At 43.8% G+C, this 144,179-nt stretch overlaps 1 protein-coding gene across 1 annotated transcript; it reads right to left on the minus strand.

Annotated features, from left to right (window-relative positions):
- Positions 1-125,304: 125,304 nt before the first annotated feature.
- LOC142470195 (taste receptor type 2 member 9-like) lies at positions 125,305-129,302 on the minus strand. Its single transcript, XM_075577171.1, has 2 exons — positions 129,289-129,302; positions 125,305-126,493 (listed from the first exon to the last, which is right to left on the minus strand). The coding sequence occupies exons 1-2, from the start codon at positions 129,300-129,302 to the stop codon at positions 125,305-125,307; spliced, it is 1,203 nt and encodes a 400-aa protein (XP_075433286.1).
- Positions 129,303-144,179: the final 14,877 nt, after the last annotated feature.

The following is a 144,179-nucleotide window of genomic DNA, read 5'->3' on the forward strand; positions in this document are numbered from 1 at the left end:
AGACTATCCACTAGTCTTTGCCGCTTGACGGCCTCTGGACACGACCATTCAGCTAGTATATGGAGGGTATGCTCTCTCCAGATTTCAAACCCTTCTTCTCCGGTAGGCGTCGGTAGTGTTCCGGGAAAGGGTTTAAGCTTCCTGTAACCTTGAGATTGAGAGGTGAGAGTCATGGTTTCCATAAATTGGGGCACAGTCATATTCATGAGGAACCCTCCAGGGATGGGACCGCTATCAGTCCCGAAATTTGCAGCAGGGGTGGCCGGGGGGACTTGTCGAGAGCCGATCCGGAAAGGGGACAATGGTGTTTTGTTCCTGGCCCAGCTAGTGGCTCCCTCTAATGCACTTGGAGAAAAGTTCACTCGGGGTGGGCGAGAAGTACTGGCAGGGGTACTTGAGATGGGCATTATCGTCTGCCAGTCATGGGTAGAGGGTCCGTCCGTGACCAGTTCAGTGAGTGGAAAGCTTGGAGAGGTAAATACCCCTCTGATTTCGGGTAGGTCTGGAAATATTACCGGATAGCCCTCGGGTGGGGCTCCGGGGGCTTGCAAGGTCTGGGGCACATTTTCCCGGCATATTTCCCATCCTGCCGTAAATAGCATGGTACTCCATTCAAAGTTGAAGTCATATTCCCGCTGCCCTATGCGCTCCAAAGTGTCAATACCCAGAAGTCTCCCTAATGAGTCTCGTACTTTGCTCGTGGATGCTGTAGCCGGGACGTTCCCTACAGCTACTACATGACAGGGTGGTTCTCTGACCTTGAAGGCCCACGCGTGGACTTCCGGGCTGGACGGGGAGAACATGATGAGCAATTTGGATATTTATTCACAATTTACTAGGCACCCCAGGTCTGAATCTCAGCAGCACCTCCAAATGTAACGGTTGTACCCCTGGGGTATGGTATTACTGATGCTGCTTCACCTGCTAGGATAACATAAGACCTGAGCCTCCGCCGCTGGGAGCCTGGAGTGTACTTACACTTGGTGCAGCACCTCCGCTGATGAGGGATCCCAATGAGGTGGGAGTATGCCCTTATCAGAACCTACATATATATAATACCACACGTGATTGGATAACAGTTTTACTGACAGGATAATAATAAGAACCATTAGCATATAACCAACATACATATAACTTCCCTTGATGCACACATCCACATATGTATCTCCTCCTCCAAAGTACCTGGGAATTGGGCACCAATTCTCTGATGTCCCGTATGTCCAAACCCACCCAATGTGTGTTGGAGATAGCGCTATCCCGTGACGTGTTGGTGCACTCTGTATAGATACCTGCCCGGGCTCCAGCCACGGGTGCCGCTATACCACTGGGTTCGGATCCGCCTGTTCCGACGTGATGTCTTCTTACGCGTGGGGTTAATTCCGGCGTGGATAATATCACCGCGGTTCCGCACCGTCTATACCTTGGCGAGGATCTGTCTGCAGCCGGCAGGCCGCAGTCGCTGCTTGGCATGGCCTCCGTGAAGATAGTCTATAGGTATATAAGTCTGTGGGAAGATAGTCTTTATATATATAGGGGTCTGAGCCCAGGCCCAGGAATCAGGCTGCGCACCACTACACGTCTTCTTACTTAACCAAATAGCTAAAGGGGCAGATCTCCTTAACTTAAGGCCTGTCCCTGAAGCAACCACAAACTGGGGGCAAGGGAAAGTATTATCTGGGACCTGTTGGGGGTAACTGGCCTACTGCAAGGGGCTACTGCTCCCCTGCACCCTCACCTACCCATCTCCCTGCTTCAACTGCCGCTTCCAACCCCGCGAAATGTATCTAATCCACTGTGGTACGAGGTCCTAAAGCCCTATTGGCTCCCTGGCATCACATGGGGTCCCCTAAGGCTCATGGGACTCATAGTCCTGTCCAAGAGCCTTCCCTGGTAGACTAGGGTTCGCGTGCTTGCTGCTCGCGCATGCGCAACTGTCCCGGCCACCCGAACCTACTGAGCATGTGCAAACTATCCAAGATGGCAGCGCCCTGCACGGGAGCCGCCGAGAGCCCTAGCGACGTGCCCGCAGCCCTAACAACCGGCCGCTCGTGTCCCCGGCAACCTCCGCTCTTGTTCCCATCTGCCCCTCACTCCTGCAATCGCCGACGGGTCCGCCCTTGGTCTCGGCGGCACCCGCGATTGCCAGCCCGGTGAGGGAGGGGCGACGGGCAGAGGGGGACCTGGCTACATCTATATACTGGCTATAAATATATATATATATATAAATTGTGACAAACGGCTTACTCCGGGGCTCCCCCGTCTGTCCGGGACTTTTAGATCACGGTCTTTTAGGGTAGGTTAAATGATGAGACGTCACATACTGTTCCTTTAAACAGGCTATGCCTGGTTTATTTAGTCCCAGGCACTGAGACTGCTACAGTGCATGCAGTATAAACAAAGCCAAACAAAAAGCTGCTCACCTGAGCGATAACTTAACTTAGATATCCCTGACTCAGGGTTGGAAGTGGCTTGTCCACTTCCACCAACAAAATAAGTAGCTTTGCAGTCTTAGACAAAACGAACAGAATGATTGAACCTGTTTGGGGAGAGGGCTTCTTCCCCTCTGTACTTCAGCAGCCCGCCTGCCTCCAGGCTCTTGGGGGAGAGGGCAGAGGAAACAGGAAATAGGTCTTAAGTACCTGATTTCTAATCAGCATTACAGGTGACAGAAATCAGGCGGCAGACAAACTCTGGTCTGGATCGCTCATCCCTCAGTTCCAGCACTTGCCAAACTGTGGGATGGAGTGCATGTATATGAGGCTGCACTGTTCAGCCTAAACAGGACAGAAACTGTTCAGTATCCTGGGAGCCCTATATATGGAATTTATTACCATCCCCTGGTTTCTGTCACATATCCTCCCCCCCAACTCAGACCCCGAGGAATGAGCGACCATGGATATTAGGGAGTGCATCCTTGACAACCCATCGGCGTTGCCATGTTTGTGCCCTGACCTGTGTTCCACAGAAAATGTATAGGGTTGTAGACTTAGGAACCACCTGGTCACTCTAGCATTCTTCTCCCTGTTTTGACACATCCAGGTAAGGGGTGCATGATCTGTGACCAACCGGAATTTTCTCCCCAACAGATAGTATTTGAGCGTCTCTACAGCCCACTTTATTGCGAGACACTCTTTCTCGACTATGGAGTAATTTTTCTCCTGGGGATTTAGTTTCCTACTTAAATAAAGGATGGGGTGCTCCTCACCTTGAGAATCCTGGGAGAGTACCGCCCCCAGCCCTACCTCAGATGCGTCGGTTTGGACTACGAACTCTTTGGAGGTCAGGTGTGACCAACACTGGTTGGGCACAGAGAGCTTTTTTCAGGCTTCTAAAAGCCTGTTCGGTTTCGGGGGACCACTTTACCATTAGCGGTCCTCTTGCTTTTGTGAGGTCGGTTAGTGGGGTTGCCTTAGTTGCAAAATTGGGAATAAACCTTCTATAGTAGCCAATTAATCCCAAAAAGGTCCTTACTTGTTTTTTTGTAACTGGCCTTGGCCAATTTTGTATCGCCTCTACTTTGAGTGTTTGGGGTTTGAGTAAACCTCTGCCAATAGAATACCCCAGATACTTGGCCTCCTCCAGACCAATAGTGCATTTAGCGGGGTTAGCTGTTAGTCCAGCAGACCGAACTGCGTCGAGCACAGCTTGGACCTTTGGAAGGTGGGATTGCCAATCTTCACTATGGATTACTATGTCATCCAGGTAGGCGGCAGCATACCGAGCATGTGGTTTTAAAATTTTATCCATCATTCTCTGGAATGTGGCGGGGGCTCCATGTAAGCCAAAAGGCAGCACCCTATACTGAAAGAGGCCATCTGGGGTTGAGAAGGCTGTCTTTTCTTTTGCCCTTTCTGTGAGGGGAACCTGCCAGTACCCTTTTGTTAGGTCTAGGGTTGTGAGATATCAGGCTTTGCCCAGTCTCTCTACAAGTTCATCTACCCTGGGCATAGGATAAGTATCAGAACCTCGTTGTACCATCTGGCTTTGGGACTAAAACTATAGGGCTGTTCCACCCACTTTGGGATTCCTCAATTATGCCTAGTTTTAGCATTTTTTTAACCTCTAAACTTATAGCCTCTGGGATTCGGTACGGTTTAAGGTTAACTCGGACCCCCGGTTCAGAGACTAGGGGCTCTATGCAGTAAGCGTTGATAAGGCTTTTTTCGCCATTTTTCCGCCAAATTTGTGTTTGAGATTCAGTAAGCGCCGATAATTGCTTGATTTCGCCAGTTTTCGTTTCCGATAAATTTGTTATGGCCAGTCGCCTGCCGATAAGCCGGTTTTCGGCACTTTTCGCCACTTTTTTAATTCGGCTATATTCAAGTAGCAAAATCAGCTTATCGGGACTGATCGGCACTAAGAAATTGAGACTTCATGGCCAATTTCTCCTGCCAACTAAAGTTGGCAAGTTGGAGGGGAGAACGATCGCTAAGGCTGCTGAAACGGCACTTAGAAAAAAAAAACTCATCTGTACATCAATGGAGTCAATGAAGCGGGGACGTACAGTATAACATTATAGTACGGTTTCCGTTCGATTGCTCACAATACAAATGTGTTGAGCATTACAGTGTGGGGGGCATTCACTGCATTGTGTCACACTTGACATTTATTATTTGTATAACATTGAACTTTTATATGTTTTCATCATTTGCGTGTCACATTACTCATCATGTGATGATGTGTCAATGGAAAAACCTATACTCAACTCTTAAAGGAGAAGATCACATCATATCATACATGTTACTGAACTGTGCGACAATTTATTATATGATGTTACCCATGTCACACATCTAACACAGCCACCGTATATTCATGTTGCTTTACATTAGACAATGCTTGTAATGTGTAACGCATCATCAAACGTTCATGTACATCTTTCTTCTCATGTTTACATGTACTTTGTGTCCTCCCTTTTTTGATGACGTCCGCTATTGGACACTCAATCACATTGCATGTTTACATTGTAAACGTTGCATTACAAGCACTTCATGCTAACTTATACACATCTAGAATAGTTACTCATTGTTACACCTTTCAAACTGATTCAATAGCAACTATCCTGATGCTATAAATGTATGCATATGCACACGAGATTTAATTGTTGTGAACATGTGACACTAACATGGCAAATTAGACATGTTGCTGCAAACTTTTTCTACGTCAATCTCATGCTTTTAGCATCATTACATGACTGAGTGTTGCGTTCAGAAGTGCTACATGCATTACACATTACACTAATAATTTACAATGAATGCTTGTACAAAGCTTCACGTTACATCATTGCGTTTAGATACTCTTGATGTTTCATGTGCATTGTATGTGAAAATTATTAGTGACATGACATCACATTTAATGTATGTACCCTTAAAAATTACATTATTCTAATATAGGGGTGGGTGGAGAGAAGGGGATAAATGCTGCTAGTGTTTTGCTTAGAGGAGGTGATTAACCACGGATGCACATGAGTGATGAAAACACTCCATACATGAATGCCTGTAATCACACCAATGCTTTGTACATCTTGTATGTTGCAATGTATGTGATTAGTAATGGTATAAATTTATTGTAAATATTAGTTTTACATTGTCACATGTGTATGTATAAGTCACACATGTGTGTTGATGTGACCTACATGTGACAAGTGTCAAACTGTTACCACAAAGCAAAATATTTTAAAAATGTATTAGTACTTGTGCATAATTCATTTCACCCAATGACAATGTTGTTAATACAGTTGGAATGTCATTCACGTCACTTCATCATTATTATGATGATCATTTACAAGTATTCTCAACATATGAACGTCAATCACGTGCACATTTGCATAGGCACACTTTTCAAGACCACTGTTTGTGTCTGTATCAATTTGTGTATGATGCATGTATAACACCGTCAAATGATAACATCAGGGTTATTATGTTAGCTTATATCATCATACTCACTTTACTCTGTATGTGTTGAACGTTTACTAAACACAGTAAACTATAGTTAGTTTGGTAAATGAAATATACACAGAAACTTACTTTTTTACAATATGAGTACCTAATTTTCATAACATCATGCATTATAGTTGAGTACTACATGTTGACATAATTTTTTTTTGCCACACTCCAAAACAATTAAAACAACATCCCCATGTAACATGAGAACTTTTACATGAAATGGCTACTTGGTTTTAAGTCTCCTTTACATAATTTCTACAGTCATACGTCCCATTATACAATAAACTACGCAAATGTGTTTGCAGAGTGGGATTGGTTGTTATATATTAAACAGAGCATGGCATATAATGTTAGTAAAAAATAAAGTACACACATAAAATTTAAAAAATGCACTGTTTAGCAACATCATTATGTTAATTAAGTGGTTATGAAATATAGGCATAACCGGATCACATTTTGTATTGTTTGTTAATATGCGCTGCAAGCATTATAAAAATTGTTGCATATGTAGTATATTAGTCGGTCGCTCCTCCTCACAATCATCTCATATAACGTTTGACTCTTCTGAAATCATACATTGATCCCATTGATTCTTTCCCGACATCTCTGAAATACAGCAAACACATGATGGTCACAGATGGCACCTTTATATATGTGTAGCCGTGACAACGCGTTACATATCTCTATATGATTGTGTATATCCACGCGTAATTCACTTATATGTTAGAAGTGCAAGGTTACAACTAAACATCATTATGTATCCTTTTGTTCATTGCGTTGCAGGCATAACTATGGATATGATATTTCCGTTGCCTGTATACATAATAATGTGCGCGCACATCTTAATTTGCGCACGCACTTCACGATTGGGTCGACTAAGTGTTAGCGCATGCGCTAAACAATGTGTACGCTGTGCGTTCAATACATGTTGTTACTAGCATTAAGCATATAATATGTATTTGAAATCCAATGAACGCGAAACAAAAAGCGTTCTGAACACGTACTTCTATAATCTTTTTAAACGGACGTGTGTGGACGGAAACAACGGCAGATCAGCCAATGAGCGAATACAATACGTGTGACGTCATGTTAAGGCAGCGTTAAGTGAATGCAAACACTCCTCCCACTGAATTAACATTGGCCTACTGCACTGTGCACGGCCACAAACACAGACGCGTGCGCATGACACAGTGCAGTGATCGTAACAATAACAAACGGACACAGCCAATAGGCTTTGACGCGCGCACGTCGGTTGGGGGCGGGGCTTACATCCGTAATCCTTTTTAAGGACGCCTTGGCACATGACAAGGGTCCCACGTCATATGTGGCCGACCCTCTTTTTTTTTAGATGTAGCATGATAAACAAAGAGGTGTGTGTTACAGTTATGGTAACATGTTGCAATGATATGTTTTAAGAGATAGGAAACTAGGTATATTTTCTCCGTTAGCAATGTGTACTAAGGTTTCGGATTGTAGTATTTTGTAATAGGAAACAATGTGTTTGCGAACGCTACATGTAATGCTGTCTGCAATGTAACGCTGTATCCACGCATTTAGCGTAAAAATGGTGGATATTTAAAAGTTACAACTTTTAACTGTGAGTCAACGCATAACGATTATTATATTTACCATTCTTGTAGAAGTAACAGTTCGTTTGGCTGCAACTGTTCGCTCCAGAAACACACTGCATTTTCATCCATGGTTGAGGCAACCATTGAATCCTGTAGGAGACACATCTCCATGAGGCGCTCATTGGAATCGGCACTGCCTTCTTCAAACGATACGTCCGGAGGTACGTACAGTTCTTGGTTTTGCCATTCAAATGGGTTTTGACCAAAAAGGTTGGGAAACACATCATAATAGTTATGTTCATCTTGCATCTGTGCTTCAGGAATGGAGGGTGCAGATATTGCAGCAGGTATCGATTCAGACGGAACAGTAGTAGCGGATCCATTGCTATTGGTATTAGGAATAAATATGCTATTTATCAGAATATATGTGCCATGTTCCATGGTAATTTTAAATTGTGGTGCAATCTGCCAAAATCCAAACATTTCCTGTAGGTTATCATGGACACGTTCAAATAACTCATTTGTTGTTAAAGTGAATCGTACAGATGATTTAAAATTTTCAGCGCGGCACGGGTCTTGGTAATATGGATATTTACTTCTGATCAAGTCATAGATTACCCCAACATTGGCTTCAGTTGATATGATAGCCTCTGCTATCATTATTTTGTAAGGTTTGTGCGGATGCCTGTTCAATGTTGTCTGGTCTGCCATTGCTGCGTCTCAAATAATGTGTGAATCAGGAGTTGAAGTTTTCTTCTGCTGAATGTGAAACTATTTAAATGTTATCTTTTGTGGCTTTTGCCAAGGTCACTATACAATTTCAATGTTGCACTCCTTATTTCAAGCACCAATTCGAATGTGTAGAAATAATTGGCACACATTTTTTGGGATAAGATAGCAATTTCACAGTGAAAGTGTAATTGTTTTTCCCGTAAACTACATTCTCAAAACAAGTGTACGAATTTAATTAAAAAACAATGTGGGTGAGAAAATCTAGTGTTGGCATTATGAAAATACTGCCTACACTGACATAATGAGATATAAACACACCTGCTAATGTTTTTCTCTCTGTCTTTTGTTCCAAATTTCACTGTGTGTATCTTTCTGTCTGGTTAACTCTCTGTCTGTCTCACACATTTTGACTATCTGTGTGTATATATATATATATATATATATATATCTCTAAAACCAACAATGAAATATATATATATATATATATGTGTGTGTATGTTACTGTATTTAAGGCCTTATATGTAAACAGGGATTGTTATATTGCTCAGACTTATTTAAAGGTTTAAACATTACAGGGTAAGTATGTTTGAGGTATTGACAGTTTAGATCAGAGGTGATCAGAAAGGTTCCCCTTCTATTGAGCACTCAATCCTAGAGTAGTCTAAAGTGGACTAAAAATAGCCCTATAGTGATTACTACAAAATACTGGTAAGTTGCCCAGAATCACCGCGGAAATCAAAAATAATAAAATTTTATTAATTCTACATAGAAAAATGCTAAAAACACATATATATTGTTAAAATCCCCATGCTGGTGTGGCTGATGAGTAAATAATCCCTTAATAGAGAAATAATAATTGTATATCCCTATATACTCATATGACATCCAATAATAATCTACTAATGTAGCAGTTTATTGTAATTCTGCTATCCTCATACCTCCACAATTGCGTTTTACCAATAGCTGCAATTAAACATCTTTATGATATAATGGATGGTTTATCTGATACACCACTTATGTAATAGCATACCCACAGAACACACATCACTGCATCACACCAGCCATAATTAATAGGTGTTGTACTGCTGCGGCCAAGTTTATTCGAGCATTTGCCCGTTCTTGGCCGCAGCAGTAGCCTGGCGCGCGCCCGAGAGTGACGGGCGCGCGCCGAAGCAGCGGAAGAGCGCCCTCCGATCGGGGCGCTCTCCCTACCGCTGCCGGGTCTGCCGGGTCCCCAGGAACCCCCTGCCGCTGTCCCGCGATCGCGGGACACCAGGGCTCCCTCGGGGAGCCCCTGGACGCGCGTGCAGGGGGCGCACGCTCCCGAAGACGCGTGACCGCGCGTCTATGACGCGCGGCACGCCGAGGGGCGGCCACTAGCAAGCCGGGAAATCTCCCGGCTTGCGGATCTGGCCGCAGAGTAATAAAGCGTGTCGGTAGTGTATATACTATTTAATACCTATATGATCGTAGCCACACTACATTAGTAGATTATTATTGGATGTCATATGAGTATATAGGGATATACAATTATTATTTCTCTATTAAGGGATTATCCCTATCCTCTTAGAGCACCTTCCACTTCACATTATTCTATTACAAATATGGTGATGCGGTCCCACTAACTCATGCTTTGTAAGTATGTTTGAGGGCCTATTAGAGTCAGCTGTGTCCAATTTGGAGTTAACATCACACAAGGCCTTTTGTGAGTTTACAAGGCCTGTAGTGTTCCAACATAAAATATATCTATTTAATCCAGTTCTAGACTGAACATATTGATGGCAGTAAGTAGGCCTTGTTTGAAAACTATTTAAATGGTGATCAAGGTGAGTGAATTATGTGCTTCATAATATTAGGCCCATATTGTTAAAGGGTAAGATCATGTATATTTCACTAACATAAGGCCTGATTTATGTCAATACTGTGTTTTCACAAGAAAGCATCATACTGTATATATCTTGTGTACAAAAAACTCTATACAAATTTACATCTTTAAAACTTTATATATATATATATATATATATATATATATATATATATATATTAGTTATACACTGTGTGTGTGTGTGTACATATTGTGACAAACGGCTTACTCCGGGGCTCCGCCGTCTGTCCGGGACTGTTAGAACACGGTCTTTTAGGGTAGGTTAAATGATGAGACGTCACGTACTGTTCCTTTAAACAGGCTATGCCTGGTTTATTCAGTCCCAGGCACTGAGACTGCCACAGTTTAAACAGAAAACAAAGCCAAACAAAAAGCTGCTCGTCTGAGCGATAACTTAAACTTAGATGTCCCTGACTCAGAGTTGGAAGTGGCTTGTCCACTTCCACCAACAAAATAAGTACCTTTGCAGTCTTTAGACAAACTAACAGAATGAATGAAGCGATTTGGGAAAGAGGCTTTCTCACCCCTCTGCAGTTCAGCAGCCTTCCAGGCTCTTGGGCGGGGCTCAGAGGAAACAGGAAACAGGTCTTATATACCTGAACTCTAATCAGCATGACAGGTGACAGAAAACAGGCAGCAGACAAACTGTGGAATGGAGTGCCTGTACCACGAGGCTGCCCTGTTCAGCTTAGACAGGACAGAAACTGTTCAGTATCCTGGGAGCCCTGTATATGGAGTTTATTACCAACCCCTGGTTTCTGTCACATATCCTCCCCCCCAGCTCAGACCTCGAGGGGTGAGCGACCATGGATATTAGGGAGTGCATCCTTGACAACCCGTCGGCATTGCCATGTTTGTGCCCCGACCTGTGTTCCACAGAAAATTTAAAGGGCTGTAGGCTTAGGAACCACCTGGTCACCCTAGCGTTCTTCTCCCTATTTTGACACATCCAGGTAAGGGGTGCATGATCTGTGACCAATCGGAACTTTCTCCCCAACAGATAATACTTGAGTGTCTCTACAGCCCACTTTATTGCGAGACACTCTTTCTCGACTATGGAGTAATTTTTCTCCTGGGGATTTAGTTTCCTACTTAAATAAAGGATGGGGTGCTCCTCCCCTTGAGACTCCTGGGAGAGTACCGCCCCCAGCCCTACCTCAGATGCGTCGGTTTGGACTACGAACTCTTTGGAGAAGTCAGGTGTGACCAACACTGGTTGGGCACAGAGAGCTTCTTTCAGGCTTCTAAAGGCCTGTTCGGCTTCGGGGGACCACTTTACCATTAGCGGTCCTCTTGCTTTTGTGAGGTCGGTTAGTGGGGTTGCCTTAGTTGCAAAATTGGGAATAAACCTCCTATAGTAGCCAATTAACCCCAAAAAGGTCCTTACTTGTTTTTTTGTGACTGGCCTTGGCCAATTTTGTATCGCCTCTACTTTGAGTGTTTGTGGTTTGAGTAACCCTCTACCAATAGAATACCCCAGATACTTCGCCTCCTCCAGACCAATAGTGCATTTAGCGGGGTTAGCAGTTAGTCCAGCAGACCGAACTGCGTCGAGCACAGCTTGGACCTTTGGAAGGTGGGACTGCCAATCTTCACTATGGATTACCACATCATCCAGGTAGGCGGCAGCGTACCGAACATGTGGTTTTAAAATTTTATCCATCATTCTTTGGAATGTGGCGGGAGCTCCATGTAAGCCAAAAGGCAGCACCTTATATTGAAAGAGGCCATCTGGGGTTGAGAAGGCTGTTTTTTCTTTTGCCCTTTCTGTGAGGGGAACCTGCCAGTACCCTTTTGTTAGGTCTAGGGTTGTGAGATATCGGGCTTTGCCCAGTCTCTCTACAAGTTCATCCACCCTGGGCATAGGATAAGTATCAAATTTTGACACCGCGTTTAGTTTCCGGTAGTCATTACAAAACCTTGTTGTACCGTCTGGCTTTGGGACTAAAACTATAGGGCTGTTCCACCCACTTTGGGATTCCTCAATTACGCCTAGTTTTAGCATTTTTTTAACCTCTAAACTTATAGCCTCTCTCTTGGCCTCTGGGATTCGGTACGGTTTAAGGTTAACTCGGACCCCCGGTTCAGAGACTATGTCATGTTTAATTACGTTAGTTTTACCTGGCTGTGTAGAGAAGATTTCTTTGTTCCTTCTCACTAAACTCTGGACCTCTCGTTTCTGATGCACGGACAGTGTTTCAGCTATGCTAACCTCTGGGTCAGTTTCTTGATTCTCTGACAGACCTGGGGGTACTAGGGTTAACAAGACCTCTCTATCTTTCCAGGGCTTGAGTAGGTTTATATGGTAAATTTGCTCAGGTTTCCTCCTACCTGGCTGCCTTACCCTATAATTTACTTCTCCCACTCTTTCCAAGACCTCATATGGCCCATGCCATTTAGCAAGGAATTTACTCTCCACGGTGGGAACCAGAACTAGTACCCTATCACCTGGAAAAAAAATTCTGACCCTAGCACCCTTATTATACGTATTCCTTTGTGCTTCTTGAGCTTTCTCCATGTGTTCCCTCACTATGGGTAGGACTGCAGCAATGCGGTCCTGCATTTGGGCAACATGCTCTATTACACTTCTGTAAGGGGTAACCTCGTGTTCCCAAGTTTCTTTGGCTATATCCAGTAAGCCCCTTGGATGTCGGCCATACAATAGTTCAAACGGGGAGAAGCCTGTGGATGACTGGGGAACTTCCCTAATGGCAAATAACAGGTATGGTAACAAACAGTCCCAGTTTTTCCCATCCTTATCGACCGCCCGGCGTAACATGCTCTTTAAGGTTTTATTGAACCTTTCCACTAAACCATCTGTTTGTGGATGATAGACTGAGGTTCTGAGATGCTTGATTTTTAGGAGTTTACATAGCTCTTTTGTTACTTGGGACATAAATGGTGTTCCCTGGTCAGATAAGATCTCTTTAGGAATTCCGACCCGGGAAAACAGAAGTACTAACTCTTTTGCTATGTTTTTAGCAGAGGTGCTACGTAGGGGAACTGCCTCCGGATATCGGGTAGCATAATCTAATATTACCAATATATGCTGATGTCCCCTAGCAGACTTTATTAGGGGTCCTACTAGATCCATAGCAATCCGGTCAAATGGTACCTCTATTATGGGAAGGGGTACCAATGGGCTGCGGTATGCTTTGAACGGGGCGGTGATCTGACATTCTGGGCATGAGGAACAATAGTTTGTAATTTCTGCCAGAACCCCAGGCCAATAAAAGCTTCGGAGAACCTTTTCTTTTGTCTTTTCCACCCCTAGGTGTCCCCCCAATGGATGACTATGTGCGAGGTGTAATACTACGTTACGGAATGTCCGTGGTACCAACAATTGTTTAGTTGTAACTGATTTTCTTTTATCAACCCGATATACTAGGTCGTTCTCTACCTCGAAGTAGGGGTAAGCAAGTGACCTATCTGGTTGGCCAGGAGTACTATTCTGGTCCCGTATATTTCCCCTTGCTACCGCTAATGTGGGGTCCTCCCACTGGGCCTTCTTAAAACTCCCAGGACTGACCTCTAGGTCAGCGAGGGTCTTATCCTGTACTGGGGTGGTAAGTGCCTGATCAACATCTTGATTTGGGGTATTCCCTACCAAAGTAGTGATGGGGAAGGGAATTTCACAGCACTCCTCCTTTTCCCCCTTCTTATTTGGGCCCTCGTCAACCTCCATTTCTGAAAAAGGGAAAGGATTTGTTTCTTCTAACACTTCGTTATGGTCTGCTATTGAACTCTGGGCGCTATTCTGAGCTGGGGACCACATTTTTAGAAAATGGGGAAAGTCGGTCCCTATTAACACATCATGTGCCAGTTTGGGTACAACACCCACCTTGAAATCTAAAGAACCAAATTCTGTTTCAAAAAAAACATCAACAGTGGAATATTCATGATTATCCCCATGTATACAACAAATTGCCACTCTTTGTGAACTGTTTACCTGTTTCTTCTTAATGGGCAATAGGTATTCGGACACTAGTGTGACCATACTCCCAGAGTCAAGAAGTGCCCGAACCCTCTTACCATTAACCTTTACAAATGCCCACAGATGGTTATTCAAGGGGTCCTCTGGGCTAGGGCCCATACATTGGGACAACAGCGAATAAGGTTCCACGCTGTTGCATTGCATGGGCTCATCATTTAGTGGGCAGATTTTTGCTGTGTGGCCCCTCTCATGACAATTTACACATTTAGGTACATAGTCTGTGTCCCACTTAGAGCCTTTTCCCGGCTCCCCATGTTGGCTATTGCCCTTAGTGTGCGAACCACTGTTGCTGGAGCGGCGTGAAGGTGGTCGCCGCTCTTCAGCGCCCCTTAACCCCGGTACCCTTTTACCGTCTCTGGAAGAGTCCTGGAACCTCGGATAGTGGGGTTGCTCCACGACTGTGGGTTGCGGGTGCTCTTCTGCTGCACTGTACCTTTCTACAAGGGCCACAAGCTCATCCGCATTGTGGGGGTCACTCCGACTGACCCAACGGCGTAAGGCAGAGGGAAGTTTCCTCAAGAACTGGTCCATGACCAACCGTTCCACGATGTGGCTTGCTGAGTTGATCTCGGGTTGTAGCCACTTCCGGGCGAGGTGGATGAGGTCATACATCTGGCTTCGGGTGGCTTTATCCATCGTGAAGGACCATGCGTGAAACCTTTGGGCACGAACAGCCGTGGTTACGCCGAGGCGGGCGAGGATCTCGAACTTCAATTTTGCATAGACGTTAGCTTCGGCTGGCTCTAGATCAAAGTAAGCCTTCTGGGGTTCGCCGCTTAGGAAGGGTGCGATTAGACCAGCCCACTCAGCTTCTGGCCATCCCTCTCTCTGTGCCGTGCGTTCAAACGTGAGAAGATAGGCTTCCACATCATCCGAGGGTCCCATCTTCTGAAGGTAGTGGCTTGCCCTGGTCATTTTCGGAACTGGGGCTGCCTCTGCCTGTGGAAGGTTACTGATAGTCCCCCTCAGGATCTCGAGTTCCTGCTGTAAGCCCTGAGCGAACCGCTTTTGCTCCTCTCTCAGCAGGCGGTTTGTCTCTTGCTGGTTTGCATTAGTCTCTTGCTGGGCTATTAACAGCTGTCGCTGGGTTTCACTCGCCTGTTGCTGGGCTTCATTCGCGTCTTTCTGGACAGCGACATTGCGTACCAGCGCACTCACCACGTCTTCCATCTTGTTTGGAGAGAGAGAAAAAAAAACCTTTTTTTTTTTTTTTTTTTTTTAAAGTTCTTTAACCCCCAGACCTTTCAGTGTTCTGCCCGCATTCTCCACCATATGTGACAAACGGCTTACTCCGGGGCTCCGCCGTCTGTCCGGGACTGTTAGAACACGGTCTTTTAGGGTAGGTTAAATGATGAGACGTCACGTACTGTTCCTTTAAACAGGCTATGCCTGGTTTATTCAGTCCCAGGCACTGAGACTGCCACAGTTTAAACAGAAAACAAAGCCAAACAAAAAGCTGCTCGTCTGAGCGATAACTTAAACTTAGATGTCCCTGACTCAGAGTTGGAAGTGGCTTGTCCACTTCCACCAACAAAATAAGTACCTTTGCAGTCTTTAGACAAACTAACAGAATGAATGAAGCGATTTGGGAAAGAGGCTTTCTCACCCCTCTGCAGTTCAGCAGCCTTCCAGGCTCTTGGGCGGGGCTCAGAGGAAACAGGAAACAGGTCTTATATACCTGAACTCTAATCAGCATGACAGGTGACAGAAAACAGGCAGCAGACAAACTGTGGAATGGAGTGCCTGTACCACGAGGCTGCCCTGTTCAGCTTAGACAGGACAGAAACTGTTCAGTATCCTGGGAGCCCTGTATATGGAGTTTATTACCAACCCCTGGTTTCTGTCACAATATATACATAGATACATAGACACTACATATATTACTACACATTCACAGATATGTTATTGTAACCAGTACTCATACATGATGAAAGGACAACATTAAGAAGCTTCAAGGAAGGTGAAGGTAAGTAATATTTTACAGTTAATCCTGCTCTAAACTGAAATGTAAGATGTTAGCAGTTAAATAGATATTTTTTTTTACTTGCATGTGAATAATATTAACATGCAATGACTACCTAAATTACCTACCAAACACACCCCAATAAAATGTTTTGTAACTAAGTGAATGTCACCTTCTCTAAACATTGCAACTGTGTAATGTTGGACCATTACTGAACAGATGATTAATACATAAATATTAATTACATTATGCATTCATTCGGACTGTGAACATTTCCAAACATTCACGTGTACAAGGACATACTTGAATGTTTGGAAACAACAGGTCTTGATCATACATACAATATTCATTAGATAATCTCAAGTCAACAACACAAGGCCAAATACAGATTTACTTAATTAGAAAATGTATTCTTTTTTTTCCTTTTGAGACCGAGTCACAGGCCTGCTTGTTGTCGGTTGTTTTTTTTTTTTCCGTTTGCCAACAACTTTAAGTAAAACAGAGCCAGTTTGACTGGCCTGTGGCACTTCACGGGCAGGGCTTGTGGGCAGTGGCACTTCAGGGGCAGGGCTTGTGGCCAGTGACACTTCAGGGGCAGGGCTTGTGGGCAGTGACACTTCAGGGGCAGGGCTTGTGGCCAATGACACTTCAGGGGCAGGACTTGTGGCAGTGACACTTCAGGGGCAGGGCTTGTGCGCAGTGGCAGTTGTGAACAAGTTGGTACACAGTGCACAACTGATGCTTGCTCCGTTTCATGTTTTTGTTTTTTAGTTTGTTTCCAAAAACTGGTTATTAGTAATTGCTTGGGCATTTTTCTTTTTGGTGCCTCCTTTGTAGGTGTCAGCTCCAGATTTTCTACAGATGGCAGCGGTTGGATGTTGAGAGGAACATGCACAGAACTTTCAGCTACTGTACCGGTAACATCCCGACCTGGGCAATGAATATCAGATGCATGGGGTGAAAAAGTAGCAGCATCTAAAGATCCATCCTGTGATGGGGTGAAGTTGAATTGATGTGCTGTTGTAGTCATTCTCAAGTGATTAGCTTGGGTTAGCTGAACAACTACTGCTTCTAATGTGGTGTTTAATGTTTGTATTTGTTTAGGAACTTCAATGAAGACTCTGTGAAGATGTGACAATTGTGATATGGTTTCTTCCTGCAGTGATATCATCCTTTCAAGCACTGACATCATATCTGAATGGCGACGATTTTCTGCTTCAACAATTTTTTCTTCAGAAGCTGCTATTGCTGCGTATGTGTTACATGCTGGAGGAATTGCCTGTGTTACTCTTTGAATGGGAACCTCTTCATGCTCACTTGATTGCATTTCTGTGTCTTTGGCATCATCATGTTCTAAAAATAAATGAACACATGATGAAATGGCATGCTAATGTCTGCTGTTTTACTATGTAATTATACACTGTGATAACAACTAACACCTAACATGTTTCCATACGTTTTATGACGTCACATTAAAATGTACCTTGACTTAAGAATTATGTTTGGACTCAGTGTGAAATAAGAATGAATGAAAGGTTGTTGAAACCTCACAACTCCTACATGATACTTTACATTCCAAACACAATACATGTTCTCTAAAAAAACTTCTTTTTCAGTGACACTAAGTGATCCAATTTAAAGAACATGTCTTAAACCATTAATTAACATATAGAAACATAACATATAGAAATGAACATATTATATTGCCTGCACCTCATACACTCAACTTCCAGGTGGGATGAGCTGCATGACCCAGGTGAAGACACTTGCTCAGTCTCAGGTGACACATGTCCTCCAGGAGCAACTATATAGAACAATAACATCAGTTGTTAAGTGACATGTGTACATAATGACCATAGAGTTAGTGTATCTTGAGTATGTATGGCTAACTAACAGCATCACTTCATGAAATGAAAAGATGTGAGTGGCAAACTGAACATTATTCTTTTTAATAACAATGTACATGCCAGTGTACTTTGGACTTTTTAGTTCACTAACATACAACATACAATGTTTATGCAGTAATGCGTTTTAACAATATTATTAATATTGGACATACACTGCATATGTTGTGCAGTAATATCACAATCATAATGTACATCACTATCATGAGATCAACGTTGACAATTCTTATCATTAAGTAGGTAATATTGGAAAAGTTTTTGATTTTATTACTGGATATGTGTGCTACAGTAATAGAAGCTGTTGCAGGGCTGAATGTGGCTGCCACTCAACAACACAACACTTGCATTGTGTCGCTCACAGATGCTACTGGTGTGATAATTTGGTGTTGATATAAGTTGAACAAAAGATCTGAGTGAACGAATGTGTAACGTAAGTTTTGATACATAATGCTTTGGTGGGTGAATTTGTACATAGAGTTACCATTTCAAATGACCTTGATTAACTTCTGGTTAGCTTGTCAGGTTTAAAGAACTGTAGTCCCTCCCCCAAAAGGTTACATCACCGTCACTTTCAATTAATTCAAGCAGCTGTAAGTTGTCTCTACAAAGTAAACCGTATTACATGGCTGTGTGCACAACCCCACCCCCTGTGTTCACGTGTATGCTGTGATGACATATTAATTGCAGCTGGTTTAACACAATGTTAGATGATCTAAATACTATTATGAAGTGAGCTACCTATGAACACAATTACATAACATATGCAACGTGTGCCTCATTATGGTCTCTGTATATGACATGAAGCAAAAAAGGACCTTTTAATAACCAAAAGCAAATGTGTTAGTGCAAGTGATGTTTGTTGGCCGTTGCAATATCTTTGATGCATGATTTCAAGAGGCAGTAATGTCGTGTTTCTAGGTGTCAAATAAATTAAATATACATTACTATTACATATATGTCTGTACTGCAACACTACATAGTAATGTTTGCTCATTAGCATGTGTTAGACATGTGTGCTACCCTGTTGTTCCCCATCTTCGGGCAGCATAAATTGCTTCCACTGCAGCAAAGGATTGTGGGAGATGACATGCAAATGAGCACGCAGTGCCACGTGATATATTATTTACTGCTTTTAGTAGGACAACGAAATATAAATATATATTGATAGTTATATATATATATATATAGAGAGAGAGAGACATATATACATATATAGATGTAGGTATGCTTCTATTGGAAAGAAAGTATAAATAGCAGCAGAAAGTTCGAACATAACTGTAACCAACGACACGCCTAGTACAGTAACATTTCTCACCTGGTGGAAATTCAGAGGAATAAATTCCGATGTCTCTGTCACCGGCCAAACCCTCCACGACGACGGGAAGTAATTTTTCCCGAAGCTGCTCCTCCAATGGAGTTAATATGAGACGTTGTGCTGGCAGCCCACCTCCAGTGCAAGAAGCATGCAAGCGTTGTTGTTGTGTTTTCTTTTTTAATTTTGCCCTAATATCGTCAAATCGCTTGCGACAATTATTCTCGTCCCTGACACGATTCCCACACGCATTCACACCAATTATTATTTGATTCCACTTGTCTATTTTGCTTGCTGAACTTGTCCGCCCTTGAAATACAAACAACATATATGACGTTAATTCCTACTAATAAAACGAACAATTTCCTACACTGCTAGCTGTTCCAAGAGATACCAAACATGCTGCTTTAGGTGTAATATGTGAAGCACATGAGCATTCACTACTAAACCTAGACATGTAAGGAAGCTTGCATTAATATTGAATGAAGTTTGCGCTAATTGAACGACTGAGTGTTGTTGTCGTTGTAACGCATGATAAAAATATGTGATTACAAAATAATGTAGATTGATAGATATTATGGACCCATATTTGCATATTAACACACCTCACATGACCTAGGATCACATGTATTTGAAGAATGAATGCAAAGGTAAACTTACCTACTAAATGGCCAAACAGACTGTCATAGTGCTCCAGAATCCCAGTGACAAGAGCTGTGTTTTCCTGGTCATTGAACCGAGGATTACGTGACTGCTCCACATGTTTCTTCCGAGCACGTTTAGGCTCAGAGCTTGGCTGGTGCTGACTGGACTCTCCTTCTTCCAATGGAAGAGACTCCAAAAGCGGCCCACCAGCAAGCACGCCACCACCAGACACACCAGCAGCAAGTGAGCCACCAGCAGCACTCACACTCCCAGCAACAGCACTCGCACTCCCATCAACAGCACTCGCACTCCCATCAACAGCACTCGCACTCCCAGCAACAGCACTCGCACTCCCAGCAACAGCACTCACAGTCCCAGCAACAGCACTCCCCTGAACCGTACGTTCACTCCGACGCGTACTAGCACGTCTAGCAGTACCACTCACACCAGCATCACTCTTCCCACGCCTTGCGGCCATATCTGTAGCACTCACAAAGAACAGAAAACAAATGTAAGGCCAATCACACTACACACTTACACATACAAAACAAGACAAAGATGTAAACAAAACAACAAAGGACAAACCTCTCACAATACACAACAAGTCTCTCAGTCAATATGCAAATATTAAATCGCCCAGCTCTGTGCGTCTCTCTCTCTCTCACTCCCAACAACACAGAGAATGATTAACAGTACACGTTGCCTTTAAATAGGCCGCGCTATCCAAAACATGCTTGCTTCGCCTGATTCAGCAAGAAGTTTAATTGGCGTACCTAACAGCACCCCACCATGCACGCCGATACACCTGTGTGTGATCGGCAAATCATCACTTCCTTATGGTCCGCTATTGAACTCTGGGCGCTATTCTGAGAGGAGGACCACATTTTTAGAAAATGGGGAAAGTCGGTCCCTATTAACACATCATGTGCCAGTTTGGGTACAATACCCACTTTGAAATCTAAAGAACCAAACTCTGTTTAAAAAAAAACATCAACAGTGGAATATTCATGATTATCCCCATGTATACAACAAATTGCCACTCTTTGTGAACTGTTTACCTGTTTCCTCTTAATGGGCAACAGGTATTCGGATACTAGTGTGACCATGCTCCCAGAGTCAAGGAGTGCCCGAACCCCCTTACCATTAACCTTTACAAATGCCCACAGATGGTTATTCAAGGGGTCCTCTGGGCTAGGGCCCATACATTGGGACCACAGCGAATAAGGTTCAACGCTGTTGCATTGCATGGGTTTAGCATTTAGTGGGCAGACTTTCGCGGTGTGGCCCCTCTCATAACAATTTACACATTTAGGTACATAGTCTGTGTCCCACTTAGAGCCTTTTTTCGGCTCCCCATGTTGGCTGTTGCCCTTAGTGTGCGAGCCACTGTTACTGGTGCTGTGTGATGGCGGTCGTCGCTCTTCAGCCCCCCTTAACCCTGGTACCCTTTTACCGTCTCTGGAAGAGTCCTGGAACCTTGGGTAGTGGGGTTGCTCCACGACTATGGGTTGCGGGTGCTCTTCTGCTGCATTGTACCTTTCTACGAGGGCCACCAGCTCGTCTGCATTATGGGGGTCACTCTGACTGACCCAACGGCTTAGGGCAGAGGGAAGTTTCCTCAAGAATTGGTCCATGACTAAGCGTTCCACGATGTGGCTTGCTGAGTTGATCTCGGGTTGTAGCCACTTCCGAGCGAGGTGGATGAGGTCATACATCTGGCTTCGGGTGGCTTTATCCGACATGAAGGACCATGCATGGAATCTTTGGGCACGAACAGCCGTGGTTACGCCGAGGCGGGCGAGGATCTCGAACTTCAATTTTGCATAGAAGTTAGCTTCGGCTGGCTCTAGATCAAAGTAAGCCTTCTGGGATTCGCTGCTTAGGAAGGGTGCGATTAGACTGGCCCACTCAGCTTCTGGCCATCCCTCTCTCTGTGCCGTGCGTTCAAACGTGAGAAGATAGGTTTCCACATCATCCGAGGGCCCCATCTTCTGAAGGTAGTGGCTTGCCCTGGTCATTTTCGGGACTGGGGCTGCCTCTGCCAGTGGAAGGTTACTGATAGTCCCCCTCAGGATCTCGAGTTCCTGCTGTAAGCCTTGGGCGAACCGTTGTTGCTCCTCTCTCAGCAAGCGGTTTGTCTCTTGCTGGTTTGCATTCGCGATTTGCAGAGCTGCAGTCGCCTCTTGCTGGGCTATTAACAGCTGGTGCTGGGTTGCATTTGTCTGTTGCTGGTTTGCATTCGCCTCCTGCAGGGCTGCATTCGTCTGTTGCTGATTTGCATTAGTCTCTTGCTGGTTTGCATTAGTCTTTTGCTGGGCTGTTAACAGCTGTTGCTGGGTTTCATTTGCGTCTTTCTGGACAGCGACATTGCGTACCAGCGCACTCACCACGTCTTCCATCTTGTTTGGAGAGGAGGAAAGAGAAAAAAAAACTCCTCTTTTTTTAAAGTTCTTTAACCCGCAGACCTTTTAGTGTTCTGCCCGCATTCTCCACCATATGTGACAAACGGCTTACTCCGGGGCTCCGCCGTCAGTCCGGGACTGTTAGAACACGGTCTATTAGGGTAGGTTAAATGATGAGACGTCACGTTCTGTTCCTTTAAACAGGCTATGCCTGGTTTATTTAGTCCCAGGCACTGAGACTGCCACAGTGCATGCAGTATAAACAAAGCCAAACAAAAAGCTGCTCACCTGAGCGATAACTTAACTTAGATATCCCTGACTCAGGGTTGGAAGTGGCTTGTCCACTTCCATCAACAAAATAAGTAGCTTTGCAGTCTTAGACAAAACGAACAGAATGATTAAACCTGTTTGGGAAGAGGGCTTCTTCCCCTCTGTACTTCAGCAGCCCTCCTGCCTCCAGGCTCTTGGGGGAGAGGGCAGAGGAAACAGGAAATAGGTCTTAAGTACCTGATTTCTAATTAGCATGACAGGTGACAGAAATCAGGCAGCAGACAAACTCTGGTCTGGATCGCTCATCCCTCAGTTCCAGCACTTGCCAAACTGTGGGATGGAGTGCATGTATATGAGGCTGCACTGTTCAGCCTAAACAGGACAGAAACTGTTCAGTATCCTGGGAGCCCTATATATGGAATTTATTACCATCCCCTGGTTTCTGTCACAATATAAATATATATATATATATATATATATATATATATATATATATACATACTGTGAATTCATATATTATCAACATATTGTGGACATCTGTCATGCATTCTTGAGCACTGATACAGGAGCCAATGTGCTCTGATTTTTTCTGGGATTATGTGTATACACCTAGGGGCCTATGCAGAGAGCAGCGCTAAAGTAAATCTCGCCATTTTTTTGAGAAATTCGCGCAGAAAACAGCAGAAAATGGCGAGTTACGAAAAACGCGCCATTTTCTTTTCTAATTGTAAATCTCGCCGCGCGGCTGGCGAGAACCTACATCTCGCCAGTTTTAAAAATATCCTAATTCAGAAAGGCGCGAACGGCATCTAGCGGCTGTTCGCGCCAATAAAATGGCGCGATTTTCTACAATGTGCTCCGCCAAGAAAAGTTGGCAAGAAGCTGGAGCTCGCCGGCCATAGGAAAGGAAAAAAAAAATGCGCGATTTTTTTTTTAACACATTTCAGCAGCGCTCATCTCTCCATTTTAAACTCGCCACACGCATTCATGCTATAAATTGCAGATTTCGCACATTTCTGCATATGGAGAATAAAACTCTCCAAAAAAGCTACTTTTTATTACCCTCGCCAATTTTTAAATTCGCTGCTCTCTGCATAGGCCCCCTAGTGTAGTTTGACAAATTGCCACAAGATGATGGTAGCGAGCTTTAATATCTTATTGAGAGACTCAAAAGCATTTCCAAATACATACCATTCCAAAGAATACAATTGCTAAAATGAATAATGGTACTTTATAGGTAGAGAAAACAGAAATCACATCCAGTGGCCGTCAATGTCAGGAGACCATTAAGGCAATATACATAACAACAAATATAGCTGCGCAAATGTCCTATAGCAAGGGAGCAGAATATTTTTTCCCTGCGCCCCCCTGCCGTCTGTCCCCCTCTCCTCGCGACATCCCCCCTGCTTACATGCAGCACTTATCATCTGAGATCTGACTCCAAAAGACTGTTCATGGTCCCAAGGATCAACAAAGTATCCGTCCGCTCCTCCTTCTGTTACCGTGCATCCAAAATTGGAACATCCACCACCAGTTTAAGTTCTTTCAAAACTAAGGCTGTCACACATTTTAACCAGGTCTGTAACTGTTACATACGCCTATAATATATATTATCTCTAACTGTGCATGCAATGTCTTGTATATAATGTATACCCTGTTCATTTATGTAACTGTAGTTTTAACCATGTATTTTTTGTCATATTAACTATGTCCAGGACATACTTGAAAATGAGAGGTAACTCTCAATGTATTACTTCCTGGTAAAACATTTTATAAATAAATAAATACTGTGCTCTGACATCCTGAGGTCATGACGTCACATTGCCATGGCAACGCGTCACAAGGAGCATCTTAACCAATGTAAGGGAAGTTTACAGAGGCCTTGCAGCTACATACATAGTAGATAAGGTTGAAAAAAGATGTACATCCATCAATTTCAACCTACACTACCGACACACTTTATCACACTGTGGCCAGATCCGCAAGCCGGGAGATTTCCCGGCTTGCTAGTGGCAGCCCCTCGGCGTGCAGCGCGTCACCGATGCGCGGTCACGCGTCATCGGGTGCCTGCGCCCCCTGCACGCGCGTCCAGGGCTCCCCGAGGGAGCCCTGGTGTCCCGCGATGTGGGGGACGGCGGCAGGGGGTTCCGGGGGACCCGGCGGACCCGGCAGCGGGAGGGAGAGCACCCCGATCGGAGGGCACTCTTCCGCTGCTTCGGCGCGCGCCCGGCACCCTCCGGCACGCGCCAGGTTACTGCTGCGGCCGAGAACGGGCAAATGCTCGAATAAACTCGGCCGCAGCAGTATGCTACATTTAGACAACAGATACTTTATCCTATTTCAATACTTACTTATTGATCCAGAGGAAGGCAAACAAAAAAACCCAGAGTCATATCATCCAATAATATCTCATAAGGGGAAAAATAAATTCCTACCTGACTCCAAGAATTTGTAATCGGATTAATCCCTGGATCAACATCCTTCCCATGTATACTTATTTGGTATATCCCTGTATACCTTTCCTTTCTAAAAATATGTCCAACCTTTTTTTGAACAAATCTATTGTATCTGCCATCACAATCTCCATGGGTAATGAATTCCACATTTTAACTGCCCTTACTGTAAAGAAACCTTTCCTTTGTTGCTGGTGAAATTTCCTTTCCTCCAACCTTAAGGGATGGCCCGAGTCCTTTATACTGCCCGTGAGATGAATAGTTCTTTTGAAAGCTGCTTGTATTATTATATAATATAATATATTATTATATTTGTATATAGTTATCATATCCCATTTTAAAAGCCTCTTTTCTAATGTAAATAAATCTAAATTAGCTAGCCTCTCCTCATAAATTAGATTGTCCATCCCCTTTATTAATTTGGTGGCTCTTCTCTGCACTCTCTCTAGTTCCATAATGTCTTTTCTTAGGATTGGTGCCCAAAATTGTACTCCATATTCAAGGTGTGGTCTTACTAATGCTTTGTAAAGAGGCATAACAATGTTTACTTCCCTTCCATCCATTGCCTGTTTAATGCAAGATAAGATCTTGTTTGCCTTTGCAGCTACTGCATGACATTGGGCACTGTTGCTAAGCCTGCTGTCTACAAGCACTCCTAAATCCTTCTCCATCAAGGATTCCCCCCATTTATCCCCATTTAATTTGTAATTCGCCCTTTTATTCTTGCATCCCAAATGCATAACCTTACATTTATCTGTATTAAACCTCATCTGCCATTTACCTGCCCACGTTTCCAATCTCTCCAAGTCCTTCTGAAGAGAAATTACATCCTTCTCTGATTCTACTACCTTACATAATTTAGTATCATCAGCAAAGATGGAGACTTTGTTCTCGATGCCAACATCAAGGTCATTAATAAACAAGTTAAAAAGCAGGGGTCGTAGTACCGATCCCTGAGGTACTCCACTCACGACTTTAGCCCAACCTGAAAAAGTTCCATTTATGACAACTCGATGTTGTCTGTCCTTCAACCAGTTTTCAATCCAGATGCATATATTATTACCAAGTCCAATTGTCTTTATTTTGTACACCAACCTCTTGTGTGAAACCGTATCAAAAGTCTTTGCAAAATCTAAGTAGACTACATCAACTGCATTACCCTGGTCTAAATTCCTACTTGCCTCGTCAAAGAAACAAATAATGTTAGTTTGGCATGATCTATCCTTCATAAATCCATGCTGACTATTACTAATGATTTTGTTTTCCATTAAGTACTCCTGAATATTATCCTGTATTAAACCTTCAAGTAGTTTCCCCACTATTGAAGTCAGGCTTACAGGTCTGTAATTCCCCGGTTGTGATCTAGCTCCCTTTTTAAATATATGCACCACATCTGCTTTACGCCAATCTTGTGGTACTGAGCGTGTGGAAATGGAGTCCTTGAATATTAAATATAATGGTTTGGCTATTACTGAGCTTAACTCCTTGAGAACTCTTGGATGTATGCCATCGGGGCCAGGTGCCTTGTTTACTTTAATTTTTTTAAGCCGCTTATGAAGTTCTTCCTCAGTTGACCAATTGTTCATTAATATGGAGGTTGTGGCTTCCTCCTGTGGCACTACTATTGAACTTGAATCTTCCCTTGTAAACACAGAGGCAAAGAATTTGTTTAATACCTCTGCTTTTTCTGTATCTCCAATAATCTGTCTACGCTTCTCACACTTAAAGGGTCCTATATTTTCTTTTCTCATTTTTTTCTTATTAAGATACTTTAAGAACTTTTAGGGTTGACCTTACTTTCTATTGCAATCCTTTTTTCATTATCCATGTTTGCTCATTTGATTGCCCTTTTTTTTTTTGCCCTGGGTTGTATCAGCCACACCTATCCAGAGAGGCTCCCTCCAGTCCTCCTGACCCGCCTCCATCCCTGATTGGTCAGCCCAGCCTGATCTAGCATCTCTGAGCCCTCGCTCATCGCTCGACATAGTCTCTGTATGGATGTGTTTGGTGTACTCTCTGTTACTACAGGTTTTGAAACGGCTCGTACGACTATCCCCTTTGGCTCTTGACTTCGGCTCTCCTTGGACTATGTATTCTCTGGCATCCCACGATCACTGCTTGGACTTCAACCTTCCTCATCTCTCCGTTCCCTGACCTCGGCAAGGCAATCACTATTCTACTCCTATACCCGGTACCGGCAAGTATTGTCTACGTTACTTATATCTGGCATGGCAACGCTTAACACCACACTCCGGACTCGCTCCCTTTGCTGCGGGTGCATGTATCCCTACTTCCCCCTTCAGCACAGGGGACGGGTCTGGTCTGTGGGCAGCACCGGCGTAACACCCGCATGGCATTGCATGGGACCCAGTGCATGGGACATGCATTTGTGTGAAAAAGAAAATACACGCTCTTTGAATTCTATGGTTTTACATATCAGGACATAATTACAATCATCTGTTTCTTAGCAGGTCTAAAAATTAGGTAAATACAACTTCAGATTAACAACAACACATGACATATTACACCGTGTCATGATTTATTTAACAAACATAAAGCCAAAATGGAGAAGCTATGTGTGAAAAACTAAGTACACCCTTACTGCTTCCATAGTAATTAAGATGCTAAGTAGCAGACAGGTGCTGCTAATCAAATGCCCTTGATTAATTGATCATCAGCAAGTGTGACCACCTCTATTAAAGCCGAAGTTTTAGCAGTTTGCTAGTCTGGAGCATTCACGTGTGTGTTAACACACTGCCAAGGAGGAAAGACATCAGCAATGATCTTAGAGAAGCAATTGTCGCTGCCCATCAATCTGGGAAGAGTTATAAGGTCATTTCCAAACAATTTAAAGTCCATCATTCTACAGTGGGAAAGATTATTCAAAAGTGGAAAACATTCAAGACATTCAAGACAAGACAATTGCCAATCTTCCCAGGCGTGGACGTCCCAGCAAATTCACCCCGAGGTCAGAGAAATTGCAAAAAACCCAAGAGTTACATCTCAGACTCTATAGGCCTCAGTTAGCATGTTAAATGTTAAAGTTCATGACAGTACAATTAGAAAAAATCTGAACAAGTACTGTATGGTTTCTTTGGAAGGGTTGCCAGGCGAAAGCCTCTTCTCTCTATAAAGAACATGGCAGCACGGCTTAGGTTTGCAAAGTTGCATCTGAACAAACCACAAGACTTCTGAACAATGTCCTTTGGACAGATGAGACCAAAGTGGAGATGTTTGGCTATAATGCACAGCACCACGTTCGGCGAAAACTAAACACAGCATATCAGCACTAACACCTCATACCAACTGTCAAGCACGGTGGGGGAGGGATGATGATTTGGGCTTGTTTTTCAGCCACAGGACCTGGGAACCTTGCAGCCATTGAGTCTACTCAAAACAAAGACCCCAAACAGTAGGGTCAAAAAAGCACCCCCGAAATATGCACTCAATGCCCTGTACGCAGGATAGCTAAATGTTACTAAATGATAAACAGTAGTCAAAAGTGATGGGCTAAAAACACAAAATAATAAAATTGTTTTACATCTTAATTATTCAACATTCAAAAATTATTAAAATCATATCATATAGAAACCTTGTAGTGGAGATCAAGGAACCCTAGTAATTTATTATACCTTAATAGGCAAAGGGTACTCTAGAGCTGCAGATATGTATATAGATGGAGTCTGTATGTTGGTAATAACAAACCCCCCTAATACCACTGTTTATCATCTAGCAACATTTAGCTATCCTGAGTACAGGACATTGATTATTTTGGGGGTGCTTTTTTGACCCTACTCTTTGGTCTTTGTTTTGAGTCCATTACCATTTACCCTTTTGCACCTGCATCCTTAAGGGCCTCTTTTATAGGTGAGCAGTCTTATTCATCATTTTTTTTGTTAGTCATTTAGTCGACCATGAACTCCTCTGTATACCAAAGTATTCTAAAGTCAAATGTGAGGCCATCTGTCCGACAGCTAAAGCTTGGCCAAAATTGGGCCATGCAACAGGACAATGATCCCAAGCACACCAGCAAATCTACAACAGAATGGCTGAAAAAGAAAAGAATCAAGGTGTTGAAATTGCCCAGTCAAAGTCCAGACCCCAACCCGATTGAAATGCTGTGGCTGGACCATAAAAGAGCTGTGCATAAACAAATGCCCACAAACCTCAATGAACTGAAGCAACGTTGTAAAGAAGAGTGGGCCAAAATTCCTCCACAACAATGTGAGACTGATAAAGTCATACAGAAAATGATTACTTCAAGTTATTGCTGCTAAAGGTGGTTCTACAAGCTATTGAATCATAAGGTATACTTAGTTTTTCACACATGGCTTCTCCATTCTGGCTTTATTTTTGTTAAATAAATCATGACACGGTGTAATATGTCATGTGTTGTTGTTCATCTGAGGTTGTATTTACCTAATTTTAAGACCTGCTAAGGAACAGATGATTGTTATTATGTCCTGATATTTAAAACAATAGAATTCAAAGACGGTGTACTTTCTTTTTCACACAACTTTACATACATGAAGTTCAACCTATGCTAAATGTAGACAACAGATACTTTATCCTATATCTTTACTTCCTTAATGATTCAGAGGAAGGCAAACAAAAAACCCCAGTGTCACACCACTGCCTTCCACCTGCCCTGATCTCTGTCTGTTTCCTGGACCTAGCAACTCTGCCACTAGACCTGACCCCTGCTTCCATACTGACTACAGATACTCTTAGACAAGTACCCCTACTGCTGGGTTCCATGCAATGTTGGATAAACCCATCTTTGTTTCTAAGGTTCTTGCCATAAAATTCTCCAGACGATCTGGTATACCTATTGTTGAGCCTCAGACTCCCACTTCAGAGCTCATAGTGCATTACAAAATATTATTGACATATATAATAAATGGGTGAGTAATGTGCGTACATCAAATACAATAATAACGAGCAGTTTCGGGATATTTTACCCAACGCCTCCGGAGACCAGAATAGGTGTCCTTGCAGGGGTGATGCTGCTGTCCTCGATATTGCAGGGTCCTATTGAAATGGGTGCACAACCTCTGCTGTTCCTTGCTCCCCTGAGCACAGGCAGGCTGGGAGATGCTGATTCCTGCAGTGCTTCAGCAGGGCAGTTTTTGGCATCAGCTGGGCGCCAGCACTCTCCTCCGTGTGAAGCGCTTCCTGGATCGTGATGTCACCACGGGGATTTCGGCGCCGCTCACAAGCAGTCAAAGTCGCGCAGTAGGGTGCTAGTATGAGGCTAGAACACTAGTAAACCTTGTCCTACGCGTTTCGAAACGGAACGTTTCTTCATCCGTTTCGAAACGCGTAGGACAAGGTTTACTAGTGTTCTAGCCTCATACTAGCACCCTACTGCGCGACTTTGACTGCTTGTGAGCGGCGCCGAAATCCCCGTGGTGACGTCACGATCCAGGAAGCGCTTCACACGGAGGAGAGTGCTGGCGCCCAGCTGATGCCAAAAACTGCCCTGCTGAAGCACTGCAGGAATCAGCATCTCCCAGCCTGCCTGTGCTCAGGGGAGCAAGGAACAGCAGAGGTTGTGCACCCATTTCAATAGGACCCTGCAATATCGAGGACAGCAGCATCACCCCTGCAAGGACACCTATTCTGGTCTCCGGAGGCGTTGGGTAAAATATCCCGAAACTGCTCGTTATTATTGTATTTGATGTACGCACATTACTCACCCATTTATTATATATGTCAATAATATTTTGTAATGCACTATGAGCGTTGTGCGCTGTGTCTTTTTTGTATCCATTTGTTAGCTCCAGGGGGTTTCTGAGCCCCCCCATTCCATCACAGCTGCAGACGCTCAATCCTAGGTTAAGTTATTTATTTATTTATTTCACATATCCTTCACTTATCACGTCACGATTTTGTTTTTGCGCACTATCACCTCTTTTTTGTTCCCACTTCAGAGACCAGCGTATCTTTCTCTGTTCCCTCTGCAGTAACTAGTATAACCACTCTGGATCTCCAGACAACCATTTCAGAGTCCAGTGTATCTCTCTCTTATTCCTGTGCAACAACTAGTGTGACCACTGCTGCTTCTCAGACATCCATTTCAGGGACACACATATCCTTCACTGACTGTTCTACATGCCCCGTTATAACCGTGGGCGACTCTAAAATTCCAACAGCAAAGAATAGTTTTCCTCTCGCTATTCTCCCTACAGTACCTCATGTAACTATTGTGTCTGGGATTCCCCCACCCCAAAGACAATTCTGTGTCTCACTGATTCGTCCACAGTAGTTGATGTACCCATAACTTACTTAAAAATGTTTGGTTTAAACTCAGGGTTACCTCTTATGGATGTTTATTTAGGACCTCATATACCTACTGATTCAAAGCCCCCTGTGTTCAAAACGGAATTACTGCTCCCTGATTCCTGTGCAGCGCCTGATATACTCTTTAGTTATTCTATGGAGCCCACTATGAAGACAGACACAGTTATCTTGGATTTTCCTACAGTACCTGAGTTAACCCGTACTGATCCAAGCTCTCCCACTTTAATGTCAGATTCAATACTCACTGGTCCCTATGCAGTGCCTGATGCACCCTCTCCTGATGCTCCCACTGTGGGCACAGACATGCTTCTCCCCACTCTCTCTTCTATGTCTACCACTTCCACTGCGGATTCTGGGGGTCCTACGTCCACGACAAGTTTACATGCTGATCTGCGGGATGTAGTTGCTCCACCGGAACTTTTGCCTTATAATTCTGACTCTCCTCATGAACTGGTATCTGTGTGGATGCAAACTGCTGAGCAGCAGGACTTGGCCTTTATGTTGATGATGCCTGTCGTGTTTCCTTACCTTCCCTATGATACAGCCTGCATATCAAAACTTGCAGTACCACTGCTTTCTGTCTCAGAGATGGTACATGCTAAGTAATGGTCTTGCCTCAAAGCTACTACCCTTCCAAGATGTTTCCGCAATAATTCCAGGTCGCCAAAATCTTTGATGAAGCCAGGTCCTGATCGCCCGGAGGTCTCTCCTGAAGGGGGGGGGGGGGTGGGAGACGGGGGATACTGTAAGGGTTCCAGTACTGGCTTTGGTGGGAACCCTCCCTTACCTGGCTGCTTTGGACATTTTGGTTACCGGCAGCCTGCTTTATTTGCTGCACCTGTTTCAGGGCTTAAATAACAGCCGGTGACTCCCAGTCCCTGCCCGAGCATTGTATGCATTTCGCTGTGTTCCTGGCCACCCTGGGCTCTAGCTCCTGAGCCTTCCCCGTTCCTGAGCCTTCCGTGTGGCTTGCTGACCCCGGACCGTGACCCTGACCTCGCTGCCTTCCACCTACACTGATCTCTGCCTTTTTCCTGGACCTTGCAATTCTGCCACCAGCCCAGACCCCTGCTTCCATACTGACTTCGGATACTCGTAGAGGACTCTGTCCCAGGGTAAACCTGGTTGGTTTATTTGCATCCCTACCTCAGCCCTATGGGTCTGTTTCCTGACCAGAGATGAGCACCGTCACAGGTATGCAGAGGAGGTTATCCCCTTACATGCCCAGGGGGAGGAGGTGGGGGGGTGGCAGCACGTTCACATACATATATAGTAGGGGGTGTTACACACCGAAACCCAGAATCTCTAGTTATATACATTCCCAGTTCTGGACGAGCGGGAGTCATTAGCTCCTGCTTTGGATCTGCAGTTGCTTTGGTAAATTTCCTCTGTACAATTGCCTGTCTATAAACATTAACAAGGGACAACATGTATTACTAGCAGTCATATATTTATTGTGTTCGAGACACCCACTGTTGGAGCAGTTTGTTACATGATGAAGAAACAAATGCAGATGTGACAGCTACACAAAGTATTAACTAAAGTACAGTAATAAATCCAGAATTGTCGAGTCAGAAACAGGATCAAACTTCCAGAGGAATTGCAAAAGCAGTTAAATAAAAAATGTGTTCAGTCCAAAAATATGTTTGTGTTGCAGGAAACGGGATACACTTCTTTACCGTCCTTATTGTTTTCTCATAATTCCATTTTTATATTTAACAAATTAGCAAAATGTTTTTAACTCCTTCAGGGCCATGTGTCTGCTTTCTCTGGCACCTGAAAGACAAACATAAAAAATCTGCAGTACATCCCTGTGCTTGTATAATAGATACAGAGGGGTATTTGCATCAGGGGACAAGTAGTGCAAATCTGGGAGATTTCTATAGGATTTCTTTCTGTGATACATATGGTGCAGATTTATTTGCAGTGAACTTGCTCCACTTTTGCCCTTATACAGATGTCCCTGAGATCTTTAGGGGATTGGGTCTCTAATGCACTGAAACCCCTTGTTTCTGCCATTGGTGCACTGCATTCTCAAAGTACTGCCGTTGACACATTGCGATCCTGTGTTACTGCCATTGACTCACTGCGATCCCGTGGTACTGCCATTGACGCACAGCGATGCTCGAATCAACATTTATGTAATCTTCCCCTTAGTATCTACTTCACGTATAGAAATCTTTTTCTTAATGAAGTTTGATGAGTGATTTTATTTTGAAGGGATGTAAAGTTGGAGCCAACTCATCTGTAACAGGGTTTTTATCTTGACGAGTTGTGTTTGAATTGTTGCCCTATAAGTAAAGTGCTCTGTGTAGCTGTAAGAATATGTTGTGTACCTAGTTCCTCTTCTTTGCAGATCTTAACCCTTTAAGAGCTGGAGGGACAGAATAGCATCAGAATGTCTCCTCTGGCACATCACAATCATGTGACCGCTTCTCACAGTGTTTACAGGATAGCAGTGTCACTGAATATTGAAACAGAAGAGGGGGAGTCCTGCTCTTCCATTTCCCTGTGGGCCAGATAGTGCTTCCCCTCTCATGAGCCCACAACCCGATCTCCTCTAGAAAATGAGCCAAAAATGTCCATGATGTAGACATTTAGTAACAAAAGAGGGATCAGGAGTAGGTGGTATGATACCTTATGGACCAGCAAGTAGTTTATATGTTGCAAGCTTTCGAACCCCTCAGGGCACTTCATTGACAAATCCTATCAACTACGTGTTAGTCCAATCACAAACTCTCTCTCCCTCCTTTGTTACTACATGGAAGAGAGGAACAACAAAGCGACCCATCATTCTTTGCTCATGATGTAGACACTGTATCAGGGGGCACTCAGAGGGTTATTGCAGTGTAGGACCCTATGACATACTCTCCTTAATTTGATGTTCCCCTGGATTAGAATGAAGGCTTGTGCTGTCGGGTAGCACAGGATAAAGTGCCGACATATATTTGTCAAAATATCTTCTGGATGATAAGGAAAGAGGACGAGACAGAATTCTGCTATGCAGATAGACATGGAGAGGACAACAAGCAGTATCATGTTCCTGGTGGCTCTGGAATGAACCTGTAGCCGGGGAATGCTGAAGTCATATGCATTCTGCTTCATCCTCCAGACATGTCTCCAGAGAGAAGTCAGTGTGAGCCCAATAGAAATGAATGATAGCAGAAAGGGCAAACAGCATCCTAGCACAGCCGCAATAACCATGAAAGAGAGATAAAAAGCATAGGGTTCATTCTCCCCACTGCAGTTAGCTGCGAGACTGTGAGTGCTGTTTTCCTGGGGATCTATTTGATAGCAAATCCACAGCGATGGGACACTTATAATAAAGGATCCCAATGCTGACATCAGCAGCAACTTCAGCAACACAGAAGAAATCCACAGCTTCACACGGAAGAAGAGATGATGTATGAAGTTGGCAATTTTGATGCAGTAGTAGACACAGAGCCAGGCAGTGAGCCAGAAACTTAAGTAAAGTAGGAACGTTTCTAGAAAAATCAGAGCTGAGTATATCTCTCTGTAGAACCGGATGTCAGACTGAACCATAGGCAGCCACAATAGTGTAGTCAGTGTACACTGCAGGGCTAAATTAGACAGACCCATACTAAGTAGAATTAGATCACATAGATTCCGGCTGATATCTTTTTTCCAGTTTCTGTAACTCACAGCCATGATACACGAGTTGAAGATGATGCCTGCTATGCATTCAATGAAACTGATGGCTAACACCAATATATTATACCATTGCAACATATTGCTCTTCTGCGTGCTGTTACTGCTCTTCCTTTCTGATGTATGAGCAGTGCCCCTGATGCCTCTGTATCTGACTGGCACATGGGGCAGAGCTGGGATAAAATAAACTTTGTGTGCAAAGCACATGCAAAATTTCTGGTGTCTTCTGTCTGTGTTCTCGATCTTGTAAAAGAGAGCTCTCCGGTCACATCTCTGATGCTGAACCATTATTTGGGGAGTATCAGTCCTTCTCATGAACTCAGAAATTACAATGTGCTTCCAATTTGGACTTGTTTTTATGTTTTGTAGCAACATATTGAAGATCTCAAGCCAAAAATTACATAGATTATTTTATTTACAGAAATGTTTTGCTCATATGAATATTCTCCACATTTGAGTCTCGCTAAGAGTCTAACAAAAGAGATTGGAGCAGTTTATTTCTTGGTCACATTCTAATACTGGACACCTATGTAGCCTTGTCTCCATCTGGCCCCCCCCCCCTCCTTACTATGTTGTTTCGCAGGGGAACTACACTCCCCAGAATGTCCCAGAAGCTGAGGTCATGTGACACAGTACAACCAATGGGGCTGCTAGAATCTCCTAAGGGGAGATTAGAACTTTGGGAGCACTTGAAGTGCAAAGTGACAGAGCAGTTGAAGCCAGGACTGAGAGGAAGGACAAGGCCAGATTACCCCTAAGAACCAAGATAGGCCCCATTCACCTAAAAATTGTGGCTGCTTCGGGGACAGGCCCATTAGATAGGGACACTGCCCCAATTAGCCGACCTAGGGCCTCATGCAGTAAGCGGGACGGCACTTAGAAAAAAAACTCATCTCTACATCAATGGAGTCAATGGAGCGGGGACTTATAACATTATAGTAGTGTTTACGTTCTATTGCTCATAATAAAAATGTGCTTGGCATTACAGTGTCGAGGTCATTCACTTGATCGTGTCAGCGCTTACGTTTATTATTTGCATAACATTGTACTTTTCAATGTTATAATGATTTGCGTGTCACATTAGTCTTTATGTTATGATGTGTCAAGGGAAAATCCTATACTCAAGTCTTAAAGGAACAGGTCACATCATATCAAACATGTTACTTAAGTGTGCTTCAATATATTATATGATGTAACACATTTCACACATCTAACAGATCCAGCGTATAGTAATGTTGCTATACATTATATAATGCTTGTAATGTCTAACGCATGATTAAACGTAAATGTAGCTGTTTGTTTTCATGTTTACATCTACTTTGTGACCTCCCTCTTTTGATGACGTCCGCAATTGGACACTCAATAACATTGCATGTTTACATTGTACACGATGCATTACAATCACTTCATGCTAACTTATACACACATCTATAATAGTTACTCATTTTTACACGATTGAAATTGAATAAATAGCAACTATCCTGATGGCAAATAAATTATGCATATGCCCTACAATTACTTCATGTGAACAGGTGACAATAACATGCCAAATTACACATGTTGCAACGTAATTTCTCAAAGTCAATGTCATGGTTGTATCCTAATTAGATGACTGAGGGTTGCATTCAGAAGTGGTACATGCATTACACATTCCAGAAATACTTGACAATAAATGCTTGTACAAAGCATAACGTTACATCATTCTCAAATATCACGATTGCCTGGTGAACACACATAAATAATTACTTTAATTGCTACTGGATACACGTTGGGAGTGAACTACTTGGATATGTTAATGTAACACCTTGCACTTCAGCAAGTCACCTGACATCATCATATAGGTATTTAAAGGAGGGCAATTACCTGCGCATTCACAGCTACAGACCTGAAAATGATGCGAATATTTATGAGATGGAGGAAGATTCTATTGGACGAGAGGCTTGCTGATGCAGAGGATGTCACAGGCCAAGGAAGGGACAGGGACAGAGGCAGGGACAGTGACAGGGACAGGCACGCGAACAGGAGAGGGAGAGGGATAGGGCAAGGAGATGAGAGGAGAAGAGAGAGGAGAGAAGTTGTGCCTCATCCTCGTTTGTACAGGGAGAGAACCCTGTTAGATGGGATGAGTGAGGAGGAGATTGTAAGTCGCTATCGTTTGAGTTCAGCAGCAATCTTAGCTCTTTATGAAGAGATACGGGGAGATTTAGATTTTATGACAGCCAGAGGTCGTGCAGTCCCTGGGCTTGTTAAAATGCTGTGCTCATTACATTATCTTGCTACCGCATCATTCCAGACAACTGTGGGCAGAGTGGGCGGGGTCTCGCAATCTAGATTCTCGCGGGCCTTTACCCATTTTCTATGTAATAAAAACACATAAACCGGCGCCTCAAAGAAATAAATGTCTGACCGAATATAGTCCAAGTCAAAAAGCTAGGATGAGTTCCACGGAAGTATCTTCAATGTAGTCTCAGACAAACAAACATATAAGACGACAACATAGAAGAAAAAAAGAAAAAAAGATCATAGTGCAACTAAAAACAAAAGATCACTGATAAGGTATGGAAAATAAGACAGCAGTTTAATACAATGATTAAAATATATATAAAAAACAACAAACACTTGATTGTTGGGCAAGAAACACTTAGAAAGCGATGGCATCCAGTGGGGCTAAAATTAAAACCCTACTTACAGCAAGGCTGATATATGTAAGCCTGTAGCACAATGTCACTTGGCACTCCGAAGCCTGGGAGGGAGATGGCACAGCTCAACCTCAGGAAGCTCCACACCGCTGGGAAGCACCGCTCTTGAGGCTTCACACAGCCGAACACCACAGCTGTCAACACACCCACGAGTCAGCACATGAGCAGGAAGCCGCCTGAGCTCAGTGCTGCCGGGGGACTCACTGAGGAAACCCACGTAGACCAGAGGTCTCGCGATAGTCAGTGACATCACCGCTGTAGGCAGGGACAGAGGAAGGACACACGCGAGTGCTGGGAGCTCTCAGAGCCAAGGCTACGGGGGGGAAAGATTCAAGGCTAACAGGGAAGGAAGCCAAATGTCTCTGCCAAAAGAAAGTCCACCCTGTGCCCATTTTCTATGTGCACTCAATAGACGCGCTAGGAATTATATTCATTTTCCTACAGAGCACACAGAGTGGCTGGAAGTCAGGAATGGCTTTTATTCCATAGCCGGGATACCATGTGTGATGGGTGCAATCGATTGCACCCATGTTGCTTTGATCCCGCCTAGTCAGAGTGAGCATGCTTACCGCAACCGTAAGCACTACCATTCCCTGAATGTGCAGGTGGTATGCGATGCAATGTGTGTGCAGCGCACAGCCAAGAAGGGGATGAGGAGCAGGTCTGGCAAAAAATCTTTATTTTGGTTCCATAAAAACGGGGGTTACAACCTTCGACGCGTTTCGTGCACCGCAGGCACTTTATCAAGAAGTGTAATATGTGGTGTACAGGGCATTTAAATAGCAGCTGATTCTGCTTTGGCGCCAAAAAACTCAATGACGTCATTACCCATATTGACCAATGGGTATGATCCCGCATCACACTCGTCAAAACAGTCAGAGTCTTGCCAAGCCCCTCTGCGAGACATAGCCTATGAGTGCCAAATGAGCTGACACGCATCACATGACAGTAACAGACCAGTTCTCGCGAGATGCGGCTCACACAGTTCTCGGCCGTTCGCGCATGCGCATGCGGGTCACCCCTGTTACCTTCCTTACATCCCTTGTCGGGCGATATACATAGTAGTCACGAATGAAAACTTTTAACACCCCCCTGCCCAGCATCACAAGGTCTCAACACAGAAAAACCACAGGAAACGAGCACCCTTGTTTTTACCAGGCAGAGAGTAATAAAAAATATATAACACAGACAACAATCTCAGTGTATATACATCCAGGCAGAGAAACAACAATTATAAGAATCAGCATCCAGCTGCCATTGAAGCAACATATAAATATAATGTACAAAACAAAACATTAATTGTTAACATAAATTTCACAAATCTAAAAACAACATAATTCTACACCTATATTAAAAACACATATTTCAACCCCTTGATGATGCAAAGGATATGTAAATAATTAATTCCTATAGATTACACATTCTAGTTACAACATGGATATTGTTTTAATGTAAGTATGACACTCCTATCTGTTTTTATTCACATCTAAGTTCAGTGATATTAATTGCTAATTGATTTTGAACATTATTCGGATTACATAGATTTTCCATCAATATCAATAACCTAATGACTCTAAGAATATATATATATAGTTGGATATACATATCCATATACATTAATTTGATTACCAATAAAGTTGTTAGAACAAGAGTTCCCAATTATTACTATAGTCATATTTAAGGAATATACAGAAGAAACATATTCAAAATACATCACTGAGCTTAAGATAACCTTCTAGAGACATTATAATCAATATTCCTTTAGTATTCATTCATAATCATCCTGTTGATGGTAATCAACTAATGGATTCTACATTTTTATTTTTTATTTATTATTTAGGTAACCTTCAAGATATATTTGATTTTGTTTGTTTGAAACTTTTATACATTTATATTGATCCAATAAAAAAATTGATCCAAAAAAAAAATATTTTCAAGTCAAAAAGTGATTGAGTTTCCATTCAATGTTAATCCCTTCAGGTGAACGTGTTTTTAATATGAAGATCCAGTAGGATTCTCTACAATCTAATCTTTTGATAAGATCACCACCTCTTTCTTTTTGTTTAAGGCTTTCTATTCCTAAAAATGAAAAGTTTTTGATGCCCCCCTTTTTACATTCAGTAAAGTGTTTGGAGACAGGGTGCATCAAGTCTCCCTTCCTAATTAGCCTGCAATGCTCTTGGATCCGTAGTTTGAGGGCCCTGGTTGTCCTACCAACGTATCTCTTCCCACAGCCACAACTAATTACATATACTACAAAAGATGTATTACAGTTGATAAAAGTATTGATGGTAAATCGTCTTTGTGGACTGTGGGAAAAGACACATTTGGAGGGTTGCATGAACGCACATATATTACAATTATTACATCTAAAGGAACCTTTGGTTGCAATGATGTGTGTGGTATTACTCGGAGTGGAAATTACACTTGGGGATAGGAATGTGGCCAAAGTTTTGGCCTTCCTGTACACAATCTTAGGTCCCCTTTCCGTATATTGGCGGAGAATGGGATCCATATTTAGCAATCCCCAATGTTTATTAATAATGCTGTTAACTTGTCCACTTGCTTTGCTGAACTGGGTGATAAACAAGGGGGGTGTTTTCTCCCCATCATTCGAATACCTCTTTCGGCCACCATCCCTCATTCTGGAACGCTTACTGGGAAGCAATGACTTCCTATCTATTTTAATTACCTCTTCCAATGTGGATTTTAGGGTCTCCCTACTATAGCCCCTTTCTACAAATCGATCAGTCAAAGCCCCAGACTGAGCCAGAAACCCACTTAAAGTGGAACAGTTTCTCCTCAGTCTGAGGTATTGACTTTTTGGTATTCCAGTAATTACCGACCTGGGGTGACAACTGTCCGCTCTTAGTAATGAGTTTCTCGCATTGCTTTTCCTGTATGTATCGGATTGTATATGATGATTCATATCGATAAACAACAGAATGTCCAGGAAGCTAATGTGATGTGCATTAAAGTTGGTGGTAAATTTAATATTAAGAGTGTTATCATTTACATACATATCATTTACATAATTAAAAAATAATTTTAAAGTGTCTGTGCTCCCGTGCCAAATAATAAGCAAGTCATCAATAAAACGCTTGTAAAAAATAATATTGTGTCTGAAATTGTTAGTGCTGTTATAGATAAAATTATATTCCCACCACCCCATAAAAAGATTGGCATAGGAGGGGGCTCATTTGTCAGCTCATTTGGCACTGATAGGCTATGTCTCGCAGAGGGGCTTGGCAAGACTCTTGACTGTTTTGACGAGTGTGATGCGGGATCATACCCATTGGTCAATATGGGTAATGACGTCATTGAGTTTTTTGGCTCCAAAGCAGAATCAGCTGCTATTTAAATGCCCTGTACACCACATATTACACTTCTTGATAAAGTGCCTGCGGTGCACGAAACGCGTCGAAGGTTGTAACCCCCGTTTTTATGGAACCAAAATAAAGATTTTTTGCCAGACCTGCTCCTCATCCCCTTCTTGGCTGTGCGCTGCACACACATTACATTGGATTTCCCTCACCAGGATACAGCTGCACGCCGATGGAGATAGCAACTGGAGGCTTTATTCTGTGAGTACTTTACCTGAGGCCAGCCCAATGAGGTAAAGGAGGGTGTTTTTAGGCACCTACCCCTACCTTCAGGGTGACTAGAGCCCCATTATAGGTTGTTGTACTAATTATTGAACATTCCCCAGTTAGCTTGTACTCTCCCTTTATCAATATATAGGTCCGTGTACTTGAGCACCATATTGTCATCACGGTATGCGATGCCACGATGAAGTTTATGCATGTGGTAGCCAAATTCCCTGGTTCCAGTCACGATTCCTCTATCCTGAGAAACTCATCAGTCTTCCATGCTTTCGAAGAAGGCAATTTTGGACCTGGTTGGCTGGTGGGTGAGTACAGTAGCGACATACTTTATCGCACTAAATGCCGGCGGCATGCCGGGATCTACCCCAGCTGCCGCCAGTAATAACCGCGCGCCGCCGCGTTTCCCCCACGCACCCCCCCTCCAACTCGCGCGCAATTTACTATGCTTCCGGACCCCGAGCCCGGCTTCTGCTCTGCCCCTCTGCTTCCCCGCACCCCCGCTTACCTTGATTTGATCTCCAGGGGTGTCGGGGAAGCCTGGGGAAGCCAGGGAAGACGGGGAAGCCGGGCGCGCTTGTGACTGTGACGTCACAGTGCGCCGCCACGCGCCGCGGCTACCCGCTTCCCAGCCACATACAGCCAGCGGCTTTTGCTCGAATAAGAGCTGCCGCTGCTGTACATATTATGATGTGTTAACAAACAACTCTTAGTTTTCTAGGAAATGTTGTATGTAATAATGTTAACACAAATTGTTTCATATTTGTGCACGATGGATTATAGGTGACTCAGGATACGGAATTAGGCCGTGGCTGTTGACCCCTGTGGTAAACCCTCAAAGTGAAGCAGAGGAGAGGTACAATGTTGCCCATATATCTACGCGAACCGTCATAGAGAGGACATTTGGGCTTCTCAAGACAAGATTTAGGTGTCTCGATAGAACTGGGGGGGCACTTCAATATAAGCCTGCTAAAGTGTCTGATATTATAATTGCATGTTGCATTTTGCACAATGTGGCACTTCGCAATAATGTACAAACAGACATACGTCAGGGTTTGGAGGAGGAGCATCCCGTCAATTTACCAGCTGACACTGACCAAACAGCATTTTTTTCATGTAAGCAAATACATATATGTTCATAGTACTACATAGATGTATTCATTCTTTGTTATGATAAATACATTTGTCCAAATACCATTCACTGAGGCAACCGTTGAATCCTGAATCACACACATCCCCATGAGGGCATCATATGGATCTGCAGTGGCTTCTTCAAACAAGACGTCCGGAGGTACGTACAGTTGTTGGTTGTTTTCCCATCCACATTGGTATTGCCCATATAAGTTTGGATACATATCATAGTAGTTATGTCCATCTTGCATCTGGTCTGGCTGAATGGAGGGTGCAGGTAGATCAGCAGACGCGACAGTCGGTGCGGCTTCAGTGTCACTGGTATTAGGCAAAAATATGCTATTTAACAGAAGATATGTTCCATGTTCCATGGTAAGTTTAAATGATGGCGCAACATGCCAGCATCCATATCGTTGATCTAGCCGATCATGGACACGCTCAAAACATTCATTTGCAGATAAAATGAATCGTACAGAAGTTTTAAAATTTCGTAGTATGTCAGGTTGTTGGTAGTATGGATATTTCTTTTGGATCAAGTCATAGATTTTGGCCACGTTTGCACTTTTCTCTGGCGTTGATTCGATTGCTTCATAAATCATAAATTTGTATGATTTACGTGGATGGCTGTGCAATGTGGAAGCTTCTGCCATTTCTTCTCTCTTCAAATGTACGTTGTGTGAAGTTGAACGCATACTGATGTCTGCTGAATGTGTGAATAGTTACATGTTATCTTCGGGGTTTCTTCCAAGGTTATAATACAACGTAGCAGTTATACGCCTAGGTTTTTTCCCACAACAAATTTGTTACAATAATTGGCTGAAATTCTTTGGGTAAGATACTCTTTTCATAGGAATCAAAACTTTACTTTCAGCTTAGGCAATCAACATGTGCAAAACAAGTAGACTCTTTGAATTAGAATAACAATGTGTGTGAAATCATCTATAGTGCTATGATGAACAGATTTCTGGTTACACTTAGCTAGATGTAACCATACACACACATCCCTATGTTTGTCTCTTTTTATGTTTTTCTCTCTGTCTGTTTATCTCTCTTTCTCTCTCTGTTTCTCTCTCTCTTTGACTCTCTCTGTTAGTCTCTGTTGATATATACATAGATATAGATATATATATAAATACATATATATATATCATTAGATATATATGCATATATCAACATATATATTTATGTATATATAATTAACTATATATTGTGTGTAGATATATATATATGTATATAGATATGTAGATATATATATAGATAGATATATAGATATATATAGAGATATATAGATATATATCTTTATCTATATATATATATCTATATATTATATCTATCTATCTATCTATCTATCTATCTATCTATCTATCTATCTATCTATCTATCTATCTATCTATCTATCTATATATATATATATATATATATATCTGTACATTGAAGGCCTTGTGTGCTAACAGGCCTTCTTGTAATTCTCTTAACATTTCATTACAGTTTATTACATTACTGGGTGAATATGTTTGAGGGCCTATTTGAGTTAGCTGTGTAGAAGTTGTATTTACCAGCAAACAAGGCTTCTTTTGAGCCATGAAGGCCTGTACTGTTCATTCTGATTTTATATATATATATAATCAAAAAATAAATAGATGATACCGTTCTGTGGCTAACTAAATGCTTTTATTTGTGCGAGCTTTCGAGATCCCTGGGAAGGACCAGCACAGATAACATTCCAATAGACACTGTTTATAGTATAGCTTTTGCTTGCTTCATTCATTGTAACATCGCCGGAAGAAGAGATCAGTGTATCTCGAAAGCTCGCACAAATAAAAGCATTTCGTTAGCCACAGAACGGTATCATCTATTTATTTTTTGATTATTGAAGCTCGGCTAACACGGTACTGATACTTCTACATGTATATATATATATATATATATATATATATATATATATATATATATATATATATATAACAAAAAGCAGCAGCCAGCACTCCAAGCAACAAATGTAAAGTCAAGGTGCATGCTCCATAGAAATCAATATAGAAACCCTGTCTTCCCATAAGAGAAGGCACAAAAGCAGCAACACTCAGATAAAGCAAAAAGACATGTATTAGCAGTTACAAAACAGCACACTATAAACCCAACGTTTCGGTCCTAGGCAGGACCTTCCTCAGGGGGGTGCTACCAGACAATGACACCCAGAGAACATATATACCCCATAGTTCACCATGTGAGGACAATTAGAGGCAGCTAATTGTACAATCCTGGAGCTCCACGAGTGCAATCAGTGTATGAGGTAGTACAGCGGCCATCTTGGAAAGCAGGAGACAGAGCAATGTATGCTATCTCACATGGGCAGATGAGTACAGGCTCCCCCGGTGGACAAAAAAATCCTAGCGTCCAATGTTGCTAGGAAACGCATGTGTGGCGTCATAAAGTCCTGGGAAGTCAGCTCAAAGTAAAGTTGCGCATGTGCAAGGCTCTCTGACAGCACCAGAACGTCACGCCGATCTGGTACCCCATTCAGTGTCAATTGCATCAGTGTGGCAGCTCCCTAAAGAAAATGACAGTGAAGGAACAAGTGAATCAACACATAAGGGGAATAAAAACAATTTCCAGAGCTGAGGGTGACTGTTTAGATGGCAAGGGGAGGGAGGGCAAGGGGAGGGAGGGAGGGCAAGGGGAGGGAGGGATAACAAGGGAAAGGAGGAGGTAGAGCAAAAACATGCATATAAATTAGGCAATTGTAAATGGCATACTGGTTAAATATTAATATTCAGTACTGCACCATTGGGTAACAATATTGCAAAGTCCTGGCGATGGAAACCTAATTAAGAGCATCTATGCATTACTGAAGAGAAAAGGACACAGAACAAAAATTCAAAAGATGCAATCACAAAAAACATCCTAATTTGAAATCTTCATTTAGTCCTCGCGGAGCCATTGTGTTCAGTTCAAAAATCATGCGAGTTTCAAGTTGTAACAGCAATTTGCCCCTGTCTCCTCCACGGGGGCCAGCATGTGCTTGCATGATGGGCATGCATCGTAGCGTTGCCAAGCTATGCTTGTGATCTTTAAAATGTCTCGCTACCGGTTGCAGTTTGAGATCCTCATTATTCGTACTGTCAAGTAATGCCTTCCTGATGGAGGAGCGGTGCAAGCTCATACGCTCCTTCAACATACGTGTGGTTTTACCAATATAATACAGGTCACATGGACACCGGATGATGTATACAACGAATTTACTCTCACAGTTCATGTAATCCTTTATTTTAATGGCTTTTCCACTGTGTAGATGGACAAAGCTTTTCCCCAATATCATGTGTTGACAGTTTATACAGCCATGACATTTGTGTACACCGGGAGTTTTGGAGAGCCAATTCGTAGGGCTGGCATACTTGGATACCGGATCTGCCTGTGTCAATAGGTCACCTATGTTTCGGCCCCTGCGGTAACAGAATAATGGTGGTTTGGTGAAGGTTTTCCCAATTCTTTTGTCGTTTTCCAAGATGTGCCAGTGTTTCGTGATACTTCTACGAATAGTACATGATGAAGTACTAAAAGTGGTATTAATCCCAAAACGATCTGAAGTGCTGGTTTGGATGGTTGGTTTGAGGAGTTGATCACGGGAAAACCTTCTTGCCTTGGCTAAGGCCTCTTTGACCTCTTTGTGGTTATAACCTCTTGCAAGGAACCTGTGTGTCATACACTGTAGCGCTTCCTCACACTCGTCACTCCTACTGGTGATCCTCAAGACCCTAAGAAATTGAGAATACGGCAACCCTTTCTTCAGAGCAACAGGGTGGTGACTACTGGCCAGAAGTAGGGTATTTCTGTCCGTTGCTTTATGATGAATCTTCATCAGCAGCCGGGTAGGTCCCTTGTAAACAACAGTGTCAAGAAAGACGATCTGCTCATTGCTGTAGTTGAGGGTAAATCTTATGTTTGATGGAATAGAATTCAGGTATTCCAAAAATTGCAACAGGTCTGCTTCAGAGCCATCCCATATCAGGAACAGATCGTCAATATATCTCATATATGTCCTGATATTATTAGCATATGGGGAATCATACAGGATATGGGTTTGTTCATATTGGGACATAAACAGATTGGCATACGATGGGGCCATGTTAGACCCCATCGCTGTGCCCATACATTGTAGAAAGAATTTTTTCTCGAATTTGAAAAAATTCTTATGGAGCACAATGTCTATAAGCAGAAGTAAAAATTCTATTGGCGGACCAGTATAGCCAATGAATTTGTCTAGATGATCCTTTACTGCTTCCATACCCTCAGCATGCCCAGTATAAAGGCTCGAAACGTCCAATGTGACCAGGAGGCAGTTAGTAAGGTCAAAATCCAAGGCGTCCAATTTATTGATAAAGTCAGTGGTGTCTTTTATATAGCTTGGCGTACTGACCACAATCGGCTGTAGATGAAAGTCAATATACTGAGAGAGGGGGTGACATAGGGAGCCCATCGCCGCAATGATGGGTCTCCCTGGTGGAGAGGTCAAAGATTTATGCACTTTGGGTAAAATGTATATCACTGGAGTGATCGGGAATTCCTGTGTTAAGAATTTCCCTGTTTCCTCCGATATCCACCTATTGTTAATGCCAAGTTGTATTATGGTATCAATCTCTTTTTTATAAATGTGGGTGGGATCACCTTTATATATATATATATATATATATATATATATATATATATATATATATAGAGAGAGAGAGAGAGAGAGAGAGAGAGAGAGAGAGAGAGAGAGAGAGAGAGAGAGAGAGAGAGAGAGAGAGAGAGAGAGAGAGAGAGAGAGAGAGAGAGTGCTAAACTAAAGCCATTGATGTGTGTAAGTAGGCCTTGTTGTAATCATATTCAAAGTTAAATACAGGTGAGTGAATTATGGCCTCAATCACACTGATCCCATAATTTTAGCAAGTGTCCTAACATTTATCTCATTAACACAAGGCCTGTTTGCTGACAACAGTGGTAGAGGTAGAGATATATATATTTATCAGTTAATATATATATATATATATATATATATATATATATATATATATATATATATATATATATACACACATATATCCATAGAGATACAGAGAGACTACAGATATATCCATACACACTAACAGATCTGTTATTGTAACCAAAAATCATACATGATCACATGCCAACATTATGAACTATGAAAGAAGATTAAGGTAAGTAATGTGTTACAGAGTTAAGACACCAGGAAACACAACATCAAAATGTATGCTGTTATATGGGTAGTTACTTAAAGTTGTATGTCAATAATATTAGCATGAAATGACTATCTACATTACCAAACAAACCCACATACATCTAATCTTGAACAAGAGCTAAGTGAATGTCAGCTTCTATAAACATGGCAAGTTTGTAATGTTGTACCATTATCAACTGATGATTAATACATATTTATATGTTATTAAATATGCCTTAATTCAGTCAGTGAGCATTTCTAAACATTCATGTGTACAAGGACATACTTGAATGTTAGCAAGCATCTGTACATGATCATACATACACTATGCATGAAATTGTCTGCAGTAAACACCACCAGGACACCAAGACATTTAGCTCGTATATGGTCGCAGGGTCCGAGAACCTCTTGACTTACTCCGTGAAAGGTGGGAAGGGGAGACTACCAATACTGATGTTTCTGTGCTACAGTATGTGGTAACTCTCAGGGACCAGTTGGAAATGCTTATGGGGTAAGCACAGGCTAATCTCAGAGAGGCTCAGACCAAGCAGCAGACTTGGTGTGACTACAATGCCCCTAGCAGATCATTCATCCCAGGACAGCAGGCAATTGTTCTGAAGCCCACTCAGCAGAACAAATTAATGGCTGCCTGGTCTGGGCCGTACCCGGTTCTCAAGAAGATGAATGAGTACAACTATGTTGTACAGGTAGATGGTGAGACAGAGAGAAAAAATCATGTTAACATGTTTAAGGGGAATTGTACACAGAGTGTGGTATCAGTGCTGGCTATTTGTAATAAATGTATTTTTCTTCTGCCTATTGTAATTCAATGTGTGTTTGCCTGTTTCTACAGAATAAATTCCAATTTATTTTACTTCTTGGCTTTGCTCAGAGATATGATCCCGGTTTTAAATGTGTAAGTTCATGGTCCCCCAGTGACTATGGTTATTTCTTAGACTGCTGCACCTAACACGAACAGACATGAGTATACAGGGAACTACAGTATAATATGGGGATAATTAGTTAACATTGCGAGAGGATAAACAGCTGGTGACTTTTTATGTTCTCTGCAAAGATTTCTCCCTTTCTGCTTTGGTACGTTCCAGAGCTATCTAATTCTAAATGTTTGTTGTGGGAGCATAGAAAACGCTATCTGCCACTTTACTCGTAGGAAATATTGTTTTCGGTTGCTTCTTAGTTAATTGCTTATCATATGGTTTCTATTTTTTAAAGTGTTTAATTTGAAGAATTTGAAGAATTTTCCTTTAGCCACTTACAAATCCAGTTTTACTCACTTCCAACCCCAGTTGAAGGCCTCAAACAGCACCTAGTATAATATTACTTTGCGTTGTTAGCTCTGACTTTCATTTGCATTTTCAAATAACTTTGTTGATGAGAACATTTCATTTGGATAGATTCAAATGTGATAGATGACATTAATACTTCCAGCAGGATCGGGTGATATGAGGAGATGGTATTATTATAATAACTTTATAGAGCACCTGGCAAATCCAAAGATCCTGACTGTGATGAACAAGGGTTAAGCCCCCAGGCTGCTCCCCCTACCTTAGCCATTTGGTCTTATAGTTTGTGATGTGGAAAGCTCCCTTTCCTCCATGGGAAGTGCATGGCCCTGGGGATGTGCAGGATGGATGTTGTACATATGCCCTCTGTATTATGTAACTGCCTCCCTTCTAACATTTCCCACTGCTGCTGCAGGCCCTTTATCCTTCAGTATCACCAAGTTAGGAAAATAGAAGTGCAAATGTATTAACAAACATGCAATGAGAAATAAATGTGATTGTAAAAAGTATGAGGTTGTGGTGCACCTCCCAAAATAAGACAACGTCCCTTGTCTTAATACACAATATAGAAACAGAAATTTGGGGCGCAAACACAAACCAAACAAATTATATAATGAATCAGTGAATATAATGGCTGAATATTAGTCAGGGAGAGTGAAGTCATTAGTCAAGTGAATGTTAAGCGGGGAGAGCTATGGGGGGCATGGGGTGGCGGGGTGTGTGATCCCTCTAACAGAAATTCTAGAAATGTAATCTCTCTTCAGGCTCAAGGGAAAATGGAAAATAAGGGGAAAAAATAAAAAACACAATAGTGTGACTGTAAAACACATATATTGAGAATGAATGAATGTGAACTCATGAACACATGTTCTTTGACAGCGGTATAGTGTAAAAACAGTGGGGGGGGGGTCTGGCTTGGGGACCCTCCTGGTCTCAGGTACAATCTTCAAACAAATAATTGCTTGTGAAAACTGTCGTGTTTAGGCTGGTATGTCCTGTGTTTCTCTGCTGCTTCCTGCTCCTTTGCTCTCTGCCACTCTGGTTGATCTGGTCGCTGTACGACGTGATGTCACTCGTGACGGAGCTATGGGACCCAGGTGATTACTCTCAGAGGAGGAGACAGAAGCTGTGCAGACGCTGCACACCGCGTTTCGTTTGATCCGGAACTTCCTCAGGGATTGTGGATTAGTTTTGTCCATTGATCCTTATATACCTACTGGCTATGATGTTATGTTTCTAACACAAATGCACCAATTTAATATCAATCACTATGTTGGAGCATGTGAGTTGTTGGAGCTCACGGCTCTATTGTGTGCCTTTATTAAATTGATCTGTACTATGTCTGTTTTTTCTTCTCTTAATTTCTGGGGAGAACCAGTTGCAATCACCTACTACAACCAGATCAGAATATATGTGTACATGCCTGCTAATTTGTACCACCACGCGAGTGGTCGTTTGATAGTTGCTTTTCCTCTTTAAGTTTTGGTGTTTAGCACGTCTGCACTATGTATCCGTATTCCTTTTTTGCATGAACCTATGGAGAGTCCCTTGCGCTGAGAAATCTTGCTGCCGTTCCCTGTATGTGATGTTGGGAAACATCGCACATACCAGCGGCATCTCTCCTGTATGTCCTGTAAAGGACTTAATTTCCTTTACTTAAACACTTTAGATGTTTATTAATTTTTGGTATTTCACCATTTAATATTTTATATTATGTATTTTGTATGTTTCACCTTCATGACTTTTTATTGCACATGTATATTAATTTTGAAGTTAACATTAGTCTGCACTTTATTTTTTTTCTTTCAATCACTATGTGACATCTAGTTATACATATAAGATATATTCAATATCATAAACATAGTAAATTATAATAATAAAACAACACACTTCTAATATATTAAAATACATTTAATCAGGGCTCGACAAATGCAGTCGCCCAGGGCAACTGCATTGTGACCGCTGTAGACTGCTTAACTGCGGCGGTGTCCACCGGCGTCTCCCGGTCATCTCCGTCTTGGGGGCCTATGCAGAGAGCAGCGCTATTTCGAAATTCGCCATTTTTTGGAGAAAATCGCGCAGAAAACAGCAGAAAATGGCGAGTTCTGAAAAACGCGCCAATTTTTCTTTTCTATTTCTAAAACTCGCCTCGCGGCTGGCGAGAACCTCAATCTCGCCAGTTTTAAAAATATCCTAATGCAGAGAGGCGCGAACGGCATCTAGCGGCTGTTCGCGCCAATAAAATGGCGCGATTGTCTCCTTTTTGCCTCGCCAGAAAAAATTGGCAAGAAGCTGCCGCTCGCGGCCATTGCAAAGGGAAAAAAAAGGCGCAAATTTTTTTTTACACATTTCTGAAGCGCGCATCTCGCCAATTTAAACTCGCCAGACGCATTCATGTTAAACATAGCAGAATTCGCACATTTCTGCATATGGAGAATAAAACTCTCCAAAAAAGCTACTTTTTAATAAATTCGCCAATTTTAAAATTCGCTGCTCTCTGCATGAGGCCCCTTGATCTTTAAAATTATGTTTTCCTCCTGCAGCACTATTCAAAATGGCTGCGTGCATCATATGGCGCCGCGTTGCGATTGTAATGGGACGCTGCATGATGTCACCAGCTGCCACGTTACATGGCCTGTGTGACATCATGACGTCACAGCGCCCCTTTTCCATGGCAACGTGGCGTCATATTATGCCGCGCAGTTATTTTGAATAGTGCTGCAAGAGAAAAACATGATATTAAAGGCGACAAGACAGCAGGAAGCCGGGAGATGCGGTCAGGACCCCACAACCGGACATGATAGTTACATAGTAGATGAGGTTGAAAAAAGACGTATGTCCATCAAGTTCAACCTATGCTAAATTAGACAACAGATACTTTATCCTCTATCTATACTTACTTATTGATCCAGAGGAAGGCAAACAAAAAATCCCAGAGTCATATCATCCAATGATATCTCATAAGGGGAAAAATAAATTCCTTCCTGACTCCAAGAATTGGCAATCGGATTAATCCCTGGATCAACATCCTTCCCATGTATACTTATTTGGTATATCCCTGTATTCCTTTCCCATCTAAAAAGATGTCCAACCTTTTTTTGAACAAATCTATTGTATCTGCCATCACAGTCTCCATGGGTAATGAATTCCACATTTTAACTGCCCTTACTGTAAAGAACCATTTCCTTTGTTGCTGGTGAAATCTCCTTTCCTCCAACCTTAAGGGATGGCTTGAGTCCTTTGTACTGCCCTTGGGGTGAATTGTTCTTTTGAAAGCTCTTGTATTGTCCCTGAATACATTTGTATATAGTTATCATATCCCCTCTTAGACGCCTCTTTCTAATGTAAATAAATCTAATTTAGCTAGTCTCTCCTCATAAGTTAGATTGTACATCCCTTTTATTAATTTGGTGGCTCTTCTCTGCACTCTCTCTAGTTCCATAATGTCTTTTCTTAGGATTGGTGCCCAAAATTGTACTCCATATTCAAGGTGTGGTCTTACTAATGCTTTGTAAAGGGGCATAATTATGTTTACTCCCCTTCCATCCATTGCCCGTTTGATGCAAGATAAGATCTTGTTTGCCTTTGCAGCTACTGCATGACTTTGGGCACTATTGCTAAGCCTGCTGTCTATAAACACTCCTAAATCCTTCTCCATCAAGGATTCCCCCAATTTATCCCCATTTAATTTGTAATTCGCCTTTTTATTCTTGCATTCCAAATGAAAAACCTTACATTTATCTGTATTAAACCTCATCTGCCATTTACCTGCCCACGTTTCCAGTCTCTCCAAGTCCTTCTGAAGAGAAATTACATCCTGCTCTGATTCTATTACCTTACACAATTTAGGATCATCAGCAAAGATGGAGACTTTGCTCTCGATGCCAACCTCAAGGTCATTAATAAACAAGTTAAAAAGCAGGGGTCCCAGTACCGATCCTTAAGGTACTCCACTGACGACTTTAGCCCAACCTGAAAAAGTTCCATTTATGACAACCCACTGTTGTCTGTCCTTTAACCAGTTTTCAATCCAGATGCATATATTATTACTGAGTCTAATTTTCTTTATTTTGTACACCAACCTTTTATGTGAAACCGTATCAAAAGCCTATGCAAAATCTAAGTAGACCACATCAACTGCATTACCCTGTTCTAAATTCCTACTTACCTACTCAAATAAGCAAATAAGGTTAGTTTGGCATGATCTATCCTTCATAAATCCATGCTGACAATTACTAATAATTTTGTTTTCCATTAGGTATTCCTTAATATTATCCAGTATTAAACCTTCAAGTAGTTTCCCCACTATTGAAGTCAGGCTTACAGGTCTGTAATTTCCCGGTTTTGATCTAGCTCCCTTTTTAAATATAGGCACCACATCAGATTTACGCCAATCTTGTGGTACTGAGCCTGTGGTAATGGAGTCCTTGAATATTAAATATAATGGTTTGGCTATTACTGAGCTTAACTCCTTGAGAACTCTTGGATGTATGCCATCGGGGCAAGGTGCCTTATTTACTTTAATTTTTTCAAGTCGCTTATGAACTTCTTCCTCAGTTAACCAATTGTTCATTAATATGGAGGTTGTGGCTTCCTCCTACAGCACCACTATTGAACTTGATTCTTCCCTGGTAAACACAGGCAAAGAATTTGTTCAATACCTCTGCTTTTTCCTTATCTCCAATAATCTGCCTACCCATCTCACACTGAAAGGGTCCTATATTTTCTTTTCTTATTTTTTTTTGTTATTAAGGTACTTAAAGAACTTTTAAGGGTTAAACTTACTTTCTATTGCAATCCTTTTATCATTATCCCTTTTTGCTAATTTGATTGCCCTTTTGCAATTTTTGTTACATTCCTTATAATTCTGATACGATGTCTCAGTCTCTTCTCCGTCCCAAGGGTATACACTGATAAGTTTGCTTTTCTAACAATGTTTTAAAGACTGCCCATTTATCTTCTACATTTTTCCCTGCAAAAACATCATCCCATTATATTACTACTAGATTAGACCTCAGTTTATTAAAATCTGCCTTTCTAAAGTTTAAGGTCTTTGTTGAACCCAAGTAATCTGTTTTTTGATAATTTATTTCAAAAGAGACCATGTTAGGATCACTGTTACCCAAATGTTCCAGGACTTGAATATTTGTTATTACTTCTACATTGTTTGATATAACCAAATCCAGTACTGCACCTCTCCTGGTTGGTTCCTCAATAATTTGGGTCATATAATTGTCTTTAAGCACCCCCAAAAACCTGTTTCCTTTTGTTGTAATGCTAATCTCATTGCCCCAGTCTATGTCCGGATAATTGAAATCACCCATAATGCAAACATGACCCTTCTCCATTTGCAAAAGTATTTTAGCTTCCTAAATCGCACAGATATTTGGTGGTTTATAGCATTTTCCCACAAACATTTTCTTTATACTTTTACCTGCACTGCTAATTTCTATCCACAAAGTCTCTACATTTTCATCATTCCCTTCATAAACATCATCCCTTATAATAGGTTTTAGATCCGGTTTAACATATAAACATACTCCACCTCCCCTTCTATTTGTTCGATCCTTCCGAAAAAGGGAATAACCCTCTAAATAAACTGTCTAATCATGAGTTTCATCCCACCATGTTTCAGTAATGCCTATGATATCATACTGCTCCCTTGTAGCTATTAATTCAAGCTCCCCCATTTTATCTGTCAGGCTTCTTGCATTAGCAAGCATGCATTTCAGTTTTTTTTTCAGCCTGTACAATTATCTTATCTGCTCCTTCCTTTCTGCGCCCACTTGGTTTAGTCTTTAGAAGTTTTCTAGTATTATCTGTATTTACTATGGGTGTCTCACTGCTTGTCAAACTTGCACTTGCCCCAATTCTACCTCCATACCACCTTGTATCCTCCTCTATTCCTGTTTTATTCCCCTCCCCCCTCCATCCTAGTTTAAAATCTTCTCCAACCTTTTTAGCATTCTCCCCCCTCGCACAGAAGATCCCTCTTCATTGAGGTGCAATCCGTCCCTAGAATATAGATGGCACCTCTCAGAAAAGGAGTCCCAGTGCTCTAAAAACCCAAACCCCTCCTTCCTGCACCACTTTCTTAGCCATGCATTAACCTCCCTGATTTCTGACTGTCTCCCTGCGGTACCGCATAGCACTGGTAGTATTTCAGAAAATACTACTTTGGAGGTCCTTGCCTTAAGCTTTTGGCCTAGATCCCTGTAATCATTTTTTAGGACCTTAGGATGGGTCAGCTCAGAAACGACCAGCCTCTCCCTATTGCCCCTACTTCCCCTTCTAACTGTCACCCAGCTACCTACCTGCTCCTCACTAACAGAAACCAAGCTACCTACCTGCTCCTCAGTAACAGCGCCACCATCTGCACCACTATCCAAAGCAAGGGGCTGCTCCGTGAGCTCTAAACCCCTTTCAAGGTTGAAAATGTCCCTCAATATTGCAAGTTGCCACTTCAGATCAGCGATCTCTGACTCTAAAAAGACCACCTGATCACACTTCCCACAGCGGTATGCTCCTTGGAACAGCTGCTCCAAGTGCACATATATGTGGCAAGATGTGCATTGAGTGGCATTTTCAATCCTGCTCTTTCTAGCAACTATGACGTTTATAAGTACTAACAGTAAACTGTACTCCAATATACTATACCTTGTTTAACCGCTTCCTTGTTCACACTGCTTCTGTTTCTAACTGCACACACTTTAACAACCAGCACTTCAAATCAACCACACAGATCAGAATACACAAGCTCAAGATTCCTTAGAAGCCTCTTTTTAAATAGGGACACTCACCAGGTGTGTTAGGTTATCAATTAACTAACCACACCCACTGCAGGTGTGTTAGGTCAGCCAATTAACTAACCACACCCACTCTGCCTCAGGCAGGAGAAAAGGGAAAAAAAGCTACAGGCTTCAATTACAACACACTTTAAAAATAAATTAACCCACTGAACACAAAACCCCAAAACAGCCACCCCTGCTAGTATACACAGCACTTCCCTTTCCTTCTGTTTCTAACTGCACACACTTCAAACAACCAGCACTCCAAAACAACCACACAGATCAGAATACGCAAGCCGTAGGTAAGTGTCGTTAGGGGGGGGGGGGAGGGAGTAATTTTTTTGGTGGGCGAGTGGGTTTTGGCCTGGTTTGTCAGGCCCTACATATAATGATATTAGTATTACATTATATAGTTAAAACATATCTAATTAGCACACGCTAGTAATATTAGAAAAGGACCACACGATGGCACTATAAATGACTAGTGATACTGTATATGGATATACTCATAATAAACCAAGAGAGAAAAAATGGAGATATACATATACAGATGATAAAAATGAATACAAATTAAATACAAAGAACCATTAATGAGAGAGGGAAAAAACAAGGGGGAAAAGAGAAAGCACTGTTTATTGATAAAGGCGTTAATATCTATATCAATACTTAAGCCGTTTGAATATAAAGTGTTCAGATTGCATATCCAGAAGGATTCTCTCTGGGAAAGATCAGTCAGCCTGTTGCCCCTCTTCAATTAGGAAGAAGGGGGTAGGATGGTCCGTGGTTCACAGCAACTTCAGCAGCCAACGCATGGATGTCTAAAAAAACTTTATTGATCGCTAGCAGCAAACATCAGGCAACCACTCTAACATGTTTCGTCCAGGCTATGGACTTTTTCAAAGAGTGCTGATAGTGTATGGCAGCCAAATAGATATAGGGAGTGGTGAGTGTATGCTACCAATAGAAACAGGGAACGTATTTAAACCTCACCTGTGGTAGATTAATCATTAAAGTGGATAACTATCTCCACAACAATTCCCATAGCAATGGCTGCACAACAAGGTATTTACAACATACACATGAAAAATCTTAAAAACAAAACAGAACATATAATGGATAAATTTAAAAACACAACTACTGATGTTTTAAGTTACCAGCATCATTATTATTATATAAAGCTGTATCAATTAATGGAAGTATACAGATGTATAACAAAGGATTTCATATATCTAGTACTTATAAAATCTTTTCAGTACTTATAAAGCAATTTCAGTATCAAGATTCACCTTAAAGGGATATAAACATTTTATCAATTTATTCACATAATTCATATCCATGAATACAGTGGCAACCGCATGACAGACAGTAACTTAATATGTCACCTCCCAGATCACAATGTAATTGGGTAAACACTGTGAACACCTCCCAAAACTTAGCCATTATCCCATCAGGAAGTGTTTCAGTTCCCACTCCTGATTGATGCCGGCCGGATGGAGACAATGATTCTATCCCCAAATATGATGGACAAGTAGGATCAGATTTGTGATGTTTTTAAATGTTAAGAGACATTATGGGATTCCAAACCCATAATGAAGTTTCTGATATGCTCTAAAATCCGTACCCTTATGGGTCTTGTGGTTCTTCCCACGTATTGAAGACCGGAGGGACATAGAAGTAAATATACCACATAGGACCTCATGCAGTAAGCAGCGATAAGTCACTTATCGCCAGCTTATCGCCAAAAATGCCTACTGCTATTCAGTAAGCCCTGATAAGTTAGCGATAAGAGCAAAAATCGCCTTTTTTGTGTTGCCGGGAAAAAAATCGCCAGACGCGCGGCAATTAGCTACTTATCACCGCTTATCGGCAGTTTCTCAAACTCGCGGTTTTCTAGTACCCACGATCAGCTTTCGAGCCTGATCGCCACTTTATAATTGAGATTTCCTCTCCAAATCGCCTCGCCACAAAAAGTTGTCAAGAAGGTGGGGAGAATCTGGCGAGAAGCGGCGAGACGGCACTTAGTAAAAAAAAAAAAAACATTCTGTACAACATATGTTTTAAGCATGGAGTCAATGGAGCTGAGACATATTACTTTGGATTAGTTCTTCCGTGGTCTTTAAAAAAAAACATTGTTACAAAATGTAAGTGTTTACCTTATTGACCTAATAGTGTAACCACATACGTTAATTATGTGTTAAGATATGACTTGTTAATGTTATGATTATATATGGGGTACATGAATCTTTCAGTTCAGCGAGGTCAAGGGATAGTCCTTTAGTAACCTCTTAAAGGTACAGCTCAGGCAATATGAAACATGTTTGTAAACAAATAGAAATATATTTTGGCCTATGTCAAAATTGTTTGTACTAATAACAATAATCATGCCCCACATTTGCATTTAATTAATTTATGTTTAGAATGTATAAAGCATTATCAAAGTTACACCCTCTTCCTCTACTGATTTGTTTGTCTTTTTTTTATCCCCGACCTCTCTCTAGCAGGGTACCAATTGTATCAAGTACCTGGCCAGTCATAGTCTCATATTATGTACATGGACTAAATATCCCACAATGGTTTGCATAAAAATATTGTAATATGCTGGAAACTCTAACGCCTACATCAGGGGGGCGCAAACTTTTCCCTGCGCCCCCCCTGCCAGCGGTCAACCTCACCCCGCGCCCCCCCCCTCACCCCCACGTACCTTGGCTCCGGCGTCATGACGTCACGTTGCCATAGCAATGTGAAGTCACATGATGCCGCGTTGCCATGGCGACGCGTGTGGACCCAAGGTAAGTAAAGGTTTACAGAGGCCCTGCAGCGTCCCCGGCACTTAATTTAAGGCCACCATCCTTGACGAGACGACGCCCTGAAACCATCCAGGATTACTTACCTGAGGGATCTGTTCCTGCTGGAAGCTCCGGTTGTTTGCCGTTTGGTAACCACTGGGTTGATCAATGCCTATATTTCACTAACCTTATGTACCCAGAATACTTACCCTATTTTTAAATTCAATTATATTTGATATACTTTGCGTTTTTGCGCTGTTTTCTAGTTTTTTGATTGACTTAATTTAAGTGCCTTCGGGAAGCGCGCGGGGCCTCTGTAAACTGTGTGCCCCCTCGCAGGCAGTCTCGCGCCCCCCAGCTTGCGCACCACTGGCCTACATGACAATTTGGACATCACCAACATTTACAATCACTTGTCATTGTGCACCTACTATTCATGCACATATGTATTCATATAAAATCATTAATACATCTTCAACACATCACTTTGACTAGCAACTTGAACATATAATTAGAATTTGTGTGACAGTGTTGACATATGTTGTTACAGGTTACATACATGTAAACCTTTAAACAACATGTGTATCGTATTCAATATATGTTAGATTGCGTCCTAAATGTTCAATTTTGTTAGTACTATGCTGAATCAAGAATTTTGTTTAAACCAACATTTTTGTGGATAAAACATCAGTTATGTATTAAGCAAAAATACTTGAAGCATTTAAAATAAATCATTGTATTGAAATGAGTTACAAATCTTTGTAATCTAGGAAGCATTTACAAATTGACAACCCCGTTCGCATTCTGATAGGCTATGGCTCTTCATCCCCGCCTTCTCTCTAGCTGTGTAACAATTGTATCTAGTAACTGCCCACTCATTCAGATTCCAGGTCTACATTGGCCACAAGGCTGTGCAATAACTGAATGTAATAACCCTGCTCAAGCTATCGATTACAGGACAACGGATCGATATTGAGCTTAACTAATCACTTGCCATTGTCCAGATTGTATTGATGCACATTGTAAGAGGACATGTGCAGAGGTATGCAATGGAGACTTTTTTAAGGTGAAATTAAATAAGGCTTTTATTGCGCCTGTTTCTTTAACACAAGAAAACCATCCAAACATATGCAAAAAAGGGGTCAAACAAAGCTTCTGTTCCACTTGGGAGTATTTCTAGTGAAACCTATGCAGTCCACAACTCCCTTTAGATTAGAATGTCTCCCAGCCCAAACATATATCTTGATCTGTGCAAATATACAAAAAGTCTTATAGAGGAAAGTCTTATCTGTTTCTTGTAGTTGGAGGGGAAGTCTTCTCTGTTCCTGGGTTGCTGCCTTTTCCTCAGGCTATATCAGCATTCAGGTTTAGAGGTGCTTTCCCCTGTGTCTTTCAGGCAGCGTGCAGTTTCTTCTGGCAGGCTCAAGACGTCTGTTCCTATGGTCAGTCCCACAATTTGTGAGACTCAGGAAAAATCTCACTTCCTGTCTCAAAGTCAGGCTTTTCTAACAAACCTAATCAGCCAGGTGGTGTTGGTTAACTGACTACCAGCAGTTAACAACCACACTGCTGGATTACAGGCATATTTCCTGAACAGGGATAAATCCCTTGTTACATACCTCCCCTGTTTGTGGGAAGCTCGGGCTTGCCACGGCCAAAGCCCATCCTTCCACTCTCATTTGAGATATCTCTGTGACTTGAATGAGAGTGGATGGAGGAAGAGAACCCTCAGTCCCGCTGGGATTGGAGCCCTTTCTCCAGTTTATTCGTGTCTCCTCCCGAAGGTGCTTGAGATCAGCACTCCTCAGTCGCTCGAGGAGGACTTTTTATTGCGTGCGCGGCCATGAGATTTACCTTGCGTCGGGTGCTCTTCTTATTGTAGGCAGACTGTATGGCAACAGTTGCAGAGCGTTTAAAAACAGCCCTTAGAGTTTTCCGCTTTTGAAGCTGTCTCTCTGCACTTTTTCCACTCAATGGAGTTGCTAGTTCAGCTTCTTTGGGATTGAGTTGCAATTCCACATCCACTTCCGGTGAATGTCCCATCTTTTCAGCTTCATCAGCTAAGGATTCATCTGGTTTTGATTCAGCACGTGTACCTTTTTTTGTTGCCTGTTGGGTGGCTGAAGGTTTTGCTAGTGCTTGTTTAGGTGGTTCAAATTTTGCAACCTTGTTTTTCAGACGAGCGGTATTCCCAGCTCTCGCTGTACCCTTGTCTTCATGGGTTTTTCTGGCTGTGGGATACTGACGCTTGGTCAGGGTCAATAATTGTCCTTGTAGAACTGTAATTTCATCCGCGAGAGATCCCTGTTTTTTGAGTGCGTCTTGCAAGTCTCTTCTCAGGGAATTTATCTGCACACTTTGCTTTCTCTGAGCTTGCTTCCACATTTTCATTGTATTGTGAAGCACTGTGAATTTCTTTGCTTGGGCCAAAGTTACTTGTCTCAGTTTCTGGACCTTCTTGTGCTCCCTCTTGTGTCAAGTCCCCTGGACTCTAAGCTTGGCCTCTAGCGATGCTTTGGTGATGCTCAGGGTAGCCTTCAGTTTCTCATGCTGCTTTGCGGGGACATGCTGGGTAATCAGACGTTCCTGCAGCACTTGTACTTCTTTAGCAACCTGCAGATTGTCTTCCTGCAGAGTTTGCTGCTTCTCCTCTGCCTTCTGGAGGTGCGTACGCAGACCTTGCAGTTGGTTCTGCAGTCGGTGCTCTGCTTCAAACTTCTCATCTTCAAAAAGTTTAATTATTTCTTTAAGCTCGTGCAGCTTTTCATTCTTTTCCTTGATGTACAGTAGCGACAAAGTTTATTCGAGCAAATGCCGCTCGGCAGGATGCGTGGCGGCAGCGTGGAGAAGCGTTGAGTAGCGGCTCGTTCGCGTGACGTCGGTGACGTCACAGTCAAGCGAGCGCCCGGCTTCCCCGGCTTCCCTGGCTTCCCCGGCTTCCCCGACTCCCCTGAAGGTTTGAAGTGAGGTAAGCGGGGGAGCGGGGAAGCAGAGGGGCACAGCAGGCGCAGCTAGAGGGTCGGGAAGATGTTTAAATTGCGCGCGGATTGGAGGGGGGGGGGAACGGAGGGGACGCGGCTGGATGCGGCTGATGTGCTGACTTTCCTCAGCACCAGCCGGAGTAAATCCCGGTGAACCGGCGGCATTTGCTGCAATAAACTTTGTCGGTGCTGTAGTCTGTAAAATGACAATTTTCTTCTTTCAGTTTTAAGTTCTCTCTTTTTGTAGTCTCTGTAATTTTCAGGGCCTCCATGTATCCCTCCTTCCATTTACGCACATCTGCTTTGAGAATGACAGTCTCCTGGCGGGAGACTTCCATATCTAGGTTGAGGGTCTGAATCTCCTTCAGAGAGACTTTGAGATTCATATTAAGACTGAGGTTAGTATTTTGAGAGAAGTCCAGCTCCTCAGAAGGACTGTGAAGTTCCTTTTTAGAGACTTCCAGTTTTGTGCAGCAGGTGCCGATCTCGTGGTGTGAGGCATCTAGTGCTGTGCGGAGTGTATGAACCTCCTTCTGGGATACGTCCTCCTCTGTCCGGACACTGTTGACCTCTTGTTGTGAGGCATTCAGTTCTAGGCGACGACTGTGAACCTCTTGCTGAAAGACTGTAATCTCCTTCAGTGCCTCCTCAAACTTTCGCTTCAGCTTAGCCATCATTTTAGAAATCATTACTAACAGAGGAATATGTATAAACTCATCAATATGACAGCTGTCACAGCAATTATTATATATTTTACTTCATTCATTAAGGATCAAGAAACCATATAGATTTAATTATTTATCTGGTAGACACAGGAATCAGTAATCCACATATTTGATCCTCTACCATTTATATGTGCACCTCCTCACATGCTGAAGCAGTATTAGCATGTTAAAAACTAGCGCTGACACTTCATTCACGGCAAATTTCATTCAAGCAAATTTGTCTGTTTGCATTTTTTCAATTTCAGCGAATCGGCTTTAAGGGGGAGTTTACCACTGTGTAGTCCCTCCTGTAAGAGTCCAGTGTAATGCACCATGTATAAGAGTGTACCCGCCCCGTCTCCTATTGGACACGACGGGAACCAATCAAAACATCCGCACGGGATGAGGGAGGCGGGCCCTCTATGACGCGACGGAACGTCGTGATTGACGCCTTAAAACACCAATCAGGAGTTTACTTGTCCGGTCTTCCCCCAACTGTAGGAGGTATAAGAACCATGGGGTTCCAATAGCAAACCGCCCCCGATGAAGCCTATTGGTGAAACGTACGTCGGGTACGTGCGACGTCAGTGAGCCAGCGACGTCAGCTGATTCGTAGTCCTACGGAGTCCTACTAGTCTGAGCGTTTCAAGACTGTAGCCGTGGACAGCAAGAACGCTCAGACTCTTTGTAATTGCACCCCTAGACAGACATTATACACAATTTGAGTGTTGTTCTCTGTATTCTGCTATCAGCTTCATATAGCTGAATACTGGTTAAAGCAGCACAGAGGTTACTATCATCTGGTGTGCAGTTCCCAGTACTACCTAACTGGGTATTGAATTAACCAATACCCAGTGGTGGAGGGGTGACCATACCCATACACTCAAAGTTTTAGGTTGTGATACACAGATTTCTTCAACCTAGACAGTTGGCTACTTACCGTAATATCTTGCAGATTGAGTTCACATTCAGCCAAGTTCTGGCAATCATTTGTGTTAACTATGGGAGCTATGCAATATTTATGAGAACCCATCACCAGTAGGGTCTCTAGTAATCTAGGGAATCCATCTATTTTTCCCTTAGTAGGACACTGTGATCTAAATAACACACACAACAAAATTTCTTGTGGGAAGAGTTTATTTATACACCTTCCAAGTGTTTTGTCAATCACCAGTTGCCCTTGTTCATTCACACTCCTTTTTATTATTATATGTCCACGTGTTTGTTTTGTTTGTCCATAATCCCGTACACTCCATTTTTAATAACGTTAATAAAACCGAGTTTTCATTTTTAGGTGTTAATTGTGCCACTACTTAAGGGGATACTTTTCCGTCTCACCTTTTCATAGGCATCATTTTATCAGATTGGCTCTGCTTTTCATCCATGGCGGTAATAGTAGCGTTTGCAGCATCTAGCTCAGTCTTGAGATCGTCCAATTCTGTCCTGGCCAAAGAGTAAATTGTGAGCACATCTTTCTGTAGCTTCACGTTATTTTTCTGTAGCTCTGTGTAATCATCTTTCTTTTGTTTCAATTGTTCACAGAGCATATCACAGTCATGCCTGGCATTTTTCAGGGCATCTTCAGGGCTGGTCAAGGGATCGACACTCACTGGTTACGGCTCCGCTTCCCTGGGATGGTTGGTTGAGGGTTCCTCACTGTTGGCACCAGACAGACACTTCTTTGGGGTACACGACTTCTGCCTTGGGCCCTCTGGATATTCGGTTATCCACGGGATGAATTCTCCATTTTCTCTAGGCTGCAGGGCAACTCAGTCCCCCTTTTCCTCCACAGGATCTGCGGACGTGTCTGTTCCTTCCACGGTAAGTGAAGAACAGCTTTTCTTTTTCCGCCTTTTTATTTTGGATGACTCCGTCCCATCAGGAATACTGGGGTCTCCTTCTTTATTTGATTCTTCAGCGGCTTCATTGTATACGCCAGGCTTTTCTTGCAGTTGCGTTAGCTGACAGAAATATTTGGTGATCTGCTGTTCCCGCTCTTTCTCCTGCCGATCATATTCATCATCATAGAGAGCGGTCTTTTCGGTTCGTGCCGAGTTCAGGCACCCCCACCATTCTTGGGGTGTTTTGTGGGTGTGACTCGGTTCATTTTCCCCGTAAGAGATGTCTTCCTCTTTATTGGACTGGAAGGGCCACTCTTCCGTGGAGTAGGGTACATTACAGGAAATAGTGAAAAAAATGATTGCAACGGTGCTTACTTTTAACAATGTCCTAAAAAAGTGAACTATGTATAACAATGTGTTAAAGCAAATGACAGAAATAATATCTTTAAAATATAACGTGAACTGTGATCTATTAGTTAATAATGGGTTAAATCCACCACCCAGTGTAAAGGTGCTAATAGAAAAGCTACTCAAAACCCTTGTAAAGACTGTTCTCTTAGTCTTTTTGATTGCAGATTTCCTCAAAGATTCAGGGGAGCGCCAATGTTCACGTGGTTATATGCAAAAGAAAAATAAAGGCAACATAGTGTAGTACAGTCTCAACTCTTTCTTTCAAGTGTAAAGGTAATCCACTCACAATTTTCCTCTCATAAGTAAGGCATTACAGAGACACTCCTCTCTCTGATTAGAGCAATGAAACTGGATATCCACAGATGTAGACCCCTTTCAATTCCTCTCCACCACCGCACGAATACCCAGGAATAATAAGAAACACCAAATAGCGCAATAACGTCTCAAAAGAAAACGCGTAGAATCTTTTGTTCAGCATCCAGCCTGTGCAAGTCTCAGATGTGAAGTCCTGGCAGCCGGAGATCCCCTTTACAGCACTTCCGCCCTTAACCCTGTGTCAACCGGATGTGACGTTGATGGGAGCAGAGAAGCAGAGGGGAAAAACACACTGTGTACCAGTGAAGTGCTCTTACCTATCAGGATTTCGTACAGTGACTGTACCTATTATACCTCATGTGAGTGCATAGCCATATGTTTTATTTGTGATGATCTGCAATACATTTTAAGACGTTATTGCGCTATTTGGTGTTTCTTATTATTCCTGGGTATTCGTGCGGTGGTGGAGAGGAATTGAAAGGGGTCTACATCTGTGGATATCCAGTTTCATTGCTCTAATCAGAGAAAGGAGTGTCTCTGTAATACCTTACTTATGAGAGGAAAATTGTGAGTGGATTACCTTTACACTTGAAAGAAAGAGTTGAGACTGTACTACACTATGTTGCCTTTATTTTTCTTTTGCATATAACCACGTGAACATTGGCGCTCCCCTGAATCTTTGATGAAATCTACATTACAGGAAAGCTGCATCTTGTCCTCCATTTTGGGGCTATCAGGTATAATTCTCTTCCTGACCTCAGGAGGCGCTATTGCAGCTGTTGCCACTGTATTTTCTAGAACCCCCAATTGTGGTAGTCCTACAGGTGGGCATATTTTGCTTGTAGAGGTCGTAACTCTCACAGGCATCTCTGTAGACTTTTCTTTTTCTTTCCTTGGGTAAGTTTTACAATATCAGCAGTACTGTGCACGCATCCTCTCTCATTAGGTAAAAACTTCTGTTTGCTTTACACCATTTACTTGCTAGGTGCGATCCCTCCGCTTCAGCCAAATAATGTGGTTTTCTGCTTGAGTTCAGTAATTTTCAGTCTCAACTTTGGGTATTATGGCATTAACTCTTCACACTTTGGGTGCCTGTTTTACTCCCAAGATACATAGACAGACTTTACTTGCAGAAAAAATATATATATTCTTTGCAGTGGAATACTTCTTTCATTCCCGGCAGGGCGACTCAACACTCAGCAATTGGCTTTGGGATACCTTTTACACAGCTCAGCAATTCCTTTTTCCCTGGTAGGGCAATTTTACCCTCAGCACTTGTTTACTGAAAATTCCCCTGCTTCAGCACAGTTGCATCAATTTTCACACTTTTCTGCATATACTCCATTCACAGCTGGTAGTCCTATGCGGTGTGGCAGCCTTTACTTGCAGAATCAGTACCGCTCGTGGGTCCCCATCTGTATTCACTGCTTCAGCGAAACATTTGAAAACAACAAACGCCTATCACTTTTAAGAGCTAACTTACTTCTTGAACCCTGACTATGGCTGGAAGGCAAAACCCCTATTTCACTGACCATATTACACTTTATTGTGATAGGCAAGTAAGGTTTACCTGCTTCAGCAGTCTCTCTCTCTCCTCTTGGGATTGGGGAAAAGAGTCCGTCTGTGGTTTTGTGGCTTTCAGTGCAGTGTAGATTTCCTGCCTGGATGTGTATCCCTTTAATTCTGGTCTCTGCTGCATGAGATCTTTGTTTGTGTTGCTCAGGCTTTTTGTAGGCAAAAAGCACAACAAATTTCACAGGCAATCTCCGGGGCCCCTTTTAGCTTCAAGGGCCAACTCTTGTCCCACTTTTGACGACCATATAGAAGAGGACATGCGCAGAGGTATGCAATGGAGACTTTTTAAAGGTGAAATTAAATAAGACTTTTATTGCGCCTGTTTCTTTAACACAAGCAAATCATGCAAACATATGCAAAAAAAAGGGGTCAAACAAAGCTTCTGTTCCACTTGGGAGTATTTCTAGTGAAACCTATGCAGTCCACAACTCCCTTTAGATTAGCATGTCTCCCAGCCTAACCATATATCTTAATATCTGTTTCTTGTAGTTGGAGGGGAAGTCTTCTCTGTTCCTGGGTTGCTGCCTTTTCCTCAGGCTATATCAGCATTCAGGTTTAGAGGTGCTTTCTCCTGTGTCTTGCAGGCAGCGTGCAGTTTCTTCTGGCAGGCTCAAGACATCTGTTCATATGGTCAGTCCCACAATTTGTGAGACTCAGGAAAAATCTCACTTCCTGTCTCAAAGGCAGGCTTTTCTAACAAACCTAATCAGCCAGGTGGTGTTGGTTAGTTGACTACCAGCAGTTAACCACCACACTGCTGGATTAGAGGCACATTTCCTGAACAGGGATAAATCCCCTGTTACACACATCTTGTTTAAGTTTAAGAAATGTCGTTTAGGTGAAAAATGTAAGCTTGAAAAGCACCTTAATACGTCAACATGCTTCAATGGTTTACTACTGCTGCGGCCAAGTTTATTCGAGCATTTGCCCGTTCTTGGCCGCAGCAGTAGCCTGGCGCGTGCCCGAGAGTGACGGGCGCGCGCCGAAGCAGCGGAAGAGCGCCCTCCGATCGGGGCGCTCTCCCTACTGCTGCCGGGTCCGCCGGGTCCCCCGGAACCCCCTGCCGCTGTCCCGCGATCGCGGGACACCAGGGCTCCCTCGGGGAGCCCCTGGACGTGCGTGCAGGGGCGCACGCTCCCGAAGACGCGTGACCGCGCGTCTATGACGCGCGGCACGCCGAGGGGCGGCCACTAGCAAGCCGGGAAATCTCCCGGCTTGCGGTACCGGCCACACTTTAATAAAGTGTGTCGGTAGTGTAGCAATTATCTTAATCTCAAAAAACAACTCCTATTGCAGACAGTTGCGTACGTCACAATTAGTTGCATTCTAAACCTCAGTTTAACTTTGTCTAAACAATGTACATTAATATTTACATCACTTATTTGTAAAATATCATTTTATAATGATTTCAATTGCTAATGAACCCTTTTTCATTGTTTGTAGACATGGAGGTTAGAAGATAAATGTGTTGGTTTCACACCTTTCATTTCTTGAAGTCATGTGCCATAATAACATAGCTACTTAAAGGAAGTCAATTGAACACTTACTTCGAGGTACAGATGGCGCATGGAGACATGGAGATGGACATTGAGATAAGAACTATTATGATGAGAAAGAGGAGACTAGCTTTGGAGGAGAGACAAAGGAAAGAGGAGAGGGACAAGATGGGAGAGGGAGATGAGAGGGGCAGGAGAGGAGAGCGGAGAATAGAGAGGTGGTGCCCCGTCCACATTTATACCGTGACCGCACAGTTTTGGATGGACTTAGTGAAGAAGAAATAATTAGCAGATATCGCTTGAGTTCAATATGGAAAATAGCTGAAGCGCTCAAATGCAGGTATATCTCAAAATGATAATAAGCCAGACCACTGTACCAGGGTACTAACAATTGATATAGTACCTATTGTGTCATATAATGGGTACTATCCTCCTGAAGACAGGTGGTGTGTGGTGCAACCCACTCACCATCAGTCTCATTGGCAGGTTCCCCTGAAAAATATACAAGTACTTACATCCTGGTAGGGCAGGCAGGCAGGCTGTGCAGCTACTCAATGCAATACAGGGAAAAGGGAGACCAAAAAGCGCACCAGCACAAACGGAGCAGGAAGAACCCAGGACAAAAAAATGATTAAAAGGGCACTTTAATGTGACAAAAGACCCATCCAATGCATTTCGAACGTCGCAGCGTTCTTTTTCAAGGATAAAACACAATGTGATAACATCCATTATATACCCTCTTACCTGTGGGCCATTTATCTAATAACATGTGGTTGTGGCAAGAGGTATGTGGGGAGGACGACTAGAGCCCTTAAGGTCAGGATAGCTTCAGCTATTTTCCATATTGCAATATATACAGGTTGGAGCCGCACATGCATAGGTTTTTTGGAGCTTAATCTTTGAATTTAAAAGGAAGATCCCTAATTTTTATATTTTTGCTTTTTATACACTTTTATAGTTACTTTTTTGTGGCTTCAGTACCCCTTTTGTGTTCCATTATATTGGTATGGAGGAACCAGGGGATAATTTGGATGAATTAGAAGATATTTCAGATACTTATTTTTTCAACACTGTGATGATACACAGAGAAAAAAACAAGCTTTACGTGTGTTTGATAACATTGTGGATTTGGATACCACTGACATCTCTGATCTCAAAATCCACTTTCAAAAATTGGAAAGTTTATTGATTCATAAGAACCGCTTATGGTGGGACATTATAAGCCTGGAGAACTATGCTAAATGTAAAAGGATCCCAAGAGGACTAAGGGTTAAAAAAGCCCCCTCCTTTGGTTTTCCGGATGTGGATTTTGAAAATAGATGGGTGACAGCCCTCAATGACTGCTCTTTTCGTTTGATGGAGTTAATAGTGTTTCAGAAAATGAAGGAGAAAGATCAGCTTGATATTCAAATCACAGAACTGCAAAAAAACCTATACAGTTTCAAAGGTTTAAAGGCTTTTAAGGAATTTGATGTTATTCTCTCCAAAACGGTAAAAAATGTGGAATGTGGTATTATGTCTAAAAAACAAAGTAAATATGATCGGGACAGATATGACTATGAAAAGAACCAGGTTTACCATTGGCAGAGGATAAATTCTATTCAGGAAAGATCAAATAACAAAGATAAATCATTCATTCAGTTTAAATCTACTCCCAATAAGTCCATTTTAAAATCTAAGAATGTGGTTTATCAGAGTGGCGAATCTGATGTTTCAGATGCAGAAACTGCCTCTACCTCTCATTCTGTATCTTTTGTCAATACATTTGAGAATGATGATCATCGTGGTCGTGGAGCTCCATCTAGGGGGCGAGGGAGGGGTGGACGCACCTTTTGGGGTCAACCACCTAGGTCTGATTCTGGTCAGGACCATTCCCAGGATGCTTTTTCTTATCAAAATGTTAATCAACAGAGACAGCAACAGCAACAACCAAAATCTTTCCCTTTATTTCAAAAGGACACGAGAATCAGAAGAGGGAAGAGGGGGAGGAGGAGGAGGGGGCTACAGGTCCGCCTCCAAAAGGAAGAAGTTTTGAATGATATATCTAATGTTATAAATATTTCAGGAACTGCTCTCTCTCCTATAGAGTTGTCACTACTGGATAAAGGCCTAAAATGTTCACCTTCAATGAACTTTAATTTGTTCGAAACCACTATTGATGTGTATAAGTTTGTTCGGAAATTATCCTTGAAAAAGTTTTTTGACAATTTTATTCCAAATGTTACTAGGTCGACCAGAGATGGGGATTTAGATGGGGGGCCATCACACGCTACCGAGAGTGATGTCCCCTCATCCGACTCTGTTCCTCCGGTATCTATTGCTTTACATACATTTAATGATTTTTGTACCCTGCAAGATATGAATGATCTTTTATCTGAACAGACGGTTGATGATGTTAATATTCCTACATTTTCTGAATGGAATTCAGGCCTAAAAAGGAGTTCTGTGTTCTACCCCACTGATGTCAAGGGTCAATTTCTGACTATGTTTGAAAATCTGGTTATAAGGGACCTTCGTCTTCTAGCTCAGGGATTTTCCCTATCCTACATAGATCATGACAATTTGAATCAAAGTGAACGTTTAGCTTTAAAATCTTTGAAAAATAATTCTGCATTGGTCATTAAGAGTGCGGACAAGGGGGGTGCGGTGGTGGTGCAGGGCAGAGACGGTTACATCAGGGAGGCATTACGCCAACTGGATGATGGCCGGTCCTATCGTGTACTATCCGCCGACCCCACACCGCAATTCTTGGAGTTCCTTGTAGAACTGGTTGACTCAGGTGTTATTATGGAAGTTCTGTCGAAGGACGAGGTTAAATTCATTATTCCATCTCATCCCATTATTCCTATCTTCCACCATCTCCCAAAGATCCACAAGACATTGGTCGACCCTCCAGGTCGTCCCATTGTCTCTAGTATTGGATCTTTGGGAGATGGTCTGTCAAGATATGTTAATGGTTTTCTTCAGCCATTTGTTAGGAAATTGCCCTCATTTATACGGGACTCTGGTGATCTTCTTGATCAGATCAAAAATGTTAAATGGGGTAATGATTACCTGTGGGTAACACTTTATGTTACCTCTCTGTATTCTGTTATACAACATGACCATGGTTTGGCAGCGGTCCGCCAATTTATTGAGATACCAGAAATATCAATTTTTCAATCGGCTTTTATTTTGGACGCTATACACTTTTTACTCACGCACAACTTTTTCACATTTAATGGTAAGTTTTATTTGCAACTTATTGGCACTTCTATGGGTACAAGTTTTGCTCCTTCTTTTGCGAACTTATTTATGGGATGGTGGGAAGCACTTTTTATTTATTCGAGCACTAATTTATTTCGTCACAATATTGTTTTTTATAAAAGATTTGTGGACGACCTAATTATTATTTGGAGGGGGGATGTCACTACACTTCACACTTTTGTATCTTATCTTAATAATAATCTTTATAATCTAAGATTTACATTAAATTTTCATTTCCATCACATTGAATTTCTGGATCTACAATTATTTGTAGACATAGACAAAAAAATCCAAACGGATATTTATAGGAAGCAAAATGCCAGGAACACCTTTCTTAGGGTGGACAGCTGCCACCCATCCCATGTCATAAAGGCCATACCAAGGGGACAGTTCCTCAGACTGAGAAGGAATTGTTCCACTATGAGTGGTTTCCTTTCTCAGTCTGAGGAACTTACAAGGAGATTTTTGGAAAGGGGATATCCCAAATCACATTTAGCAATTGCATTTGAAAATGCATTACATACAGAGAGAGCATCATTGTTGCCCGCACATCCAATTGGAGATTCTCGCCTTGCTAACAATGTTAAGACAATTGGTATTAAACAGGACTCACATGGACTGACAGAATTAAAAAACAAATGTCCTCTTTTTATTTCACAATTTAGTAAACAAAGTGGAAAAGTAAATTCTATAATTTCAAAACATTGGAATGTCTTATCCATGGACCCTGTCCTTAAAAAATATGTGGATTCTGGTCCTACTTTTGTATATCGTAGAGCGAGAACAATTGGATCTCATGTTTCACCAAGTGAACTCAAATCTTCTGGTCTCAAAAAACCTTTTATCACTAGGGGTTCCTTCAAATGTGGCTCTTGTAGTGCATGTAAACACATGAAGCCTGCCAAAAGTTTTTTCCAGTTTGCCTTGCCACCGCCACATGGTGTGAATATATTACCAAATAAGGAATTTAAGATTAACAGTTTTATAAATTGTAAAAGCCAATTTGTGATTTATCTAATAACATGTGGTTGTGGCAAGAGGTATGTGGGGAGGACGACTAGAGCCCTTAAGGTCAGGATGTTAGAGCATTTAAGGTTCATAAAATTGAGAGACACTAATCATCCAGTCTCAAAACATTTCACTGACTGTGGTCAGGGAGGAATTAATAATTTTTCCTTTTTGGGGATTGAATCAGTTATTTCTAAATCTAGAGGAGGTGATCATATCAACCTTCTGGACCGTAGGGAGGCGTATTGGATCTTCACTCTCCAAACGCGCTTCCCTATGGGCTTGAACATTGACTGGCAACTAACACATTTTTTGTAAACATTTTTGTGATAGACGTATTATGGTGTAATTAGTTGGTAATACAGATTAAATAAGACAATTGTCATTATATTGGACATTATATTCTTATCATTATAACCTTTGAACCTAAGCCTTATCATGCAAATATTATGCCAATATGTAAGCTTAAATTGTTCTTTGATGTATCTTGTGGATAATACTTTATATTTTATAATGGTTGTATTTCCCTGGTTCCTATGATTTAGGTACACAATCTGTGTTATGCAGTATATATGTGTAATATGTCTTTAAATTTACTTTTCTTGCACATTTTTTTTAATCATGTCTAGAGGTTTTTAATTTTAACTTTTTTTTGTATATAACTTAGTTGCAACACAGCTAGTTTTTTAATCCACCTTGTTCATGTTTTTTCTTGATATAATAGTACTCTTTATTAAGCATTAGTTTAGTTCAATATAGCTTTATTTCGTTTAAATATGCTTGTCCAGTTAGCAGCAATGTATTTTGTTCTGCTGGAATGGTCAATAAAGCTTTGTTATTGTGTTCCTATGTTTGCCCACATCCAAGATGGCCACACTGCCTTTGGTACTTCCTTTTGCCCTTAGATCGGCACTGAGTCGCTCTGTTATGACATCATCAGGTTCTGATTTTTGGCGCGAAATGGCCCACAGGTAAGAGGGTATATAATGGATGTTATCACATTGTGTTTTATCCTTGAAAAAGAACGCTGCGACGTTCGAAATGCATTGGATGGGTCTTTTGTCACATTAAAGTGCCCTTTTAATAAATTTTTTTTCCTGGGTTCTTCCTGCTCCGTTTGTGCTGGTGCGCTTTTTGGTCTCCCTTTTCCCTGTATCGCTTGAGTTCAGCAGCAATCTTATCTCTTTATGAAGAGTTACGAGAAGATTTAGATTTCGTAAGAGCCAAAGGTCAAGCAGTCCCTGGCCTTGTTAAAATGCTGTGCTCATTACATTTTCTTGCTTCTGTGTCTTTTAAGATAACTGTGGGCATAGTAGACAGGTTCTCGCAGTCATCATTCTCGCGGGCCTTTAGCCAGTTTCTATGTGCACTGACTAGATGCGCTAGGAATTATATTAATTTTCCTAGCGAGCAGACAGAGTGGCTGGAACTGAGAAATGGCTTTTATACAATAGCCGGACTACCATGTGTGATGGGTGCAAGCGATTGCACCCATGTTGGCTTGAGCCTGCCTAGTCTGAATGAGCATGCTTACCGGAACCACAAGCACTTTCATTCCATCAATGTGCAGGTGGTATGCGATGCCAATATGAAGATTCTAAATGTTGTTGACAGATTCTCAAGTTCCAGCCACGATTCCTCTATCCTGAGAAACTCATCAGTCTTCCATGTATTTGAAACTGGGTATTTTTGGCATGGTTGGCTTGTGGGTGAGTACTTATTATTAAGTGTATCACTATTAAGTGGTCAAATTGCATTTGTTTCATGTATATTTTGTTTACATGTTACATTATTATTATTATGACATATATAGTGTTTCATATACTCACATCTATATTGAGAAATACGTGAATGTCATTGGTACAATATTCAATACATTGTTGCTAACACAAATTTCACAGTGCATAGATTTTATCACATATATACAGACACACACACAGCAACACATTTTACATAAAATGCAGCTGTTATGTGAAACATGATTAGCCATATTTAGATACAACATAGCTAACTTAAAATCAGGCAATGTATTATTGACTATACTATGGGTGTGTAATGTAGCATTATACAATTTGCTCATACTGTTTCAAATACAGATATGTGCATGTTTAATGAGCCTCACATATATGGAGAAACACCTCACATGTGATATATGTAATTTGTTTAACATGTGTCATAATTTTAGCAAATAACTAAATATATTTGTGAATATTAGTACATTGTATAAAGTGTCCAAATAATTTTTTATGCTGTATTATACGTGACTCAGGATACAGGATCAGACCGTGGCTCTTTTAGGAGGAGGGATACAGTATAATGTGGCACACATCCACTCGGTCGGTTATTGAGCAGACATTTGTACTGTTGAAAAATTGGTTCAGATTTCTAGATAGATCAGACGGTGCCCTAAAGTACAAGCTTCAAAAGGTGTCTGACATAGTTATTTGTTGCTGCATTCTGCACAATATAGCACTGCGTCATAATCTTCCAGGCAACATATGGGACGGTTTGGAGGAGGACCCCTCTGTGCATGCTGCAGTGGGGTTAAGACATGTCGGAATGTGATCACCACCTATTTCTCAGGTAAGCAACAAGGTATATGCTAATATGAATATATACAGTCCTTCAGGTTTATTACAAGACATGTGTTAAAATCTTATTATCATAGGAAAGTGATGGCTGTCAACATCTTTGATGTACAATCTCTGCTGTTTGTACAAGCACATCTGACTATCGTATGTTAAGCTTAAACACGTTGGATACAAATATATCATAAAATGTGTATCATGTGTGCATGAGGGGACAATGTTGTGCATGTACAAATGTTATGTAATTGTTTGTGTTGTGTATGCGTTAAAGTAATGTCATATTTATTTCTCTTGAATAATTGCTAAAATTCATATGTAAAGTTGTCTTACAAAATTGACGGACATAAGTTTGGATTACATGCTTCATGTTTTTTTAATGCTTTCTAAATAAATATAATTTTTGTCATATGTACGTGTAAATTATAAACAATATTAGTAACTTATCATTAATTAGATGTATGTTTCTTTTTATTCATAAATGGCGCTATTTTTGTTGTCAGCAAATGACATTCATCACACTATTTGTAATATGATGATGAACACGGGCATAAACCGTGACAGGTATTGTTAGAGTATAAGTTTGAGTATAATGTTTGAACATTTATTCAGTAAAATATAGTTGTGTTGCCACAGTTCGTTAGTCTACTGTGTCCGTGCTCTTCGGTGGATGTTGGGGGTGGGGGACACTGTCTCTCATTGTTATTTCATACATTGGATAACGTGTCCGTATGAGCAGTTTTCACAGTCAACTCATGCACATGCACGAAGGGAACACTGTGAACACGTATTCTGTACAGCACACAGCACATTTTGGTCATAACTTCACTTACAGAGCACAATATGACAATTGTTGTCCACTGTATTTATATGCTTATTATTCAAGAATAAGATATAAATAGTGATAATTATTGTTGCAGGATATTTGACATCATGTTCAACAATATCTTGTTTGTAACCTGTTGGGGTACGTAGTCGGGGTCAGGTCTGGAGAGAGTCGAGTCGTCGTAAAGCCAAAGCCAGAGTTTCCGCAGGAGAGAGCAGGATCGTTGTATTCCAAAGCCAGGATCAGTGCAGGAGTGTATCACAAAATCCAAGGTCCAATACAGGGCCAGGCAGCAAGGGTAAGAGGCAGGCAAGGCATGTGTGAGGATTCGCCATCATGGCGGTCGCAGACCGCCTCCTCACCCCAACAAACCTTCCGTGACAGATACCCAGGATGCGTGGTTTCGTGGTCCCAGTACATACACGTGGACCTTGCGTTTCCTGATCCTCCGCCCGCAGATTCAAATACCGCCTCCATCTCTGTAGCACGACAGGTGGGTTCGGCCACCCTCCCTGCTGACGCGCGAGTCAAGCCCCGTCCCCTGCCCTGGGGAAAGGCAGGACCGCCGTGGGAATGGTGCACGTTCTCAGCTGCGCCCCCTGACCTCCGTGATGCACGCGGGTTGGCGTGCAACTGGTCCCACCCCCTCTTGTCCCAAGAATCGGCTTGGAGTGATGCACGCTCCAAGCCCCACCTCCTGGCCTCTGTTCCATCCTCATCCCCGATTAGGCTGCATCATATGGCACACCTGTGTGCACCAGCAGCCTATTGACGCTTACTTCCGGGTTCCGTCCTGGCTGGCTATTGGAGGCTTCTCCTATTTATACCTTCAGTCTGCTATCATTCCTTAATGAGCATAGTCATTGTTACGCCGTGCCTTGTCATATCCTTGTTCCAGAGACCTTGCCTTGCTTTGCCTTATCTGCCTGTTAACCTCATGTTGCCTGAACCCTGCTAGCACCTTGGACTCTGCAACTCTCCGCTCCTGAACTTGATAAGTACCCTAACCATTCTCCAATATGTAATCTTGACCTGGCTTGAACGACTATGTAGCGGGGGGAGGATTAATCAGGCCTAAAATAAAGGTTATACCCGGCTGATTAATCCTGACCCGCAGTGGGAATGAAGGGGTTAAACTGGTTTGCTATGCATCACTGTGTTTGCCCTGTCTCAGACGTTTTTATCCCCCATTTGCAAGCCATTCCCTGCCTGCTATGTTAAAAGACAAAATGTATTGCTTGTTATACCCTCTCGTAGACACATGATGGCGTAGGAGCGCCCAATGCTAGCGCTGATTGAAGAAGCATGGCAAAAGTTTAAAGGGCTGTCTATGAGATGGGTATCCATTACTTGCAGTTAGAATCTCAAGTACTTTACCGATACAATGTATCCGCCGCTCGTTAACTCTGTAACTTGAAAGGCGGAAAGGTAATTGACGTGGGAACAGTGTCAATTGCCATGAGAACCGGGAGAACTTGCGGTCTCAAAGCCGGCATTTCAATTACAAATGCTAACTCGAGAACGCAAGCACCCAGCAACCTGATTTCTGGGGTACAAGTACAGTTAAACACTACATGCACATACATATGTAAATTACAGTTGTCACATAAGCAGAACATGATGTTTAATAAAATGTGAGAAAATTGCAGATTTTAAATGTAAGGCAGGATGTATTTTGTAAGACCGGGAAGGAATTCCTCGGACATACAGATGTGAGATGGGTGAATGAGCTGGGGGTATTTTCATGCCTGCACTTCAAAAGGGTCACGCTGATTTAGCACCCCTCAGTCTAATGAAGTGTCAGGTATGAAAATATCCAGAGACCCATCATGTATACAGGTCCGGCATTCTGATGTATAACAGATGCCGGGTTATTGACACCTCTGGGCCAAATCTCAGACTCAGAGGCGCCAAGGTATGGGTGTATCCCAGGTATGCTAAGTGGCATGGGTGTCAACCTGACCCATGTGCTTTGCACACCGGAAAGCCTTTTTGCCCGGTCTTATGAACTATTGGCAACACGGCTATTGGTGGGTTAAATTTTTCCCACGAGGGGATTGGGTCCAAATTTTAATGATAACCTTTGCCAGTCTATAACTGCAGCTCCCGAGGTATCCCCGGTGTGATTTTTATTTTCCGATCCATGATGTAAAGACGCAGGACTTTGTTCCAGCACAGCGGCAACCAGTCCCAGAGAGAAGGGGTTAATAAAAACTTTACCAAGGATTTGCCCCAAACTTCAGAATTCGTTAGCCCTGGTGACTCTTGAATTAATTCTAATGAAGTTCCACGAAATACTTTGAGGTGGCTGAGATATTAGATCGGTAACTTGCGATCTGGCCACAGGACCTTTAAATCAAGACTGCATTTCTTGCGCTTGCAGACAAAGGACAATTTATTTTGTTCCCTTATCCCAGTAAGTTTTGTTTTAAGTGTATTCTGCAGATCTCGTGTGTTTGTCTACTAAGGAAATAAATCACAATTTATTTTGCAACTTGTTTTGTTCAATCGAGTACCAAGAAATATAAATGTGTTGGTATAGTTGATGTCCATCGTGACAGACTACTTTATATCCTAGGCGTGCCTGCGTGGCTGTGGGTCAGCATTTTACAATCCCCTACCTCAGCACCGTGGTCGCGCTTCGTTTGTGGTGAGCTACGAGTTACAGCAGGGTACTGGAAGCAGTGAGATGCAGCGTCACAAACCAAGGTTATGCTCGGTAAGGAAGGAAGTACAGACAAGGTATATAAAGAACCTCCCTCCAATGGGAGGCAACCAGGAAGTGGTGGTGTACTCACTGATAGGCTACTGGATTGTGCAGGTGCGTCCTATTGTGCAACCGATTAGGAGTGGGGGTGGAATTACTAGAGAGCGCACGCTTCCCACGTGTAACCCGCGCATCATACTGGCGACCTGGTCGCGCACCACTCTTGCGTGCCATGGCACCCGCGTCAGTGCGGGGGGCACATTCCAGAGGCGGACCCGAGGAGGGGCGAGAGGGCCGTGTGTGACCGCTGTGCCGCGTGCGTACCTCTGTCGTCAGAGCGGGGATGGAGTCGGGGGGGGAGTCCACAGGACGCCAGGGAGAGTGCGCACCGCACATGCGTCAGGCGTCATTGCCACTGAGAAAAGAGCGCATTCTGGGGACGGGAACCACGGAAACAGATAAAGCCCGCGCACTTCCCGTGTGCTGCGCATGCGAACCGCCGCTGAAATGTCCTCTTTGTGTGCCTCTAGATCCTGACAGGCAGGTGAGGGTTAAGGGGACAGAACCGCCGGAATGGTGAATCCTCACACCTGTGTTCTCTACCTTCACTTTTGCCGGGAGTATCCTGTGTCCCTCAGTGATGATCGGCCACATCTCCTAAATTGGTTACTTGGAACAACCGATATGCTCATTTTGCTCACATAAAATATGAGTACCACATTTATATTTTTAAAAACAGTTGATGTTATTTTAACTACAATACTACACCTTTTTCGATTTTCTTGTTCATCTCTTTTTTATATATCCACCTGGATGTGATTGCGCCTGGGACTCTCTCTGCAGTTATCTTCATGGCGGTCTTGGATCAAAGCTACCCTTCTGCTGCACTCATCATAGAACACTATATACATTCACGTAATATTTTGGACTTATCATATGATATTTTGATTACAGTATTTGTTGTGCTCGTTTTTTGCCTTTATCAATTAAGCCTGGTCTCCTGCCGTGGAACAGTGGAACCCCTTATTCCATCCGTTACATCAGAACAGGGACTTGCACCTTTTTAACACACACCAGCATATTTTATTAACAAGTTATGTTTAATACGTATATATATGCTAATAACCTGTCAATGAATGGTGGGATTTCCAAGTCCTGGGTTCCGAGGGAACAGATGGCTACCAAGCTTGGCACGACTGAGTCTGTGTGGAGTCCGGTCTTGAAAGCCCCAGGGATACCAAGGGGTTAGAGAAGGCGGGTTACTGCAGTTATACTTGAGTACCTCCGTCCTGGGCTAAAACAGGGCTATCCGGCCACCATTGGCCCAACCCCAGACTCTGTGGAGCCTGGAGCCACGGGGGCTTAATATGCTAAGAGGCAGAGGGGCCAGGTTGGCGCATGCCTCTTAGCAGACTGAGAAAAGGTGCCCCCCCCCCGGCTTTAGAATACCAGCAACTTGGTGATTGGCTGGCAGGAGACTTCCCATGCGCTGATTAGTTGTAGTTTTTTCTGAATGGAACTCTGAAACCCGTAATAGACCTTGCAGCCAATCAGGACGGCAGATTCCAAGCGCCAAACCATCAGCTTCAAATTCGAGATGCACTGTGAAGAATAGACGCGAGCCGGCTTCAAAGATTTTGACTCAGAAGTCTAAGAAATTCGCTGCGTGGAATCCCTGAGATTTGATGTTGAGGGTGGGAGCTGGAGGAATGAAGAACAGAATTTGTCTTGCGGTGAATATCTGTCTCAATCATGCCTGTCTCATCAATGCTAATCCTATAGGGATTCCACGCAGCGAATTTCTTAGACTTAAGAGAAACTGTTCATCTCAAGCCATTTTTGAACTTAGAGCTGCGGAATTAAAAACAAGATTTTCTAAACGCGGATATACTAAAACGCAAATTAACAAAGGTTACACTAATTGCCTTAAAGTGGCTCGCGAGAGTCTATTACAACCAAAACCCAAGTATAGAGGCAGAAAACAAATCAGATTTGTTAGTACTTTTAACCAACAGTGGTCTGACCTGAGGGGTATTTTACAGAAACATTGGGGGATTCTGATGACAGACACAGAACTTAAAAATGTACTAGGTGACCATGTGAGTCTTGCCAGTCGCAGATCTCCGAATCTGCGAGACAAGTTAATCCGCAGTCATTATACCCCTCCGGTCAATCCCACTTTTTTATCTCAGCAACGCAAGCCAGGCTTTTTTAAGTGTGGGACGTGCTCTGCGTGCAGATATATGCACTAAACCTCAACATTTGCTAACACTGCTAAGTCACGCACTTATAAAATACTCTCCTTTCTTAATTGCAAGAGTAAGGGAGTAGTTTACCATCTTTCCTGCCCTTGTGGCCTTGCCTATGTGGGCATGACCACAAGGGAATTCCATTTTCGTGTACTTGAACACACACGTAATATAAAAAACGCACTCCCTCAAAAAAAACTATTCAAATTACTAGATAAAACCAGATCTGAATTTAAACAGATCCAAACAGATGAGGTGGACCAAGCAAAAATATTACGACAAAGGTAATAAAGCCGACCGGTTGCTAGCTTCCAAATTACGAGGTATGAGAGCTAAATCGCAAATAACAGTTATTCAGACAAAATCAGGTAGGAAAACATATTGTGAGAAACGATAGCGAACGAATTCTCGGAGTTTTACAATAAACTGTATAACCTACATTTTCCACAAAATAAATTCTCAGACGCAGAGGCGATCTGTAGATATCTGGAATCATGCACACGTCCGGAACTTTCGGAAAGTGACCTCCTAGACCTGAATAAGGAAATATCCCTGGAAGAATTACTAGATGCAATTGCCCAACTAAAACCCAGCAAAACGCCAGGCCCAGATGGGTTCTCCAATCAGTACTACAAAAAATTTAAGATAGTTCTAGCCCCATGTCTACTAGATGTGTTTAATGTGTTTCTGGAAGGAACAGCCATCCCGACATCTATGTCCAAAGCTAACTTAGCAATTATACCAAAGGAAGGGAGAGACCCACTACAGTGTGGTAATTACCGCCCCATAGCCCTCCTTAATTCGGACTTAAAACTATTCAGTAAAATCCTAGCGAACAGACTGGCCCCCATACTCCCAAACCTAATACATATAGATCAAGTCGGGTTTATTTCCGGCAGACAGGCCTCAGACAATACTAGGAAAATTATAGACATAATTGATCATGTACATCTCTCATCCACGAAAGCCATCCTGTTGAGCTTAGATGCGGAAAAAGCGTTCGATAGGATTAGGTGGGATTTTCTAGACCAAACACTAATCAAGTATGGATTTAAGGGCCAATATCTGGAAGGAGTCAGAGCCTTATACCAAAATCCCACGGCTGTAGTGAAACTTCCAGGAGGAGACTCAAACCCTATAAATATAAAGAATGGTACTCGCCAGGGATGCCCCTTGTCTCCGCTTCTGTTTGCTCTCTCCATAGAACCCTTGGCATCAACAATTAGAGACGAAAAAGACATAAATGGAATTAAGATAGGAGAGACAAACTATAAAATATCCCTATTTGTTGATGACATTATCCTGACGCCCGCCAACCCCTTGACTTCACTCCCGAATTTACACTCACAATTAGATAAATTCAGCAAAATCTCGGGATACAAAATTAACATGGATAAGTCGGAAGCATTAAACCTAACTCTATCAGATCCCGAAGCTAAATTATTACAAGCAAATTTTAAATATAAGTGGAATTCCACAAAGATCAAATACCTAGGAATCCAAATAACAAGGGAGTATACTACGCTGTATAAACATAACTACCCACCCCTATTTGAGAGGTTAAAAAAGGACCTCCAGAGCTGGAATGAATACCAGATATCTTGGCTACGTAGAATAGCAACGGTCAAAATGAATATCCTACCAAGGCTCCTGTATTACTTCCAGACTCTTCCAATAAATATCCCAATGTCAGAGCTTAAAAATATGCAAAACAGAATTTTTCAATTCATCTGGCAGAACAAAAGACCCAGGGTAGCTAGATTTATTTTGCTAGCTCCAAAAGATAGCGGAGGCTTGGCAGTCCCGGATATCATTAAATACTATTTGGCGGCCCAACTCAAACAAGCAATAATGTGGAATAACGATCCAAATACAAGTTGCTGGGTGGGAATAGAGTCTACCTACACGAGACCTCTCTCTCTCTCCCGGCCGCCATGTGGACCGGGAGGGGAAGAGAGACCTTCTCAGAAACATTAAAACTGGGAGCAATGAGATGTACATGGCGAGTGTGGTCTAGAAATAAAGATAAATATGGTCTGACAGCCAATCCAACACTACTGACTCCCATATTCAACAACCCTGAATTTCCCCCAGGCTGGCTCCCACAGAGACTCAATAAATTTATGACGTTAAAGCTGATGGTAGCTGATGACTTTGTAGACAATGGTAGGATCTTACCTCTCCCAGAGCTGGAGAAAAAACACCAAATAGTTAAAGTACCAGTGTTTGGTTTCCTCCAAATCAAACACAACCTGCAATCAGTCTCCAAACATTCGACATTCCAAACTCTAACAAATTTTGAAAGACTGTGTAGGAAAGGATATTACTGTAAAGGGCTGATCTCGGAAATATATTTGGGCCTGGTACGATCGGGGGGTTCTTCCCAACATAGCTATATGATCAAATGGGCAGAAGATTTGAATGCAGAGATCGATAGAGAAGATTGGGAGGATATCTGGGAAGCAGCTTCAAAAACATCAATCTGTACCACTATTAAGGAGAAAATTTATAAAATTTTGTTTCATTGGTACCTAACCCCAAGCAGGCTGAGCCAGATTTTCCCCGGATCCCCGGATTTGTGCTGGAGGGGATGCGGGCAAAAAGGAGATATGGCTCATATTTGGTGGAATTGTCCAAAAATTCAGGTATTCTGGGTCATGATTCAAACATTGATCCGAGAGTACCTGGGGGTGGAGGTGGAGGTGGAACCGCTGACCATGGTGCTGGCCAAACCAATCGAAGATCTGGAAATGGCGGAAAGTAAAATGACAATTCACGTGTTTACGGCAGCCCGCTGTGCTATTGCAGCGGCCTGGAAAAGGTTGAACGCGCCCTCTAGACAGACGGTATTAAGGAGACTAAGGGAAATAAAAATAATGGAGCTCATTTCAGCGCAATTGAGCCAAAAACTTGACAAATTTCACAAAATCTGGGAAATTTGGCCGGGCAATTAGGAACACATAGACATAACTACAGAGAAACTAGATAAATGGGCTTCTCCCCCCTTTCTTTCTCTTTTTTTCTCTGTTCTTCTCTATTCTTTTCTAAATTCTACGAGAGTCACGCAAGGAAGCGGCTGCTTCCCTAGCACAGCCTAAGATGTGGAAACAGATCATATTAACACAAAGACTATGTTAAAACGAATATTTTATTTAAGCACTGATAACGAATTGTAGAGGTTTTTAAACACAACTGGTAATACTTAAACAATATATGTGTACCAATGTTGAATATTTGTTGTGTCTCTCCAAAACAATAAAAAAAATTGAAACAAAAAAAAAAACGCACAACGTGATTTAGACTCCTTTAAGAAAATCACTTCAGTTGCCCGTCATTTTCTGCGCTGTCATGGATCCGACTGTACGGTCCTTACTGCGTTTGCCTTTGACAGGGTCTCTCTCGGTGCCCGTGGTGGTGACCTTGAGAAGGCTCTGTTGAGGAGGGAATGTAGGTGGATCGTGCAGTTGGGTACCATGATTCCGCAGGGGCTGAATGATTACCTGGGCTTTGCCATGTTTTTATAACATTATCTCCTTGTCGTGGTTTGTTTTCCTTTGACCTAGTTTGTGATGCTCTAATATATGGCTCTCTCTTTCCTTTTCTCTTTTATGTCATATGCTATGGATTAGCACCTCCACCTGGGATATTTCACCCTATATTTGGACTATCTTCGTGACTTTGAGCTATTGTTTCTCTTGATGTGTGAGCCAACCAAGTTTCAACGTAGAACAAAGTTGTGTGATCATGGATTATGTGATGAAATTCCTTGACATCCTATTTAGGGTTATATTGTTTTATGCTTCTGATCCCTTGGTACCAAGTAGACGATGCACTCCTTTATGTGCGAACGCTACTAGACTCTGCTACCTACTGAGATCCGGATTTCTGGACTATGCGTTGGATATTCCTCATGCTTGTTGTTACATGGAGTACTCTCAAGATAACATTTATTTTTGTCAGCTGACATTTACCATTTTTTGCCTGTATTTAGAATTAATGCAAATACTGTCTGCTACTATAATAATGTTCTAATCTTTAGTGTATATTATAATTAGGTTTTTTTTCTTAAACCAACGGTTGCTTAGCAAATATACTATTATGGTTTGCATATAATATATTTTCATACTTGGTATATCTTTCTATTTATGCACATCTGCCCCTTTGGTCTATGTTTCCCCCCCACCCCCCCTAACTGTTGGCTATTCTGTTTATACTTGTATAGTCTCCCTGACAACCCTATGTTTTGACTAGCAATTTGTGACACGTCATGGCGTCACTCTTCGATTTTCATTATGTTAATTCGAATGTATGTTATATTGTGGTGTTAGATCCTTGGAGGACTAGCAGGGCCCTTTATTTAATATTAGTGCAGCTTCCGCTGCCAGCCTTTATTTGGGCTGGTGCCCGTCTGATAAGACGCCTCTACAGTCACCATAGTAACCTTACGTGATGATACGCTATGCGTGATGACGTCACATGCGTCATACTCTAGTCTTGAAATGCAGGGACTTCATATGTACCACATGATCTGTTTAGAACAATGAGGTCATTGGTTATGTTACCATAGTAATTAGGATACTGTGCCTTTAGGAAATCGCCCTTCGTTTTGACTTTCAATGCGGGATGACGTCATTGCGTCAGCCTTCGATTCTCATCATGTAGATTCTAACGTTAGTTATTGTGTTGTGTTACACTCTTGGAGAAGCAGTAGGGTCTTCTCCTTGATATTAGCACAGCCTCCATTGCCCTCTATATGGGCTGGTGCCCGTTTGACAAGATGCCTTCACGGTCACTATAGCAACACCACGTGATGACGCGCTATGCGCGATGACGTCATATGCGTCATAACCCAGTCTTGACAGGTAGGGACCTTATATGTGAAACCCAGTGACTTGGAGAGGCGCTTAACAACTATAAATGTGAACAAAGAATATAAAAGTTCGTGAAACTGAAGAATTCTCTCAACCTTCCAGGGAATATGCACTGATTCCCTTACAACAGTTTAGGATCCAGGGCAGGAAGGGAGCAGTATCCTCAGGAACACCCAGAAAAAAATACAAAAATAATCATAGTGCAGTATGAAAAATAAATGTAAGTCAAACTATGAAACTTGGCTCTTGTAGATAACCTACTTACAAAATGTAAGATTCAAAATTGCGGGTTTGTATTAAGGATGGATCATTGGGCACCTCAGCTTGGGACCGCAGCATACAACAGCATACATCAATAGGGCTGGTGTCAGGCAGGATGATGTTTTCACATCGGCAGCAGCTCCCAATCAGTCATATGCAATCATACAAAGATAATGGAAACAATAGTGTTTTACCAGATAACACCAAATTTTATCATGGGAACGTGCAGGAAATGTACTCACAATGTATTAAATGTGCACATTCACATCAGGGTATCTTTAGGCAGTAGATGAACGGCTCGGCAGATGAAAACAAGTCCTCCACTCCACTCACTAGCCCTCCACGAGGGTGCCCCCTCATCCGGTGCCGGATGGATGGCTTCTGTCGTCACTTCCTGGCCTGGCGGTGACGACTTCCGGTAGGAGCGGGTAGATCGAAGGGTAGGAGGACCGCCGGACCGCAGCTATGCCTCCGTGGGTGCAGCAGAAAGACAGCTACCAAACAGTGAATACAGCTGGGCTCTGCTAACTGGCTGAACTTGCTTGGCTCAACGCGTTTCACTGCATACCGCAGCTTCCTCAGGAGCAATCTTGGAGAAGCAGTAGGGCCTTCTCCTTGATATTAGCACAGCCTCCATTGCCCTCTATATGGGCTGGTGCCCGTTTGACAAGATGCCTTCACGGTCACTATAGCAACACCACGTGATGACGCGCTATGCGCGATGACGTCATATGCGTCATAACCCGGTCTTGACAGGTAGGGACCTTATGTGTACCATACTGTATGACTTGTTTAGACCAATGAGATCATTTGTTACAGAGGAGGCACACTTTATCCTCACTCGGCTAGTGCCGCAAGCTGGGAGGTTTCCCGGCTTGCTCGTTTTTTTCCCTCGGCGTGCCACGTGTCATCGATGCGCGGTGACGCTTCATTGGGAGCGTGCGCGCATGGCGCGAGTGCCTCTAATGTGGGGGATGGCAGTGGGGGGCTCCGGGGGACCCGGTGGACCTGGAGAGGGGAGGGGGGTGCCTCGATCGGAGGACCGATCCTCCGAGGCTCCGGCGCGCGTGCGAGACATCTCGGCGCGCGCCCGGTATCTGTCGCAGCCGAGACCGGGTAAATGTAAGAATAAACTCAGCCGCAACAGTATGTTACCACAGCAATTAGAACGCTGTGTCTCAAGGGAAATAGTCCTACTTACCACAGTTGCTATATATTAAATCTGTTTTTGGCGCGAATTCTCTCAATTATTTTCACCTATATATTCTAGCTCATTTCTCCCCTCACCACTCCCCGCAGAAGACCGTTTTAAGTCAAAACGCGTTGGAGTGGGAGTCTGTGGAGTGGGACCCCTACCGTTCTTTCCTGACAAGAGGCTATGGTCATTCTTTATTTTTGATCTTGACACCGATGCTTTAAGTGGTGATGTATATATAACATTGATACTTGTGCTATTAATGCCTCCACTTTCTGCAGTTATCTGTTTACAAACAACAAGTGATTCTTTGCTGGATGTGCACCAATCTGCAGTGTGTGCAAATGATACACATGTATGCTCAATCTAGAGCTTCTTGTGTTTTTTGAACCTGGTGTTGAAATTTGCTTTACTGCTGTACCTTTGCCTCTAGGTATACATGTCTGGTAGATGTGAGTCCCCCTCTTTTAACTTTCGTCCCTTGTTTTTAACCCACTTAAAAAAATTCATTGTTTACACTTTCTTGGTATGCCCGTGTGCTTTTTGTAAGATTGCTTTCTCTGTTGCTATATATATATATATATATATATGACACAGAGGAATTTAAAGAATATGATGAGAAAACCAGTAGGAGAGTCATCACGTTTGAAAAAGAGGTTATTGATAGGAAGGATATGAAACTTAACCGTGATAAGGATACTATGCCACGGACAAGGTAAGGGTCTGGAAACGGACCCAGCATTTCAACTATAGGAATGGTGGTAGGTACAGGTCAGGTTCTAGGTCTGGAAGGGGAGGCCCCCACCGACCCAGAGATACATCCAGCCACGCCCCCTCCAGTCACACGTCACAGCAAGCCACACAGGGTTCCTCCATGGGTCCCCCACAGTCCCACACTGGGAGAGGGTACACGGCCCTTGAGGTCAATCATCTTCCTGGGGACACTGGGGGGAGGTCTGGTGGTCCTGAGGTGCGGGGTGCGGAGGGGGTGTCAGCTGACACTGGTGGAGGGGCCAAGTCCAAGGAATCTAGTACTACCCAAAGGTCAGCCCATTTTTTGGACAGGACTCCGAGACAGGAGGGGAGGTTGAAAGGGAGGGATCCAGACAAACATTATCCCCTTTGGGACCGAGAGGCCCCAAACAGACCTTCCGGTCAGGGAAAAAGAGGGGCAGAGGAGTTAGGGCAGGCAGAATCGTCCAGAGGAAGAAGGAAAACAGAAGAAGAGTAATGAGTGCTATAGAGAGCAGTAACATATTCAATTTATCTACCACTATATTGACAGAATTTGATAAATCGTTACTAGAGAAGGGTCTTTCTTTTGCCCCTAACACTGGCCCTAATCTATTTCAGCTGTTCATTGATTTGAATAGCTATATTAGGAAAATGACATTGAACAGACACTTTAAGATCCAGGAGACAAACACCAAAATAACTGATTCTACTATTGTTTTTGATACACAGGAGAGGGTCTGTATTGATGCGCTCACCTCGTTGCTGATGGAATCGGATTCATTGTCTGGATCATCAGAACTTATTGATACTTTTGAGCGGTCCATTCATCCCACCAGGTCTGTGGAAGTCGGCTTTGATGAGGATTGTAATATTATACATTCACCATTTGCACCCAGGTCAGTCTTCTTCCCATACCAATCCAAGGGGGGATTTGTGGACACGTTCTACAATCTGGTCCTACGTGACTTCGAGCTTTTGTGTGCGAAACCCAAAAAATTCAATCACAATTTATCAAAGGGTGAGCTGGACGCATTGGACAAGCTCAAGGCTAATCATGGTATAGTTATCAGACAGGCCGACAAGGGGGGATGCATAGTCATCCAGGATCTGTCGGCCTATCTTACAGAGGCACACAGACTCCTGGGTGACCGGGCCTCCTACACCTTGTTAGAGTCCGATCCAGTGGACCCCTATCAGTTGTTACTGAAGGAACTCCTTACCACTGCACTGGGTGATGGTATTATTTCTAAATCTGAATTTAAATTTTTATATTCCACACATCCCCGCACTCCTATTTTCTATCACTTACCCAAAGTGCATAAATCCCTGTCCAATCCCCCTGGCAGACCCATAGTATCGGGGGTGGAGTCGATGACATCGAGCCTGTCCCAATATGTTGATTACTTTCTCCATCCCTATGTGGTCACACTTAGGTCCCATGTTAGGGACACGCTCCATGTCATCGACTCCATCTCCGAAATTAGGTGGAAACCAACCTATCTGTGGGTGACATGCGATGTCACATCACTTTACACCTGCATTGAACATGCCAGGGGACTAGAAGCTATTAAATATTGGTTGGACAGGGATCTATCATTTCCGGAAAAACACAAGTTATTTATTTTACAATGCATTCACTTCATCCTCACACATAATTATTTTTTATTTGAAGAAAATTTTTATCTACAGATCTGTGGAACGGCCATGGGTACGAGATTCGCTCCTAGCTATGCCAACCTCTTTATGGGGTATTGGGAGGAATCCACCATATGGCAAAACACCTTGCTTGGGGCGGGTCTCGTATACTATGGCCGTTTCATAGATGATATCATAATTATTTGGGATGGGGAAGAATCGGTGTTATCTGGCATTTTGAGTTCCTTCAGTGACAATCTGCTGGGATTAAAATTCACATTTGAAATTAGTAATTTGAACACTGTCTTTCTGGATCTGGCTCTCAGCATAGACACAGACTTGAATATCATCACCACCACACATTTCAAGTCTGTGTCTGTGAACAGCTATGTCCATGCGTCCAGCAACCATCACAAACAGTGGCTCGACAATATTCCCTTGGGGCAGTTCCACAGAATACGTAGGAACTGCACAAGGGATGTTGACTTTAGGAACCAGTCTGTATCACTTGGAAACAAGTTCTTATCTAAAGGATATGATCCGGCCCTGATTTCTGATTCGTTCAACGAGGTGAGCTCATCCAACCGACGTACCCTATTGAATCAGTCCAAAAAGAAACAACAACAGAAAGGGACTCGCCTTGGTTATGATACACCAGTAGTGCATTCAGGGATGGAGGCATCAACATTAAGGTTCATTACCACCTATAATAAATCATTTAAAGCCATAAATAAGATTCTGAATGACCATTGGTCTGTTCTTAAGTGTGACCCCCATCTAGGACCTACCTTGCCTGATAGAGCCACTGTCACATACAGAAAGGCTAGAAGTATCAAAAGTATTCTAGCTCCCACTAGACTTAGGTCCTCTTCCACTTTAACCAGTGCCAAGCTTCAGAAGGGCCCACTGGGCAACCACCCCCTGTGGACAGAGTCGATGCATCACTTGCAAGCATCTCCTTAGTCAGAATAATGTCTGCTCCTCTATTAGAGGTACCACACATGTCATTAAGAGTTCCATCACCTGTCTAAGCACATATGTGGTGTACATGATCCAGTGTAATTAAAAATATGTCGGACGCACCACCAGGACTCTTGGAACAAGGATTTTAGAACACAGGAGAAATGTACTCAAAGGTCTCAATAACCACAGTTTGTCTAGACATTTCAAAACATTTCATCAACAAGATCCCAAAACTATGAGAATAATGGGAATTGAGACCATCTCACCAAATACTCGGTGGTGACCGGTTCAAGACCTTATGCAGGCGGGAAACCTTTTGGATCCACCAATTGGGCACTCTTAGTCCGGGTGGACTTAATGAATGCCTAGATGTGAGCACTTTTATATGATGCTTCCCTGGACGTTTTTTCCTGTCGGACTTCCTCTGCACTCTGCCATCTTTTGTCTGGATCCCTCCTGGGTTTAGTAGATCCCCCCATCTCTTCCAGTGCTTTCTTCCCCTTCCTTTTCCCTTCCCCCCCCCCACCCTCCTCCTAGCTTGGAGTTAGGTAATCACTGTTCAATATTTAATTTTAAATTTTATTTTCAACACAATTTCAACACAATTTGGGACATTGGGTTAATATATAATTTATTGTCACACACATATAATTTTTAAATAATAATTATTAATTTTTATTTAGATATAAAACACTTGAGACTGTTTCAACACCTAGTTAGTATATTGTAATTCATGGTTCACAGGCAATAGCACACACATATGTTTAGTAAATCAATATCTATGATTGATCTTATTCACATTTTTACACTCATTCATATATACCCACTATATTTAGTACATTTAGTTTATTCATATTAGTAGTTCATCCCCCTGATACCTCCTTTGTTTGTGGCTTATAGATTCCATTATCCTAGATGTCTGCTTTATTGCAGGACCTAAGAATGATAATATTGGCGATTATACAGAAATCAATATAGGTATTAGGGCTCTCCTGCTGTGTTTTATACTGTTATTAATACTATTATTTTTAATGTAAATTGTTTAATATGTAGTGTTAGACAGGTTATGGATCTGATGTAAGGTATTGGCAGGTTTATCCATTATATATGTTTATACATTAGGGGGGATATTCCCCCATGGGATCCATAGAGCTTCATATACCTGATTGGTTTAGTGATATGTGACATTTCTATATCTTTTGTAAATGGTTCATAAGTAATTGTTTTAGTAATGCATGTTGGTTGTAAGGTTATTTTCCTTACATACTCAAGTGGCGTTTTTTAATTGTTTTTTAATTGTTTTATTTATAATTCATCATATTTCATTGTTTAATTTCATAGTTGATCTCCACTTCACCTTAAAGTCTCATCATACGATTTAAGGCTTTGTGATTGATATCCATTAACAATAAGTACCTTTTCAGCTGAGAGGGGTGTGTTTTCAATCATTATGGTCATTGGACTGGGTATAAAATACCGGACCTTACCCCTCTCCTGACTTCCCTTTGAGAAAGTCACCCGTTGAGTGACGAAACGCGTCAGGGAGCGTCATTACGTCAGACGCAGGGACATTGACGTCATCACCGCGCGCTGGGACTGACTAATCCGCGCGATTGCTGCAGAGGCTTCCAATCTCGGAGCTACTTTAGAGGACTCCAAAACAGGCAGAGAGGAGATCATCTACCCTGGACATTGATCGGGACGTCATCCTGGGACTGCAAAGACCAAGACACTGCAGTATCTGACCGGATGATGGTGATTATATATCACAATATGCTTGTTATTATTGTACCTTTGTTAGTGCAATTCTTATCCCCCCTTTCCCCTCCCCCTCATTAAATTTTACAATTTTACGCTATGGGCGTGCGCTCTCTCTTCCCCCTTTTCTTTTATATATATATGTGTGTATATATATAGTTGCATGATGAAGCCACTGTACAAATGAATGGGTGAAGGGTGGGTATCGGGCCAGGGTGGCTTAACCCCTTAATTACCTTTGCGGTTATTATCCGATAAGGTGATTAAGGGGTTAATTGATATCTGAATGTAATTGCAATGTATTGGCTATGTATTTTGTGGGCAACGGAAGACAAGGATTTTGCTGGCGACGGGGTCTTCTTATTGATGAGGTCAGTAGTACTTTATTTATTTTAATATGCTAGTTATTGTGTTTAATAATGGGCAAATAATCTATTATCCCTATCTGGATAATAGTTATTTTGCACATTATTGTACTGTAGGTGTTGGGGGGGGGGGGGATTGATGTATTGAATGTATAGGTCAGGTTTATTTATTTTACATTCAGGGTTTGTTCCTTTTGGTTCTGCATGAGACCTCTGGAGACCACCTGTGGTATCCTCGGGTATCTCACGGGTACCAGGCTGATGGGTCCATGGGGGACACCTTCGGGGATGAACCGGTGGCCCCTCATCTGTGGGGGCACCACGGACCCGTAGTCTGCGGGGAAGTACCGGTGGCCTCACATATGTGGGGGCACCGCGGACCCGTAGTGTGCGGGGAAGAACCGGTGGTCCCACATCTGTGGGGGCACCGTGGAGCCATAGTGCCCACCCATGGGTCCCCAGACCCCCAAGGGAACCACCCGAGGCCCCGCAGACACCTGTGGGTCTAACCCGGGGCTCCCAGACATCCGCGGGCCTACCGTGGGGACCCAATTGTGGCCCACGATGACTCGCGGAGACCACCTGGGGGCCATGGCGCTTGGCGGGACCCACCAACAGGCCTCCACAACCTGTGAAACAAGATGCTAGTACCCTGTAGGCCTGTCAGGTTACCCGCCAGGCCTGCCGGGGACTAGTGTGGGCCTGTGGTATGAACCCTGTATGTAAAAGGATAAATCATGTATTTATGGGGGGGCACAGGGGGTGGGTTTTGTATTTAATAAATAGAATGATGTGTATTGTGGGGCAGTGTATTGTTTTATTGTGGGTACTGGGGGTGGGGGGAGGGGGTATTGGCCCCAAGGGTATGTGGGTAGGCCTCCCTTGTGGGTAGTGGGTGAGGGTGGTTAGGCCTCATGGGGTGGGGGGTTAGTGGGGGTGGGTATGTAGGCCTCCCGAGTGGTGGGTGAGGGTGGGTTAACCCCTTAATGACTGTAACGGTTAATAACCGCTATGGTGATTAAGGGGTTAGGGGACATTACATTGGATGTTTTTATTCTTGTTTCTGTTTTGTAGCATCGGAGGGGGCATGGGCAGGATGAAGATGAGGATGGCCTTCATCGTGGCAGCCGGACAAGGGTGAGTGCAATATGTATTTAATGTATTTATTGTTCTTTATGTATTTAAAATGGGCACATTCACTATTATCCATTTGTGGATAATACTAATTGTGCCCATTACTATACTGTATGTGTTAGGGGGAGGGGGGGGGTTCTTTATAAGTATGTATGAGTTTTGACATTAATTTGGGGGGGTTGGCACAGAATTGGTGCTGCAGGCCTGCGGGTAATACCCGAGGGCCCCCTCTAGCCTCTAGTATCATTGATGTGCATATATGTGAAATATACTGGACACCTAACAAGCTCCTATTGAACCCCCAAAATAACCACAACATATATAAGCATATGAGTGTCACAGAGGAGTGCTACTGAGCATGGCAATATATATTTATTTAAAACCAGAGACAGAACATAAAACACAGACAAAGCTCAGTTTTAGCACATCTAGTGAAACTCATACACGGTACAGTGCCTAAATATATATGTATAAATATCTATTAAGTAAAATGGTCTTTTAGTTTGACATTTTTGGCCAAAATTGTTGTAAGCCCCTGAGCCAACTTCACGGCAGACCACAATTCAGGGGTCCCTAACGCTAATATAAATTCTTAATAACCTGTGTAATAACAGGAAGAATGATTTATAGTAAATCTGTCAATATTAGTTGCAAAGTTCTAAGTCTGATTGAAGCTTTTATTAACCTGTACATAACCAGGAAAAGCACTCTGTATTAGAGTTGTCACAACCATCCTGCAAGCAAACAAGTTCCCCTGTGTGGAAGATGCTATGGAGTGAGCCCTTAACCATTTAAATGTGGGAGGGGGTGAGCTTAAATTAAGTAGGAGGTTGCCAACCTCCAATCAGCCAGGACTAGCTGAAACACAATTGTGAAATATACTGGACACCTAACAAGCTCCTATTGAACCCCCAAAATAACCACAACATATATAAGCATATGAGTGTCACAGAGGAGTGCTACTGAGCATGGCAATATATATTTATTTAAAACCAGAGACAGAACATAAAATGTACAGGTTATTAAAAGCTTCAATCAGACTTAGAATTTTGCAACTAATATTGACATATTTACTATAAATCATTCTTCCTGTTATTACACAGGTTATTAAGAATTTATATTAGCGTTAGGGACCCCTGAATTGTGGTCTGCTGTGAAGTTGGCTCAGGGGCTTACAACAATTTTGGCCAAAAATGTCAAACTAAAAGACCATTTTACTTAATAGATATTTATACATATATATTTAGGCACTGTACAGTGTATGAGTTTCACTAGATGTGCTAAAACTGAGCTTTGTCTGTGTTTTATGTTCTGTCTCTGGTTTTAAATACATATATATTGCCATGCTCAGTAGCACTCCTCTGTGACACTCATATGCTTATATATGTTGTGGTTATTTTGGGGGTTCAATAGGAGCTTGTTAGGTTTCCAGTATATTTCACAATTGTGTTTCTGCTAGTCCTGGCTGATTGGAGGTTGGCAACCTCCTACTTAATTTAAGCTCACCCCCTCCCACATTTAAATGGTTAAGGGCTCACTCCATAGCATCTTCCACACAGGGGAACTTGTTTGCTTGCAGGATGGTTGTGACAACTCTAATACAGAGTGCTTTTCCTGGTAATGTACAGGTTAATAAAGGCTTCAATCAGACTTAGAACTTTGCAACTAATATTGACAGATTTACTATAAATCATTCTTCCTGTTATTACACAGGTTATTAAGAATTTATATTAGCGTTAGGGACCCCTGAATTGTGGTCTGCCGTGAAGTTGGCTCAGGGGCTTACAACAATTTTGGCCAAAAATGTCAAACTAAAAGACCATTTTACTTAATAGATATTTATACATATATATTTAGGCACTGTACCGTGTATGAGTTTCACTAGATGTGCTACAACTGAGCTTTGTCTGTGTTTTATGTTCTGTCTCTGGTTTTAAATAAATGTGCATATATGTGTATGTTAGGGGGGTATAGGGGTTGTTGGGGTAATATATATATATATATATATATATATATATTTATTTATATATATATTTATTTATTTATTTAGTGTGGGGCTGTTGTGTGTGTATTTTTTTTATTGTGGGTAGCGGGGGTGGGTGAAGGGGGTACTTGCCCCAACTGTGGTTGTTTAGGGCTTTCAGGTGGGTAACGGGAGGGCTTAACCCCTTCATGACCGTAGCAGTATTAACCGCAACGGTCGTGAAGGGGTTAAGTGCACCCGCAACCCCCCCGCAAGCCCTAAAAAACCACCAAGGGCCAAATACCCCCTTCACCCACCCCCGGAACCTACAATAAACCTGGCACGGCGGTTTAACCCCTTCATTGCCTTAGCGGTTAGCAGCTAAGGTAATGAAGTGGCCTTTAAATGCCTTTTTCCTGCCTCGGATGCATGCCGGGGGGCTCCGGTGCTGGTATTAATGGTATCAGCTCAGAGACCCCGGCATCAATCCCAGGCAGGAAAAAGGCCTGATTTTTTCTAAGTGTCGACCTTGCCGATGCTTATACACCACCAACCCGCCAACTTAAAATTGGCGGGACGGATTGGCAAAAAAATCTCTTTTCGGCAGTGCTGATCAGCAGCGAAAAGCTGATCGGGGCTACCTTAATTCAGCCGAGTTAAAAAAGTGCAGATAAGTGGCTTATCGGCACCCGGCTGCCGAAAATTTTTTATCGGGAAGAAAAATTGCCGATTTTGGCCACTTATCGGCGCTTACTCAATCGCAAAGGCTTTTTTGGCGAGAAAATGGCGATAAAACGCTTTTCGGCGCTTAGTGCATGAGGCCCTAAGTCGGGGGAACAGGAACATGTAAAGGAGAAGGTAAGTCAGCACACTGTCGCGACCCAGTCTGGCTTACCTGCTTGGTCTCCTCTGAGACGCCTGGAACTGTCTAAAATGCAGGGGGAAGGCAACATCCGCAGGTCCAACTCCTGAGCTCTGACTCCTAGTTATCACTGCAATAGGAGCCAGTTCTGCCGGAAACACTCATGTAACATGCTCCAGGCCATTGCCAAGGAGAACCTCAGTATCTATCCTGGTCAATACCACCACCTCCCTCATGCTGCTTCCAGCACCCCAATCAAGGAATACCCAGGCAACTTGAATGGACCGCATTTCACCATCCGGCATGGTTACTTTCATCCCTGTGCCTGGGAGCAAATCCTCTGGCTGTACCATATCAGGTTGGACCAGGGTAATAGTGGCACTGGAGTCGAGCAAGCCAGCTGCTTGCTGATATCTGATGGTCACTGTGCGCAAATGCTTTTTCCAGACATCGTTGGACTGTAACTTAACTGGTGCAATCTGATGTCCCGCTGTCTTTGCTGCTGGTCCACTGGGTGTAGTTGCAGGATCCTCTATCGGCTCCTCTCGCTGGACCGGATGGATGACTGTACCTGGCCGGACTCGCACCTTGATCGTTGCCCCTTATGGGGTCCACCGGACCTCGAACGGTCTGGACAGTCTGGCTTGATTTGCCCAGTTGTATTACACTGGTAGCACCTCCTCTCATGCTTGAATTCTGCAGCTTTGGGTGCACTTCCATCTGCTGCAGCCTTATGTTTCCACTGAGGTGTGCTTTTGGCTCCCTTGGCCGAAGTAGCCGTGTCCTGGGTAGTCCCTTTTTTGAGCATCACCGCCCAACTGCTGGCAAACTTGTCAGCTAGTTTAACAGCTTCCATATACGTCTTTGATTTACGGTCAAAGACCCACTAACACACATCCGAGGGACACAGCAGTAGCTGTTCTTGAAACACCAAGTCCAGTACCAAGTGGTACTTGGTAGTACCATAGCCCTCCACCCACTGTGTAACCTGCAATGCCATGCGGGACACAAACTGCACATAGGAATCCTGGTGGCATCTCTCCTCCGTCCTAAACATACTTCTAAAAATTTGTATGCAGTAGAATGATAGAAAATACACTCACATGGTTTTTCAAATATGGATAGCAATTAGATCATAAGATCATAAGGTCTGCACCCACAGTGGAGGTCCCTGAGCCGTCTCTCATCTCGATACACAGAACGGTCGCGTCTTCCCTCTCCGGCACATCCGGGTTGGTAACTCGTGCAGGAAGCTCTCGCGGTATCTCGGGGCTGGTAACTGTTCGTCTTTGGAGCCTCCCACTTCGATCCGACTGAGTATTCAGTCTATGGCAAACACTCTACGCGTTTCTCCTCATGCGAGGTTTCATCAGGAGTATTTGATAGATAGAATAGAATGGTATATAAACTACTCCTGTCTACACTATTGGTGGATGGTGAACCAATCTACAAGCATCTGATTAACATAGGGAACGGGCGTCATAATGATTAAGACACTAATGTTAAAACAGAATAAGTTACATCTCCAAAACAAACAAGTAAGGAGCCAAACAATACATAATATCAATTACTAACATACATGTTGTACTTTATTTAAAAAGGCGTAAAAAATAACAATAAAAAGGAATAAATATATATATAAATATATATAATAAAAGCTAACATAAGTCTACATTGAAAGGCAGGTACTTCTGTGAATTAAAGAGACAGTGGTTAAAAACCAAATAAACGTTCCGGTGATGTCACAGAGCATGGTCGGGTTGTAGAGGAGCTCCTGAACACCCTAACTGATAACTCATCAAATATAGCACCCACTGCCACCAAAATTCTCTCAAAATACCCCCAAAACACTTAAGAACAGGGGAGTATGCATCCAAAGGCAAGGCAACGCAGAACCAAGCGGTTACCAAGTACTGCACCGACACACTTTATTCGAGCAAATACCCAGTATGTACCTGGCAGATACCTGGAATGCGCCGCTCCTCACCTCTGACAAGCCCCGTTGCGTTTGCCTTCCCAGCCTGGGTTCATGCCTGGCTGACGGGCGGCTGATCTGTTAAATGATAATGATTAGGATTTAATAGGCTGCAATGCTTCGCGTGTCGACCAGATGGCATAAATTCATGAATTGTAATGCAGTATATATATATGTACTGTGCAGTATTGCAGCCAGCGGGAATAAAATGCTTCAATCCCTGCCTGGAAAATAACCCAATGCACTCGGGCAGAAAACAGTCACAAACCTCAATACACCCGGGTATACCCGAATTCGTGGGACTAGCCGAGCTCGAATAAAGTGTGTCGCCAGTGTATTTCACCCCCGCAGTGCGCCTACCGGAGCTGAATTGCGACTCCCAAGATGGCGCCGAGGAGGCCATGCAAGCTTCAAGCGCGGAGCAGGAGACAGACTCAGCTAACCGTGAACCGCCAGAATTCGGCCTTAATAAGCAATACTTTGACGCACTATTTCTCCAGATGAGGAGAGGAGTTCAGGAAGACGTGAATGCTGCTCTAGAAAACCTGAGATCTGATATTAATGGCCTCACGAAGCGTACAGATAAAATAGAACACAAAATAAAAGACAGAATAGGGTCCCAAAACAGCACAGAGGAAGAGGTGATAAGATTGGGCCGTGTTATAGAAGAACTAAAAGACACCCTCGAGGACCAAGAAAACAGGGATAGAAGACAAAACCTACGGCTAAGAAATATCCCTGAGGAAATCACCCCTAAGATCCTCCAGCCCTACCTCTACAAGCTGTTTCGCTCCCTGGTGCCTGATCTGACGGAACACGACATACAAATGGACAGGGCCCACAGGGCGCTGGGCCCCCAATCCCCCGATCCAAATCGTCGTCGGATGTGATCATCAAATTTCATATGTATTCTGCTAAAGAACGCATAATGTCTGCGAGCAGAAAAACAGGAGATCTCCACATAGATAAAAATAAAATCCAGATCATCAGCGACCTTTCAAGGGTTACTGTGATGAGATGGAAGGAGATGAAGCCCCTCATAAACATTCTGAAAGAACGCAGCATCACTTACCGCTGGGGCTTCCCCTTCAAGTTGATCGTCTTAAGAAATGGCCGCCATCATACCATCTCCAGACCAGAGGACTCCCCCTCCTTCCTCAAAGCGCTAGGGTTAACCCCACCGTCGGACAGCAGAGGCCCCCACAAGGCTACAACACGCCAAGATGAAGCGGAGGTACCCCGAGCTTCAGAGGGCATAGCAAACCTAAAGGCTCCCAACGTCCCAGACCAGGATCAGAGCCTCCAGACACGCAAACACCCGGCGAGGAGCCTACCCGCCCATCTGACCCTTGCCCGCGGACCACGAGGAGGAGCCGAAACCGTCACTGATGAGCGTCTCCCCATGAAGGCGACAGACACCCAGCCGCCACCCCCAACCTAAGAAGGAGGACAACTGTGCCTGCAATGGAGCGTCCGACCACCTCCCTTCGTGCTGAAGAAACCAACGCCTGATAGATGACTACATGACCAGCAGAGAACATAAGCCATCTCCTACCCCCCCTCCCTGGTGCTCTCCCCCCCCCACCCCCTCCTGACCCCTCTCCTCCTGACTCCCCCCCTCCTTGCCCCCCCCAACCCCTCCACACCCCCCACAACACCATCCGGACCCCCCCCTCCCCTCTCTCTCTCCCCCAGTGGTAATACACGCACCCGCAGCAAAGGGAACGTGTCCGGAGTGTGGTATAAAGTGTTGCCAGGCCAGGTGTAGTAATGTAGACAATACTTGCCGGTATCGGTTGTAGAGATAGAGTGAAGAATGCCTTGCCGAGGTCAGGGAGTGGAGAGCGGAGATAGGTTGTAGTCCAAGCCAGGTTCGAGGGGTATCAGAGTGAGCGTTGTCCAAGGAGTGCCGAGATCGAGAGCCAGAGAGGGTAGTCGTACGAGCCGTGTCAGAACCTGTGAAAACACTAAGAGAATCCAGGAGTACTTCCATGCAGAGACTATGTCGAGCAAAGACTGAGAGCAGAGAGGAGATAGATAAAGCAGGAAGGTCCAATTAGGAACGGATGCGGGACAGGAAGAGCTACAGGGAGACACTGCAGATTGGTGCAGGCATAACAGGCCAGGTGAGACTTGTTGGTAACCTGAGTATGCCCGTGCGGCTTGCGGGGGCTGAGCGTAAGGTCCGGGGGACCGGAAGAAGAGTGTGCAGACTGAGCACGCTCCGTAACGCGTGTACGCGTGTGGACCGAGCCAGTGGATGGTGCAGGTGTGGTCGTGCCTGGCACAGAGCAGAGGAATCGCCGAGGGAAGTGAGTGCTCTCTGTGGGGAGCGCGAGAACGCCGATTCCTGACAGTACCCCCCTCTTCAGGAACGGCCTCAGGACGGACCATGTACGGTTTCTCTGGAAACTTTTTCCTGAAGGACTTAAGAAGGGCCGGGGCATGAATGTCCTTTAAAGGTACCCAGGATCTCTCTTCAGGGCCAAAGCCCTTCCACTGCACCAAGAACTGGCCCCTGGATAGGCGAGAATCCAAAAGAGAGTGAACTTCGTATTCCTCGTTATTTTGGACAGTAATGGGGTCCGGTTTACGAGTCTGAACTGGAAAGAAGTGACTGGTGATGAATGGTTTTAAGAGGGACACATGAAAGACATTGGGAATCTTCATACTGTGTGGTAGTTGGAGCCGGAAAGCCACAGGATTGATTTGTTTACAAATAGGGAAGGGACCCAGGAACTTAGGTGCCAATTTTGGAGATGGTACCTTGAGGCGGATATTCATAGAGGAGAGCCATACGAAATCCCCTGGCTTGTAACTGGGCGCCGAACGACGACGACGATCGGCCTGTAGTTTCGATCTGCGGGAGGAGTCGAGAAGGGTAGACTGAATCCTAGACCATGCGGTTTGGAGAGCAGAAATGCATTCATCTACGGCTGGAACTCCAGAAGGGATGTTGGAGATGGGTAGGGAGGGGGGGTGGAACCCATAATTTATAAAGAAGGGCGCTTCCTGGGTGGCTTAGTTTTTTGCAGAATTGACAGCGTACTCTGCCCAAGGAAGGAGTTGAGCGCAATCATCCTGGGAATCGGATATGAAACATTTCAGGTATTTCTCCAGGGATTGATTGATTCTCTCAGTTTGTCCATTGGACTGTGGATGATAGGTGGAAGAGAAACAAGAAAAGATGCCCAATCTCTTGGTGAAATTTCTCCAAAATTTGGACACAAATTGAGAACCTCTGTCGGAAACAATGGACGAAGGAATCCCATGAATACGGAAAATCTGCTCCGTAAAGATATCAGCAAGGGCGGGGGATGTGGGTAATCCCTTAAGTGGAATAAAATGGGACATCTTTGAGAACCTGTCCACGACCACCAAGATAGTGTTCATTCCTCTGGACCTGGGCAACTCCACGATGAAGTCCATCGAAATGTGGGACCAGGGGCGATCGGGAACTGGAAGAGGTAACAGAAAACCCTGAGGCTTTTGATGGAGAGTCTTGCTTTGAGCGCACGTGGGACAGGCGCGGTTAAACTCCAGAATATCTTGAGACATCCTTGGCCACTAGAAATTCCGACGAATGAGATCAGTAGTCTTCTTAAAACCTGGATGACCTGCAGATTTAGAGGAGTGACCCCAAGACAGGACCTCTGGAACAAATTTGGAATGTACGAAGAGTTTGTTGTCGGGAACGACCAAGTCCTTTGGAATGCGTCTCTGGGAGTGCAAAATCTTGTCGAGATTCTTGAAAGTAGACGTGGCGAGAATCCTCTCTTGTGGAAGGATGGTCTCCAAAGGTTCCTCTGGTCTCTCTTCAGAAGAATGTATACGGGAGAGTGCGTCTGCCTTTACGTTCTTGGTCCCGGGAATATAGGAAAGATGAAAATCGAATCGAGAAAAAAAAAGAGCCCAACGAGCCTGTCGTGGACATAGGCGTCGAGCGTTTTCTATGTAAAGAAGGTTCTTGTGGTCCGTGAGAATAGTAAACGGCTCTTTCGACCCCTCCAGCAGGTGTCTCCACTCTTAAAGAGCCATCTTCATGGCTAGAAGTTCCCTGTTACCCACATCATAGTTCCTCTCGGCAGATGAGAATTTCTTGGAAAAATATGAACAGGGATGTAACTTATCTTGAGGCGTGTGTCTCTGAGAAAGAACGTCCCCAGGGCCGCAATTAGAAAGCGTCAACCTCCAGGACGAAGGGAAGTTCAATGTTGGGATGACGGAGAATAGGTGCGGATATAAAGCTTCCTTGAGTGTCTCAAAGGCGGAGATGGCCTCATATGACAAAGCAGAAGGATCAGCTCATTTTTTGGTGAGCACAGTGAGAGGTGCCACAATGGTGGAAAAACTCCGTCTAATCTTACGATAGTAATTAGCGAACCCTAAAAAACGTTGTATGGCCTTGAGAGAATTGGGTCTTGGCCATTCGGTGACTGCTTGAAGTTTACCGGCATCCATCATAAAACCTTCATCGGAAATGATGTACCCCAGGAACGGAGTAGAGGTCTGATGAAAGGTGCACTTCTCCAGTTTGGCATACAAATGGTGTTCACGGAGACGGGAAAGTACGTAGGAGGTATTGCGTATATGGTCCTGGAGATCTTTGTAAAAAAACAGTATATCATTCAAGTGTACTATAACAAAAATATTGAGTACCTTACGAAAGACGTCGTTGATGAAATCCTGGAAGACAGCGGGAGCATTACATAAGCCGAAGGGCATTACAAGATACTCATAGTGTCCGCTACGCAAGTTGAAGGCCGTCTTCCATTCATCCCCCTTCCTGATGCGCACCAGGTTATAAGCACCACGTAGATCCAACTTGGAAAAAATCTTGGCCCCCTGTAATTTATCGAACAGTTCGGTAATAAGGGGGAGGGGGTAACAATTTTTAACAGTTATGCGGTTCAAACCCCTGTAATCGATGCAAGGCCTCAACGACACGTCCTATTTCTTGATGAAGAAAAACCCAGCCCCTGCTGTATAATTGGAGTGACGAATAAAGCCTTTCTTGAGATTCTCCTGGATATATTCATCCATAGCATGAGATTCTGGTAACGACAAGGGGTAGGTCTTGGACTTGGGTAGGGAGTAACCTGGAACCAGATCGATCGGACAATCGTAAGGTCTGACTGTACCTTATTGAAAAAGTCCCGGAATTGTTGGTAAACAGAAGGTAGAATAACCTCAGGAACAGAGGTATTGGCCAGCAGTCGAGGCAGATGTATGGCTGGTGGAGATGGCTCCTCTGACCTTGACCTCCAAGTAATAGGGTCTTGGGATGTCCAGTTGATGAGAGGATTGCGCTTCTGCAACCAAAGTAAGCCGAGAGTGACTGGAGTTCCGGGAGCGTGGATTACATCAAAGGCCAAGGTCTCCTGGTGGGAGTGAGAGGAAAGGGTGATGGGGCAAGTCTCCAAGGAAATGCATGCCGGGGTGAGTGGACGGTCGTCGATCCCAACCAAGGCAACGGGAGACTTCTTCCTAACGAGTGGAATCTGGTACTGTTTAGAGAAGGTTTGGTCCATGAAATTTCCTCCCGTGCCGGAATCGATAAACGCCGCAGTGGAGGTGCGGAAGGTAGGACCCGAGAGAGAAACGGGAATGGTCAATTTTTTTGGGAAGTTCCTTCCTGGAATGGGGACAAGGAGATTTAGCACCCAGGGAGTGCCACTTCATAATCACTGGGTTTGGTCATTTCCCGGGCGTATAGGACATTCGCAGACCAGATGCTCAGAGGATCCGCAGTAATAACATAATCCACTGGCTTGACGAGCTTGCTGTATCGGTGTCCGGGAAGGCTGGACTCCAAGTTGCATCGGCTCAGGAGCCTCCAGAGCGGGTAGCGGGGAGACGGCAGGTCCTGGGGTTGGAGAGAATCTGGGAGAAGGAGCACGGAAGGGCATAAATCGGGGAAGCTGGTGCTGGACGAGGCATACCTGAAGGCGCTGATCCACTCGATTGGCTTGGGAGATGAGTTCCTCCAGAAGCCCTGGCCTGGGTTGTGAGGCGAGCTCGTCCTTCACGGAATCCGTTAAGCCTCGCCAGAAGACTGAGACCAAAGCCTCCTGGCCCCATCGTGTCACAGATGCTATGGTCCTGAACTCCAAGGTGTACTGGGCCACGGAACGACGTCCCTGAGAAAGCTCAAGCAAAGAGTCAGAGGCAGTTTCTTGGCGTGCGGGGGTATAGAAGACCTGTCAAAAGTCTTGTCTAAAGGCCGCGTAGTCGCGGGTGATATCAGGACGTAGTACCCAAATTGGGGAGGCCCATGCCTGCGCTTTCCCTGTAAGCAGACTGTAGACATACACCACTTTCTTGCGACCAGTGGAATACTGCTGCGGAGCCATCTCAAACTGGATCTCGCATTGATTGAGGAAACCGCGGCAGGCGTGCGGATCCCCCGCATACGGTTTAGGTGCCGGGATCTTCGGGCCCGAGGTCGCGGCAGATACTGGTTCTGGCAACAGTGGCGGTGCGGCAACAGGTGGTGCCTGAGAAGAAATGTCCTGTACCTGTTGAGTGAGAAGAGCCATCTGGTCCGTTAGGGCCTGGACTTGTTGATACATGGCCGTCATCATGGAGGCCATGTCAGTCTGGTCTGCGTCTTGTGGGCTCAACATAATGTTACGCCGGTGCTGCCCGCAGACCAGACCTGTCCCCTGAGCTGAAGGGGGAAGTGGTAATACACGCACCCGCAGCAAAGGGAGCGTGTCCGGAGTGTGGTATAAAGTGTCGCCAGGCCAGGTGTAGTAATGTAGACAATACTTGCCGGTATCGGTTGTAGAGATAGAGTGAAGAATGCCTTGCCGAGGTCAAGGAGTGGAGAGCAGAGATAGGTTGTAGTCCAAGCCGGGTTCGAGGGGTATCAGAGTGAGCGTTGTCCAAGGAGTGCCGAGATCGAGAGCCAGAGAGGGTAGTCGTACGAGCCATGTCAGAACCTGTGAAAACACTAAGAGAATCCAGGTGTACTTCCATGCAGAGACTATGTCGAGCAAAGACTGAGAGCAGAGAGGAGCTAGATAAAGCAGGAAGGTCCAATTTGGAACGGAGGCGGGACAGGAAGAGCTACAGGGAGACACTGCAGATTGGTGCAGGCATAACAGGCCAGGTGAGACTTGTTGGTAACCTGAGTATGCCCGTGTGGCTTGCGGGGGCGGAGCCTGAGGTCCAGGGGACCAGAGGAAGAGTGTGCAGACTGAGCGCGCTCCGTAACGCGTGTACGCATGTGGACCGAGCCAGTGGATGGTGCAGGTGTGCGCGCGGGAGGGCGTGGGCACGCCTGGCGCTGAGCAGAGGAATCGCTGAGGGAAGTGAGTGCTCTGTGTGGGGAGCACGGAGAACGCCGATTCCTGACACCCCCCCTCCCCCATTCAGGCCCCCTCCCCCATTCAGGGACATAATGGCAGCATTTTCCCTCACAGACATTTGGAGGGCTCAGCACCAGGGTCAGAGGGATTATACCTTCTTCTCCATCCCTCATCAGTCCTACTCGAGGATCGACTATTTTCTAGGCACCAACAACATCCTCCAGGCCTCCTCCCACTCAAACATAGGCCCAATTACCTGGTCTGACCACGCCCCCATTGAACTTACCCTCACCCTTCGTAAAGAATAATCCATATAGATGGAAGTTAAATGACTCTCTTCTCCACTGTCCAGAAACAGAGCTATTAATTAAAGAAAAACTGTCTACCTTTTTCCAAATTAATAAGGGCTCAGTGTCAGCCCCGGCAATGCTCTTGGAGGCACACAAAGCCTCCGTCAGGGGAGATCTAATTTCAGTTTGGGCTTACAGAAAAAAACAGAAACTTAAACTCCAGAAAGAACTAACAGACAAAATTGTGCAACTTGAGTAGCAGCATAAACTCACCGCCTTCAAAAAAAAATATTTAAACAATTAAACATAGCCAGGGCAGCCCTCAAACATACACAACTAGAAGAGGTGGAGCGTGCACTGAGATGGACCAGACAGAAGTTTTTCGACAAGGGTAATAAGGCGGACAAGCTCTTAGCCACGAAACTTAAAGGAGCCAGAGTCAAATCCCAAATCTCGAAAATCCGAACCAAAAATGGCAAAATCTCCTACTCAGAAACGAGATAGTGCAGGAATTCGCAGAGTTTTACTCCAACCTCTACAATTTACATCCTCCGGGCCATGACCCAGTACCCCTGGAAACAATCTCGAACTACTTAGAGCAGTGTAACCTACCATCCCTTACAGACGAGGAATTAGATAACCTAAACAAAGAGATCTCCCAGGAGGAACTCTCAGGAGAAATAGGGTCCCTAAAATTAGCCAAAACTCCCGGCCTGGACGGCTTTTCCAACGCCTACTATAAAACATTCTTGCCGACTCTATCCCCCTACCTCCTAGAAATGTTCAACTCCTTTCTGCAGGGAGAGCCGATCCCCTCCACAATCACAGCGCCAAATCTTGCGATCATTCATAAAGAAGGCAGGGACCCCCTCATCTGCGGCAACTACAGGCCAATATCCCTATTAAACACCGACCTTAAACTCTACAGCAAAATCCTAGCAAATAGGCTCAATCCAATACTCCCGAGACTCATTCATATAGTTCAAGTAGGTTTTGTGTCAGGCAGACAGGCATCTGACAACACCCGCAAAATTGTTGATATAATAGACCATGTGCACCTCACGGGAACTAGGGCGGTGATTCTCAGCCTCGATGCAGAGAAAGCGCTCGACAGAATCAAATGGTCCTTCTTAAACCAAACAATACTGAAATTTGGATTCAGCGGTTCCTTCCTGCAGGGGGTCAGAGCCCTCTATCAAAACCTGACAGCACTTGTCAGAATCTCGGGCGGATATTCTGACCCAATCAAGATAAAAAAACGGGACCAGACAGGGTTGCCCCCTCTCTCCTCTCTTATTTGCCCTCACAATTGAGCCACTGGCGGCCACAATAAGAAAGGATAAGAGCATTAAGGGCATTCGAATTGGCAAAACAGAATACAACATTTCTTTATTCGCGGATGACGTGATACTGACCCTCGCGGAACACCACGTCTCCCTCCCCAAACTCCAAAGGTCAATCCACCAATTTGGCACGGTCTCTGATTATAAAGTCAACATGGACAAATCAGAGGCACTCAACATATCCCTCCCAACCCAAGAATGGCAGCTCCTTCAAACTAATTTTAAATATCGATGGAGCACCACACATATAAAGTATCTAGGAGTTAGAATATCTAACACATATGGCTCCCTATACCAATACAACTACCCCCCCCCCTGTTTGACCAAATTAAAAAAGACCTGAAGACATGGAAAAAGTTCCAAATCTCGTGGTTCGGAAGAATTGTCTCACTTAAGATGAACATCCTCCCGAGACTACTCTACTTTTTCCAAACACTTCCTATCTCCGTCCCCATAGCAGCTCTAAAAAATATCCAGGCCCTCATGTCCCAATTTATTTGGAACGACAAAAGGCCAAGAGTACCCAGAACAGTAATGTTGTCCCCTAAAACAAGAGGGGGGGTCGGGGTCCCTGACGTGCTCAGATATTACTCAGCAGCCCAGCTGAAGCAGGCGGTGGTCTGGAACTATGACCCAACCACCACATGTTGGCTGGCGATCGAATCACACCACGCCGAGCCAACCACCCTCCAGGTCCACCTCTGGTCCCCGGCAGGAAGGGAGGGGGGACCACGGAGATTCGCTCTGGGCGCATTGAGGTGCACATGGAAAGTATGGCTCAAAAACAAAGGGAAATATAGCCTGTTAGCTACCCCATCTCAACTTATCCCCATCTTTGGAAACCCGCACTTCCTGCCCGGTTGCTCCAAAAAACAATTCGACCAATTCCAAGGTCTAGGCATAAACCTGGTTGCAGATCTGCTGAAGGGTGAAGGGATACTATCCTTTCAGGAACTGCGAGACAAATACCACCACCAAGGCCTCCACTTATTCAAATTCCTGCAGATTAGACACTTCCTCCTCTCTCTAGCCCCGAACGCCAAATTCCCCCCTTGACCAGGTTTGAAAACCTCTGTCGCAAAGGCTCCTATCAGAAATGACTGATCTCGGAGATCTACAGGGGAATGGAGTCGGCAACAGTGCCCCCAATCGACCAATACATGCAGAAGTGGTCCGAGGACCTTAACTTCCAGATAGATATGGACGAGTGGGAGGACATCTGGGAGTTGGCCACAAAAACATCAATTTGCACAGTGATAAAAGAGAACATATATAAAATACTTTTCCAGTGGTACCTGACTCCGGCAGGACTGAGCCAGATCTTCCCCGGCACCCCCGATCTGTGCTGGAGGGGATGTGGTCAAAAGGGGGACATGGCCCACATTTGGTGGTCATGTCCGGAGATCCAGAGATACTGGACCAAGATCCAGGAGCTCATTCAACAGACCACGGGGCTCCTCCTCCCCCTGGATCCCCTGACCTTCGTGCTGAGCAAACCAATAGACGACGTAGACCCGCCCTTGAGTAGACTAATAACTGCTATACTAACCGCAGCTAAATGCTCAATCGCAGCGGCGTGGAAAAACACCAAAGCTCCAGCGAGAGGCACGGTACTGAGAATAATAGAGGAAGTGATGTCCATGGACAAACTAACGGCAATGCTACATAAGAAAATGCCACAATTCCGGAACACCTGGGGCCTCTGGGGTGGCCCGACGGGAATAGGCCTGCTTTAGACCCCCCCAAACTCAATGGAGAAGAAGCCCGTAATCACGGACTGCCCCCCCACCTCCCCCTCCCCACACCCGTACGTCGCCCCCCCACCCCCCCCACACTCCTCCCCCACTTCATTCCCACCCACCCAGGAAAACACACCCTCATTGAGACTACAACATGCTTTATATAGACTAGATACATGTCATGTGCCTATGACACTGTTGTACCCATGCAAAATGTATGTTGTTCTCAAATAAAAAAATTGATACAAAAAAATAACAAATAAACACTTAGAGGAAAACCCTCATATCCAGATCAGCATTGCCATCAATGAATTTTTCAAAGTTGTGGTGGTCCATTCGGGGGGGCGGTTTTGCTCCCCGTTAACAAGGTGGGAGTGCGAGCTGATGTCCCTTGTGCGGCTGCAAGCAGCCGGACCCTTTTGTTCAGGGTAGCCCCCTCTCACCATGAGGCAAGGAGTGCAGTGATTGCAGGTGTGGAGAGTTTGTTAGCCACTGGGGCTACCACAGCCGCACTTCTTAGAACCAGTTCCCCTATGTCCTTCCACCACAACCGAGGCTGGAATAACCTCCTGCACCCTGGGTGACTTGTAACCACTGCAACTGCAGCTGAGGGTATGTCCCCCTCTGGTGAAGCAATGCTGGCTTCATGAGATTCTAAGTCCTCCTCAAGCAAAGTCTTTGACCGTCCGTCAGTAAACCGTAGCTCTCACACCGGGCAACAATCCTGACTCAGTCCCATTACCGGTACCGATCTGACCATCTGTCCATGTTCACCTGGTGGCACTAAGCTATGTAACAAATGAGAACCTGTTCTTTCCTTGTTTTGTAAAAAGTGTGGATGTTACCACTTGGTTTGGGAGCTCGCAATCTTTGAGTCTCCCTCTATGTTATAAGACCCCACAGGAGTTTAAAACATAGGCTCATTGATCCCTCCTCTACCACGATTAAATATATAGCGTGTCACGGAAGACCAGGAATTTACACTTTTATACCGGGATCATATCACTGAGTAAAACCAAGAAGTAAAACAAATTGTGATTTATTCCTTAGAAACAGACGTACACACAATGGATTACAATATGAAGGGGAATACACACTTACTAGGTGTGGCGAGAGGTGTTAACCAGGCCAATAATAAAGGCATTATACCCGGTTGGTTAACCCAAAACCCTGTTGGGAGTGAAGGGGTTAAAATGTATTATCCCCATAATCCCCTGTTTTCCCCTACTCCACAAATATTAACCCTAATCCCTGTTGGGACTGAAGGGGTTAAAATGTATTGTCCCCCTAATATCATGTTTTCCCCTACACTATTATTTGTGTCCTTGTTTTGCAGCTCTAAAGCTAGCTGCAGGTAACTGGATTTATGTGAAATGTGCTCATTGTATTTGCGGCACTATGAGTGAGCTAGCAATGTAATTTTTGGATCCCAGGTAGCTGAAGAAATATGACACACCTACATATTTGTTTTATATTGTTCATACAGGTAGAAGCCACATATAAAAAATAAAGTGTGTTTCAGTGCTGGCGTGTGCCTGTGATCCCCGATCAAAGCACATTCAATTAAGGGGCTAACACACTTGGAAAGAGCTAGCACTCTAATTTTTGGAGTGCAGCTAAGTAAAAAGAAACCATACACATACATATAAGGTTTATAATAGTAGCATAAGCAGAACATACTTTTATAAATAAACTGTATTGTACTGGTGTTTTTTTTTTATAACTTTCATTTTTATTTGGTTTTACAGCGCATACATTACATCACCACCCATTAGCATGTACTAATGAATAACCATATGCGTCAAAAAGAAAACAACATTGAGACAAAACAAAAGACTAACTAAACATATGACATATACAGACGAAACGGGACAAACGTGACTTACAGGATGTGGGCGGAACACATATGGGGCACCTGGTCGGGCAGGCGGGGGAGGGAGGCACGAAGGTTATTTCTGCGGAGGGCGGGGCTTCACCATGGTATGTTTACCGTCTTTTTGAGCCTTGGCTAACCAACCTATTCTGCTCGGCCGAATGATTTGACCTACTCTACCCGTTTCTATGTCATTGTCTGGCCTGCTTCGTCAAAGGAGAACGCATCTGACTCTATTAGTGCAAAATTGTGTCGGCGTCTATCCCCGGGATGTCTGTTTGGGCTAACCATGGGGCCCATACTTTTAGAAATTTTGCGCCAGAGTCGTTGACCCAACTAGTCAACTGTTACATCTGGCAAACATGCCAAATTCTGTTTCTGATTTTGGGTATAGCTGGTAATTCCGGTTGTTTCCACAATGCTGCGATCTCGCACCTTGTGGCGGTTGCAAAATGTGCAACCAATTTGTGTGTTGCATTAGACACGCCCCGGATTTGTCTGCCCACTAGGAACAGCCACGGGTCCAGGGGGATCTCCAAGTTGAGTATCCGCTGTAACCAATCCCTAATGGTTTCCCAAATCGGGACCACGTTCGGGCAGGACCACAGCATATGTTTTAAGTCAGCAATTTCCCCGCACTGTTTTGTGCAGAGCGGGGAATATCCCCTGACAAATTTAGAGAGTTTTAATGGGGTATGATACCACCGCATTAGGAGTTTATATGCGTTCTCCTTCAACGTGGCGCATATTGAGCTTTTAGCTGATGCTTGCAGGATTTGGTCCCAGTCCTCGTCCTCTAGAGTCTCCCCTAAATCTGTCTCAAATTGTCGCATGTATTTAAGTCGAGGGGCGTCAGCCGCCTCTGGACAGATCACCTCCCTGTACATCCTAGATGTTAGTCCCCTTGTGTCAGTTTCTCTAGAACACAGCTGTTCAAAATTAGTACGTGCTGGTCGAATTGGAAATTTATTGTAAAATGCCCTGACCTGGAGGAATCTAAAGAATTCGGTGTTTGGTAGGTTTTTCTCTGCTTTAATAATTTCAAACGTCTTGATGAAGTTCCTTCCTTCCAGGTCTTTCAGTCTTTTATAACCCGCTTGCATCCAACTCAGAAATCTACTACCTAGCAGACCCGGAGCAAAATCCGGATTCCCCACCAGGGGGGTCATCAACGACTGTTTAGTGATCAGATTATATTTAAACTTAGAAGACTCCCAGACCGCCAGCGAGTTCGCAATTGCGCATAGCGGCGTCCCTATTGATTTCTTAAATTTTTTTGGAAGCCAGATAAGATCGTGTAACTCCACTGGAGCACAACAATCTTTTTCCAGGGCTTCCCATCTTCTTTTGGCTGGGTTCCCGTGCCACTGGACAATTTGGCATAATTGGGGCGCTTTATAATATGCCAACAAGCAAGGTACCGATAATCCCTCTTTCGTCACAGGCCTTGTCAATAAGCCTTTTGCAATTTGTGGGCTTTTCTTGTTCCAAATAAATTGAATGATGTGTGACTGCAGTGCGAGGATCTCAGCCTGAATGAGAGGTATTGGGAGGGCTTGAAACAGGTATAGCATTCTAGGAAGTAAGTTCATTTTTACTCTATTGATCCTTCCAAACCAAGAAATGTCATAGCCCGCCCATACCCTGAGATCCTCCCTCAGCGTCTTCATTATTTTGGGGAAATTAGCTTTGTATAGTGTTTTGTACTCCTTTGTGATATATACCCCTAAATATTTGATTGCGGAGGGCTACCATTTCAAATTGAAATTGAGCTCTACCAATTTTTCGACTGGTTTGGCTAGATTAATGTTGAGGGCTTCCGACTTGGCCTGATTGATTTTAAATCCAGAGACCAAGTTGAATGTTCTCAAGATCTTGAAGACATTGGGCAGAGAGGTGAGAGGTTTTGATAACATCAAAATCACGTCATCCACATAGAGTGTCACCTTATGCGACTGCTCTCCTATGTCTATCCCTGATATATCGGGGCTCAATCTGATATGAGCTGCAAGTGGTTCGATACAAAGGGTGAATAACAAAGGCGACAATGGGCATCCCTGTCTCGTCCCGCTACGGATATTAAATAATTCCGAGGGGAAACCCTGGTGTCTCACCCTTGCCATGGGACCGTTATAAAGGGCCAATATCGCCTCTAGCAGGCGCCCCTCGAAGCCAAACGCCCCCAGCGTCTCTCTGAGGTAGGGCTAGTCGATCCTGTCGAATGCCTTTTCAGCGTCCAGACTTAATACCATTGACGGGATATTTTTCCTCTTGGCCAGATCGATCAAATCTATAATCCGTCTGGTATTGTCCGCCGCTTGCCTGCCCCTATAAAGCCTACTTGATCCGGGTGTATCAACCCGGGAAGGACAATGCCCACCCTGTTAGCTATAAGTTTAGAGAATATTTTGATATCAGAATTGATCAGGGATATAGGCCGGTAGCTCTTGTAGTCTGCCGGGTCCTTTCCGGGTTTGTGGATCAATGAGATGGACGCCTGCAGCATCTACGCCAGGAAGGACGCTATTGCCAGTATCCCATTAAATAGTTTCAGCAAGTGAGGAGCCAGGATTTTACTATATTTCTTGTAGTATAAATTTGAGAAGCCGTCTGGCCCAGGGGCTTTAGCTGGCTTGAGGGACTTCATTACCTCTGTTAGTTCCTCCAGGGTGAAGTCCCCTTGTAGCACCTCTCTTTCCCCCCTGCTCAATGTGGGTAAATGCGCCTCTTTTAGGAATTTCTCTAAGGTGTCTGCGGTCTTTTGGGTGTGGCTGACCTTGTCTCCGTCATAGAGTGTTGCGTAATAATTTTTAAACACTTCTACAATTTGTCTAGGATCGGAGGTAAGGTCCCCCCTCTGTGATTTGATGGATGCTATACGAAAGTTTGGAAACTTGTTTCGTAGCTTGTTGGCTTGTTCATAGAATCTGCGCTTAGACCATGCCAACTCCTTTTCGGCCTGGGAGGATAGCACCAAATTAAGCTTAGTTTTAGTCTCAGATAGCTCTTTCCAGGTGTCCCGATTTTTATTGGTTTTGTGCTGTGCAGTGAGGTGTGCCAATTTCTCCTGCAGCTCTATTGTCGTTTTCTCTTTCTCTCTTTTTCGTCTAGCGACTATATTCATCAATATCCCTCTAAGGGTAGCCTTATGGGCCTCCCAAAACGTGGAGTGTGAAGTCACGCTCCCTTCGTTTTCTTTAAAATATTCCTTAATCCTTTCACCAATTTCTTCTTCGGTTGCGGGGGATTTTAATAGGAGCTCGTTGAGCTTCCAGTTTGCTCCAGTTCTGTCTAACGCATCTAGTGTGCACCTCAGCTCTACCGATGCGTGGTCTGATCACGAGATGTTATGAATCTCTGTATGATCGACCACCGGAACCACTCTATTTGATACTAGGAGGTAATCTATCCCACTGTATCGGTTATGGGGGTGGGAAAGGAAGGTATATTCACGTGAGCCTGGGTGTTGTTCCCTTCAGATGTCTACTAGCTGGCAGTCTTGTATACCCTTGTGTATTGTTAGTACGTCCTGTTTGTGGGTAGAGTTAGATCCTGTACATCTGTCCAAGTCTGGGCCTAGCACACGGTTGAGGTCATCTGCCAGGAAAATATTTCCTTTTGCTACCCGATGCAATTTGTTGAAGAAGCGAGTAAAGAATGATGAGCTTTGTTCGCATGGGGCGTAGATCTAGGCTAGTGTTAGGTGCAATTCAGGGCCAAACCCTATCAGTATAATAAATCTACCTTCCTTGTTTGTGTGTTTTTTTTCTATAGTTAGCTCTAGTCTATTGTGTACCACAATGGCTACTCCTCTTTTTTTAACGGTAGCAGAGGCCAAATAAAAAGATCTATAATTTTTATTGAGACATTTTGGGTGGTTGGTGTTTGAAAAGTGTGTTTCCTGCAGGAAGATGATATCTGCTTTCTTACGATTATAATCCTTAAATGCTATTCTGCGCTTGACTGGGCTATTAAAACCCTTAACATTATGAGAAACCATGATTAGTTCTCTACTCATCTTTGCTGGTATTGATGGCTGCTCTGGTATCAGGCAGGAGTATTTGCTGTGGGCAGCTCGCCGTTGTGACCGTTACTTCTACTGCTAGTTTTCCGCCTCTCCTCCAGTTCAGGTAAATAGGGGTGCTAGAGAAGGGGTAGGAGGACACAAGAGGGGGGGGGAGGGAGACATCTAGACAACCACAAACAAAACAAATAAACTATGTTCTCAGGACCCTTGAATGGGCACCCTGACCTGAGTTCAATGCCCTTGGGTGAATAGTGGAAGAGGCCAATCGCTCACTCCTCCCTCGCCTAAATCCCCACCCAAGGGACTTTTCCGGTAACCTGGACAGAGTTCGTCTCGTGCCCCGGTTGGCCCTTGCGGATTCCGGAGCAGGCTCCAACCCCTGCCGTCCGGCCCCCCTCCTTTAAATGTTGCAAACAAAAACTCTCCTATGCTGAATGAATCTCATCCTGAATGCCTTCTCGTTTGCTAGAGACCCTAATACCCCTTCCCTGAAGTGAGGTTCTTCTCCTAACGTACTTCTGTTTGTGGAGCCTGCTTCCTCTATGTGGCGTATGGCTAAGCGTCCTGCAGAGTTCCTTTGTTAGAGTGTCCGTTGTGATCTATATTGCTGTGTTTATTGTAATCTTGCTTCTGGTTCCCTTTCTACGCCCGGATAGTATATGTCCTGACTATGTGCGACCCCTTCCCTTCTGACACCTCCCTTTCCTTCCTACAGTAGGTCCTTAATTCGATGCTGCCATTTTGAACTTACACCTTCTCCTGCTTAGTCTCCCCTCTTTCTCTAAGTTCTCTCTACACGTATGCTATTCCCTTCAATTTACTAACTTGCGCTTGCCTTCTGACGTATCACTTCCCCCATCCTTCCAATCTACCTGCTTTCCTTCTACACCTCAGATCACCTCCCTTCACCTCTCAATTCCGCCTTACACCCCTCCTATCTACATCCATTCCCTTTCATCCTGTCTGACCTGCTCCTCCATCTTGTCTCTCCTTCTCTGTATCCATTCGCTATATTCCACTTCTCCCTCCCAACTAGTCATCCTGCTTAGTTTCCCTCAGCTCTTCCGCCTTGCACCTTATCTGTGCTACGTACTCTACCCGTACTATGTCCCTTAACTTTCCTGCTCTTTCTGGACTGTCCCCTGCGTTCTGCCATTAAACACATTTTGCACTCTTTCGTTTATTGCTGCTGGCACAGTCCGATCAGTTCTTTCGGTGTCTCTCCCGTGCGGGTGGTCTCTGTGGCATGAGCTCCATGGTGCAGCTCCGGTCCAGTTGCTGTTTAGGTTTCACCGGGTGTCCCTCCTCTGGTGCTCGATCCACTTTGTGCTGTCGCTGCGACTTCCGGTGCCTCTTGATAACGTGGTTGTCGGTGCTTCCGGGGTCTTCCGCCACCTCCAAGATGGCCGCCATGGATTCGGCCCCTTCCGGTGACGTGTGTCCTGTATCCGCCATTTTGGAATGGGCGGCTCACCTAGGCGGACGCGTCGTCGGCAGCTCTTCCCGCTCGACCTGGTCTTCCCGCCGGATCCATCCTTCCTTTTTCTGCTTGCCACTCTGGTTACGCAGTCTCCGCCATCTTGGACGCCATGCCGCCACCACGAGGTAGGCAAAGTAAGTTTATAACAGGTCTCCACGATCCGTGATACGGTGCCGGGAGGACACTTTATCCTTCCGCGGGAGCTTGGGGGGTGATTTAGGTCATCCGCTGGTACATCTCCGGATAGGCTTCAGCATAAGTGTAACTTGTAAACTGCTTTAACTGCAAACTTTAAAACTGTGTTTTAACAATGCCATGGAAGTTCATACTCGTTATTGTGGGTTCCTTCACCCCTGGTCGGCTCCTTCATTAGCCGGGTTCCCCACCGTGGTCCACGAGTGTCTCGGGGCAGCTTCCTCTTCTTCTGTGCCTGGGGGGTGTTCCCTCAGCCCACGTTTTTAAGGAATACTGCTCCTTCTTCTGGGGTCTTCATAGATATTGGCCGCCCGTTTCGGACCACCAGCAGTACGAATGAGAATGTCCAGCGATATCTAATTGCTTTGTCTCTGAGTAGTTTTGTGATGGGCCAGAGACTTCTGCGTCGTGCCAGGGTGGACGGTGATAGGTCTTGGAAAACCAATACCTTAGTGCCTTCGAACTCCATGTTGGAGGCATTCCTGGCCTTTTGCAGTACCTCCTCCTTTGCAGTGTAATAATGGAGCCGCACAATGAAATCCCACTGTTGTTCATTTTGTTGTGGTTTGGAGCGCAGTGCTCTATGGCACCTATACATTATGAGCTTCTCCTTTGGGGTGTCAAGGCATAAGTGCTCCAGCCAGCGCGCCACAAACTCATCACAATTCCCAATGTTTTCGGGTATCCTCTGAGACGGACGTTGTTGCGGCGGTCGCGGTTCTCCGCATCCTCCTGTCTCTCTCGGAGCTCATTTATCTGGAGCTGTAAGTTTGCAGTTTTCTTAGCATTTTTCTGCCCTGTTTTAGTATTGGCGTCCACTATTCCACCAGTGCTCCCCCATCCCTTTTTCTTGTCTCCTTTACGTTGAAGGATCCTGGGTAAACCTGATTTGGGGTCATTTGAGTCATAGGAGGAAAAGAAGCAGAGGGATACCTTGCCTACTACCAAGGTTGTTATTATACCTCTATCCCGCACTTACTATTCACACAGGTAGCGCCCGGGTACTTTGCTTTCTAGATACGTCCACTTTCCCCTCCTGCTCGTTTGTTCTTGCTCTTAGGCTCCCCACTTCTTTACGCAGTTCTTTGATCTCTGCTTGCAGGAGGGATTTTAGATCTGTATACAGATGCTCGAAATCACAGCGTCTCACCGGCAGTAGTCCCTGAGCCCCCCTCGGGTCTCCCTCACCCTCGTCCTACGATTCCGATCCCATGCGGGAGGTGGGCGCCATTGCCGGGGCCGTCCTGCTGGATCTTCCCCCACCAAAATACTCAGGTAAACCATTTTTTGGGGGGGGGGTTTGGTGAGCTTTTTAGACATCCTGGCGGTTGTATCTTGTGTTTGCAGTGTTTTCAGTAGTATAAAGTTTAATTAACCGTTTTTGTGATTAATTATATGTGGAGCGAGGCACGGAGCTAGTGGGCTATGCTGCCATGCTCCTTGCCGTCGCGCATGCGCCTCTGTACTGGTGTTTTTAAATGTACAGACAGGAAGCTTTTCCTGCCAGGAATGTATTAACACGTAAATATGTTAAGGGTACATGAGCTGAGGGCTTTTCATCATTGGGCTTCAAAGGGCACTCTGCTAAGTTGGTGCACTTGTGTCTATGAGAAATCCGAAGTTGAAAAGCCTCAGAGAGGCTAGGTGTTAAAGTGGCCAGGATATCCCTGAGTATCAGATCCTGGTATGCAGGAGGGGCAATTCACACTTGGTAGCCAAACCCCAGACTTATTATCGCCAGGTAAGAAGTTAGAGCCAGTATGCTAAGCAGATTAGGTGTCAAGTTGGCACATGCTCTGTGCAAACCAGGAAGCCACTTCTGCCCATGCTATGAACTACTGGCAAGTCTGTGATAGGGGAAAAAGTGTTCCCACGGAAGGGATTGGGTGTGTATGTTAGGTATAGGACCCTTAACTCTATAAAGATGCCTGCAGCCCAGTCCCAGAGAGATTATTCTGATTTAACAACGATTTGACCAAGTTCCAGCGTCTCCGGTTCCGGAGTGTGAGGAGTTAATAATATCGTAACCAAGGATCATTCCCCTCTTCTGGAATTCGTTAGAGCTAAGGGTTCCCGAACGAACCCTGTAAGGACTGAACAAACTTTTACCTGTTGGCGGAAATAGAGGGCTGGCAAGTTGCGCCCATAGCCAGGAATTGCTACACGGATCATTGCGCACACCCACTTGCATGCGTGCAGGGGTGCCCAGAGACTTTGTTTCCTTCCAAGGACAATTGATTTAATTCCCCCATCCCAGTAATTGTCTTATTAAGTATATATAGTGCAGTATTGTGTGTTTGTCTTAAAAGGAAATAAATTACAATTTATTTTATTCATCTTGTGTGCTCAGTCAAGAATCCCGGTATAAATGTGTAGATAAGACCTGGTCAACCATACACTTAGGGTCTGGGCTACAAAACTAACTTTTCCTAATTCAAATAACACAGAAAATAAAGTCTTTACAAAGTCTTTCAGATGACCGGGACTAAGCCAGGAAAGTCCTGGAACTGAAATCGGCATGCAGTTCCTGATGCCACCGCTCTTTCCGCTCCGGGAGTGAGTACCAAACGTCGTGGTACTCTTTTCAGCGTGTAGTTCCAGCCGTGACCGCTAGGTTCTCTTTTCAGAACTTGGCCCCGAAAAGTGGGACTTAGAATATTTCTTGCCTTGAAATTTATGAAGCCGGCTCGCGTCTATTTCCCCAAGAGCATCTTTTGGTGGTTTCGAATTTACCGCTGCTGTCTTGGAACTTAGAATCTGAGGACCGGATTGGCTGCTGGGTTTCTTTTAGTATTTCAGATTCATTCATGAGATACTACAACTAATCCAAGCCTGGGAACTTTACAACCAGCCAATCAGAGGGCTGCCAGTCTTCCAAAGTTGGGCAAGGAGTTTCTTCAGAATGAAAAGAGGGCAGGTATGAGTTTGTCACCCTAGCCACTAGTCATTCAGAAGCCTCCAAGTCTAGGAAGTCAAATGCTGGCTGCGATGGCTGGCATTGTCTCCCGGATGTAGGTACTCCTCCTAACCATCCTGCCCAGATGGCTTTAACACCTCTGGGCAGCAACTGTGACTTTAAAGTACAAACCTAGGAAAAAAAACAAATAGGTAGCGCTATATCCTAGTGTGTAGGCAGCCTGTGATATATCCCTGAACCCCAGTCAGGTATTGAACAGTACAAAAAAAATATATCAATGGCGCTCTGCACTAAGACATTAAAAACATATATTATATAGTAATGAAAATATACAACCAGTGGCGTGGATGTTTCTCCTGGGAATGGAAGTTCCACAAGTGATGGGATACCATGTAAGGGAAAAAAATTCACAACATAGTGTAATACTGTTAGGCATACATACAAACATATAACATGAGACGGACACTGAGAACAACAGGTGACTAATTACAAACACATTTAATAAAGCATATCATTAAAAATACATATAATACATAAAATATAAAAATGTTAGGACACTCCAACTCAGGTGGGGGTACCTGCTTACCAAAAGTAAGTAAAATGTCTAAGTCTTTTTGGTGTTCTTTGAGGAGGTAAGTAGGAATTTAGACCAGGGTAATGCAGTTGATGTGGTCTACTTAGAATTTGCAAAGGCTTTTGATACGGTTTCACACAAGAGGTTGGTGTACAAAATAAAGAAAATTGGACTCACCTGGATTGAAAACTTGTTAAAGGACAGACAACAGTGGGTTGCCATAAATCGAACTTTTTCAGGTTGGGCTAAAGTCGTGAGTGGAGTACCTCAGGGATCGGTACTGGGACCCCGGCTTTTTAACTTGTTTATTAATGACCTTGAGGTTGGCATCGAGAGCAAAGTCTCCATCTGTGCTGATGATACTAAATTGTTTAAGGCAATAGAATCAGAGCAGGATGTAATTTCTCTTCAGAAGGATTTGGAGAGACTGGAAACATGGGCAGGTAAATGGCAGATGAGGTTTAATACAGATAAATGTAAGGTTATGCATTTGGGATGCAAGAATAAAAAGGCAAATTATAAATTAAATGGGGATAAATTGGGGGAATCCTTGATGGAGAAGGATTTAGGAGTGCTTGTAGACAGCAGGCTTAGCAATAGTGCCCAAAGTCATGCAGTAGCTGCAAAGGCAAACAAGATCTTATCTTGCATTAAACGGGCAATGGATGGAAGGGAAGTAAAGATAATGATGCCCCTTTACAAAGCATTAGTAAGAGTACACTTTGAATATGGATGAAAAAAAGGGGTTAACCGGCGCCAAAGAGGGTAAATACCAGTCCTGTTGTGACAGTCCAAATACAGTCCTTGGGATGATGAATGGTGATGATTCTCACCTCAGCAGTGCATATGTGAAAAAAGATAAAGAGAAAAAAAAATAATAGTGCAGTAAATCAACACAGGGGGGGGGGGTAATCACAGATACTGACAAAAAAACAACAAACAAGACATACAAACATATAACACTAGCACGGCCTAAATAATAATAAAAAGCATATTTATTGATGTGGAAATGTGCATAAACCGCATCCGGAGGGGTAAAATTGCAACCCTACTCACAAAATGCTGGAAAGGTACAGGCAGATCTGCTGTATGCAGCTGGGCTCTCAAGATGGCGACCGGAGCACTTGTGCTGGCGTCCACACGTGACTAGGAAGCCAGGCAGATGACTCAGATGACGAGGCCTCTGGGCGGACGTGACGTCACCCCCGTTGTGTATTCTCCACCGCCTCACAGGACTCCAGTCCTCCAGTCCTCATCAACAGCCGCAATATCGCCGTACCTCGGTTCAAAACACTAGTTGGAGACTGCAGAGTTTCTCCTTTGGAACTGCAGACTTCACCACACTGAAACACTCTAAAAACTTGAAACTTCCCGACGCGTTTCGTACGCATGCGCGTACTTCTTCAAGGGATGTCACTAGCCGTGCTAGTGTTATATGTTTGTATGTCTTGTTTGTTGTTTTTTTGTCAGTATCTGTGATTACCCCCCCCCCCCCCTGTGTTGATTTACTGCACTATTATTTTTCTTTCTCTTTCTCTTTTTTCACATATGCACTGCTGAGGTGAGAATCATCACCATTCATCATCCCAAGGACTGTATTTGGACTGTCACAACAGGACTGGTATTTACCCTCTTTGGCGCCGGTTAACCCCTTTTTTTCATCTGTTTCCCTGACTGGTTGTACCACCAGTCTTTCACCTGGCTGCCTGAACATTTATTCATTAGTATCCCTAGCGCTGTTTTGCACCTATTCCTTTTTACTTTGAATATGGAGTACAATTTTGGGTACCAATCCTAAGGAAAGACATTATGGAACTAGAGAGAGTGCAGAGAAGAGCCACCAAATTAATAAAGGGGATGGACAATCTAACTTATGAGGAGAGGCTAGCTAAATTAGATTTATTTATATTAGAAAAGAGGTGTCTAAGAGGGGATATGATAACTATATATAAATATATTCAGGTACAATACAAGGAGCTTTCAAAAGAACTATTCATCCCAAGGGCAGTACAAAGGACTCAGGGCATCCCTTAAGGTTGGAGGAAAGGAGATTTCACCAGCAACAAAGGAAAGGGTTCTTTACAGTAAGGGCAGTTAAAATGTGGAATTCATTACCCATGGAGACTGTGATGGCAGATACAATAGATTTGTTCAAAAAAAGGTTGGACATCTTTTTAGAAAGGAAAGGTATACAGGGATATACCAAATAAGTATACATGGGAAGGATGTTGATCCAGGAATTAATCCGATTGCCAATTCTTGGAGTCAGGAAGGAATTTATTTCCCCCCTTATGAGATATCATTGGATGATATGACTCGGGGGTTTATTGTTTGCCTTCCTCTGGATCAACAAGTAAGTATAGATATAGGATAAGTTGTCTAAATTTAGCATACTGTACCGACAAAGTTTATTCTAACATTTGCCCGTTATGCGCCCGATATGAACGGGGCTTTTTCCGGCTGGCGCCAAAACGGAGCCGCGAGCGAGTCGCATCTTCCCCTTCCCACGCGCGTTTAATAAAAATGGTTCCCCTCCCCTTCCCCTCCCCTTCCCCGAACCCCTGGCTGCTCCCCCTGGCTGCGCGCAGCTTTGCGCAGCGTCCCCCTTACCCCTGCTGCCTCTGCAGCCTTCGGGGATGCCGGGGAACCCTGGACCGTGTGACCGGCGCCAGAGTGACGCGCCGCACGCGCCGGGGAAAACCCCAAACGAGCCGCCGGCTTCCCGTCAGCTTCCCCAACACCGCGGCTATGGCCGTATTAGAATAAACATTGTCGCCACTGTAGGTTGAACTTGATGGACGTACGTCTTTTTCAAACCTCATCTACTATGTTACTATGTAACTATGTGTTAGGGCTAGAATGAGAACTTTTACTTTTTTATTCCCTCTAGCCATATGCTTAACACTCTGCAAACCTGACTACATTTTAATAAACCTCTCTGCTTTATTACTTAGCTGTAGTACCCCATGAACCCCTATAGCAGGTTCCGGGGGACCTGAGTATCAACTGTGCACTCCCCTTATACTAGGGACCCCCTATACCATTCTGGGGATATCTAGCAGCCCTATGCCCCTTTTACCTTTCTGGTCTGTGCTGAAGCAGGGACTCATGGGGGTGAGCTGCAATAACGTTTTCAGGGTAGGATTTTGACCGGATCATTGTGCCTAAATTTATCCAGGATTCTGACCTGATTCCCGGCTACATTTTTGGGGTATCCAGGAACTATGGAATCCCGCTACCTATACACAATCTTACAACACTTTCTCTTCAAAACCCACCCTGAAACTCATAGCAGAGCAATCTATGATTGCTGGCACCCCTGGAAAGGCAAATACTGCTGCGGCACAGTTTATTCGAGCATTTGCCCGTTCTGTGCCGCAGCAGTAGCCTGGCGCGCGCCCGAGTGTGACGGGCGCGCGCCGAAGCAGCGGAAGAGCGCCCTCCGATCGGGGCGCTCTCCCTACCGCTGCTTGGTCCGCCGGGTCCCCCGGAACCCCCTGCCGCTGTCCCGCGATCGCGGGACACCAGGGCTCCCTCGGGGAGCCCCTGGACACGCGTGCAGGGGGCGCACGCTCCCGATGACGCGTGACCGCGCGTCTATGACGCGCGGCACGCCGAGGGGCGGCCACTAGCAAGCCGGGAGATTTCCCGGCTTGCGGTACCGACCACACTTCAATAAAGTGTGTCGGTAGTGTACATACTGTAAAAATTCTTTATTGTCACATATTTCACATAAAATGCTTGGCAGTACATATACAACAGTCAGGCCCAAGAGCTGACTCTCTAGGACCTTAAAACATGGATCAAGGGCATACAAGTGGACGTGACCTTTATTAGTGAGCCTGGTTTCCTCCTCACCATCACAGTCCCCTCTTTCATTTCTCTGATGGCCAGATCATGCTCTACCCTCCACATGAGTGTAGATCCCAATCTCTTCTAGAAAATGAGCAAAAAAAGTCCATGATGTAGAAACAATGTCATAGGGCGTTCAAAGGGCGAATGCCGTGTAAGACTGTAGGAGATATGTGCAGAAGGGAAAACTGGAGACTTCTTTTGGAACATAAATGTAGGCTTTTGTTTCACCCAAAGCTTTAACAACATAAGATATTGCTTCTGTTCAGCATATAGTGTAAGGTGCAACCAAAATAATCATACCTAGCTCCTATCCAGAGCGCTGACTAATACAAGACCTTAGTCCCTATCTTTGGCCCCTTACCAACAATAATGCAAAGTTTAGTGTGGGCCAATGTTTACCTTCAGGGCCCACATCTTCCTCCTGTCAGTATAGGGGGTTGGATAGTCCAAGGGCATGATAGTCTCCACAGCAAGGAACACAGAAGAAATCCAGATCAGCAACGGAGTAAAAATTAGGACAGGAACCCAGGTAAGTGAAAACATGTAAAAAGCTTTATTCATACATACACAGAAGAGGTCTCAAAAGAGAAAAAACTTGCTCCACAGCAGCCCAGGTGGTCCGACAGTCTTGTGAAGCATCGTCCCTCATGTGCGGTCCAGGTGAAGTAAGCTTCACAGATCAGAGAGCTCCCGTCGCTAATGCAGGGTGAAGTAGTACAACCCTGTGGAGGACTTCTTGCTCAAGCTAATTTTTGCATATTACAAACTCCTCTTATACTCTCTTGGCAACTACCTGTGTCTGGCTCAGGATCATTGTTCTCGGGAAGCCAAATATTGGTGGAGTTCTCATCAACTCTGATTTTAATCCATGGCATCTCATCGGGGAAGACGCATTAACTTATCCAGCCTGACCACTTTAATATGTGAGGAAGTCCCAAGTGTTGTGTCTAGCGGGGTATCTCAACTACTGTACAGTAGCACAATCTTGAAGCTCCTTCAGTACCAGGGCACCGTGGCCTACAGCTTCCTCATCCATCACAGGCTTCTCCGCATAAGCCAAGACCACATTATCAGTAGTGAGGTAATTTGCATCTGGTTCAGGATCCTTAAATTTCAGTAAATCAATCTTGTTGCAGTTCTCCTCACACCAAACCCATATGTGTGAGTCTTTATTTTTTGTAGTTGGCCAACCTGTAGACTCGTGCCTTACTCCTTTGCAAAGATGAGTGGACAACCCGAGTTGCATCTTTATGGGCGTGATCATACATACAGTTCTGTCTCATTCTAGCCAAAGACAGAATCTTTATAACGGCTGCTTTGATCATGAGGAATTTGGTTCGGGCCACGTTGGCACTGTAGCATGACTGGATTTGTATTGCACTACTGCATGGTTTTTAAAGGCCTTTAATGAGGCAGCTAAGCAGTTAATTAAGACTGGCCTCTGTTTTTAACCTGCTCAGTGCTCTCTCAGGCTCTGAAAGTCTGTTTTCGCTGCCTGATTATATGACAGGGAATCCACCCTGTTAAAAGGATTCTCTGACATACTGTCCTTAACTTGGTGTTGCCCTGGATTAGAAGGAAGGCTTGTAATGTAGGGTAGCACAGGATAAAGTACCAACAGATATCTTTCAACGTGTCTTCTTGATCGGAAGAGAAGAGGCGGTAGAGCTTTGCTATGCAGACAGACATGGAGAGGACAACAAGCAGTATCATTGTCCTGGCTGCTCTGGAATGAACCTGCAGCCGGGGAATGCTGAAGTCTGATGTATTCTGCTTCATCCTCCAGACATGTCCACAGAGAGAAGTCAGTGTGATCCCAATAGAAATGAGGGATAGCAGAAAGGGCAAACAGCATCCTAGCACAGCTGCAAGGACTATATTAGAGATATAAAAAGCAGCTGTTTGACTGTCCTCACTGCAGTTGCCTGTGCTACTGTGCGTGCTGTTTTCCTGGGGATGTATTTGACAAAAAAACCCCAGTGATGGAACACTTATAATAAAGGATCCCAGTGCTGACATCAGCAGAAGCTTCTGCAACACAGAAGAAATCCACAGCTTCGCACGGAAGAAGAGACGATGTATAAAGTTAGCAATTTTGATGCAGTAGTAGACACAGAGCCAGGCAGTGAGCCAGAAATTTAAGTAAAGTAGGAACATCCCAACAAAAATCAGAGCTGATTTGATCTCTCTGTAGAATCGGATGTAAGGCCGGATCATGGATAACGACAATTCTGTATTCATTGTACACTGCAGGGCTATATTACACAGACCCATACTAAGTAGGATTAGATCACACAGATTCCTGCTGATATCTTTTTTCCAGTTTCTGTAACTCACAGCCATGATACACGAGCTGAGGATGAAGCCTGTTATGCATTCAATTGTACTGATGATTAATAACAATATTTCATGCCATGGCAGCATAGTGCTCTTCTGCGTGCTGTTACTGCTCTTCCTTACTGATGTATGAGCAGTGCCCCTGATGCCTCTGTATCTGACTGGCCCATGAGGCAGAGCTGGGATAAAATAAACTTTGTGTGCAAAGCACATGCAAATGTTCTGGTGTCTTCTGTCTGTGTTCTCGATCTTGTAAAAGAGAGCTCTCCGGTCACATCTCTGATGACAATCCTTTAGTTGGACTGTATCAGTAATTCTCCTTAAATCAAAAATTTAAATGTGCTTCCAACTTCACATAAAAGTGAAGGCAAAGTGTTCAATTAACTTTTTTATTTTAAGTTTGGTAGTAACAGTGAAGATCCCATGGTAAAAAGCAGCATCATTTAATTTAAGATTTAAGTCAGCATGAATTCATTTTTTCAAAAATGATTTTTCTCATAGGAATATTCTCTACCAATTTTTCCCTACCAATCCTACTCAATCTCTCTTTTGCTTTTGATGCTGTCGATCACTCTTGTCCTTCATATTCTACACTCTTGGTATCTCCCGAAGGAGCCACTAGGTGGCGAAACACGCGTCCAATATGAGCTATCATTGCTGACGCTGCATGTGCCAGAGGGCTGCTCAGCTGTGAGCTCCGACAGAGAGCTCAGCAGTACACTCACCTGGTGTCCCAGTTGTTGCTTTGCCATTCTAGGAATGCACCGAATTATATCAGGGCCACCTGCTCACTCTATCCTAGGATTCTCGGACAGTGTCAGGCTGAGTCATTAATACTAAGCCAACTATGATTTTGACACAATACTAGATAGACTCCTAGGTGGTAGATAGCCAGGGCTACCAACAGAAATCCTGGGACCCAGGACAAATGAAAGGAGCAGGCCCCCCCCCCAACCCATAGCGCAACTACCACAATTTTTTTTTAGCGCAACTTTTACTTAGGAAGCATGAGCGCGGTTTGATGCTTTCATCCATGGCAACTTTTACTTAACTGTTTTTTTGTTAATATCAATACAGAAAAAACATTACAATGCAAACTGTTTATTTTAATATTTTCAACAAAAGACAAAGATACCCAATGCTACATCCAATGTGACAAAAGGCCTAGGGGGATTCAGTATGGGCCTTGGGATGGTGGGGGTGGGGGGGGAGGGAAGTTGCAGGGTTGGGGGAGGTGGGGTGGGGGGGAGTTGGATGATCAACTTTGTTAGGGCATGGGTGGGAGGATTTGGAGGGGTGAGGGAAGGCACGTGGGGGCCTACAGCCTGCTGTACCGGGTGGCAGCAGAAGCGGGAAGGTTGGGCCAGGGCCTGATGCCTCGGCATTGCATGTGTGGGGGGGCCAACAGCCTGTACCTGTGTTTGCCAGTAGCAGGGCCCAGAGGGGGTTGAGTTGGATGATCTACTTAGTTAGGCACGTGGGGGGCCTGCAGCCTGCTGTACCGAGCGGCAGCAGAGGAGGAACCTGCTCCAGACGGCCTGCGTTGGACAGGGTAAAATGCTGGGAAGGTAGGACGTGAGGGTGGGGGCGGTTTGGTTGCCTGCTCGGTTAGGGATCTGGGGGGGTGTTGGTTATGGAGGGGCCCGTGGTATAGCACGTATGCTCAGTTAGGGTTGGTGAGGGAAACTAAGTCAGTGACACAACACACACAGGGACACAACACATAACAATACACACTGTACACAAACACACAACAGTACAGTTTAATAAAGATATAAAAATTACAGTACAAATAAGCAGTGCTTGACAAACCAACCAAAAATCTACTTGCCGAACCAAAAAAAATTTATTCGCCACCTAGACCCGCCCCTAGCCCCGTCCTTTAAAAAATAAATCGAATAAATTCCTAGTAAGAACTAATAACAAGATTCATTTATTACATAAAAGTTTAGTCCTTGTTACATAGTTACGTGTGTGTGTGTGTGTGTGTGAAAAAGTCGGATAAACGCACTAATCGGGGGGAAAAAAGCTAGATATGAATTACTAGTTTCCTGAACCCCTTAACCAGTGCCTGGACGCCCCCGCTTCACAATTTCTAAAGCAGCAATCCCGCCTGGCATCTTACCTGATCCGCAGTCCCTCAATGTCCCGATACCCTCATCCCCGCAATGTTATATATTGGAGGAGAGGTGTTCCCTACCTGTCTTCTGGGTTAGGGGGGATTCCGATGTCTGCCGTGTGAAGCGTGAGAGTCAGATCTGGAAGAAAGCAGTATAGATTATTTTGGTGTATGTAAACGGCAGTTAAGATAAGACAGAGGGAGTGTGGGTGAGAGAGAGATAGACAGGGACAGACAGGGACAGACAGAGACAGACAGAGACAGAGAGAGAGATACAGAGACAGAAACAGAGAGATAGAGACAGGGCATGGGGTGTGTGAGGGCTGGGTGACTGACTGACTCTTGGGTGGGTGACTCTTGGGTGGGTGACTTACGGGTTTGACTGACTGAGTGACTGATACTTGGGTGGGTGGGTGACTGGCTGACTGACTGACACTTCGTGGGTGACACTTAGGTGGGTGGGTGAGTTACTCTTGGGTGAGTAACTATGACTGACTGTGGGTTGGTGTCTATATTCACTCACACACTGACACACTGACACTCACACACACACTGACACTCTCACACACTGACACTCTCACACACGCACACACACAGTGACACTCACACTCACACACACACACTGATACTCACACACACACTGACACTCTCACACACAGACATTCTCACATACAGACATTCTCACACACAGACACTCTCACAGACAGACTCTATCACACACAGACACACTTGCACACATACAGGCACACAGGGGGCCAACGGAGCAAAGGGGGCCAACAGAGCAAGGGTGGGCAATCGGAGCGGGGGGGCCCAATTGGAGCAAGGGGGGCAATCGGAGAAAGGGCGGAAATCAGAGCAGGGGGGGGGGGGGCAATAGGAGCACGGGTGGGCAAACTGAGCAGGGGGGGCAAACGGAGCAGGGGGGGGCAATCGGAGCAGGGGCAATCAGAACAATCGCAGCTAAGGGAGACATGAAGGCATGGGGCAGTACTTACCTTACTTGCTCCATGCAGGATTGAGTGTGTGTTGTGATTGAGTGTGTGTTGTGTCTCTGTGTGTTGTGTTGGTTGTGATTGTGTGTGCTGTGTGTGGGTGTTGTGATTGAGTGTGTGTGTGTTGTCTGTGTTAGTTGTGATTGTGTGTTGTGTCTGTGTTGGGTTTTGTTTGTGTGCTGTGTGTGTGTGTGTGTTGTGACTGTGTGTGTTGTGATTGAGTATGTGTTGTGTGTTGTGCCTGTTGGTTGTGTCTGTGTGTGTGTTGTGATTGAGTTTGTATGTTGTGATTGAGTGTGTATGTTGTGTGTTGAGTGTGTGTGTTGTGATTGAGAGTGTGTGTGTGTGTGTTGTGTTGATTGTGATTGAGTGTGTGCTGTGTTTGTGGGTGTTCTGATTGTGTGTGTGATGTGTCTGTGTTGGTTGTGATTGAGTGTGTGTTGTGTCTCTGTGTTTGTGTTGTGATTGATTGATTGAGTGTGTATGTGTGTGTTGTGGTGGTTGTGATTGTGTGTGGGTGTTGTGATTAAGTGTGTTGTGTCTGTGTTGGCTGTGATTGAGTATGTGTTGTGTTATATCTCTGTTGGTTGTGATTGAGTATGTGTTGTGTGTCTATGTGTGTGTTGTGTCTGTTGGTTGTCTGTATGTGTTGTGATTGAGTGTGTGTGTTGTGATTGAGTGTTGTGTGTGTGTTGGTTGTGAATGAATGTGTGTTGTGTGTTTGTGATTTGTGTGGGTGTGTGGGTGTTGTGATTGAATGCAGTGGTGCACACAGTCGGGGGGCACCCCCTCGAGGGGGCGCAAATTTTTTAGGGTGGGCATGTGTGGCAAAACCTGGGTGCGCCTCCCGCAGACGCTGTGCGCAGGAGGGCGAAAAAGCTGTGCGTGGGGAGCTAAGAAAATGTGCGCGGGCGGGCAGCCAAAGATGTGCGCGGGCGGCCACGTGATGGTGTGTGTGCGCACACGTGCATGGGCTTTGGAGGTACGGGGGAGGAGCACGCTCGAGCACTGTGATGTCAAACACCCATCCTTCCGGTGTCTGCCCTGCAATTGCACTGTGTTCCTGCTCTCCTCCGCTGGCAACCTGCTTCGCTGCGATCCTCTGTAAGTGAAAGGGTAGGCGGCCCCTATCTCAGTCACACTAGGAATGTACAGAAATAATTTTAAAAGAATTAAAAAAAGTGAAAACACTTCCCCTCTCGTGCTTGCAAAATTATGCAGGACACCCTGTGCTCAAGCTTGGAGAGTTGGGGATCTCCCTGCTCTCAGAGGCAGAGTGGACACAGCCTAATTTTGCAAGCACGAACTATATACATAAGAAATATATAAGTATTTAGACATATTTGTATTTACATTGTATATTGTTTAATAAAGGTTTTTTTTTTCATGTGATTTTGATTTCATCACGCGGGGGGGGCGAAAATTTCATGGATAAAAAGGGGGGCTCGGCATAAAAAGTTTGCTCACCCCTGGTGTAAGGAATCGAGGAACACGTCCTTTGTGACGTGTTCCCTCCTTACCTGCATTGCCGCAGACCTCCTCCGATCTGGCACCAGTGTGTGCGCTCACCCCCGCTCTGTTTACAGAACACGCGTGAACGCGCAGCTCTTCTACTGTGCCATGGAGCTTAGCTCGGCCCCCTCAGACGCGCCACACTTATCTCACGCGTGCCGCGCACACGTGATGACGTGCACCGCTCCCCCGCTGCATGGAAAGTTTTCTACAAGCCCACTTGTCTCCTAGCTTATCCGTGTCTCCGTTCCGCCTGCTGTCTCATTGGATCTTGTATCCTTTAAATGCCTTGCTCATTCACTCCTGCTTTGCTGAGCATAACTGGTTGTAGCCTTGAGCTCAACCCCAGACCATGGCTATACAGATCACTACAATTCTAATCTCTCCAACTCCAGACCACAGATAACGGACTTTACTACTCTGACTTCTCCAACCCAAGATCCTGGCAAGTATCTGTTAACCCACTCTCTCCAATCTAGACCCGGCTACATTGATAATCCGCCTGCCAGGCACTCTTCCGCTGCTTTGGGTGCGTGGTTTACTACTTCCCCACATCAGTGCCGGGGTCCTGTCTTGCTCGTGGGCAGCGCAAGTGTTACAGTCTGCTCAGCCCAACAAACATGGACCCCCTGAGGTGGGTCAAGCACTGTCTTCTATCTTTGAGCATTTCCAATATCTGGATAACCAGATTGCTTCTCTTACTCAAAATTTGCCATGGTTTCCCTTAACAAATCACGGACCAGAATTCTAAGACCTGCTACCTTGTCTGTTTCTTCCCCTGAAGCTTCTCTCTCCCTCGAGCCACGTCTACCCTCTCCCAATCATTATGTGGGAGACCCCCAGGGATGTCGAAGTTTCCTCAACCAATGTAACATACAGTTCAAGTTAACCCCTTCCCGCTTTTCTTTTGATAGATCTAAGGTGGCATATATTATTGCTTTGCTAACCGGAGACGCATTGGCCTGGGCATCACCCATCTGGGAGGAGAGACTGGAGCTTGTTAAAGACTTTCCACATTTCAAGAAAGAATTTAAGTCTTTGATACCCCTGGCCGTAAGATTACTGCTGCCTCCTCTTTATTTCACATTTCTCAGGGTCATAGTTCAGTTGCAAGATACGCTCTGGAATTTCAGACCATCGAGCACCTGTGAGGCCTCCGGTTCTTTCCCACAGGTGTCCCCCGTGGGTCCGCTGCCTGGTATCCGTGGGAGTCCATGGGCCCTCAGGTGGTCTCAAGAGGTCCCCGCAGACCTAAGGAACCAACCTTGTATGTAAAAAAAATAAACCTGTCATATACATTTAAATAAATAAATACCCCTCCCCCAAAAGCATACAGTACAGTGGGTATAATATAAAGAAGACCCCGGAGAAGGTAAAGAAGACCCATAAGACCCCAAGACTGACGGTATGGATTACAAATAGAAGAAAGAAGACAAACACTTGGATTGTTATGTTTTTTATTTTATGGTTACCTGGTTCCTGTTTGTGGATTGGTTCGAGAGCATGCGGTTCCCCGGGATTCGGTGAGTGGTCCATCTAATGGTAAGTAAAAAAAAAATATATATATTTTTTTCTTTTACAGGTTTTTGAATTTGTTTAGAATGTGATTTTTTAATGTCCATTTATTGGCCCTGTATTTATGTATCTCCCTATGGATATACATACATAAAGGGACACTGAATGGTTGTATTGTATTTTAATTTTTAAAATAAACCTTGCGCCAAATATTGTCCAATAAGATGAGTCCTGTGATCCTCAAGAATTCGCACAAGTGCTTTCAGGTCATGTAACGAGAAAAAAACAAACAAAAAACAGATCATAGCATATAACTGCTGGGTGATGTCAGCCTATGCTAAAGACACTACATACAAATTTGAAAGTAACAGACTAAAATAATTTATTAAAACATAATGAACTTTGGGGCCTATGCACTAAGCTCCGAGCTTTTGCGCTAGGCTGGGGAAAAAAAAGCACGTCCGATAAAAAGTGAAGCCGGAGGCGCGATTCACTTAGCCCTTCAGCTCATTTTCTATCGGACGTGCCAAAAACTGGCTTATCGTACGTGCAAGGTTTTTCCCGAAGCTAGCGCAATAAAACTTCACGTACGATAGCTGATAGAAAAATAAGCCGCCTGTAACATTTGCATGGAGATTATGCATCTACATGGAAGGCTGTTACAGGCAATCGTACACAAAATAAAATCATTTTAATAATAGTGTACCCCCTACTTCAGGAGATACAGGCCCCGTTATGGGGTGCCGGTATCCCCTGCACTTTCAAGCTTCCGCGTCACGTGACCGGGACATTTACATTCTGCAGGGGATACCGGCACCCCATAACGGGGCCTGTATCTCCTGAACTAGGGGGTCCCCGAGGCTGAAACCAATGCGGATCAGCTCTGGAGACCCCCTGCACTTCTACACTACTGTCAAAACACACATATCAATAAACAATCATTTCTAACCTTAGCAGCTATCTGCTATGGTAATGAAGCAACATTAATGTACATTTTAATAATAGTGTGCGGGAGCACAGGGTCCCCTGAGCTGAACCGCATTGATTTCTGCCTCAGAGACCCCCTGCTTCCCGAGTTACAGGCCCCGGTATGGGGCATCGGAGGCCAATGTCGCCGCCATCTTTTTAGCGTCCAAGACGAGACGTGGACGCTATAAAGATGGCGGCGACACTGGCACTGATGCCCAAAACCGGGGCCTGTAACTCGGGAAGTAGGGGGTCTCAATCAATGCGGTTCAGCTCAGGGGAACCCCTGCTCCTGCACATTATTAATAAAAATACATTAAAGCAGCTTCATTACCTTAGCGGCTATCCGCTAAAGCAATGAAGGGGTTAAGGCACAATAGCATGTTTATTGGGGACAATTGCCCCCAATAAACATAGCAATATACAACACACATCCCCCCCGCCCCCTAACACATACAATACAGTAATGGGCAAAATTACTATTTTCCAAATATGGATAATAATGCATTTGCCCATTTAAAATACATATAAATCACCATAAATACAGTAAATACATATTACACTTACCTTTTCCAGGCACCCACGATGACGGCCATCCTCATCTTCATCTTCATCCTGCCCATGTCCCTTCGGTGCTGCAAAACTTACACAAGAATAAAAATAGCCAATGTAATGTCCCCTAACCCCTTAATCACCATAGCGGTTATTAACCGCTACAGTCATTAAGGGGTTAACCCACCCTCACCCACCACTCAGCAGGCCTGCATACCCTCCCCCACTACCCCCCCAACCCCGTGAGGCCTAACCACCCTCACCAATTACCCAGCCGGAAGGCCTACCCACATACTCTTGGGGCCAATACCCCCTTACCCCACCCCCAGTACCCACAATAAAAACAATACACTGCCCCAAAATAAACATCATTCTATTTATTAAATACATAACCCACCCCCTGTGCCCACCCCATAAATACATGATTTATTATTTTACATACAGGGTTAATACCCCAGGCCCACGGGAGTCCCCGGTGGGCCTGACGGGTTTCCGTAGACCTCACAGTGGCCCAGCAAAATGTTTCAAACAGGGTCAGGAGGCCTACGGGTGGTCCCCGCCAGGCGGCGTGGTCCACAAGGTGGTCACCGTGGGTGACCGTGGGCCACAATGGGGTCTCCACGGGTAGGCCCGCGGGTGTCTGGGGGGCCCCGGGTCAGACCCATAGGTGTCTGAGGGGCCTCGAGTGGTTCCCACGGAGGTCTTGGGGCCCTCGGGTGGTCCCTACGGGTCTGCGGTGCCCCCAGATGTGGGTCCACCGGTTCTTCCCTGCATGTGTCCCCCGTGAGTCCGCAGCCTGGTACCCGTGGGCATCCGAGGGGACCTCAGGTGGTCTCCAGAGGTCCCCGCAGACCTAAGGAGCCAACCCCATATGTAAAAAAAATAAACCTGTCCTATACATTTAAATAAATAAATACACCCCCTCCCCCCCACACATACGGTACAGTAATAGGCAAAATAACTATTATCCAGATATGGATAATAGATTATTTGCCCATTATTAAACATATAAATCAGCATAAATAAATGGAGTTCTACTTACCCCGTGGCAATGGTGGGCATCCGGGCATCAAATGGCCACCGTTGGCAAAAAAACATAGCAAATATTTTCAAATGCCAATTAACCCTTTAATCACCCTAGCGGATAATAACTGCAACAGTAATTAAGGGGTTAACCCACCCTGCCCCCATTCATTTGTACAGTGCGTTATATACACCTATATATATTTATATACCAAGATACAAATAAATGGTTAAGGATTACATAAACATGTATAAATAGAAACATAAAATTTGAATCTCATAATCATCACATAATAAAATTAAACCAGCAGCACATTGCATCTTAAAATGAATCCAGCAGCACTTATAAAACTAAATGATATCTCCTCTCCCAACATACCAGCAGCTAGACACATATATATCAAATGTCAAACAATTGCATTTGAGTGTGTACATGATGCAATTAATCTGTGCACCATGTAACACTTTGCAAAATCAATTTAAAAATAAAATACACTATGAACAACAACATACAATGCCATCCACAAAATCAAATAGAAACTAAGCAAGTAAACATAAATACATTTACCATCAATCAATTAATCAATTTCCTAAATCAATTACAATACAATCCTACGGGCAGTACAAAGGACTCGGGGCCATCCCTTAAGGTTGGAGGAAAGGAAATTTCACCAGCAACAAAGGAAAGGGTTCTTTACAGTAAGGGCAGTTAAAATGTGGAATTCATTACCCATGGAGACTATGATGTCAGATACAATAGATTTGTTCAAAAAAAGGTTGGACATATTTTTAGATGGGAAAGGTATACAGGGATATACCAAATAAGTATACATGGGAAGGATGTTGATCCAGGGATTAATCCGATTGCCAATTCTTGGAGTCAGGAAGGAATTAATTTTTCCCCTTAATGGGGTTTTTTGTTTGCCTTCCTCTGGATCAATAAGTAAGTATAGATATAGAATAAAGTATCTGTTGTCTAATTTTAGCATAGGTTGAACTTGATGGACGTATGTCTTTTTTCAACCTCATCTACTATGTAACTATGTAATCCAAATCAATTATACAATTCACTATTCAATTCCTAAATCCAAACCATTGAGAAAAAAATTCTACTTCAATGTAACCACCATCATACAAATCTAACTACCAGAAATAAGCCATTATTAAAAAGCAAGCCCCTGAAATATACTACTGCAAAGGCCATTAAAAATTACCTGTAACTAAATAAAAATTAAATTACACACACAACAATGTAGAAATCAAGCAGCTAAATACATTTGAAATACACGAAAAAAACATAAACACTCGCAAATCAATCATTTATTATCCCTGTATGTCTATCCATATATATACACATTACATACAGGGGCAATAAAAGAGCATAAAAAACAGTGCATTTCCATAAAAAATATAACATACAATACACCCATTCAGTGTCCCTGTACTGTTACTGTACGGTATTGTATGTGCTAGGAGGTGGAGGGAGGGGGGTGTATTTAGTTAGAAATATTGTTTATTTTTTTGAAGGCACAACATTGGTACCGCAGACCCGCGGGTACCCCCGCTTGGTGAGCCAGGGACACCCGTGGGACCCCCGGACCCCCATGGGGTCAGCCGGGGACATCCGTCGGCCTGTTGTATGGGTGTTGCGCATACAAAAATGTAAACAAATAAATTTTTCAAAGTCCACATTTTTTATCACCTGCTTTTAGCTGGTGAGCTTTGTTCAGCGCAACTTTCGCGTACGATAAATTTGCGTAGCTTAGTGAATCCTGGGGAAGGGTAGGATTAAGCGCAAACAGCTCGTCGTACGAGCAAAGTTGGACTTTGAAAAATTTCCTGAAAAAAGTCAGTTTTAGAGCGCAAAGTGCCTGTTTGCGCGGCTCTGTGAATCCCGTTCGGCGGAACATCACGTTCTAAGAGCACTTAAAAGCGCTCTTTAAACAACTTATCACAGCTTTGTGAATAGGGCCCTATGTCATTAAACAAGGGACCGCAGTACATTGAAAGAAAGCTGTTGATCCGGAGATGGTAAAATCAGAACCCTACTTACAAGAAGCAGGGTCGCCAAAGTCTCCCTGTAGTCGCTCACGGGGAAACGCCGGTAGGCGTTAAGTGAAGCAGGAATGATCGCATTTGAGAGTGTAAAAACTCTACTGCACAAGACAACAGACTGAAGGATATAACAAAGGTCAGCAAAGCAAGTTCCAAACAGTCCAGGCTTTTTTCCTCGCCAGCGGTGTTGTAGTGTCCGCAGAGGTAACGGGTCGCACACAGAACAATCCAGTAAGGTCTCTTACATCCGATTGCTAATTGCTCAGCAATCGATCGATCGATCAGCAATAGAATAGAATAGAATGATTTTGTAGAACTTGGCCGAATCTCTACAACTTGCCCTCAGCTTGGCTAGGTTTCTCCGGCACCACAATGCCAAGTGTTTTGCTATTCCGAGCAAAGGACTTTTGAAAAGCTCACCTCTGCTTCACCGGACCAAGTTCCAAGTCAGTCTGGTACTCTGATTGGCAGTCCCTTTTGACGAAGTTGAGACATTAGGGGGTCTGACGTAAACAGCATTAGGGTCAAAGCAGCCATTTTGTCTGACTATTTTTGTCAGCCATCTTGTTATTGTTCAAGTCCTTGTCTGTCATTTATGTTGTAATGTGCTGTGTTTGTGTCATCCATTTTGTCTTCAGTCTGTATGAAAGCTGCGTGAAAGTTATAGTGGGTTAAAAGATTTTTCGCTCTCAGTGTTTTACAAATACCAGCTCTGGCCAGCCCAGCTGCAGAAGGAGGGAGGGGGCATACAGCCTTGAGGAGTGAGATTAGAATTAGAGAAGACTTCTTACATTTAAGTGCCAGGTAAAGTCTTGAGAAGGGAGATCAGAATTAGAACCGACTTCTCAGCATTCGAGTGTCTGGTGGACTCAGAGATAGAAATCATTTCTCACATTCAACCCCTTAAAGAATGTATGTATCATTTCATTTTTGTTATGTATTACAAGATTGTCATTTTAGTTGATGCACGCTTACATCACTTGTTATGTATTACAAACTTACATAAGTTTTAGTATTGTTATGTATTACAAAATGATGTAATATTTAGTGACGCGCAAGTCCCCCCATAAAGGGGTGGAGCTTAAGTTGTTAGGGTATAAATGTATCTCATACCGTATTATCTGAGAGAGAGCTTTTTGTTTTGAAGCTGTCTCCGCTGTGTGCACTCTGAATAAACTCATTTGATAACTAAAATGTTTTTTGTAACATTTTTTCAGCTTTCACAGATGGTAGCAGAGGATGGTTTCCAATATCTCGGATGCAGAGCACCTGGACAGGCAACTTCTCGGTCACTCAAACCGGAGCGCTCATATAAATCAAGGTAATGGCTGCCTATTACAAACATTCCTAATCAAATAGTTTTAGTGATGTGTATAGAGCTGGCCCTTAAAGGGTGTCTTCTCTGTGTGACGGAAAACCTGTATCAAGTCAGTTTATTATTCTCTGTTCCTGTATTCATTTTAAAGTGTAAGAGTTGTTAAGAGTTGTTAGGGGCTAAAGTGAGAGTCCCGTTAAAAGCTTTGGTGTTTTTGGTGATAGGAGGGAGTGTTTGTAGGCTTAAGGGATTGTCTTTAGACCGTCCTGGGTTGTGATAAATATTTTTTGTTGTCTGAGCAGGACGGGTCCCTTATTGTATATTTGCTCTGTCTTGTCATTAACATACCAAGTGAGTTTATTCATGGATATCTGTTTAGAAGGTCTTATCTGTATCTCTCTGTATCCATGTTATAAAAGTATAAGGTTTATCAGGACTGGGTTGGACCCCCTGAAGTAATTAAAGTTTTTTCTTTGGTATAGTTATGGTGAGAAAATATGATTGGGGAACAGTCTCATGACAGGTCCTTAATTGCATATTTACACTATTCAGTATAATAACATGCCAAAAGAGTTGTACATAATCCGCTTGCTCTGATTATTGTATCAGGAGAATTGTACATTGTGAATTAAATTTGATTATTGTAACGCTAAATTGTGCATTATCAATTAAATTTGATTATTATATCAGGAGAATTGTACATTATCAATTAAATTTGTTTATTGTAACACCGAATTGTACATTATCAATTAAATTTGATTATTGTAACAGGGGAATAATGGGAAACCAAAATTTTTCAAAAGATTGTGTGTCTGCAGACAAAAATAATAAAGAATGAATACAGAGAACGAAAAGAGACAATATAAATATATTTTGTTGGCCAGTGAATGGCACTGTATGTACTATTATCAACTATTTGCGCAGATGTTTAAATGAAAGATGGGTCTTTTTCTGTGGGATTGAGAAGCTCAGGGTGCGCCGTCTCGTGTGTTTTTGAATCCCACAGGGAAACATACCTTACGTTAATATGGGCCAAAAGAATTCTCTTGCGGGACAGGATGGTCCCTCTGCATTTATTTTAACCATTGCCAGGACAGAAGTTAATGTAATAATAAGTGAAAAAGAAAGTGAATAGGAAAGAAATAGCAGGTGAATTTGCCGATAGATAATCAAGGCATATGATGGTGTTGAGGAAGTAGGTATTGAGGGTTATTTTTATGAAAGGTTTATATGCAGAAATTGGGATGCAATTAGAGACTGTGTATATTGTTTGGAAGGGACAGAAAGTGTTATAATTGTAAAAAGGCAGGACATTTTGCCAGTAATTGCAGAGCAGCCCTAAGAGAGAGAATAGAAGAAGAGAATGAAAAAGAATGGGCATATGATAAAGTAGCCCTGTAACTGGTAAAAATTTTAAAGGTTTGCTCGTACTGACCAGGCGATTACATGTTTTAAAACCAGAAAATATTATTTTTCCTTCTGTTCAAATGGCAAATAGAAAGAGAATCAGAATAACAGTAGCACAGACTGCGCCCCCCCCCCTTTTCCAGCTTGAGGAATGTGCAAAAGATACGAAAGTTAACTCAAAAACTCCAGAGCATAAAAATTAGTTTTAAAAGCCGGTTATTATGAGAATAAAGAAAGAGAAATAAACTTTTATTAATTTAGTTGCAGGATGAAATTGTTTTGTAAATAGGTGAGAAATGTTTTTCTTTTTCTTTTATTTGTTTGTTATTTTTGTGATGTTGATTGGTTGTGCATGAGATAAGTTTGTGTCTCTGTTCTTTGTGTGTCTGTATTGTGGTTTCTATGTGTATAAACCAGTAAAAACACGTCAATTGCATTTCTATAGTATTAGGATATGTTAGGAATATTTAAAAAAATATGCTGGTAAAAGCTCACACGTATTGTTTAAATTATATATTGTGTGTTCATAAGCTATCTAACCTCATTTGTATAAATGTCCCGTTTTTATTTTTGAGAGGATTGCGCAGTTCGTAGTCGTACGTAGCAGGATCAGGATAGGAGAAGACAGCATTGTCGCTGGACAAGCCAGGGTCAGGACAGGAGACATCAGGGTAAACGTTGTTCAAGCAGGAGTTCGGCAACAGGTAGTCAGGAGAGCCCCGCTTCAGCTTAGGAGCGCGGGAGTGGCCTCTGCGCGTGCGGCGACCATGGCCCATGGTACTGGTCTCAGGAGGTGGTAGGCAAACCAGAGTAGCACACCGCCTAGCTGCACGGGTAAACCAATGCTTCAGCACAACAGTCCTGAGCGGGCTGGGGAATCCTCTGTTTCAGCGCAGGAACCAGGACACGGCCTCTGCAATAGGGAAAGAGCATCAGACCCCAGGAACCAGGAAGCTGAAGAAACACAGAGGAAACCTCCGCTTCAGCGCAGGTGACAGGAACAGACCACTGCGTGAATATAGCATCCGGTCACAGGAAACAAGGAGCTGAAGTCAACAAGGAGAGTACTCAGCTACAGCACAGGAGACTGGAGCAGACCGCTGCATGACAATAGCAGCCGGCCTTAGGAAACCTGGAGCTTAAGACAACAAGGAGAGTACTCAGCTTCAGCACAGGAGACAGGAACAGACCGCTGCATGACAATAGCAGCCGGTCTCAGGAAACCAGGATAACAAGCCAGGGACTTGTGGCAGAACAGTTAGTGACATCCAGAAAGGAATATGCTCGGCAGGGAGCATTGTGGGAAAGCAGTACTTAAAGGTCAGTGAACCAATAGCAGAAGGGGCGTGTGGCAGTATTGCTTTGGTGAGTGAATCCAGGCTGCAGTAAATCTCAGGGGAAGTGTTCCAGGACTGCACAATCTGCAAGGTAAGGCAAACAGTAAACCGAGGAGCGGATTCCTTACAGTGATGTATTTTATAACTTGTAACCATTTATTTTTTCCATAGGTGTCCCATTTTATTATAAGCAGTAGTTATTGTTAAAATCACTGTATAATATTTAATTCTAATTCTGCTGATTAAGCAATTAACATCCTAGTTGCTAATTTATTTATTTATTTTTAGAATGTTTTGCCAGGAAGTGGTGCATTGAGAGTCACCTCTCGTTTTTGGGTGTGTCCTGGGCATAGAGTTAAAGGACAGGTGATACATAGTTGCAAATGCAGTTACATATGTGAGCAGGTATACATTATATACAAGGCATTTCACATTTTTAGCAGAATAGTTACAGTAGAGTGAACACATTCTTTGTCCATGACTTGGATAGTATTGTATTGTAGTGTATGACTTTATTTATATATAGCGTCAAAAATGTACTCAGCACTTCACAAAGAATACAGTAGAGGGAATTATAATAGAATAGTAAGGGCAGCAAAATCAGACAATAGGAAAGGAAATCCTTGCACTGAAGAGTTTAAAATCTAAGGGTTGAGGGGAATTTAAAGAGATAGCAGGTGAGGGAATATGTGCTGTTGATGGCAGTGCGTGGCCACAATGGGTGGTAGGAGTGACTGGGTGTGGCATAATAGCCATGAGTGCAGGCTATTGGGATGCTTGATTTGTGGGGCGAGTTTTAAGGTTATTTAGTGTTTAATGAAAAGGTTGATACCATTTGCATCGGAGGAGCACCAAATGTCCTGGTACTGTTTTCGGCTTGCAATTTCAGCTGCGATGCTACGTTCAATTCTGAGAACTTGGTCCCAAAAAGTGGGACTTTCTTGCCTTGAAATTTCAAAAGCCTGCTTGTGTCTATTTCTCCAAGAGCATCTTTTGGTGATTTCAAAATTGCCGCTGCTGTCTTGGCGCTCAAAATCTTAGAGAATCTCAAGACCGGATTGGCTGCTGTGTTTTTTTTATAGTATTTTGGAGTCCATTCACAAAATACTACAGCCTGTGTCGCCACTGGCTCCGCCTCCTGTCCCACAGGTCCCGCCTCTTGTCTCCGTCCCTGTGTTGGTATGGCTCTTGCGGCGCGTGGTTGTGGGGCGCGGCCGGGTCGCCTGCATGTTGCGTGGGTTGTGCACGGCGCGCGCGCACATTCTTACGCACTGGCTATTAGGACGCAACTGTGTGGTCCAGCAGCCTATCCTGATTCATTCTCCTGCTTCCTGGTTGCCTCCCATTGGTGGGAGGTCCAATAAATATGTTCTCAGTGCACCCAATCATTGCCGAGCATAACCTCGGCCAAACAAACTTCGACCCCGCTGAGGTAGGAAGAGTCCTGAGCACGCACCCCAACGCCCTGTCCAGTCTTGAAGATAAATGGGAGTCTAATGACCAAAACTTGAGGGTCCTCTGAGAGGATTTTAGAACCTTATCCCTCCACCTTGAAGATTTTCGCCCGGATCCCATCCCACCGGTCACTAGTACTCCTCCTATGTCTGCCTATCTGTCTGAACCCCGACTTCCCACACCCATTCGTTATTGGGGAAATCCTCACGAATATCGGGGCTTCCTTAATCAATGTTTCATTCAGTTCCCGTTATTCTTCACCCTGTTCCAAGGTAGCTTAAATAATTTCTCTCCTCATTAATGATGCGCTTTCCTGGGCCTCCCCAATCTGGGAACGAAGATCTGATCTCACCCAGAGCATTGGAGCCTTTACCAAAGAGTTGCGTAGGGTATTCGTTACACCAGGTCGAAAGGTATCCTCAGCTTCTGCACTCTTTTTTATTTCTCAGGGTAACCGCTCTGTTGCTCGCTACGCACTCCAGTTTAGGACTATTGCCGCGGAGATGGATTGGAATGGAGAATCTTTGTCTGCTGCCTTCTGGCAGGGATTATCTGAGCTCCCCCATTTTATCTGTCAGGCTTCTTGCATTAGAAAGCATGAATTTAAGTTTTTTTTCAGCCTGTACTATTATCTTATCTGCTCCTTCCTTTCTGTGCCCACTTGGTTTAGTCTTTAGAAGTTTTCTAGTATTAGCTGTATTTACTATGGGTGTCTCACTGCGTGTCAAAACTCGCATTTGCCCCCATTCTACCTCCATACTCCCTTGTATCCTCCACTTTTCCATTTAGTTCATTATCTGTTTCATTCCCCTCCTTCCTCCATCCTAGTTTGAAATCTCCTCCAACCTTTTTAACATTCTCCCCCCCTAGCACAGAAGATCCCTTTTCATTGAGGTGCAATCCGCCCTAGAATATAGATGGCACCTCTCAGAAAAGGAGTCCCAGTGCTCTAAAAACCCCAAACCCTCCTTCCTGCACCACTTTCTTAGCCATGCATTAACAAAGTTTGTTTTTTTCTTAAGGGAATGAGCTATAGCTCTGAGAATAAACCTAAACATCTTTTCATTCCACATTGGAACTTAGAAAAATATGGTGAAAAATATTTTGTTTCATAAATGTTTAATAGCCCACAAGGCTATGAAGGTTTAAAAGTCTAGGTCAGGTTTGCAGTGCTTGAGGGATATGGCTAGTGGGAATAAAAGTTAGTAGCCCCATTCTACCCCTCATAGCCAAAAGACATAGATGGAATGTAACTACTATGTAACTATGAATAAAAGTGTAAAGTATATTTTATTAAACGGGTATGTTTAAAATGTATTATGCTTGTGCACTGTAAAATAAGATGGGACATTCAAAATCGTTAATCTAAGTTAGCCAGGTGGCTACCAAACTGTGGTGCCACTGTGTCTACTCAGAGTCTGGACTTGAAAGCCACAGATGCTGCCATAAATGTGAAGAACATTTGGGCAGGATGGCTAGGTGGAGTACCCACATCCTGGGAACAATGCAAGCCGTTCTGGCGAGCATTCGCCTTCCCAGACTTGGAGGCACCTAGCCCCGCGGGTGGCTTCTGCATGACAAGTGGCTAAGGTGGAAAACTCACGCATGCTCTTCTTTCATTCAGAAGATCCACTTGCCCGGCTTCAGAAGACTGACAGGCATCTGATTGGCTGGTTGTAAAGTTCCCACACTGCGATAGGCTGTAGTATTTTGTGAATGGACTCCAAAATACTATAAAAAACACAGCAGCCAATCCG

This window comes from Ascaphus truei, chromosome 19, assembly GCF_040206685.1.
Source record: "Ascaphus truei isolate aAscTru1 chromosome 19, aAscTru1.hap1, whole genome shotgun sequence".
NCBI classification, from domain to species: domain Eukaryota; kingdom Metazoa; phylum Chordata; class Amphibia; order Anura; family Ascaphidae; genus Ascaphus; species Ascaphus truei.